This window comes from Agelaius tricolor, unplaced genomic scaffold (assembly GCF_023055355.1).
Source record: "Agelaius tricolor isolate 1412-34295 unplaced genomic scaffold, bAgeTri1.0.p SCAF_8, whole genome shotgun sequence".
NCBI lineage: Eukaryota > Metazoa > Chordata > Aves > Passeriformes > Icteridae > Agelaius > Agelaius tricolor.
The window spans coordinates 906899-1051077 of NW_027269268.1; the positions used below are offsets into that span (position 1 = coordinate 906899).

At 45.6% G+C, this 144179-nt stretch overlaps 3 long non-coding RNA genes across 3 annotated transcripts; 1 reads left to right on the plus strand and 2 right to left on the minus strand.

Moving 5' to 3' along the window:
- Positions 1-46477: 46477 nt before the first annotated feature.
- Positions 46478-52859, plus strand: LOC139591959 (uncharacterized). Its single transcript, XR_011679816.1, has 2 exons — positions 46478-46600; positions 48898-52859. It is a non-coding gene; the product is annotated as an uncharacterized lncRNA (long non-coding RNA).
- A 7320-nt stretch (positions 52860-60179) lies between these two features.
- LOC139592578 (uncharacterized) lies at positions 60180-100901 on the minus strand. The gene is made up of 5 exons (XR_011680044.1): positions 100800-100901; positions 86912-87065; positions 67620-67764; positions 65403-65596; positions 60180-60402 (listed from the first exon to the last, which is right to left on the minus strand). It is a non-coding gene; the product is annotated as an uncharacterized lncRNA (long non-coding RNA).
- Positions 100902-101807: 906 nt separating this feature from the next.
- On the minus strand, positions 101808-111982 carry LOC139592579 (uncharacterized). Its single transcript, XR_011680045.1, has 5 exons — positions 111874-111982; positions 111038-111173; positions 110585-110646; positions 102358-102504; positions 101808-101871 (listed from the first exon to the last, which is right to left on the minus strand). It is a non-coding gene; the product is annotated as an uncharacterized lncRNA (long non-coding RNA).
- Positions 111983-144179: the final 32197 nt, after the last annotated feature.

Consider the following 144179-nt stretch of genomic DNA (forward strand, 5'->3'; position numbering starts at 1 on the left):
CCTGAAAATGCAGAGCAGGAGTTACAAAGGTAGTTTAAGGCTCCTGAGTAAATGGGTACTAACCTGATGAATTAATATTCCCAATCATACATAACAATCCAGTTCTAATTTTATTTTTTTTTAAGTTTCTGACATGGGTTGTATTTACTGCAAAAAGCTTCATTGGGTCTCTGGAGCACAGATTGGAAAAGAGTGGTTTAACTGCTGCACTGCAGCTGATTTCAAACCACTTGTATTCCTTTATCAGCACTGGATAAACTTATTGATGACCTAATTGTGGATGCAGAGCCCTGGCCCTTATTCCATATTTTATTCCATATTTCAAATGTTTTCTAGTTTTTCTAGCCATGCTTTCATGCAGCTGTTGCTCTTTGAGCTGCTCTTGCTCACACACAGCATCCTGCTTGCATCGTCATTTGTGTGACTCACTAAAACACACACACGTTTGAAATGAAAACTCTCCTGAGCATTTAAAACTCATCACCTGGCAGTGTATTGGACAGGATTCCTGGGATTGATGAGAAGCACTCAATAAAATATGTCAGCTCCTCATCCTGGAATTTGTAAACAGATAACCCTCATCAACAAGAGAGAGGGAAATGCTTCCTAAAGCAATTTTGTTGCTTTTGTAATAGATCAGATTTGTGCAATGTGGTACATAATTCAAGAGAATATTTGAGGAGTAAAGCTATAGATCCTCTTAAATGACTCTTTGTTCTCCATAAGTCTGGGCTGAAGGCTGTCTCGTATCCTTCTCTAATGATATCTGCAATGCATTCAAATACTTTTGAAAGTTTTTTTGCTCAAGACCAGCTTGCTGCTCTAATCCTATTTGCTCAGCCTTCATAGTTGATCATGAGAAAGAAGGTTCTGCTTTTATTATTTGCTTTTTTGTCAGAAAGACTTATTTCTTAAAAAAAAGTAAAGCATTAGTAAGAGGAGAGAAGGGATTGTAATAGAATGAAAATGGCATTGGGGCTCTGTGTGTGAAGCAATATCAAAGTCAAAACACAGAGCCTTGTAAGCAGGCCAAAACTTACCTTTCAAAGGTGAATTTTTAAAAAACAGTATGGAAAATTTCTGATGAGAGTTGAAATCACTTTTGTCACCTAAATTAATCTGCCCCTGTGTCCTGTAAATCATTTCATGCTGCAAATAATTGATCAGCGAGAGAAATTTGGGCTGTGATTTAAAGGGAATTAATTCTTAATTAAGTTGTCTTACTTTGGATTTTCATCTTTAGGGAGAATAGGCTGCTAAGCATTCCTATTATCTGCCACTTAGTTGAATATTAGGAAAACCCTTCACAAGAGATTAAGGAACACAAAGGAGATGGGAACGAAGTACCTGAATTTAAGACTAATTTAGGGGTTTGGTGTCATCTACAAGGTGAGCTTCCAGTCATCCCAGGAAGTGAGCTGCCAGTTATCCCATGAAGTGAGGCAGAGCAGCAAGTTCAGGATCCTGTGTTTGCAAGGGAAGCAGGCAGTTAATCCAGAAACCTTTCCATGGTGATCTTCCCTCCACTGTATTTCTCTGATACAGCTCCTATTAGCAATTTCCAGGAAGAACAATGCAGTTCCTTCTTTGTCACTAATTGTAGGATCTTAGGGGAGCTTCTTCCTGAATATTCCTGGAACTGTCTGTATTGTTTCAAAGTGCTGCTTCCTTCTCTCCTGTGCTAATTGTTATTTATTCTGTCCTGCTCCTGGGCTATTCCCTTGCAGATGGATGTATGCAGAGGGCTTTAATACAGTGTGGAACATTAGTTCTGAATGTCATTTTCCATTTTATTTTTTTTGTTGCCTTAAGAGGTCTTTTTAAAAAACCTGAGTGTCTGTTTCTGCCACGGGAACACTGTACAATTAATTGCCTCTGTGTGTGTTGGTGAGATCAGTGTGATGCTCTTCCTTCCCCAGTGCATTTCAAACCATTTACTCCTGGTGACTTGCTGTATTTGACAATGTTCCTTGATGAATTGCATAAGGTGCCCTCAGCGGTCAGGAAATGAGGCACGGTGGTCAATGCTCAGATTTTATTGCAGAGCTTGTGAAGTAATGGAGTTGGATGAGTTTCTGCTGCTGTGTTTTCAGCCCTTGCAGCTACAGGAAAAAAACAGGAAATGTGACACAGAAGACTGATGGGAATAGCAAGCATCAGGAGGATTCAAAATACACACACCTCGTGATTTTAAGACAGTCTTGCTGTTTCTTAGGGTCTGGCTTGCAATTTGTCAGTCTGAGGGTAGGCAGCCTTGCTGAAAGTACAAAAGGAGAAAAGTAAGGAGAGAAAAAAAGGGAGGAAGTAGAGAAGAGGCTGCCCTTGAAAATGAGAGAGTGAGCTGTGTTATCCTTTTGTGTTGCTCTTCTGGCAAGGTATTTGTCCTCTTGACTGGCATCGTTCTTGCATCTCCCTTGGAGTGTATCTGTTCATTAATGTCTCCAGACAGAGGTAGTTTAGCTTTTAATTAAAATACAATTTGCAGGTTTTTTAGTGTGTTAATGAGACAGCAAAAATGAATTCATTGAAAGAGGAACAGCTATCTAGGCCTTACAGCAGTGAAAGTTAGAGCCTCATTAGTAGCTAATTACGCAGCACAGTATATAAATAGAGCTGTTGTGGCATTAAAAACAGCCTCAGTGCCTTACCTAATGACATAAAATGTTTACAGTCTGTTCTGAGTATGGTCTAATGCCTTCCTGAGGTAATTAATGGCATATTTAATAGTGACACAGCTGGAATCACAATTGCTTTGCAGGTACAAGTCGAGGGCAAGGGAATGCATTAAAGTCTTTGAGGAACAGATCATTTGTCTGCTAATAAATATATAAAAACCTTTCAGAAGATGCAGGAGGAGCACAGGATTTATGCAGGAGGTGGGAAAATGTCTGTGTTTGACAAGGACAGGGTGCACTGGCCTTTATTTTCATGTTCTCCAAAAGGGAGCAGTGAGATGCCAGAGTTCCAAACTGGCACTTCCAAAAGGGGAATAAGAAGAAGGTGGTCAGTATTTTGAAAATCCTTCTTTTTTGATATAGATGGCAATCAAGGCTGATAATACACCCAAGATGGAACAGAAGGAATTTTGTTTCCCTGTGTGGGCCCTTGTAATTAGACACGCACACTTAGTACCTTAGTAGCAAGTTCAATTCTGCTTTTAATAAACTGAAGCATACATAGAATTTTTTGCTCTGCCTAATAAGATCTGCACATGTAGCTTAACAGCTGATTCTTCCAAGAATGGGGGCAGCATCCTGGCCCAGCACACCAGAGGTGAGCTGAGGAATGTTCATGCTAATAAGAGAGGCCTGTAAAATGGTCTGTGCATTAGTCATGATGATTCCAATTACTGTGGTATTGACCAGCAGCCACAGAGCTGAATCAATTATTCTTTTAAAAATACAAAAGGCTCTTTCCTGCTTCAATTTGTTCAGCAGTCAACAAGTTTAGCATTTTTTTCCCTGGGAGATGATTTTAATGTGATGACCAAGTTAGAGACTGATTAATGTTTACTGGGGATGGGTGAGTTGAAATGACTTTGCTGTCAATCCAATGCTTTATCTTGTAGTCGTGATGCTCAGTGAAATAACAAAGAGCAATGGAAAACATCGTTATTGCATGTGTTAATGACTTTATCTAGTGGGAGAGGAGTTAATGACCTGCAAGTTAGTGTTACCTGCAGATAGGAAAACGAGCCACTTGCTAATTGTGGTGGGATTAGTTCAGTTCTTTCATGAAAATAACTCTTTGTTCGTAAAGAGGTCTGGGTAGGCCAGTGCTGAAAGCCTGAGAAATCTGTTCCACATGGAATGGGTGCAGTTAAAAAACATGAGTGCAACCATTGCTGGGAGCCCACCAAATTGCCTGAGCCCTAATTTACAGGGACAGCTCTGTGTGTGCATGAATTATTGCTGCTGATCTCTAAGTCTGAATTGTTTAATTACCCTGGTCAGTGTGGATTGATCAGATTTGCTGTGTTAAAAGCCTTAAATTTCTGCATGGGTATTCTCTGATAGAAATCCATCAGCCTTGTCCACAGAGAGCGCCACCAGGAACATTTGTCTGGATTTAAAATAGTTTATATTTCATTTTTATAATCAGGAGGGCAAGCAGGGGACTTAGAAACTTTCCAGATTAAAAGATATTTCTTACAGTGCTGCAGATGGTTTCTTTATTGTTAGAACCCTGTATGAACATGATTGGAAAGACACTATTAGAAAACAACTACTAAATTAGGGGAATAGCAAGTGCAGAAGAATTAAAGAAATGGGTAAGGGCTTTGTCTGATTTTTAGGCAACTAGCTGGCTGTATAGCAAAATATACAGGACAGAAGAATTAAAATGCCCTGTTTTGTGGGAAAGCAGATGAGGGATGGAACATTTCATGTTGTTAAAATAGAATATAAGCTGTTAAAATAGAATATAAGCTGTAAGTGTGCCCAGTGGAGAATTTTTCAACAAGGAATAGAGAATGCTGTATGGATACAAGTCAAGTGGAAATCAAGGAAGTAAGAGTACTTAGAAGGGGCCCAGGGGTCCCTCTGTTACTAAGATATCCATAATCCCTCTCAAAATCTGTACTCAGAACCTCTTCTTGGATAATAAAATACAGCTTCAAAGCCGACCCACACAAACCCTCACATTGGATCTCAGCAGAGGGACGTGTAAACAGATGTTCTGTGGCTAAATTAATCCTTAGAATGTTAATTAGCTCATTCTCTTTTTACTTCTTTTTTTTTTTTTTTTTTTAAATCTTGTGCTTTAGCTGTTCTCTTTACCTTGCAAGTTTTCACTCCTGGATCCACTGTTTTCACGGAGTACTTGTACTTTTAGTTGCACACAGGAATTAGATTTTAATAGAGCCCAGGAATATGGTCCATGAAGCTGTACATAAGTTGTGACATAAAAATTAAGCAGAAGAAAGTGATGGCATATGTTCTTTTCTTTTTATATTTTGTCCCTACCAGCTCAGAGAAGTATCCTCACAATTCCTAATGATGCACGGGGGAAAGAATGTTTTATGGTTAGATTTCCTAAAGCCTGGCTTAATTTACACAATCTGAGAATTCCTCTGAAACCATTAGATTTGCATTACCAAGTATGTGCAGCTAAACTATTTTACAGCTATTTAAATGTGAGGCTTTAGAAACTCTTTAATATCAGTTTCTGGCAAGGTTACATATTTTTCTGCTTTGATTATGAAAGAAATAATCAGTGTAATATTGTGGGTATTAATGTAAATTGCTTCATGTATCGAATCAACAATGGAATCATTCAGTGGAAATAAGGTCTGGTAGATGAATCTTGATTAAAACATTTATGGATCAGAACAGTTTCAGAGACTATACTGCAGTGGGACAAACTTTGTCTTTATTTTTATAGCTACTTTTTAATTGAAAATCCTACCTAAATTGTAATTCAGAAATTTACTTTTTAAATTTACTAAATCTTACATTTATTAAGAAAAGTTTGCTTCTATTACATGGCTGTGGAAGTACTGAATTAATTCCAGATGAGCCTTTAGTGAAGATGGGGAAATGAGGGTTCTGGGAGGCTGCTCTGCAGTTCAGCTTTGCTGTTGCTTGGAAGTTCCTGATGAAGGAACGAAACTGGGCATCCCTGCTGAAACAGGGCCAGGAATGATCTTTGTTCAGCAGGGGAGGTGGGGGCAGAGCCCTGGCCCAGACCAGGCCAGTGTCCATTCCCCTGTCTGAGAAACACCAGAGATGCAGATAACCCAGCTGAGGGCAGTGCTCTGTGCCTGCCATTGCAGAAGAGAGGGAATAAAAACATCTCTAGTCCCTGGCCTGTTGAACAAAAATATGAAGAATTCAGCAAAAAGAGGCTGGAATTTCCTTCCCAGCCCAGCCCATAGTTAGTACCTCGTCACTCAGGGATTGAGATTGCCTGCAGCTGCCTATAGCCCACTGGAGCACTGGCTGGTGTTTTCCTGCCTTAAATGTCTGCCTCTTTTGGAAGTGCTGCTGAGCGTTGCTAGCGATTGCCTGAAGACACAAAGCACTGTGGAAAGTAAACATTCGTTTACATTTGCATGTTTTCTTGTGTTCACCTCTTGAAATACTCCAGTCCTTTTCCAGTTGGTTCTTCCTGTGCCAACCTCTTGCAGTTCTGCCCTAATCAATATATTCTCCATCTCTGTTATCTCTTCTGTTTTGACAACTATGTGCCCACAGCCTGATGCAGCATAAGTGAAGTAGAAAACAGCTCAGGCAGACATGGAAAATGAAATTCTGTTCCTGACATACGGCCAGAAGTGAGCTCAGTTATCACCATGAGTAGCCACAATGAATAGTTTTTGCTCTGTTACTGATACAAACCAACGTGCCCTTGGCTCACACCCAGAGCTCTGAGCTCTGAGCAAGGGCTCCTCACCTTTTGGTGATTCAATGGTTTGAATGTCTTTGTATGTGTGTGAAGGGTTTATGCTGCTGTTCCCTTGGGTTATAAATTCATTAACTGCAGCTGCCCAAATCTATTGGTGTCTTTTCTAGGTGGGCTTTTAGAGCTTCCATTTGTGTCTTCCCCTCACCCCCTTTTCCCCTTGTTCTGTTGTTAAATCTGTGGAAATGTTTCCCTCTCTGTGGTGGCTTACAGCACTGGGATCATTCCTGCTAGGAGCCCCAGAGGAGAGCAAGGTTTGTCACATGCCACAGAATGAACCTTCTGGCCACTGGAAAATGCTTTTGCTCCAAAGCAGCACCTTCCATTTCCAGTACAGGGAGCTGTGGCAACACAGTTCTTGGTGACATCCACAGAAAAGACTTCATCTGCTTTATGAGCTGTATAAAAATATGATGAAATGTGCTGTCCACTAAATGGGAGCAGCATTGGGATTCCAGCCAAAGAGTCAGAGGATTAATCTCAGGAACAAAAAATGTGCTCTTTTAGTGAAATGTGAATCCTCCCTCTGAAACAATTGCAGCAGGTGTGCAGCTTTTGCTTGCTTCCATCATATCTGCTAAGGCTCCTCTGGCAAACATTTGATTTATTCCTATATACCTAAAATAAATTAGTATATTTATTTCAGCAAATCAATTGGCATGGCATGCTTTCAGGGAACTGCTTTAGCAGGCATATCACTGACTTCAGCATTTTATCAGGATTCTTGACTTCCATAAGCAAAAAAAAGCAAGGGAGAAACTGGGAAATACAAAAACTGCAGCAGGGAGGTAGAAAACTCTGAGATAAAATGGAAGTTAATTTCTTATTAAATGTGACCAGGTATTTAAATTATTAAATGCCATCTATTGTTATTTCAGTCTTGGGTGCACATGGAACATGATGAATGAGAGCATGAATTATAAAAGGGTTTGTGAGAGAAATTAGATGGAGGTGATTTCTTGCTTCATTTTTCCACAAAATATGTCTGGGGAAAGTCCACGAATTCGGAGCAGACTTTGAGCCACTGAGGGGATGGGAATCAGCTTGGAGACTTCAGAAAAATCCAAAGACTTGGCATAAAAAGCTACTTCATAGTTGGTGTGGCAAAGCTAAAAAGGCCAATGCCTTGCTGGATCCCATTTCTTAGAACATAGATTCCAGTTTTAATAAATAGGGGGTTTTTAATACAAAACAACAGTGCTGCTAATCTAGTCATTACTGGAGTTAGATGAATTAACGTACAATTAATAGTGTTATTTCCTGTAGTGATAAATTACCTGAAGTAGCTTGGTTTTGTCTTTATTACAAGTCTGTCCCTTTTTAGGGAAAAATTGTTCTCCTTTTTTGTTTTTCCTGAAATTGTGCATTAATAATAGGTAGTATTGATAGTATTTAATGATACTGTCAAGTGCTGCTGCTTCACTTAGAAAGAAGACCTGAAGTAATTAATTTTAATGTGCACTATGAAGTTTTATTTGTGTTTAGCTGTATCCAAGTTATTTCCTAAATATTTCAAAATTTCATTTAAACAAGGAATTATAAATGAGAGGGTGTGTTCACTTCTTCTATTCAGTAAATTTCTTGCAAAGAAACAAACGTGTGTATGCCAAGTTGGGCAGCGAAAGCATTACCAGGAAGTAGTTCTAGGCCAGCTTTTTCTGCTTCATTTAAATCAGATTCATTTGGTCTGTCTTGCTGGAATGCCTTCCCCAAATAGTGCTTACACATCCTAAGCTTGGGACAGAAATTCTCTTGTTATATGTGAGATTTATTGCAATATTCTACATTAAAAATAGGATTTCAGCCTAACCCAGAACAGCAAACTAGAGAAGCAAAGCTGATGGGTTGCATTCATAGGTAACTTACTCTGGGTGTGCAGACACTTCTCTTATCCATGTAAAGAGGGAAAAACCCATGTTCCTGCTCAGGTCAGACCCACGTGAGACCTTTTAACCCATGGCCATCATAAAGCACATCTGCTGCAGTGTTCCCTGCAGAGCTGCAGGCAATGGATAGAGAAACACTCTGCCAGTTCAATGGGGCTCTTGGAAAGGGTTGCTAAAGCAGACAAGGATGTAGCCACTGGGATCAATTTTTACAGTGATATTCAATAAGTCATTAACAAGATTAATGAGCTCTAATCAAAAATGCAGGCTCCTATGCCACATTTTACTCAGCTCAGTGTAGCTTAAAATTGTATGTCATGATTTTATTGGACATATTACTTAATTTTTCTCAAACTGGCCATTTTATTTAGGTTAAAACTTATTAAACAGGGCTTTTTTTGCACACTAAAATAGGATTTTTTTTAATGACTTTGTATAGTGAAGTACCTTCCTAAGGTAAGTAGGTTTGTGATCAATGGGCTCAAGGCTGCTTTGCTGCAGCAGCACGAGGCTCAGATGGGCTCTGCCAGTGGGATGGGGCAGAATTGCACTGCCTTGGAAAAGTGCAGAATTGCACTGCCTTGTACAAGTGCTGGGAGTGCAAGCAGTGTTACATCCCAACCCTCCATCACCTGGGGAAGATGATTTCTTTGGGGACTTATACATTGGGGGAGCCCTAGTGAAGCTCTGTTCAGTGCTCCTGCTGAGGAGAACAGAGTGGCTGTCCCAGGACACCCAGCTCAGGGAGCTCCAGCACAGAGTGGCTGTCTCAGGACACCACAGAAACAGCTCAGTGAGCTCCAGCACAGAAGTCCAGCCTCCCAGGGAAGGCAAACCCGTGGGAGGAGCCCCTCAGCACAGCTTGTCTGGGTCACAGGGTCTCTCTGTGTCCCAGGGAGAGGCACATTTCCTGCTCTTGGGAACACTTGTGAGATTTCTAAATTAGTGAATGGGAAGTGGCTCAAGAGAAGTCCAACCCAGAATACACAAACAAGGTGATCTTTGCCATTGATCCAGAGTGAAAGAGGCTTAATAACCATGTTCTTGCATCTGTATCATCTCTCACCTTCTTACTTCTCTTCTAATCTATTTTTGTGAGTGTTTTGTCTGGTCTAAACAATTCTAGCTTTGTGCAGCACCTGAGAAGCTGCTGCTCTTTCATATCCTTCTGCTTAGTGCTCTTCCACAGAAAGTATCTCCTTGGGATTTATTGTAGTGCTACTCCTTTCACATCCCTTTGTAGTCTGCTCTCTCTGGAGACTGTCATTCTTCCAAAAATGTAGGGAAATTAAAGAAGTCCAGGTAGGAGTAAGAGAAGTTTAGTGGATATAGTGGCCAGTCTTTCCAAATGCAGTTTGCAATCAGTCAATGTGCTGGGAGTTGGTGATGCATCCTTTTGTGCTCCACTGATTCTTCTGAGCAAAGCTGATGGAGAGAAAGTGGCCTGTGTCAAAACACAGTTGGTCACCATTTATTTTTCCTTCTGTGCAAGTTTTACTTAAAAACTACCTTGAGTCTCACACAACTGTGTTCTGGAGACCAGATTCAAGATAGGAGACTTCTGTGATTTAAAAGTTAATTTAAAGGACATACAAGCTGTTGCAACATGCAGGAGCAATGCTTGTTTTTGATTCATAGAAGTGCTAGTTCCTGGATTGATTGGTTCAGTAACCTTTGTTAGTAAAGCAAACTGAATGCAGCTTATTCCTCTGTGCTCGTGGGGTAGAGAAGGGGAAGTTTCAGTCTCTCAATAACTTGTTGGCTTTGACTTCACAGAGCATATTAGAGTGCTGTGCTATGCAATTATTGCTTTATGAACACGCCTCTTGTTTGAAAAGACACCTTTGTTATATTTGAAAATGCATATATTTACAGGATATAAGTGAGCTTTCAGACTATCTCGGAAGCTGGGTATTTATTTGAATGATCCATTTGGAGCAGTTCTTTTCCACTTCCAGTGTTTTGTCTAAGGGATTTGTGGCCCTGAGGCAGTACTTCAGGAAAACAATCTTATCAGGAGAAGATGATGAATAGCACACTTCAGCAGGGCCCCCAGTTATGAGCCAAGTTAAATGTTTGTTTCTTAGTGAAATCTCACCAAACAAAAATAAAAATTTCAACGTATACTTAGGTTCTTCATCCTATTCCATTCAACTGTTTTCCCTTCTGAGGGGAAAGAAAGGCTTGCTGCAATGATGTAATTATTATAGTAAGCCATCTGGGAAGCTGCTGACTTGTACCCAGTTTTAATTCACTCTGTTCTTCTCAGAAAACATCTAGAAAAGCTTTTCTTTTATGGATTCTGGGAGGGCCTTTAAGAGGTGATGAATGTGGGCAGTGACCTTCAGACTAGAACTGGCTTGGGATCTTAAACCTCATTCCTTTCCAGCAGAGCATATGCTTCCAAATGTGATGAGAAAAATACAAATGAGAAAATCTCCTGTCTGCCTGAAGTCTGGACATGACAGGAGTATTTCATCTTACTGACAAACTCCAAACGAAGTTTCTCATTCAGAAACCTAAAAAGCATTAGATAGCATTTGTTAAGTGTAAAGGGATGGCTGTTTCTCAGTTTCTGGGGTTCATACTTGTACATACTTGTATGTAGTGTTCATACACTATACAATGCACACTTGTATGTAGTGTTCATACACTATATAATAGATAAATGTAGTATGTAATGTTCATACAGTGTATAATACACACTTGTATGCAGTGTTCATACAGTGTATAATGCACACTGGTATGCAGTGTTCATACACTGTATAATGCACACTTGTATGTAGTGTTCATACACTGTATAATGCACACTTGTAGTATGTAGTGTTCATACTTCTTGTGTACCAGAGGATCCAGGGAGGCAGAAGACAATCCTATGAAACTTGTGAATGAATGTGCTCCTTTATAACTTTTCTATGCAGAATCCTATTAAATTCTCTAGTTAAAAGATTCAGGAGAATTTACTTGCTGTTGTACTGAGCAGCAATGAAGGTTCATTTAGACAAGATAACACAGTTGTGGTTGATCCCATGTATTTAGGAAGAAAAGGTTCTGGTGTTTATGACCAAAATTGTTCTCCGCTGGTGCTAAGGTTTGGGAACAGAAATCATTAAGACCTTCCTGTCATTTAGAGAAAGAGAATTTAGCTTTAACTTTCTTGGTATCCTCTGGAAAGCCTTTGGAGAATTCAGCTACAAGCTAAAATGTGAGAATTCCAAATGCAGAAAGAAAGAAGTAAACAGAAAGGGGCAAAGCAAAATGAAAACTCAGGTTGAAAATCCTATGTATTGAAAAGTTCTGTTGTAAAAAAAATCCTATGTATCCTTGTTGTTCTTTTTCATTTGCACTGTGCAAAAAGCTGAGTACACAGGGGCACATGGGAACAGCAGGGTAATGCCACCAGCCTTGGTAGGATGGTTGTTTCCTTGTGATTTATTTACCAAAAAGGTCAGCCCCAGACATGACACCCGTTTTCAGTGTGATCCAGAGTTCACCCCATAGTTCTGTATGCTGCTGAAATGTTCAGGGAAAAAAAAATGAGATGAATTAGCTGTTTCAGTGGGCTTCCAAAAATATTCTGAAATACTGTTGCCATTATGGGCACATAGCATTGCTCTGGATGAGATTCAGGGAGAAGCTTGGGAAGAGGTACCATGAGGGGAGAAAAGAGCTGTCTGAAAAGAGAGCCATGATGGGACAGGATGGATACAGTTACTGTGTTGGAGAATAAATCCTTCAGGAAGAGAGGGATCCAAAGTGAGTTTATAGCCTGAAATGTGTTAGGTAATATTTATAATGTGCATCCACCTTTCTCTGTGTCTTGGCTGTGCACTGGGTCCTGGCTGGTCTTGTATCAGACACAAATAATGATATTAAACCAAGTGATTAATGTCTGTTTGAGACAATTGTGAGGTTATTTCCAGCTTTTACAGTGCTGCTCTTTGTGCAGCACACAAACACAGCATATGAGGTACTTGGCTAACAGCACAGAGAGGTGTTTTATTGATCTCCTCCCGTTCCACTTCACTAATTCTGCCAATTCTCAGCCAGGCACAGCACCAGGATAATGGAGTCAGCATCCGCTGCAGCTGCCTGGGCAAGCCAGGTCTGGTGAAATCAAAGAAATTCTAAAAGTTATGATGAGGGGAAGAAGAAGGGAGGAAATCCCCACTCCTGAGGTAGTGGGGTTAAAGGGATTTAAAACTAATTGGAGGCCTAAAAGCAGGAGCTGCCATTTGAAATGGCAAATGTGAGTTGTAGTCTGAAATTAAAATCCAGATTTTGATGAGAGTTGTATGTTCTAAGCCTATATATATATATATATATCTACATATCCTTGGAAGTGCTCATTAAACCAACAGATTTTATTCAATGCAAAAATGAAGAGAGAATTTCTGAGTAGAATGGCGAGAAATAAAGGGATTTTGTCTGTATACATTTTCAACACTTCCATCTACTGGAAAAATTATTTCTATATAAAAATGTCACTTCTTGGTAAATATTGAAAAAACATTAATGCCTGAGATGGCTGGAAACACAAAAAACTGTGATTAATATCTGATTAATTATTAAATAATAACTTCAGTAATACATTTTCCCTGTAGACATAGTCATAGTTGGTATAACCCATATTAAGATAATTCAGAAAAGCATGTCTATGTACAAGAAATATACATATTATCCAAATGGATTCAATTGAACCCATATCAGCAGTCAGTGCCTAAAAAATTAGGAAATAGCTGATATTAGCTGTTTGAGGGCATACTTAATTTATTCCCACTTGGATTCTGGCAATATTAATTTATTCTTTAGCAAATACCCTAAGTGTACAGTAATTTTACAGTAGGATGCAATGCACAAAAGGAAATGAAACCAATTAAGTGAGCAACAGAATGAAACAAAAGCAACGAGGAATGCTAGATCTTGTATTTATATTTTTCTTAACAATCCTGGGAAAAGGTAAAGGGAAAATTAATTAAATTATTAATTAAATCCAAAGTTTGTACTGTATTGTAACACTGCCAAGAGAAATAAATCCATTAAATGGGACTCAATAAAATGAACAATGGTGAAATTTGATTATAATCCATTATTTCCCTTATTATCATCACATCATGGAAACCACTTATGTAAATGTGCCTCATGTACCTGATGAGCTGACAGCAGAACAGTCCCTGGGAAGCATTTTTACCCCCTTTTACAGAACGAGTGCCAAAGACATGGAGATACAAAGTTATCAGCCTTTTTGGAGTACTGGAGGAGGAATTTCTCAATAGCATGCATGTTTTGATAAGAATAAGCCAAATTTACTCTAAAACTTCTGTTCTGATAAAGCCTCTCTTAGAATAATGTGTGATATTCAACACCCAATTCATACTTCCAGGATTAAAATATTCCTCTCCTGTACATGAGATAAAAATATCAATTAGAAATCTAAGATCTTATCCATGTTAATGAGGAGTAGACCTTGGACATGGATGGTCTGTGCAGATCACAGATTTACTTTCATGACTGTCAGAACACTTACATTTAAGGCAAAACAGCACAAACTTGTCCTTGTTTGCTGAGGCTGATTTGTTTTGCCTTTTTTTTGTTTTCCAAAGGTTCTGCTGCTCTGTGCTGGTTCCCTGTGACCCATTCCTCATGGCTGCTAATATCCTTGGGTACCAGATGTGGTTTGTGGCCACGTGGTTGTGCTGTCCCCAGCTTCTGTGCTTTAGGGTTGGAGGATTACAATTGATAGCAGCCTCTGTCAGGAGCACTGCAAATCTCTTTGGTTTCATGTAACTCTTGTCCATTTTGAGAGAGAACATTGGTCAGGTACTTCCACCACCAGGCTGCCTTAACTGCATTTTTTTATCAATTGCACAGTTCATAGGTTGTAATGGTTTCCAGACAGGTGCAGAGTTTTTTGGTATGTGTAATCTGCATTTTTTTATTATGTTGTGTAAATACTCAAATTACTGTTTACTTAAGTGCTAAAGAAGGAGCTTAAGTAAAGGTGCTGTTTTAGTATAATCAGCACAGCTGTTTGTGGCTCTGTTTCAGATACCAATGGTGTTTATTTCATGACAAAGATAAGACAAAATGGAGCTGGGATTAGCTTGAGAACTCCAACCCAAGGAACTGCCTCAACAGCAGTTTCTTGTCAGAAGTCAAGCAGGAAGGAGGAACTCTTAAATAAACAAAGCAGCCCATTGCAGCATCCAAAGGTGCTTCTTACTTCTTAGGAACAACAGGCCTTCATGCACCTGTATTTCTTTTTTTTTTTTTTTTCCCTTTCTTTTGGTCTGGGAAAAGCAGATTTAGTTTGTGATTGGAACCCCTGGCTTGAGTTTTGAAGCTTAACAGATGAGACTTATCTGTCTGCAACACTGTGCAGATAAAAGGCACCTTTCAGCAGTCCAGTTTCAATAATTAGTGTCTGAGCTTCATAAACAGCTCATTTTATCAGTGCTTCTGTCACCATCCACATGTGAAGTCATGAGCTGCTCTGGGTGTAGGCCATAAATGAACTGATAACATGAACTGAGTATGATGTAAATCAGGGCCCTATAAAGCTCATCGGTGAGCAGGAATCAATAGGAAGGAAACAGTAAAATTTCAGCTATTTTTGCTCTGATAATTAAATTGATTACTCTGGGCTCTTCTGGGAGGAAGCACAGCACTGGAATGGAAACCTGGATCTCTGCTTTTCACCTTACTCTGCTGCAACACAGTCACAACACCAGTGACTTACATTTGCCTGGATCTTTATCTATGAACACAGCCCTCGCGGTTTTATATCTTACATCTAATTTCAGTTATGTTCATTGTTTACAGGCATATAAATATATCCTGGAGATACATCCTACATATAATAAGTATTTACAGTTAATAGTTTGGGGATTAGAATAGCTCTACTTTTTAATCTGTGTTTCTCCTTCGCACTTGTCCAGGTACCTGAATTTTTCACCATTCCAGTCCATGCAACAAGGCATTGTGTCTTTGAGAAAAGAGCCAATTATTTCTGTTTGGGAAAGCTACCAAAGGAGCACATCCCCTTGCCCCTAAGGCCAGGATGATCACCAGTGTCAGTGACCCAGGGGCTCAGACACACTCCTGGTACCAGGTACAAAGATGTCACCTCCTGTTGCCACCATCCCTGTGGTTTTCCCCTCTGTTACCCCATCCCAGAGTGCAGGGTGCACCTCTGCTGCAGCTGGAACAGCTACATTTATTGAACACATTTAGCAAGGCTGTGGTCCTGCTGTGACCCTCCAGCAACAGACTGGGATTTAAAAACAATTCTCCAGCAGCACCAGGCTGTGCCTGAGGATCCAGCAGTCCTGAAATATTTCCTGGCACTGGAAAAAGAGAAAACTTGTTTGCCATGTTAAAGTAACAGCTGAAAGAACCTGCATTTTGTCAGGGCTTATTTTCTTCCTCTGTCTGTCTCTTCCCTTTTCTACCTACCTGTTTTGGGTTTTTTTCCAGTTTGAATTGAAGTTCTGATTGTTATGGAGTTTTCTGAAAGGCTCTGGAGAAAACGTGTTCATTAAAGTTAAGGAAACTTTTGAAAATAAAAGTTTTGAAAGTAGAAGTGGGTTTTCAATCAGTGTTTAAAGAAATGCAGAAGAAAAAAAAAGACAAGAAAACAATCCCAAAATACAAAGAGATTGTTTTAAGGGCAATTTTGATTTCTTTAAGGAAATTCTTCAGACTTAGTGATTTCTTTTGAAAACAAGGAAAACCAGACTTTCTGTTTAGAATAATTATAAAAAAAGGTGGTTGAATATACATTTAAAGCACTGTTCCGTAATACTTTTAAGACATGAAGACTTTTAAAAGTAATTTCTTTAAATAGCCTCTACTTTTTTAGAGGCTAAACTTAATTACAGTCAAAGGTGGAACTGCAGCAGTTGATAAAATATGCTAATCTACCAAGTTCAGTTGACATGAGTATTGGAAGGAAAGAAGATTTCAGACAGAAAAAAAAGCCAGAGCAAATTTCAGCTAAGAAGAAATTTTGGAACTTTGAGGTTCAGAAATGCCCGCATACCAGTACTTTATTATTGCCAGCAATATTGGCACAGCTTAGGGGTATGAGCCCTTTTTAAAAAGCATATTCCCTTCACAGTGGATCTGAAAGCCTGTCAGGAAAATCAACCCTTTTAGCAGCATTTGTATCTGTATTCAGCCTTCAGTGTTGCTGGATCTCTGTGGGACTTAAGCATATCCTTCAATGCTGCCCTTAAAAACATTTTCCTGAGGAACTCATTTTCTGAAACATGGCCTCTAAATGCATGGAAAACCACCAAAGCATCTTTGTCTTCCCATTTCCTGAACTTCAGCTCAATTATAAAACCACTGATTTTTAAAAGTTCTTCCAAAGGAGCTCTTTTCTTGTCACCATGTGTCACTCTGTCAGTCATACTTCAAGCCATGGATTTGAAAACTGACCCGCAGAAGCAGCTACCTTTGTCAGAAATTTAACTTGACAGCTTCTGTGGGGGACTTTCAATTAGGATTTAAAAAAAAAAAAAACAAAAAAAAACCCCACTGAAAGTGTCAGTCCAAATACAGTGAGCAAATGCTGGTATATGGGAGGCCTGCACATACTGCCTTCTACTTCAAACTCCAGGATGATCAGGAACATAAAATGCCAAGTTTTGGAGAAAAAGAACTTTTAAAAGCTTGTTTCAGGGACATAGAAAGAGCAGTTTCTGCTGTTTGAGGGGCTGGATGGCTCTGAGGCCTGATGGGCGTCGCCGAGGGCTCAGCCCAGCCGGCAGAGAGATGGCTCCGTGACACTGCTCAGAATCTCGTGTTTTCCACTTAAAACTTGGGAGTCTCGATGGAGGAAGTTTAAAAACCCCAGCAAATTTCAGTGCTGGTTTCTGAAAGCTTGGATTCTGAGGCGGTGGGAGCTGCTGTGGCCGGAAAGAGCCGAACCCTGGGGCCGGCTCGGAGCCTCCTCAGCCTCGAGGGCAAAAGCCCCTCCCGGTGTCCGTGTGAAAACGGGATCGAGGTGTGGGAGCTGCCGTCCCTGGCAGCTCTGCTCCCGGGCTGCCTCCCTGGAAACCTCATTGCTGTGGATGTGGGGGACCCCAGGATCCTGTGGAAACCCTGGCTGCCCTTCAAAGCGCCCCGAGCCCGTCCGGCCCTGCCTCGGGATCGCCGCCATCCCCTGTCAGCTGCGGTCAATGTTACAGCCCCGCTCCAGAGCGGAAATTTCCTCGTGAAGTGTGGAGAAAAAATATACATAATTGAGTTTATAGCTTGAAAAGTGGTAAAACAGCCCTTGAAGAAGTCATTAAATGTGAATGGACTCAATGATTTCTGCCTGAATCATCAGCAAGCTTTAAAGACGCACAAAGTGTGCGTGAGGGGAAGGCAGGAGCCCCGGCCGAGGACTGTTCCTGAAATCCCACTGACTTTATAGGTTTTGTTATTTTATTTGTATTTGTCACTGAAACTGATACACTGTCACTGTATTTGTGACTGGAAAACTGATACAAATGCTTTGGATAGACCCAAGGGGTGAAGGTGCAAAGGACAATGATATCGCCCACCAGCGTTCCTCATTCACTGCCTCTGCCTTCCGCTGAAGCCGGGACTGTGACACCGTGACCGGGTATGTGCTGCGTTTTTTAAAGATACTTTGTTTTTATAGCTGTTAATTATAGATGGGCAAGAAAGGAAGCATTTGTAAAAATGCACAAACTTCAAAAGTTTATTGGAATTTTTCTGGTCTGTAATAATTCTGATGGTTTTGTGTGATCTATATGATAATTATTTTGCAGTAGGAGAAAAGCTTTTATGAAAGTGTTTCAATATTATGTTTCCATTTGGTGTGGGAGGGTTTCAGGGGGGCTGAGGGCGATGGTAACTTGCAGGCTTCAGGCACTCTCAGCAACTTTTCCTTTAAGTGCAAGGTTTTTGTCTAATTCCTGGAATGTGAACTTCAGGTAGCTAGAAAATGTCTCAGGCTTTAATTGCCAAATTGTCTCCCATCCCTAAATCTCCAACAAACAGCCAATGTAAACTACAATTTAAACAAGGCTGACTAAGAAACAACCTTCCCCTTTCAAAAATATCAAGAGATCTTTTTTCTTCCCCTAGAATTGATGTAAATGTTTAAACCAAGTGTTTCCATATAATATTTGTACTTTGAGAAGGGAAGATTTTAAATTAAGCTTTATTGTGTAAATTCTTGCTCTGCCCTTAGTATGTCACTGTTTTGCACACAGCGGTCCCTGCTGAGAGCCAGTGGTTGTGAGCCACCATCTCTCCTGGCAAGGCTGAGAGTCACAGGCTGGAAAAACATGGAATTATGGAAATGATTGGTATTTAGGGGTTGTTCTGAGAACATGAAAAGAAGGTAGAAAAAAGGAGAGGTCATTTTTCCCTAAAGAACTTATACTTGCAGAGTGAAATCTTACCCTTTGGGATTTAAGGTTATATACAGTGGGTGTATATGGTGTGTTAGTACTAGTGCCAGCTAATAGTTGGCAAAAAGAGGTGACCACAGGTAAGTAGTTGTATTTAAAATTAACTGGAAACCTGTCAAAGAATCCAACTATGAGGGAGGACTTCAGAAAGGAGGAAGGCACCTGATTCGTGACTCTGCACATCATTAAGGTAAGAAATTCAATGTTTTTGTGTCCTCAGGAGCACCTTTGTGGGCTTTTTAATACAGTTGAAAGAAAAATAACTAGCAAAAATATTTGGTTTTATTTTCTTTTGCTGCTGCATTTCTTGACATTGTGTTATATAGCTTTACAAATGATATATTTAGAGGTATTCAACTAAGTGATGCTTTTCTGTTTGTCTGTAAAACTGTGAAAAATGTGGAGTAGCAGAGCTGGGATTTCTGAGTTACAGAACTCCAGTTTCACTTGTTGATACAGAGAACTTTGTGGCATTTTCTTAAAATGCGGGCAAAGGAGAAGCTGGGGCCGTGGTTGTGGGTGTTGTCACAGACCCCTGGGTCTGGGGCTCTCCACGAGGGCTGCAGCCACACCCCGATGGATGTTCCCTGTGCCTCTCTCGGGATGTGCAGCCGGGAGAGAGTGGTCCCGCTGCTGCCAGGTGCCCATTTCGGATTCTGTACCTGTGTTAAAGGTTTCCTGCGGCTCCACACTTCATCCTGAGCCGTTCCCGGCCCTTCCCTGGAATCCCCACCTCTCAGACCAGTCAGTGGAGCTGCGTTTGGAGCCTCTCCGCGGGCCGGCTGTGCTGAGCTGGGCTGTGCTGGAAAACCCCCGTGATGAGAAGGGTTGGAGCTGTTGGAATGGTTTAGGCAGAGCTGGGCTGGGAGCAGTTCCTGAGCCATGACTGGACAGCTCTCAGTCAAATAATCCTTTTGTCTTTGCTGGGGCACAGACTGGGGCACTCTCCCCTCCTGACTGGGACAGGAGCGGTGGAGGGTGAGGTGGCATTGAATGTGGGAAGGAAACGAAGTGCTCCTGCCACATGGGAGACTTTCACACAGATAAATATAAACCAAAACCTAATTAAGTAGGTGCGGGCACTTGGAAGCATATCAGCATTTTCATGTTTACTTAGACTCGTGCCTAATCAGTTTAGTTGCTGTAAATTTCTCTCGAGGGAATAAATTACTGAAAAACATCCCTTCTCAAATATTGTATTTAGTGAGGGAAACCAGCAGATCTTAAAAGAACTGCAGTAACCCAGGAAAAAGTGGCATGTTCCTATGTAAAGGATCACAGCATTTCTTTTCCAACAGGAAAGTGGATTTATGATGGCAGAAAGGGAGCAGAGCTCACATGTAAGTTTCTCTGCTTTGGTGGTACAAGAACTGTTCCTTGGGCTGACAGCAGTGGTGAGACAAAGGAGAAGGGAGCTGTTTGTGGGAGAGCTGAGCTTCTCTTTCACTTCTGTGTGTTCCACTTTGTGGCTGTGTCTGAGTTACATGAACAGATTTTTTTAAAGCTAAACAAACAAACGAACCTGAGAGTTCTCGGTCACCTGGGCTGGGGAGCAGATGGGTGGTCATTGTTGGAGCCTTCAGTTGCATTTTCCCTGTAATTAGCTGTCTAATTGCTTGTCCAGAGCTGTTGCTGTTGCTAATCTATTTACACATATAATTAATTCTAGTTTTAAAATAATCACACAACCTTTTTAGGTTGTTTGTTCTTTTTTCTTAATTTGTGGAATGTCAAGCTATCATGCTGGTGAACAATTGCTGTGTTTATTTATGGACTACATTATGACTCCATTCTGGATGTGTCCATGGAAGGACATGTGATAGCTAATTATTTCTCAGGTTAAATAAGGAACTAGTGAATATCAATTGCAGCTACCTGCAGCATGGCAGGAAAACCTCAGGAGTACCTCCAAGGCTTATGCTGGCTACCCATAATTTTGATTCTGTTTTCTAAATTAAGAAATGGGACCCCACTGATGTGGCACATGATGTTCAACTTCCTGAAATTGAATTTGGAGAGGGAAACAGGGCTCACTGGTTTTGTAGGACACTTGGCAGACTGGTGGGAGTGGGTTAAGTGTTTGTATTTGCCACGAGAGAGCCCTGCTGTGCTGAGGGCCCAAAGAAGAGCTTTGCAGGCCTGTAGAGTAGTGGCTGGTGCTGTCACAGCCTCAGTGACACTGAGCCATGGGACAGAGCAGCTGGGTGTCCCTGATCCCCAGGAGCACAGCCTGGTGCTCCTGCAGCCAGGGCTGCTCAGGTCTGGGTCTGAGCTGCTGTTACAGAGGAGTGTTTGTGAGGGACAGAGGGGCAGAGGAAACTCAGTATGGTACTGACAGTCCATCTGCACACACACAAAGTCCTACAAGTGTGTAATCTATTTTTAAAATAGCCTAGTCTATCTCTCTGAATATTTCCTATGCTGTTAAATAAGTTTAAAGTGTGATTGATGATCTCCAGATCCAAATCTGGGTTTCTAAACCGTCCAGATGCATCTGCAGCCCTGTGGTGAGAGCCCCTGTCATCAAATGCCAGATCTTTTCAAGGCAGCTCACACATTTCCAAAGCTCTCCTTAGCAGTTAAATGACTTTGTCACTGTTATAACAAATGTCACTCCTTTTGTTAATGACAGCATTAGAGCAATGTTTCAGCTGAGCCTAGCAGGCAGTGCTAGTATGTTTTTGGATTCTCAGTTTTAAATTTTTTTCCTCTCTTTGTTTTTAATTAGAAACCTAAGTTGAACATAGAACAAAGAATGTGCAGGTTTTACATCATTGCTGAGCATTTGAATATTTCTTTGCCTTCCCTGCAGTGGCCTTTTCACATCTGTGCCACATTCAGTGCAAACGTCAGGAACACATTAAAGAGATGGGTGGGGAGATGTAGAACATTAATGTGTGGTGCTGGTGGAAGCTTGACAACTGTCAGCTTTGCCTGTGTGCATTTACCTCATCGTCTGTGTAATTTATTCATCTGAAACACTTTTGCAAATGAAGCAGATGAGAGGGAACCTAAGGTAAATGAAGCCCATTTAGGACAATGGAGATGAGAAGGAGCTAAAACAGCAGTAGGAGCAGAGCACCTGGGTGTTGGTGGCTGCTGCCATACCTGAGGTGTTCCCCTTAAAAACATGGCTTGAATTATTCAAGAGTTACCAGCATCTCTAGCCCCAAAGCATCTTTATTCTTCTGAATGTGTGCATAATAAATATTTTATAGTTTAAACTCTGAGTCTTCAAATGATTAAAGGTGGCAAAAGGAGAAAACAGTTAAGAAAGTGAGCAAAGAAGCTTCTGTCTAAAGAGAAGGAAAGGTGAATCCAATCTGTGCATTTAGGCACCAGCCCCACATGAGGAGAACAGAAAATGCAGCCCAGTCCTTGTGCTGTGTCCTGGTACCACATAACTGGGGATAGATGGTGACAAGGCATTCCTACAGATCTTTGCAGGCTGAGTTAAACCCCAAAATGAAACTACTGGAGTTTCACATCTTCTCATCTCCTGGCTGTTTGAATTGGGTTTCACCTAGCTTAGCTCAAGGCAGGGAATTGTTTGGAGAATCTGTGTTTTCCAGCTGCTGCTGGGAGTGGAGCTGCTGTGTTGCCACTGCTGATAGATGTTGCATGAAGGATGGGGAGCTGACCTCTGGCTGCAAAGCTTTGTGCTGTAAAGGGTTCTCACCTCTGTAATTTGCATTCCCCTTGCTCAGTTTTATCTCTGCTAGGTGGTAATAAATGGCCTGGGGAACCTGGGTAGAGTTGTATTAATCATAACAATCATACCAGAAACAAAAGGGTTCTGGCTTGGAAAATCAACATTGAGTCCTTCAAGCTGGATTTCTTTTTAAATGGCTGGTTAGCTAAGCCAATTAAGAGCTCCTTTACTTATTATTTTGCTGGTTCATTTATTTGGGCAGCAGGATTTCAGGCACTCTGTGCCATACAAGCAATGTCAGTTTGATTTGGTCCCATCTTTTCTGTCCCCTCCTACGACATTAGGACCCCATTGCTCTTCACAGCTCCGTGTTGTCTGAGGAATTCATTTGCAAGCTGGAGATAATCGGCAACTCCTGACTCTCTAGGGCTGGTTTGATTATTGATTGGTGAAATCAACCTGAATATTGCACAGTCACAAACCCCACAACATAAATCAGCTCTTTTAATGCTTGGGGGTTTTCTTAGGGAAAACCAAGCAAGCCTTTGCTGACACATTGCTGACTGCAGGTAATAGTGGCATTCTTGGAACTCAGAGGTTTACACTTAGAGCTCTCTGTCAGGATATGGGTGCATATTGTGCCTTTTGTCCTTCAGCTTTTGTTCCTCTTAACACCTTTGGAGGTGGGAAACCCTGTCAGAAATACCTAGATAGGTTTTCAAAGGGTTGTTTGGCTCTGTTTGCAGTGAGTGCACCCCAGGTTATGTAAAATATGTGAATATTTGTTAGGACAGTGGGAATGAATGCTGCAGTCAGAGAGATCTCTGAGACAAGGGAAAGATGTGGATTCCAGTTGCCACTTCAGTTAATACTTCACTTTATTGTAAAGCAGGAAATGCTGGTGCATTTCTTTCAGCTGAGTTATCAGAGACCACGTTCCTGCCATGCTGTGCCCCCTCCCATCACTGAGGATGAGGAGGGAGTGTTTATGTGCCGTGGTTGCTCACAGGAGCAGCCCTGGCTGTCTGCACACTTGAGTTACACATCAGTACTTGAGTCTGGCTGGCAAAGGTTGTTTCTGGGAACTGGGCACTCTTGGGACAGGGCAGCTTTTAAGGGTCTGATCAAGGGAATTATGTGCTGACGTTCACTGTGTCCTCCTTGGAGGTCAGGAACTCACTGGACTTGATGAATTTTAAGTGTATCTTTTTCAGAAGGGAATTGTTTCTGCATTTCAGTTCTAGAGATGCCAGAATTCTTCAGGCAGTTCAATATGGGAAAAATGTATTTTGTCATAAGCTTAATTTGTTTTGCTGTTATCACCAGCTCACATCTCTTTAACTGCTTTTTGCAGTATGGACAGAAATTCAGATATTCAAAGCATGCATCACCATTGCTGCTGTCTTGGGATGCATGAAGACTCCTGCTGTCCTTTCAGCACATTTCTGTAACTCACATGTTTTTATGAAATTTCAGATGAGACCTTTTTTCCAAAAAGTCTTCTTCTTCTATCTCTGTTAATGTGTAATTAACACATCTGGAGAGCTATATCTGCTTTTGTTCAGTTGAAGAGTTACAACATTCAGTGGCCATAATTTAGTTTCTGAATGGCCTGAAGATTTTCTAGCATGGCCCTGAAGAAGCCACTTCAGAGAGCAAAAAGGCTTTTCCTGTTCCTCTTGTGCTGTGATGGCACTGATGTGGTTTTTGGGTTTGGCATTAGTCCTGTGGTTCTCTTTCTGGTTGGAATTGCCATAAAGGGCTTGAGACTTTCAGAATACCTCAGTTATTGGTTAGTAATTGCAGAGTCTTAGTTTTGTGGGCTTTTTGCTTTCAACACCAAATGTCAATTTTTTTCTTTTTTTAAAATCTGATTGTATTTTGGTTAGATAGAGAGCTAAAAGGATGGTGGTTTAGAGATTTTTTTGTCAGAATGTAAAGGAAATGGGTTAAGTGATGCTCAAGTGTGGCCTGTAGCAGCAGAACTGGAAGTGGCAGCAGCACAAACTGAGCAGCCACCATGCGCTGACTGGAGTACATATTTTTCATCCCTCCTGATCAAGCTGATGTAAATGCACCCCCAGAACTGTTTGCTGTGTGGCTTCAGGAGTTATTTGAGTTTGAGATAAGAACAGTGCAAATCTGTGTAATGTTATCCTGAAGAGCAGATCAGTGCATACTGAGAAATTGGCAGACTCCCCTGGTGCTCCAGAACAAATCAAGGCAACGCTGTTCATGTTCTTACCTTTCCAAGAGTGTCACTCATCCTTCATCAGCAATTGCAGGGTGCAAGTGAGATGCCATTTCAGGGATTGTATTGGCTTTGTTATTTATCTGTGCATTAACCACATTCATCAGTCAGTTTGCTCACAGGAACAGGTTGGGGACTTCCCTTTGCAAGGTGCATTTATAGTGAAACCTGAGAGATTCTGTTTTCTTTTGTTTATTAACTCCTCACTGTGCCTTTCTTGTGGCAGTTTTTATTCCCTCCCAAGCCCTGCAGCGCACAGAGGTAAATAGTTGAGGACATTACATGTTTTTAAGCTGCCCACACAACGTTCATGTATCTTAGCTAAAGCTAGACCCAATTCTGAAGCTTCTTTCATGAAGTTTCATGAACATGAAACCTCACGAACATGAAACATGAGCCCAACAATTCCTAATTGCTCACCTCACTTTGCAGTTTCTCCACCTTTAAGGTGAGGGGTAAGGAAATGCCCTCCCTTGCCCTCTCCCAAAGGTGCTGTGCCCAGGGCAGCTGGAAGATGAAATGCACTGAGGACACGCTGAGTGCTGTTGGTTCAGGTCAGTACAGGGGTGAAACTGTAGTAAATAAAGGAGAGGTGTCCCAGATATTTGATATGTACACTCTGTGTACAGTTTAATATCCTTTGAATGCTCCAGAAATCAGAACTCAGGAGTTCAAAAAGTTCCAGCTCTCTGCTTGATTTTTACCTCCACTCTCTAGCAAGTGACAACAAACTGAAGTATTATTCCAATAATCTTCTTGTTTGTTGTTGTTCAGAAAAGGGCTTCTGGCTAAATGTTCATTACCGTTTTTTTCACATCCCAGCCAATACAGATCATGACTTTATGGGTGCACTTTAAAAAATGACCCATTTAAAACTTTCTGAAGGCTATTCAAAAAGCTCTCAAATTTGTTGGATAACTGTATAAACTCTGTATGCAAAAATGCAAATCTCCTCTTGTTTTTTTTTCATTTGAAGGAGAATGGCAAAATGATTAGTTGTGACTAGTGGCATTTCCCTGTGCTGCCATTTATTTGTAATGCCCTGAAAGGCTGCACTGCCCACATCCATTCCTCTTTTCTCATGGGCCAGTTCTGCTGTTTGCATCCAGATCAGTCCCTTAACCAAGCCGGCAGATAATTGCAGCAGTGCAAGGCAGATATTGATCACAGAAGTGTAACAAGGGCTCTTTGTTCCAGTGCAGCCCAGGCTGGCATTGCCCTGCCCCTGCAGACCATTAATGCTCATGTGGAGTTTCTTTCCCTCAGCAGCACTTCCAGACACGGTGTGCTCGGGTCTCAGAGATGGGGTTGGATGGGCAGCACTGCAGCCTGAGGTGTGGGATGTTTATTTCTGTTTGTGCCACGTTTTAAAAAAGCATTTTTAATAGCTATCACTTGTTTAATATGCTGTGAAATTCTTACTGAAAGATGCTTAGAACAGTGCTTGACCAAAAAAAAAAAAACCCAACCAAAAACCAAAAAAAAAAAAAAAAAACCCAATGGCTCTGGCCAAGCTGATGATCTGCCCCTGTAGTTTGGGCTCTGTAGCTGAAGCGGGGGAGCCGCAGAGCCCTCACGGCTTTGCCGTTTGTGCCTCCCACAGTTCCCGTTGCAGGGAGTGTCCTGTGGGGCTGGCACAGAGGGCTGGGGCCGAGCTCAGGGATGTGCACAGGGAGGAGGAGGAAGGTGCCTTCCTCCCGGTCCTGTTTACTGGGAGCAGTGACTTTCACCTCCAGGCTGTGCACACAGCTGATGGTGAAGTAGCTTCACATTTGTGATGTTCACCTTTTCCCCTCTCCTCTGCTGTACCAGGGCTGCTTAAACAGGACTTCGGCTTAGTTGGATCCTCTACCAGTTACCGAGGTGCAAGTACCATTAGCCAGTAAATTTTGGTTTATTTTAAAGGAATTCAGCAATGTCCTTCAGTATTTCAGCTAATGGTATTATGTGCCTGGATTGCTCTGTGTCCTCTCAGAATTCTTCCCCTGCAGCTGAGCACTGTACATGAAATCTTCCCTAATTAAAACCCATCATTGTGGATAGCTGCTGTTCTGGGAGAGGAAACTTTCCCTGTAGAAAAGCAAGTAGCCCAATTCTGCACAGAGAACACAGTTCCTCAAAACTTGTCTTGTGCAACATCAGAGCGCAAGCTTTAATGAATGTGGTGAAACCGTGGTTTCAGGTATTCATTCTAAAGAAATGAACATGGAAACAATTTTTTTTTTTTTTTGATGATTCAGTTTATTAGCACACAGTTCCCTGTGCAGGCAAGCCTAAAATAAAGCTGTTTTGGGGCTTTTATCCATCACTTAGTGAGGGTTCTTTGAGTTGCCATTCAGCTCAGGAATGTTCCCAAAATGCCTCAGTTCCAATTTCACTTTGTATTTCCATTCACAAGGCTTCACCCTCCCTCCCCCTGCCCTGTATTCTCTGGAGATCCTAAACAATCTACAAAAATTCCATTTTATTGCCTAGGTAATGGTATTATTTGAGGATTCAGATTGTTTAGGTGCATCCCAAGTAGGATATTTGGCAAGTGCTGGAACTCTGAAATTGTAGGGAGATGAAAGGCAGGGCCCTTGCTGCTTCTGTTCCAGACTAAAGCTGAAATTCTGATGGCTTCTGACTTTGCTGACACTTCTCTGGGATTAGATTGGTACAAGCAGCCCAAATTTAAACCCAGTTCCAGGTTAGAGGGACATGCAGGGTCTCTGCTGGTCCATCTCAAATAAAGGATGTGGTTAAACACTGTTGGCACGTGCCTTCATGGCAAATGCAGCGAAACCACTTTCCCTTGGTGGCCTTTTATGACAATTATGGCACCAAGTAGAAAACCTGGATATTGATGTGGCAACTGGGCTGGGCTTTTTTAATCAGTTGGGACAACTCAGAAATGTCTTAGTGACAGGGTTGGTTTTTTTCCTATTTGTGTGTGTGTGTTTCAAACCAAGTCACGAGTAATGTCTGTGTTACCAACACTTAACTCCCACTTGTTTGTTTTTAAGAGTTTCTGGTTTTAAGATTTATGGGCAGAAAACCTCACTGGGATTCCCAAGTTCCTGCTGATGGTCAGGATTTTGTAATGCCAATTTGTAATGTGTTTGTGGATACCACATGTAAGGAACTGCTCCTTTCAGATTCCTGCAGGCAGCCCTGCCTGGGTCAGGGCTGGTGTGGAGCAGCCAGCCCTACTGAAATCAGTGATCCTCACATTGCACAGCTGGTTTTCCATAGGGAAGCCCCTTTGTGTTTGCCTGAGGTCCTGGCTCCCTTTCCCCATGGCTGGCAGGGTATTACAGGGCTATTCAGTAAATGTTGACTATCACAAATAATTCATATCAGGCACGCTGGAGAGCACCTGGGGGAAAGTGAACTCTGAAATAGAATGGAATGATTCTGTAACATGGTAAGGAAAGGCCTCCCCTGGATAATGAGCAGGAGAAGAGCAATTTCTGCTGCAGCATCCATGGGTCATTGTTCCCTTTAGGAAAGAGAAGGTTCCCATGTCTTTGAGGTAACTCAAGTGGCCTTTGTGGTTTTTAATACAGCAGGTAAATCTTCCAGAAAAGCTCAATGTTTACTGGGTCCTTTGTCTACAGAAAAGATAACCTAACTTATTCAAGTGGAGCAACCCAATTTTAAACATTTTCCATAATAATCTAGTATTAGGAGTATTTATAGGAAGTGCTGACAAATGCAGAGCAATAGTTGGGTAGTCTCTAAAGGAAAATTGGTTAAGCATTAGGCATGTTAGTCTTCAGTTCAGAGGCCAGATGTGTGTTCCAAAGCTGTACTTACTGTGCTGGGACAGTCCTGAGACAATCAGGCAGGAGAAAGGTATTCCCAGTGTAGAGGAGCTGTTCTTCCCAGCTGGGCCAAGGAAATGGCCCCTTTTTCTGGGCAGGATTTCTGTGGCTAACACTGAGAGAGGCCAAGACTGTTAACAGCTCAGGGAGCTGGAGCTGGGTATGGAGCAGGCACGAATCCATCTGTCCAGGCAAGCTCCAAACACAACTCTTGCACTGGCTCCTTTCCTCCTCCTTTCCTGGCCTGTCCATGGTGGCAGAGGGGCTCAAGGCCTGGCTGAGCACAGCACCTGCAGCCTCAGGCCACTTCTGCAGGCACAGGGACAATGGATGGAAACTGTAACTGCTGAAGGGAAACAGAATTCCTGGTGTAGGATGTGACTGGGACACTTGGCAGGGACCAGGGGCAGCAGCTTTATCTCCATGTCCCCACTCAGTAAATGAGGTCCTGGCAGTCTGGGCTCCAGCTCCCTGCTCGATGGAGCTGTGATCCATTGGCACTGTGGGAAGGAGCTGCAGGAGCTCCTGAGCCCAGGAGAGATCCCAGAATTTTTTTAGTGGAAGCCTCACGTGCCCCATAAATGCACAAATATCTGGGCACAGACACTGGCTTGGTTCTGGAGACCTTTTAATGCATTCAGATGGAAAGGGAGTGAGAGGCAGGGCACACTGAGACTGCTCTACCTTGCACAGCACTGTCCATTTATTCTGCAGTTTTGGCATGATTTGGGGGCTTTCAGCAAACCCAGGGGTGCCTTTGTAGCCCATGACCTAAACCCCAGCGTTCTGCAGGCTGTGGTTCCCAGGATTAGCTCTGTGAAAGTCTTACCCAAAGAAACACCAGCCAGGAGAGCTCTGGACTGGAAATGTGGGTTCCTTCTGGGGGCCCCAAACCTGGGTCTGATTCTTTCAGCCCTTTTTATGGGAGCTCTCTAACAGGGAGGTGCTTGGGCCTCCTCTCATCCCAAAGCAGCAGAGGCACAGCCAGTGTCACAAGAGGCCTCAGGAGAGAGAGCAGCTTCCTGCTCACTCTGCTTCCAGTTCTCCAAAATCCTTGGCAGTTCTGTAGCAAGGGATTGCTTCTATAGCCAAAGAGAGTTTAGCTGGTCCTTGGGGGTGTTGGAAATCACAAAGCCTTGGCACTTGTATTTCCAACAAGCCCATTATCCTGAGGGGTCCTGAAGGGTGCAAGATGGGGGTTTGAGGGAGAAAGATGCAAAATGGTGCAGATGGGGTTTGAGACTGGTTTATGATGAAAATCAAGAATTTTTCCTTTTAAGAGTGCCAGTGTCTTCATCCCAAGGGAAGCTCACTGTTCCCAAGGAGCAGTTATTTCTCCTTTCATCCCACACGTTCAGCACTGATGGACATAGCTGGGCACCCACCTGCAGCAAGGGTGCTGGGAAGTTCCAGTGGAGTCATCAAACACAGTGGAACCACTGACCTCTCTCCTGTCAGAGCTTGGGGAAAATAAACTGGCACAGTTAATCCATGGACAGCTGTTAGGGAAGCCTGGCACTGATACTGTGGGGATGGGCTCTTGCTTAGTCTGAATCTTTGCTCCTATAAATGTTGGAATATTTACAGTAGGTGTGTTTCCATACAGGGTAAATGCTATGAATCCCTTTTTTGATTAAAATTGGGAATATGTAGGCTTGAATACAGCCAGTCATGCTCTGAAATTGCATGTTCTGGAAGGTTTTACTGAAGTATTCATTTTTGCTGTAAATATTTCATTGGGATGAAGCAGCCCAAGGAAGCCCATAGTCCCTGGTGTGAGCTGGGACCAGCAGTGGATTTGTTTCCTGTTGGTTTTGCTCTCTGGTTCCCCGAGGCAGCTGCAGGTGGGCTCTGGAAGCAGCTGGGACCTGCTGCCCTCACTTGGCCAGCTCCAGCAGCTGGAGCCATGGCAGAGCCTGGTTCCACCCCACCTGGGGGTTTGGCAGCAGGACAGCAGGACAGCAGGCAGGGAGCCAGGGACAGAAGGAAGCAGCAACTGGTGGCATTTGGGTAGGTGGTGCTGTTGGATTTCTCTTTAAAGGCGTGGGCACGTGTGGAGATTGGGAAAGGGAGGAAAAGTAATCAGAGCTCCTGTTGGTGCATCTCCACTGGAGTCATCCCCCACTGCCAGTCTCCGTTTATGCCCAGAAAAATCCCCTGGCTGCTGAATTTCTCTGGAGCAACAGTGACACCTCGTGGGTCAATTTTAATCGTGTTCCACGTGGAAATGTTTGTTCCACCCCCTCCACCTCTGCCTGTGTGGAAACCAGCAGCTGGAATTCATGCAACATCCTTGGCCATCTGCTCATCACATCCCTAGACCTGGCAGCACAAGAACTGATGGATGGCAGAGCTGCTCATGAACCAGGGTGCCAAGGGCTGCATGGAAATTCAGTTAGCAGGATCATATTATTGGGAAATAAGGTTTTAATTGGCAACTGATTGGTAATTGGGTATTGCACATATTTCATTAGGAAGGCACAGAGAAAGCTTGGTTGTGCATGGACAACAGAAGGCTGAGGCACTTGGTTCCACGCAGGAGTTTAGGGATGACAGTGTCCTTGTTTTAATTTGGGAGAATGCAATTAATTAATGTGCTTCAGGTCTCCATTCCCACCATGGTAACCTCCCCCTTTATATTTTGGTTTCCATCTCTGAGCATAGCTGTGTTTATTTGCTGCTGTGTTTGCCAGTCTGCTTGCAAGACTTCATTGGATTCAGACCTATTTTTTTTTCTTTGCATATTGAATTTGTTGCTCCAGAGGATTTTTCATTCCAGCTGGGCTCCAGTTATTCTCACCTTCCCTCAGGCTCCATTCTGAGTCCTGCTGTGATTTGCATTTGTAGCTTTTTAATGAGTAAACCTCAGAGCTCCTCCAGCTCTGTGCTGGCACATCCTCTCCATGGCACTCAGCTCCTGCTGGACTTGGGAAAAAGCTGGATGCTTTGCATAATGTTTTGTATGACATTCAATTATGGAGATCCTCACATTTAAAAAAACATGGAACTGGGAGAAGAGTGATCTGCTATTAATTAGCTGTCTGATGCCCTGGACGCATGTTGATAATAATGGTTCCCTTTGGCTATGGTTTTAGTAATGTATAGGAAAACATGCCATTAGAGATATTAAAAATTCATTTCTGAATTTATACTGGCAGCTTGAAAAGTGGCAGTCAGTCTTTTAATTTACTACTCTTTTAACAGAGCAGTTTTAAATAAAACCTCCAGATTTTAAGTACTTATTTCCAGCAAACTTGAAGTTAACATCTTTGTGTGAGCACATACTTTGCACACAAGCCCTGCAATGTCTGCTTAAAGGAGCTTTGAGATCTCTGTTATTGAACATCCATGGAGATGGATGAGGTTCTAAAGATGAAGCACCCAGGCTGATAGTTCAGGTCCTTTCCACCTATTTCTTTCTGATCCACAAAGCCATGCCCAGACATTTCTGCATATCCAGGCAAACTTCTTCAGTGGCTTTTTGGAAATGAATGTCAGTGGCACACATCTGCTCATCCTCTCTCCTTCCTTGTCTCCCTGCACCATCCTCATGTTAAATCCAGCCCCTGCCTTGCCATAAATGCAGTGCATTGCTCTGGATTTAGGACTGTCCTGCATCTTCTGCCTGCCATTGCTTCTCCCAAGGTTTCCCTTCAGGTTGCCAAAATACTCCTGGGAAAGAGAGAACCATGATTTTCTGTATCCCCACACATCACCTTTCTTGTAAAAGCAACAACATCTACAAGGATTGTCTTCTTGGAATCACAGCTTTAGAAGTGAAGAAGTAGAAAATAGAGCCCACAACCTAATAATCTCCTATACTTTGGAAGTGGTAATTCATCCCAGTGCCATTATTTAGGAACATTCTCAATCAAATGCCTTCCCTCTACCTGTAAGGGTGTCTGTAGCAGATTGGTGGGGTTTAATTTATTGCAAAGAAATTAAGGGAGATAACAACCCAGCAATCTATCAGTTCCAAAACTACATTCTGTTGGGCATTAAACATTAGTTAATAACATAATGCAGGTAGAGTTTGCATTTTTCAGTGCAGTGTTTCAGTTTTATCAATTTGTAAGGATTTTGAGGTCTGTATTTTCACCCTATGTGCACATTATCAGGGCAAGGGGATGCCTGTCAGAGCAAGATGTATTGATGCATCATCCCTTAGAATTTATTCTGCTGCCTTTGGAGGAACATCATTTTTACCCACAGTGCAACTATTAGGTTTTTCACCAGGTTCTTTTGGCCTTTTTAGTTTATGTTCATCCATTTGCCTTCCTGCACTTTTGCATGTTTAATAAATCCCAAGTGTTTCTTAGGTGTAAGAGCACCCTTAACCTGTGAGATGTTGTCCCTGGGAAGGGAGGTCCTGATCTGCAGCAAAAAGTGCTGACATTCCTTTATGCCCATTTGTACCCATCTGTGTGAGCTGTAAGGGCAGCAGCAGCTTCTGAAGGTTGTTCTCCAGGTGTGTTTAGGTCTCGTTCCTTCTTTCCTCCAATGGTTTAAATGTGTGACTGAGGAGAACTTTGTTCCAGAAGGGAGTAAAGGCAGTTCCTTGCTGCACGAACGCTGCTGGCACAGCCACTGCTGTGTCCACAGCTCTGTGCAGCCAGCAGCTCTGAAACCAGGCCTGGCCCTGGCATGAGGATCCAGCTTCTGGAAGGGTCCTTCCTTTAGGCTGTGCTCTAAGAGGTGTCTTTAATTAAAAGCCCTCAAAATGATGAGGGAAGATACTGCCCAAGTGCTTGCAGTTTTTCCTGAGGGTCTGTGCAGCTGGCAGACTTTCCATATGTTTGGAATTATTAGAGCATCAAACTGCATTTTTAAAATTGTTTTTAATGACATGGAAGCTAACTGGAAAATTCAGATGTAAGTTTTTCTGAACACGAGAGTTTCCAGTTACACTGCAGTGATTGAAGCAAATCTCAGTATCTGTATTTTTTTCAATAAGGCTCACACTCTCACCTTCCCATATCCTAAACTTTATTACATGTGGTGCTGAGCACTTTTCACACAATTTACCCTGCAGTTCAGGGAAGTTTGGGATTTTGCCTAGTGTAGCTGAGAAGGAAACTGCCACCTACGTGGGAAATGCAGTGAATTAAAACAGCTCCTGATATTTAAAAGGAAAAAAGACACTGACAGGTACGTCCTGCAGACCTTGCTAAGGCTCCTTAATAATTTGCCTGGATTTCAAGAAATGCCAAGTGCTTGACAGGCGGTGAGGAGCGGCATTTACTGAAGTGATGGAAAGGGATGGAGAACCTGGGAGTTCTGAAACACAAATGGGGATTGTTCTGACTGCAGCCTTTCTTCATCTCATCTTCTTAAATACATCATCAACTGAAAATTTTAGATACAAAACTGAGCAACAGCATCTTCTTATTGCAAACTTTAAGCAACTCGATGGCATTTTGCTGGAAGGCAGTCCTGAACTGGTTTTGTTGCCAAATGGCAGCTCTGCCAGGGCACAGCAGCAGGGATATTGCCAGGCTCAGCAAGGGGGCTGAGAAGGTGAGAAGGCCTCGTGCAGAGATGGGCTAAAAAAGGGAGAGCAGCTCCTCCTTCCCACAGAAATTCCTGCGGACATAAAAGCTGGAAAGTTAGGAAGTATCTTCAACAGTAACAGCCATGAACTTCTCAGAGGAAGGTGCACATGGTTTGGTGTGTTTCAAAGATGAGTGGTGTAACATTCTGGGGGATGAGGCTGGTGAGTTTTTCCTCTTTAAATAAAGCTGTGGCATTTGAGGAATGGCACGGCGGAGGCACTGCTGGGTACTGCCGTGGGTGCCGCTGGTGCCTGTTCCAGGAGCAGCGGGAAGGACGTTTCCTCAGCCTGGCGCTGCAGGCAGGGCTGTGCCCGGAGCAGGCGGGGCTGGCTCTGGCCCAGGGGAAGCGGAAGGGGCTGGGGCTGTGCAGGGCGGGCGGGCCCTCAGCAGCACCAACAGGGGCAGCGATTTCAGCTACCTCATCTTCTGTGCCAGGGCTTCCTTGGAAAAGGCAAAGGGAAAAGCAGCCCGGGCCGATGCATCTTTGGCATTTACAAGAGAGAACATTTTCCTCCTTGTGAATTATTCCTCTGCAGCTTGGCCATGCATACAGAAATGGCAGGATGTGTCTGGAGTGTCACCAGAGATGCTGTCATTGCCCTTGGGTGGTGGGACCACAGCAGCTGAATGGGATACTGGCTAGAGAGGCTAGAAGAGGATCACAGCTTGGAAGGTCTGCAAGGAATTCTGCAGGTGTTGGTGGCATGGTGCAGGATGGGGCAGAAACTCAGAAAAGGCTTTGAAGAGATGTGACAGTCAATGTTTATTCTGAAATAGCTGTTACTCATTTTTTCATGTTTTCTGGAAGAGGATTTGAATCCAGGCTACATAAGCTGGAAAATGAGAGGGAGAAATTGTGGCTAAAAGTGAGAAATTGAGGGATTTGTGAGAAAGACAAAGATTGTGGCATGTTTCAGATTTTTGGTTTGTTTTGTTTATGAGGAAGGACTGACTGGTTTTTGGAGAGAAGCTGTGAGGCACAGCCAGGGTGTGCTTTGTGGCCCGTGAGCGGAATACACAGAAACATTAACAGCACCCTACATCACCCTGTGGATTTGTCAGATATGTGACGTTTTTGTCACTGTGCTCCTGGTCTGAAGGCACAGAAGAAGGTAGGAGAGGTATTGAGACAGCTGGTCCTTGTTCACCTGGGGATGGAAAACTCTGCTGGGATGCGTGCACATCCTTCATCAAGAGATTATGAAAATCTAGCAAGATTTCTGATGCTTGCAGTAACTTGTAGGAGTTGCCCACATTTTTTCTTGTTCTTTGTATGTCATGATTCCAATTGTGTTTCATGTATGTGGCACAAAGGGTGGTGTAGTAACTGATTTCCCCCTCACCACTCCATGTGGACATTTCAGAGCAGGAACACATAATTCATCAGGCAGTTTGAATTTTGACAAGAATTTGAAAAGTGTACAGATAATCCAAAAGTCACTCCTTGTAGTAAACCCTGTGTTAAAAAGACTTCCTGTGTTTTAAAAATCTATTGAAGCTGAAGGATTATGCTAAAGTTAGCATTACAGCAAGAGCTGTAGTAGGAACTAAAATCTTAACAACTGAAATATTTATAGCTAAATTCACATCTAATGCATTTCCCTTTGTAGGGAGGTGAGGGAAAGGAATTTGTGAAGCCAAAGATTTCTTGGGCTCTTTTTTTCTTTAAGTCAACATAAAATCAAAATACTTGGTCTGGACACAGCAAATCCACTATTCTGAGTGCAGATGCTTTTGATAGGTGTGCTGGTTTTGGCTGGGAAAGAGTTAGTTCCCTTTCTCCACAGCAGCTGGCACAGGGCTGTGTTTGGATCTGTGCTGAAATCAGTGTTGCTGATTCAGTGACTTTGTTATTGCTGAGCAGCACACTCACTGTCACTTTTCTGATTCTTTCCCCCACCCCACTGAGGGGGGTGAAGGAGGGGCTGTGTGAGCCTTCCTTGCTGGCTGGGGTTAAACCAGGATGTGTTTAAGGTCTGACTTTTTCTGTAGTTCCAAGAGATAATTTGTGTGTTTGTTACAAATGTTGTGATTTCTGAAGCACTCTGGCCTTTCTTTGCCTGACCCCAGCTGCAGCAGTGCCTTAATGCCTGTGCATCCCACACAGGGCTCTTCTCACCGAGCCCCTTTTCCCTCTCTGGCCAAAGGCCCTCCTGAGCCTCCAGGCTCCTTCAGCAGAAGGAAGCTCCAGTGCCTCCTCCTTCCTTCCCAGCCTCTCAGTGGATCCGGTGGAGTCTTGAGCATGGGATAGAGAGCAAAGCTGTGCCATGGAAATCCTGGTGGAAATTCCATGTGCAGTTTGGAGGCACTCATCCGCATGGTGGTAAATGAAAAATAATAATGCCAATCTCTGTAGCACAAAGCCACAAGGAGCATAAGATGCCCAGTGTTTTCCTCAGCCTCATTTCTGGTTCCTGTTGGTAACTGCTGGTGCCACTCTCTGGCACTTGGCCAGAGATCATCACTGATCCAGCTCCATTTATTCATTTCCCATCATTGTGGCTGTGGGTTACAGAGGCTGCAGAGTTCAAAGCTGCCTCTGTTAGCTGTGATTTGTCTGCAGTGTTACTGAGGGATGTTTTCAGAGGCTGAGCTGGGCTAAGAGGGCCACTGAGTGCTGTCAAGCTGCATTTAGCAACAGGCAAAAGGACTTTTTTTTTTTTTTTTGGTAAATACTGAGGAGCTGGTCACAGGCTGCTGGTGGGAGGGATCCTTTCTGTGCTGTCTGTGGTTTGCAAACCCCTTCCTCCCACTCAGATCAGCAGCTTGACTCACGCAATTAATGGCCCCAGACAGAATGTGGTGTTGGCCTAAAGCAGTTATTGCCATCCAGCTGCTGGTTAAATGTGTAATTTTTCAATTTCATTCACTTCTTTCCTTCCTGCTGGTACCAGCCTGGCAATCACTGCAGTGATTTCCTCTCCGTTTGCTCCATGGGCTCCAGTCCCGGGAAGTCGGACAGGGCTGCATCAGGCTCTGAGTTCAGATCCCGTCACTGCTCTTGAGAGGGGCCAGAGGCAGTTCAGGAGCTGTGGGCACCACCCTGGAGCAGCACCTTCCATCCTCGCCTCTGCTCCCTCCCACAGGAGTCGCAGCAGCGCCGGTGTCAGGGCTGGCAGGCAGAGGGGCGGGGCTGCCATGGTCCGTGATGGGCAGGGCAATACTGCTTTTTCCTTCCAGGAGAGAACATTTCCCAGGCAGGAGCAGGAATTCTCCCCTGCTCTCCAGGGGCTGTTGGAGGCTGCAGATGCAATGGCCACGTGCTGTGGCTTGGGCCTGCAGGAATATTCACACTCTGGGCAGGATTATTGTTCAGCAGGGCAGGCTGGGCCCAGTGAGGTTGGGGGTGTTTTAAAAGGGGCCCCTCAAACACCAGCACTGACTGGGCTGCCTCAGCTGCACACATTCCACCGGCACACTGAGGGGACACTGCAGGGAATACCTGCAGCAGCACTGGCATCAGCAGTGCTCAACTGGGCCCCAGAGAGAAATCTGAATGCGGCATCAGTGAGTGGGGTTTGTTCCTCTTGGAGCACCAGGCTTTGCTTTTCTTCCCCTCAAATTCTCTTTTCTTATTGATCTCCCCGTTTTCAGGTTTGTGTTGGACAGTGCCAGCCTGTTTGTGCAGCACCTCATCCTGTACCTCATCCTCCTCTGGGCTCCTGCTCTCTGCCACCCCAACATCTGCACTGCTCCCCTGCTCTGCCACCCCAACATCTGCACTGCTCCCCAGCTCCCCAGCCCCTCGGTGCCCCGGGCCCAAGGAGCCCCTGTGGAATGGCTGCTCCCAGCAGCAGGGCCCGACATCCCAGCGTTCTCCCAGTGCCCAGCAGAGTGGTTTGCCTGCAGGAGCTGTCAGGCAGAATTTGCTGGGTTTGTCACAGCTCTGATTTCTCCATCCCCCGGAGTGGCCTTGTTAGGAGGAAGCATTGATTGCTGCCAGCCACGTGGGAATGGGATTCAGCCCAGTCCTCAGAATAACTTCTGTGAGCTGTTATCCCTGCTAAAATGAGCCTTTTCACAGTTCTGTATTTCCACCTAGCACGCACACAGTAAAATTAATAGAGGGGAGCTAAACTTCCCTTGGCTTGGGAAGAAATTTTATGGTGTTGTAGGGGACTCTTTCTGAAGAAATAACTGAAGTTCTCTTTATACTGCAGCAATTTATATCTACCCCCAGCACCGTGTTTATTTGGTGTCAATATAGGGTCAGCAGAAACCAGCACAGGCAGCTGGAACTAAAGGTCCTCTCCTCCCATTTCACAATATTAGTGTTAAAAATGTAAACTAAAGGCCAGATTCCACCCCAGTAATCTGGCTAAGAGAATAAGGGCTTATTCGATAGTAAAATGCTACACTCAAAATGTTTCTTTGCATTAGGATTTTTCCAAGTATCTCATTTAGCTTTTGTTAATAGATTAAAGAAAGGGTGTTATATTTTGGTAACCCTTTTTTAAGTGTACATATTTTCTTTGTTAAATGGGTGAACAGGAGTACAAACCCCTATGGACGAGGGCTGTTGGAGAAATCCTATTAAATTGATTATGTCCTAGAGACCTGAGTCATCATTTTGTCCTATTGCAACGTCTCTTATTCTTTCAGTTCAGATAAACCGGCAAACCATTCAACCTTTAGAGCTTTAATATTTTTAAAGAGACATTCATGTCCAGAAGGTGTCTCAAGGTGTTTGTTCTGTCAGGCTGGGTTTGATATCCCTATTAAAAATATATATGGCTCACTTGATGGGAAAATCTTCTTCAGCTTGAAATCTGAAATATAAAATTGAGTATAATAAAGTGAAGAAGCAAGTCATGATGCAAGGGATAGAAAAGAAAAATGACTGTGAACATGTTCTATTGAAACTGTTTGGATTTAATAGGAAAAGTACAGCTAAATCCTCAGTTAGTGAACCAATTAAAATTATTTATTACATTGAGGGAGTTTGTGTCAAATCTGAAGAAATAATTTGAAGAAGGAAACTTATTTGAAAACTGCTATCATGGATGTTCTTTTTTTGACTGAGTAATGAAGAGGTGAACAAAGAGGGCTGCGATGGCTTTGGGCCCCGCGTTGTACCCAGGAGCAGAACGGGCTCTGGCACAAAGGAGAGGAACCAGAGTACTCGGGCTTTGATTTGTGCCTGGGCACGGTCACACCGATGGGCTTTGCTCTGGGCAGGCCCCGGTGGCACCGAGCCGGGGGGCAGGGGCGGAGGGAGCCCCGGGCAGGGCAGGAGGGAGCCGAGCAGCGATGCCAGCTGTGCCCGTGGGCAGGGCCGGGCCGGGGGCGCTCTCTGCCCTCTGCCGAGCGCCGCAAGTCCCGGCCCTGCGGCAGTCGGGAGCTCCAGCTGGGAGCTGGGGTTCGGCAGCGCTGCCGCGGATCCTTTCTGCACCTCTGGGAGCAGGGATGTGTTCCACAACGTGGCATCAGCGAGGGCAGATGTGTAAAGGATGGAGCTTTGAGATGTTTTGTCTTTAAAAAATCTTGGTGCTCGTTTTCCTTCTGTTACAGCTTTACCCTTAACTCCAGTGGCTGCTGGGTCAGTGTTTTGGTTTGGTGCCTCTCCTTCCTACTGTGCTTGCAAGGAGGGGTGACAATAAAACAATGAGTGCTGCAGACAAAGCTCTGTCCCCTGGCAAAGGGACCTGACCTTCTGCAGCTCTGTCACCTCAGCCCTGGAAGATTCCAGCCTTGGCACTGAGGATTGCTGTGTGCCCTGGGGGGTTTGTAAGGTGAGTTACAGGAACTGACAGGGAAAAGCTCTCCTTGCTCAGGTATCACTGAGTTCCACACACCCTCAGGTTTCTGTGGACAGAAGAAAAAATTTGTAGCTGCAGGTTTGGAAGGAGAATAATCTGTGTTCTAATTTATTTTTGAAAAAGCTGCAGAGCAAAGATTCAAACAGCATGGGCCTAGGACCCTGCTGTTGCAGTGGTTCCTGTGGAGAACCCAGGTAGGCAGGAAATGGGCAGGCTGCTCTTCCAGCTGTTGTGAGCTCTGGTGCCAGGGGACAGAGCTTTGTCTGCAGCACTCATTGTTTTATTGTCACCCCTCCTTGCAAGCACAGTAAAGTTCACCAAGATATATTTGAGTAAAGCAGGGATTTCTTGGTGTTTGCCACTGCTGTTCCTGGAGAACGGGGTCTTCTCAGGGGGCATGAGGAGTGATCTCTCTGCAGTCTTGGAAACGCCATCTCACAGCCGGTTTGAGTTTCTGATTCATTTTGACAGCACCTGACACATTCCTGCCTTAAAGGTCAAAGCTGCTCCTTACCAGCCCCATCTGACAAATGAGAATATCTGTGATGGGTTAATCTGCTCTTTATCAGCTGAGCCTGAGAGGATGCTCTTGGAAAGGGATTGGGGACATTCAGCACAGGCACTTCTGAGGCTGTCAAAAGCTCAGCCTGAGCTTTGCTGAAGCAGACCAGAACTGATCAATGTCATAGCTGAGAAACACTGGGGGATCAAGGCAGGTGCCAAGTTTTCCCAGACACTTAGGATTGCTCTGTCAGTGAACCTGACTGCATAACTAAATCTGCACAGGTGCCCTCCAGACAGAACAGGTTTTGCAGGACCTCACTGACAAAAGAGCTCCAAAAAAGGTACTTTGTGTTGTTCTAATCTGTGTTTCTGGAGCTGAAAAATAGACAAAGGAATTTTAAAATATTTTGAAAAAGCCCTGAACCAACTCGGTTTATTCCATGTATGTCCACAGTGGCACCACCGCAGGTTTGGCTGGAGTGTTTGGCATAGTAAAATTAGCATGGATACAAAGATTGGGAACAAGGTTGATTGGGATAAGGAACAGGAAGAATAAATGGCCCACAACTCGTGATGAGGAGCATTTCCAGGAGCAATGGTTCCCTGTTCCCCTCAGTTCAAGGGCTTGGGTCAGCAGCTGAAGTTATCATGTGACAGTTTGAAAAATGAGAGGCCCTTAACCCACTGAAGGTGGCACCACAGAGTGCTGCTGATGCAGGAAGCTCTCAGGAATGCAAAAAACAAATCAATCAGGCATTCATGGGCGGGGGAGAAAAAGAAGTCAATACTTGCTAAACAGAATTTTCTGCCATGGCCCAGTAAATTCCCAATAAAAAGGGAGCTGTAGCCTGGGAGAGAGCAGGCCAGTCCTCACAGTCAGGTGATTTTAGCCTTAAACTCTCCAGATCTCTCTTAGGAGCCAGTTCTGGACTTGTCCCTGGATTGGGCAGAGGCAGTGGTGAGGCTGGCTGGTTTTCCATGCTTCTTGTGGCTGCATCTTACTGCTCTGGTTTAGGATGGTAGAAGATGTCAGGTAAATTACAGCTTTTGCCTTTTATACTGAGCAGAAAATAGTCCATCTGTTGGGGGAAAAATAATTGTAATTTACATAAACACCCCTGAAAGTTACTTTCTCTACATGATATCTGTTTGTCTGGATTCCTCTGAGTTTGGGAATGTGGAATCATAGAATCATTTAGGTTGGAAAAAACCCCTTATGGTCACTGGGTCCCATGGTGAAATTCTAAATGGGCTTTGGGCTGCCCTCTAAGAAATGATTGCCTTGGGTCTCGGCAGCGCCGTGCACTTGAGGCTGTTCAAAGCCGAGCCCAGCTCAGGAGTGATGTGACGCATCACCCTGTACAAAACATGAATGAATCTAACTCTACAAAGGTTCAGTCTAAAACTGGTACACAGAAAAACCTAACTGGGCCACTTGATAGGTAATGCTCCAGCAAACCAGGCATCCATTAGAATTCCTTCCTGTACCAGAGCGTTCAGGAGGAGCTCGGTCAGAGCCGTGCCCCCGGTGCCAAAAGCCCTCAGGCAGAGGCTCTGAAAGTGCTGGATGGGGTCCATGGAGTCCCTCTGCTGGTGAGGTGACACCCACACAGTCCTGTGACAATGAATGCCAGCAGCGTCAGAGCCACCTGGGACCGGGCTCCTCTCCCCTGGCAGCAGAGCTGTGCTGGAGCTGCAGGGACACCCGAGCAGGTCATTCCCCCGTGCCACTCCCTGCCCAGCCCTGGGATGTGAGATCCCAGCAGGGCACGGGAACTGCAGGGGGAGTGAGGCCTCTGCTGGCTCACAGCAACAGGCAGGGAGGGGCCCTGGGAGCAGCAGGGCATTCTCTGGGACATGGGAAATAGGGAAGGGCATCTTCTCAGCAATGCCACAAAGTTTCCCTTCAAAGGAGCGAGCTCAGAGAGGCCCAGCAGCCCCTCAGCCGTGCCCACTGAGCACCAGAGGTGCCAGGGGTGGCAGTGCAAGTCACCCTGCCAGTACCTGGGCAGCACTGACACTCCAGAGGGAATTCCTGTCCTTATCCAAGTCAATTCAGTTGATTTGGATGGGGGAATGAATTCCTCCTCCGAGTCCTCTGTGCAGTCTGTCACAGTTGCCCACAGTCTGTTGTGTTGCTTACAGAAGTGCCAAAAGCCAAAACCTTGAGGAACGGACCTTAATCTGACTCTATAAATAGCTTTAATAACCCCCTCCTTTCTTTTTTTCTTTTTGAGGAAATCCTGATTGACTTTGGTCTTATACAGCCAGAGTTAATCCAAAATCTGTCTCTTCAGGCCACTTTCTGGCCTTGCATAGACCACAACACACTTTTTTCCTTTAATGTTTCTCCTTGCTGGTAAGGAAATGAAAGGAATGGGAGATGATGTGAGAGGAGCTCAGTGAGGGGCAATTGCAAAGTTCCTTGCTCTCACCTTTGAAATAAGGAGGGGAGCGTTGCCCAGCTGGCAGACGATGGAACTAGTGGAGATGCCTTGTGAGGAAGGTAGAAGGAATTAATGTCTGTAGAAGTCAAGTGAGTGCTGAGGCTGTAACTGGGAGATGCACAATAGACATTCTCCCCACAAAGGGAAGGGACAGTTTCTCCTATTTCTGGGGAATCCCGGGGTGGCTGTTACTGCTGCTACCACTGTAACTCTCAGCCCAGGGCTCAGGCCATCACCAGCAATAATCTCTGCCAGGTCATGGGGATTGCTGAATGTCTCCTTTGCTGCTCAGTGATGCTCAGCAGTCTCAGTTCTGGTCAAAATCATTTCAGTGGGAACTATGAGGCATAAAAATACTGAGACCGATTTTCACAGAGACACCTGTCCCTCGTGAGTGCAGGGTGCAATCCCAGCAGAGCAGGGGCAGCTCTCCCCTGTGCTTTCTCTCAGGACCTGAATGAACTTCAATGTTTGGCAGGAAAGGGGCTCCAGTAAACTGCATCCTTTCTCCTCTTATTGGAGTCCCAGCAGTAGAAAGAACTAAGCAGTGGGGTGAAATCATTGTTTGAAATTACTGAGAATGAATCTCGATCACAGCCTCAGAACTGAGCCACAATCATTGCATTTGCCTTCTCCTGGATGCGCTGCAGTCACTGCTGTGCCCCAGAGCAGGGATTTGTGTGCCAGCCTTACCAGGCTGAAGTGCTGGAGATCTCTCAGTGGGAAGGAAATGGGCTGCCTTGGCTGCACCTGCTCCTGACAGCTGGATCCAATATCCATGGGGGACTTTGCAGTCACCGCGTGCGTCAGTCCTGGTCCTTAGGACAGGCTCCCAGCTCTGCCCTGGGAGTGATCCGGGAGCTCTGGGATACCAAAGGTTTGGAGCAGCCCCTGACCCTTGGCAATGTGTGCAGGGGTGGAGGCTTCCCTGGGCCAGGGGAGGGAATCCCTGCTTGTTCACAGGCGGGAATTCCCGGGCTGGAGCAGTTGAGAGGCGTGGCCCATGGAAAGGGACGCGAGCTAAAGGCAAAGAGCTCAGGTGAAAGCAGCAGCTGCCAAGGGAGTTGAGCCAGAGGCAGCCCGGGCAGGGCGGAGGATGGGAATCCTGAAAGGTGAACGTGTCAAGACTGGCAAAGGGCAGAAAGCAAAAGTCCAAGCAAGCAAAAGACAACATAAACCGTGGAGATAAAAAGACTCTTTAATTTGCCTTTTATTAATGAAATAAATACAGCTGGAACAACATAAATTAAAGCAGTTGGAAGGATCATACCAACAGGTGGGGTTTTGCTCAGCTCTGCTTTGCTTTGATTCCACTACAAAAGATCAAGACTTATCAGGAAGATGGAAATTAACACATAGGTTGATCCAAGAGCAATGAAAAGTGGGAATGAGGCACTTTTAGCCCCATGAATGGCTCTTCCCTTGTGCGCTAAGAGAGCTTCAGCAGCAATTCCTGCTTTGGTGGCATTTTACAACAATGTGGATTTTCTACAGGGGAAGACTTGAAAAAGAGCAGCTCCACGTTTAGATCATGTTGAGAGCTGCTCATGAGTTTCACAGCTGCAGCTCCCCAGAAGCTGAACTTTTATTTATTGTTTATTGCAGAAAGGAGGAGAGGCAATTTGTTTTGCCATTATCAGTATGGTAACAATGTGTGCCATGCAAATGTCAGGAGCAGAGATGGCAGCAGGCTTTGGTCTGAGAAGCAGAACAGGTTGGATTTAGGGCATCCTAATGAGATGAGAGTGAGACAAAACCTCAGATCATAGGAGCAGAGGAGCACGTGGATCCATCCAGGGATTTCTGTAATGGAAAGCTAAATATGCAAAGATCTGGCATCAGGTTTAATTTATGGCTGTCATCTTTCTGCTTTTGAAACCTAGTCAGTGGCATGGTATTGGCCAGAGTTTTAAAGAGAAAATGGTATCAGGTGTTACTAATCTTAGCTACGTGTACTTGCATAAAGAAGGAAAGAACAGCATTGTTTATCTTTGTTTGAAGCCTGCAGACATTGTGGCAGTTTTGCATAATGCACGTTGGTATCGGTCGGTGTGCGATAGTCTGTAAAATGAATATTAAAGCTTCTGGCCATCCCTAAATCCCGCTCAAGGAACACAGAGCGAGTTCTCCCCTCAGCACCAGCCCTGTCGGCTGGCAGTGCCGGGCTCTTCCCGGGCACTCCCATCCCCATCCGCCTCCTCCTCCTGGCGGAGCCCGAGCAGAGACCCCGCGTCCCCGAGTCCCCATGTGGGATGCGAGTCCCGGGCTCGGGCACGTCCCTCTGCTCCTGCTCAGTGCAGGGAGCTCAGTGCCGGCTGCTGCCGAGCCCCTGCCGCTGGGGCTCTGGTTCCTCTTCCAACGCTCACGCTGTCCCTGAGAGAGGCAGGGCAGCTGCCATCGCACGGGAGCACGGCCATCCTTGGGGAGCTGCTCCTTCCCGGCAGCGGCAGGTGGGAGCTCCCTCAGCCTGAGCTCAGGATCCGGGGAGGAGCACCCAGATCGTCACCTGCTGCTGCCCGCTCCGGCCTGGGCACTGGGCACCCCTTCGGTTTCCCCGAGCCGAGCGGATCCGTGGGTGTTCCCTGCACCGCGGGAGCGCCTGGAGCCACAAGCGGCATCGCTCAGTGAGCCGGAGGCGGCACAACAAACCCGGGTGGGGATAATAGGATATCACATTGCTGGGATAACACGGTATTGCAGATAGGCTGCATTTTATGGCATCCTTTCAGGGCAGGCTTCCTACCTTCTTATGCCACGTGTGGTTTTTTTGCTAGCCTGAAGCAGTTCTCACAACAGAATCAAATGTGTGAGAGGTCCATTCCCTGTCACCATCTGTAGGGATGTCCACAGTCAATTCCACGACCCTGTGAACTGAGACTAATAAATTGGGCATTTTTCTGGTCTCAGAATCAGAGTCTTAAGTCCTGTGGGTGGTTTTTTTTGTTTTGTTTTGGGTTTTTTCTGTGGTGGTGAAGGTGAGAAGGGCTCAGGGACAAAGTCCTCTGCTGCTGGCACTTGGACCCAGTCCCACCTGGCCAGGCCCAGGGCTGTGAAGCAGGGACTTGAGCCCTCTGTTTCGGGAGTGCAGAACGAGGCTCATCCAGGCCTTGAGCACAGAGGCCAAGTCCTGCATTTTGGGGTCCGGGGACAGAGCCCACAGGCCGGGCCGCCCCCGGAGGCGGCACCGCCCGGGACCCCCGGCAGACCCAGGCAGCGCTCGGCCCCCGCACCCCGGGCCACGGTCACGGCCCCGCCGCAGCGCTCCGGGCTCCGAGCGGTCCCCGGCGGGAGCAGCCGTCGGACGGGGCTCGCACAGCGCCGAGCGAGGCTCCCGGGACCGGGGGGAATAGGGGGGCGGGGCCACGGAGAGCGGGCACGGGGCACTGCGACGGTGCCACCGCCACCGTGGCCGGGGGTGGGGGGCAGAGCGCCGCTGCGGTGTGCCGGGCGGTGTCCCCTCTCCCCCGTCGGGCGGATCGAAGCGGCACCGGGCCCGGAATCGGTTTTGGGCCCAGGATAGCCGCGGGCACGAGGCGCTGCCGGGTGCGGGATCGAGGCCGTTCCCCGGTGCGGAGCCGCCGTGTGGAGCCGGGACCCCGCAGGGCGCCCTCTGGCGGACACGGAGAGCAGTGCGAGCGCGGCGCCCCCGCGTGGCGGGGGACAGCGGTGCGGGGGGCGGGGCCTCGAGCGATGCCCCCGCCCCTCACACATTTGCCGGCCGGGCACGGGTGGGCGGGGCCTGACAGAACGGGGGCGGTGTCAGGGGCGGGGCCAGCTCAGGTGCGCGGGGCCCCAGGGCGGCTGCGCGGGGCGGGGCCGAGGTGATTTAGACCCCGGAAATCGCTTCAGCCACCATTTGCTCACTCAGTGCACGGTGCAGACGGGAGCTCCCTGTGGGGACTCCGCAGGTAAGGCGCGGAAGCTTCGGCCTTTCCTTCTGTCTCTCTCTCTCTACCCCTCCTTCCTTCTCCGCGTATTCCCTTTCTTTCTCCCCCTTCCCTCTCGCCCTGAAACGCTCCTTTCCTCCTAAACCCGACACCCCCCCCCCCCCCCCCCCCCTTCCCGTCCGGTCCCTTGCCCGCTACTCCTTTCTATTCCTCGTCTCTCCACCGTCCCTCTTCTCCCCCCTCGGCCTTTCCCTTCCTCTCCCGCTTCCCTCCTCATTCCGACCCCTCTCCCTCCCCGTCCTCACCTCCCCCATCTCTCCTGTCTCCCCGTCCTCCCCTCTCCTCCTTTCCTCGCAGCCGCGGGGCTCGGGGTGCCGGGCAATAATAAAGCCCTGAGGGCCGGAGCCCGGCGCCCCTGCCCTTGCTGGGGTCCCCACACGGGGCCGGACCCGCTCTGCGGGTGCCCCCATTGCAGTCCAACACACCGCCCGACACCGCCGGGGCTCCGGCTTTCCCAACATCACACTGGGGGGGGGGGGGTCCTGGGGTGTGGGTAGATTAGGCTGGATCCCTCCTCCGGAGGGGGCCCTCCAGCCCCCCCCCCCCCCCCGCCTCCAGACCGGGGCCCGGGGGGAGGAGGGGCGGGTGGGGAAGCAAAGAGGGGCACGTTATTCTGTACGGTAAACACAAATTTAAAACAAACAAACAAAAAAAAGCCAACCACACGACTGTCCCCTGGGGCCCTGTCCCCGCCCCTCCCACCGGCCGGAGGAGTGCCGGGGAGTGGGCGGGGCCTGGAGGGGGAGTTACCCGTCAGGCCCGGCCCTCTCCCCGATTTCCTCCCCCGGGGAGACCCCCTCCTAATGAGGCGGCCCCTGTAACTCGGACCCCTCTCCCCAGGACGCCCCCAGTGTGATGTTGGGAAAACCGGAGCCCCGGCGGTGTCGGGTGGTGTGTTGGACTGCAATAGGGGCACCTGCAGAGCGCGTCCGGCCCCGCGTGGGGACCCCAGCGAGGGCAGGGGCGCCGAGCTCCAGCCCTCAGGGCTTTATTATTGCCCGGCACCCCGAGCCCCGCGGCTGTGAGGAAAGGAGGGGAGCGGGGAATGGAGAACGAGAATAGGGGAGCAGAGGAGTAGGTGAGGAGAAGGTGGGGGCAGGTCGGGGTGTGCAGGGTAGCAGGGGATGAGGCTGGGGGTAAGGCGGGATGGAGGAAGGAGCAGGATTGAGGGTAGATGGGGCGCCGCGACGGGGGAGGGGGGGGGGGGGGCGGGGAGGAGGGAGAAGGGGCAGGGGGGAACTCGGTTGGGGAGGGAAGGAAGAAGACGGAGAAATAAGGTGGGGTAGAGGAATGAAGTCGGGGTGGGGGTTGGGGGTGGCCGTGGGGGGGGGTGGAAAGGAGGGTTGAAAGGAGAAGTATACAGAACAAGAAATACAACAGAAAGAAAAAAAAAAAAAAAAAAGAAAAGTAGAGAAAACGTAGAGAAAAAGAGATATAGGCCCCGGCCAGTAGCAACTTGCCTTGACAAACACCGAGGAGCACATGGTTCCACCAGCCCCTCCCCGCGCCTTAAATCCCCTAAGGCCCCTCCCCGCGCAGCCGCACTGGGTTCCCTCGCACCTGTGCCGGCCCCGCCCCCGGGGCCCCCGCCTCCCCCCGCCCGCCCATAAATCCCGGCGGATCCGCACCTGTCCTGCTTTCTGTGGGGGGGGTGCTCATCTCGGGATGCGGTGGGAGCGTCGGTCTGAGTGCTGTGCAGAGATCCAGATTAGAGGCTGCTGCTGGTACTGAGCAGGGTCCAAGGTGCTCGGGTGGGGCCGGGATTAGGATTTAGGCCTAGGGATTCGGGTCCTGATCCTGCCCCTATTTGCTGGGGGAGCCAGGCTGCTTCTTCTTCCTTGGCAGGCAAGGTACAGGTGGGTGCTGGGGCCGGAGGATCGAGGTGGGACTGGGGCTAGGATCGGGACTGGGACCGGCATCGCCGTGGTCAGGAAGAGCTGCTTCGGCTGCAGCCAGTGCAGGGCTGGGTCCCACCAGGGCTCCAGGCATGCTACGGCTGTGGTGGTAGGGAGCTATTCCCTCAAAAATGCCACCTCACTCCCCCTGACATCCCCTCACGTTTTCCTACACAAACAGTTCTTGTATCCTCTCTAGATTACACCAGGTTTTCAGCTACATGAATGGTATCATCTATGCCCACTGCTCGTTATTCACCCAACCAAAATCAAGAGCAAATGTTGGCTGGGTTTAATAACAACTCAAAATAACTTTAAAGCAAAATAAATCACCTTTTTCTTCTGTGTTTTTTTTTCCTTCAGATGCTGGACTTACCTCTGAGTGTGCTGAGCTCTGGGTGGAGGGGACTGTCAGGCTGAATGGCTGTGAGTTTGTGTTCTTCTCACTGGGGCATCAGCAATTCCCCCAATTCCCTTTTCCCAGGCTGTTCCATGTGGCTGTGGTCAGGCTGTGGCAGCACAGGCAGACGCAGCTCTCAGCACTCCCTGCTCCAAACACAACTCTGGCCTCCATTGCAATCTGTCTCTGTTGGGAGGTTTTCTCTTAGAGAAATCAAAGAATTGCTCATGGCAATTTAGAGAATGAATTTCCACAAAGGGAAGTGAGGAATAAAATCCTGCTCTAGGAGCCCTTGGGATCTGCAGGGCTGGTTAGGGAAGGGGACATTTGCTCCCTGCAGTGCACACACACCCACCTGCAGCGCCCAGCACAGCCTGCCAGCTGGGCTCTGCCAGCCCCTCTCTGAGCACCCTCCCTGTGCTGCTCCCTCTCAGTGCCTTTGGCAATCCAACCCTGAGCCTGAGCAGCCCAAAGCTCTGTCTGGCAGCCCAGGGACAAAGGGACACTCCCAGGGATGAGGCACATTCCCAGCAAACGCTCCCAGCAGGGCACAGAGGCACCCGTGGAGCTCCTGTGTGGGGCTGGCAGGAGGGCACAGCCCCCAGCTGGGCTGGCAGTGGCAGTGACAGCAGCAAAGTGCCACGGTCTGGTGGCACAACACAGACACCAAGGCCAGCAATGCTAATGGGAGGTGCACAATTAATTCTGCTCCCTGTGCTGCCCCATTCCAGCAGGAAAGCTCCAGGGGGGATGGAAACTCCTCCCCCTTCCCCCCAGCCCCAGATAAGCACTCCTCAGTTTCAAACACCCAGTTCTCACCTCCAGCCTGCTCCCGGGGCTGCTGCCACATTCCTGACAAGGTGCCAAAGGCCACTTGGGACAGGGCTCCCTCTGTGTCTCAGGGCTTGGGGATGGCAGGGACCAGGCTGCTCCAGCAAGGACAGCCTGAAACCAGAGCAGATGTCCCAGGGTTAGCAATGGGCTGGGGACAGGAGTTCTGAAAACAGCCCCCAAAATGTTCTATGATCACACCCTTAAAATGGCTCCAAAGGGCAGCAGCTCCGGTGCCAGACCAGTACCTGCACGATTCCCTGTGCCAGCCCTGGCTCACTGAAAAACAAAACAAATCAACCATCACCCAGGCCTTGTTTGCACAATTCCTGATCCAAACCCTCACCTTTCCTGCCCAGCACTGAGGGAAATCTGACACAGCATTAATAAGTGACCTTTGCTGAGAGCAGCCATCATCACAGTCCTCCAGCCTTGGCAAGATTTTGCAGTGAATGGACCTAAATTCTAATCTTAACCTAAATTTCTGTCAGTTTTTGTTAGAAAGATACTGGACAGTAAATCATGTAACAGAATTTGAAAATTGCACAAGGAATAACAAGGCCCAGAGCAAACCCAACCACCCCCATCACTGCTGCACCCCAATTTTGGGAGAAATGCTGATATCATCTCTAAATACTCCCCTTCCCTCCCACTCAGTCCTTCACTGCACATCCCTGGAGAGGATTGACTCCATCTTTTGTTGCTCTCCAGCCCAAAGCCCACTTCTCACAGACACAAACTAAGCAAGCCTAAGGCATTGTTCCCAGCAGCAGATGCCATTCCTGAACTCCCATTTCCCTGGATTCTAAGCACTTGCAGGAAACTCACCTCAGCCCAGAGACTGTTCTGCTTTCCCAGAGGGAAATACAGCCTGATGGGATGGGCCACAGCTCTGGCACCACATTGCCCTTGTTCCTGCTGACCTGGAAAGCCACAGGTAAACCCAGTCCCTCAGAGCCCATCCCTGGGCACCAGGAGAGCTGGAGCTGTTCCCAGATGCCAGGGCCCTGCAGGGCTGTGCTGACACGAGCACAGGCTGACCACTGTGCCCAGCACCATCCCTCATTCTCCTCCCATTGCTCCCAAATCCTCCCAGCCCTGCCCCTGCATCTGTGCCAGGGCCAGTGCCTGCCCCCAGCCCGAGCAGAGGCTGTCACCCAGCCCTGCACCGGCTGCCAGCCCTGGCAGAGCTGGGAATGGACTGAGAGCTCCCGAACCCCCAGAGCAGTCCTTGGGTGCACAGATAATGCCCAACCTGCCCCTCAGGGCACAGCCAACACCACAACTCCAGCATCCCCAGGGAACTCTGGCATTTGTTTCTTCACCTCTGCCCTTCTCCAGCAGACACAGCTGGGGCTGGGCTGTCAGCAATGGCATTCTCATGGCAGTTAATCCCAGCAGAGAGGAAAAGAGGAGCCCTGTGTCCCTCTGACTCACCCCACAGCAGGGGCAGGACCAGAGCCCTCCAGCGCAGACCCTTGGTGCTGAGGCCTCTTGCCTTTGGCTGCTTAAACACCAAAGCTTTTGGCAAAGATGGGAGGAGTTTGATGATTTTTCCTGCCCTGAAAGAGAGGAGAAAAAGAAAATTAAATCCACTGTGGAAGTCAAAGGATCCTAGCTCTCATACTTCTGCTCTGATTGCTCACTATGGGGTTTTATCCATGAGAGGTGACACCAATTCAAACATAAACGTGTCCTTTTCCAGCACTTTTATTCCTGACTATTTCAGACATTGAAAGGATGCTCATTTTTCTTATTGCATTCTTTGCCCAATTTTAACAGAACCATTTTTATCCCAGACCCCATGTGTCAGCCATTCCATCCTTTATCATTGGACTTTGCACAAAGGAAGGGACACCCAGGATGCTGCATCACAAGAAATCCCAAAGAGAATCCCCTCCAAAACCTCACAGAGAAAGGGTTTTTGCTTTTGGGACACAAGAAAGGCCTTTGACCATTTGCATCCACGTGGAAAGCCCACACTGAGCACTTGGTTTTAAAGATGTTGCACTTGAAGTTACAGACATGGAATTGCCTTGGGATTTGGCATTTCCTGCACCCACACAAACACATTCAAGGAATTAAGTGCAGAGTCCTGAAGTTTGGTTATTCCAATGCTGTTTTGGTAGTGCCACTTGACACACCAAAATCCACAGCAACACTTCAAAAAATGAAAAGCAACTTTCACCCCCACATCCCCCTTCCTTTCAATTTTGCAGTTTTGGGGTCCTCTTAAGAACAGGTTAAAGAGAAGAAGAAGAAAAGCCCAGGACCTACTACCAGCTAGTGCACCAGCCACCTGTTTTCCATAGATTCTTACAGCTGATGGCTTTTCTAAGAAAGCTTCAGCTCAACCTTATCACAATCACCTGGCAGCACTCACTATTAGCCCCAAAGGCCAGTGCACATCTGTGTGCTACCTCAGGAAGCTCAGTCGCTCTCTGTGGGACAAAACCTGGTTTGGGCCCAAGAGCTGACTCTGCTCCCTGCGAGCTGAACTATCCAGCTGTAGGATGCAGCTGGATGCTGAAGGGCAGAGTGTGTAACCCTCTGTGAAAGCCAGGCTCCAAAGGCAGCCCTTGATGCCCCAGCAGTGCTGCTGGAAGCGCTGGCAGCACTTGGCACAGATGGGATGGAGCCTTCCCACAGCTCTGTCCCCTGGCACCGAGGGTGGCACAGCAGAGAGGCCGATGGAAGTAAAACAAACGCTGGATTTCAATGGACGCTGATGGGACTGAAAGCCCCAGCCCAGAGCTGCTCCCTGCCCAGCACAGGAGCTCCCAGTGCTGCTGCAGGGCACAGGCTCTGAGGGAACCCTGCAGCTGGGACAGGAACGCAGCAACAACAATTCCCAGGCACAAAGAGATCCCCACCTGCTCCAACAACTGAACCTCTGTGGCTCAGCCTCACGGGGTGTCCCTGCTCCAGGCAGGATGAGCCACACAGCCCCCGAGGCTGGGCTCACCCCCTGCCCTACCAGCAGAAAACAAGGGGTTCATGAAGCTTTGGGGACACCTTCTGTCCCCAGAGTGCTTTGACAAAACATCCAGCAGTGTGGATCTTTAATAAAGACAGCTTGTACCTATCCTTGCAACAGACTCACCGATGTTATTTCCTCAAAGTCTCTGTTTTAAAATATTTTGCTATTACAAGTGTTTAAACAAGACTGACCATGAGCCCTGCACCCTTGCTATGGTCCAAGCCCTAAGGAAGAGCTGGATATCCTCACACTCATCCAATCTGAGGGAGCTGCTGCAGCATTTAAAACATTTCAAAACCACCCCTGCCCTGAGGGTGTCCAGCCCTGGGAGGTGCCTGGGTGCCAGCCCAGCATTAGAGATGGGACATCAGGAGACCGAGCAGACAACACCCACTGCAGCCTCTGCACTCTCAGCACTCCAGCTGCACCATCCTCATTGCTCAGGGACTCTCAGCTCTGTTTCCAGGACTCCCATAGGGAAACTGAGGGCCCTTCCCAGATGCAAATCCCCAAAGAGCCACTGCTCTCCTCTCCACCCACCCTCCTGCTCCAACTTTTACCCCTTTGATAGCCACCACCCCACCCAGGACACAGAAGGAGGCTCTCAGGTGCCAACTGAGACCCAAATCGTTCCAGGTGGCTCAGGAAATAAATACAAACAAACTCGTCCCTTCTAGGGTAACAAAATGTCTTGGTGCCCAGTTCCTGTTTCCTAAGGCAAAACACACGGATCAGGGAAAAATGGCAAGTCCCAAACCCAATAAAACCTGGTTTTGCATCGGTTTCCATCAGGACTGTTCAGGTTTCCCACTGCCCCTCAGCTGCAGCCACAGGAGCAGCTTCTCTCTGGGACCCAGGGGGGTGGGCACAGGGACACCCATCCCGCTGCTTCCTGGAAAACAGAGCCCAGAAATATAAATAACAAATGCAGTTATTGCCTTTGGCATTTATCTATTAGCTCTGGCACGGTATTATTGACCACAAAAATCCTGAGAGGGTAAAATCTGTAACTACTGCTCTTGATAAAGTATAATCTGTCAGTTCGTGTATGCACTACATAGCTTTTATAAATAGCAGTGTAATAGATACTATTTTAGACTGCAGCATAATAGAGACTGCGAAATGTTAAAATGCTTTTACATGCAAGTAACTCAGAAAATGGTGTCAGATAATTAGGTGATTTCCCACATTTGGGGACAATCTTATCTGAAACACAAGATAACAGAAACAGAAATCAGAGCACTGAAAAAAAGAAAAAACGTATTGACCCTCGTTATCAAATAACGAGGGAGTGAAAATAAAACAGGATGGCACCACAGGAAGAAATAAAGTATATTGGTTTAATCCACAAGATGGCACGAAGGTTAAAACCAAGCAAAAGAACATCTAAACTCAAAGGACTCTTTGAATATGTATAAACTGTAATGAATATGCATACACCACTGCAATGTAACACAATATAGAGAACACGGTTTAAGGTAACCGGGTGCTCCCGGCAAACAGCCAAGCACCTCAGCGCTGCCTTTTATCCCTTAACAAACGTGTAAAAATTCTAAAGAGTGAACTTTGTTTCTCACACAATAAAGCCCTGTCCCCGCAGCTGGGACGAGCCCCAGCTTTATCCCACGGAACACGATCCCAGAGAGCCGCAAGGCCCGGGACAGACCCGTCCCACCCCCAGCGGGTCCCACGCAGCAGCGCCCAAAGCAGCCCCGGCCCCCTGTGGGTGCCCCGGCCCCGGTGCCCCCGGCCCAGCTCCCTCCCCTCCGGCCGCTCACCTGAGGGCACCGCCCGCTGCCTCCCGGCGCTGCTGCCGAGCCAAGGGCATTGTCCCCGCTCCTGGCCCAAAGGCCGCGTTCTGCGCTGCAGGGCGCACTCCGGGGGACGCGGGGCCGGGCAGGGACAGGGTGACCCGGGCTGAGGCGGCTGTCCCAGCGCTCTGTCCCCTCACGGGGCTCAGGCTGGGGAGGGGGGCCCCGCCACCGACCGCCATTGCACCGCGGAGCAGAGTCAGGTACGGCCGAAGAGCCGAGTGTGGCCGAGTGGAGCCGACAACGGCCGAGTGGAGCCGACAACAGCCGAGTGTGGCCGATAACAGCCGAGCGTACCCGAAGGGCCGACTCTGGCCGGGATTTGCCGAATCGATCCGAGCTAAGCTGAGGTGAACTGAACGGAACGGGACGGAACCGCGTTCAGCCGAACCGAACTAGATAAGCCCAACCGAACTAGATAAGCCGAACCAACGCGAGATCAGCCGAACCAACCTGAACATTACGGGGTCGCTCACTCACCCATCTCTCAGTGTGGGCAGGCACCCTCAGCTCCAAGGAGCTGTGCAGAGCGAGCGCTTGGTCCCTTGGGAAGCTCGGAGTGATCAGCCCCAGGGACAGGAAAGTACAGACAAATGCCACGGTCAGCCCTGAGAATTCAGGAGGATTCAGAGCCAGTGGCCTAGAACCTGCCACAATTATATCTACAATTGCAATGTAATTACGGTGTGACAGTGCAAGGCTGGAGCTCAGCCATTCCACCGGGGCTGGGGACATTACTGAGGGGGTTTTGTGTCAGTCTGATGGGCCTGAGCAGCATCAAGAACTAAAAGGAAATTTTACAGAAATGTTTTGAGACGGATTGCCCCAAAAACTTGGGCTGCTTCTAGGGGGACAAAAGATTGAAAAAGATTTCTGTTGAATTCCTGTCAGAGAGTCCAGACCCACTGGTTCAGCTATGGAAGGGACGGATATGATGCACCACAGAAAGAGACAAAACCAGAAAGGTAAAAAGGTCTATCTCCCATCCTTCCCCAAATACGCTCCAAGGAAAAAGTTTCAGACAATGAAATAACAAAGAACTGGTTCCTACCTCTGGAGTTCAGTCCTACATTTTGTCCAAGTGCTGAGTGGGATGAGTGGCAGTGCTGTGCAGCCCTCATCAGTGGAGACTCACCCTTAAAAGCTGCCACACATCAGGTGGCACCGGGCACATCTGCAGGAGCAAGGTCTGGCACAGAGCTGGTCTGGAAAAGGAATCACCCTGAGCACAGGAGACAGGAGCTGCCTGAGCAGACCTGCTGTGCCTGGGCTCCTGCCTCTGTGGGCACATCCATGGCCTCGTGCTGCAGAGGACTTGGATGGGTGCCATTGCAGACATTGGCTTAAATGGTGTCATGTGCTTATCCATATGGGGGACTGCATCTACATCCCTGGAATAAAAGCATTGGCATATAAATTCTGTTTTGTAGGAGGGTAACTATATACTGAAGTCACACAAGCACGTAAAACTTACACTGTTCACAGAAAAAAAAGGGAGCACTGCCATTACTGTCAATAATACAGAACATGAGAATATGCACCTCCCCTGTCAACATCTAAAGGTCAGAGCATTTCCATCCTGGAAGTGCTTCCCAGATGGATCCTCTGAAGATTTATAGAAGCATGCTGAAGTAAAATACAAGCTAAACATATTTGGAGTGAGAGGACAAAAGAAGGAACTAAGACAATTATTCCAGCTGAGCCTCATCTAGTGTCAATTCTGGGTCTTAGGTAGATCTGGAGGAGCCCCGTTTCTGCTGCAATCCTCTTTCTGCACGGCCTGACGTGGTGTTCTGTGGCTGCCTGGAAACTCTGCTCCTTCTGGGCTTTGACTGAAACACTGCACAGTGTGCAAGGCAGCAGAGACTCATCCCGAGACTTCAAGACTTCTGAGTTATTCCTGTTCAGCTGGAAGCTGACATTCCTCTGACAGGCAGCTCCTACCTGCTCTATGCTCACAGCTTTTCAGTTTCCCATCTTAGGAACACAGAGCAGAACAATGCTCTTTTCTTTTTCCTGGCTTGTGTTCTTTGTTGATTTGTGAAAACATCTCTCGGGATAGTCAATAACTTCTGGCTTTGTATTGCAGGCACAGTTTTTCTCCTGGTATCAGCTCCTTCAAAGCCTGAAAGATTAACTTTTTTTTTCCCTCACTTGCTAACTTCATGGAGGTCGCCTTCCTGCTACTCAATTAGATTGCATTTTTGCCATGTTGGATAGACAGGAATAGAAAGGAAAGAAAGCAGAAAGAGCCCCCAAACGTGCTACTGTTTCCCATTTTTGGCACTTCACATTGCAAAGAAATCAATCAATTCCCATAACTCCCATTGTGGCAACACCAAAAATCTGAGGTTCATCTAAGCTCCACTGAATGAGAATTAGAAACAGGGAGTTTAATTTTAATGCAATTTTAGGATTGAGACATAGGTTGAACTTACATGAATCTGATTGTTTTCAAGTTCCCTGATGCATGAGCCTTGACTTTTCACGTGACACGAAAAGCTATGATTGATCTTTACTTCTTTATTTTGCCCTTCAGCCAATTAGGTACTATGAGCTCCAAATTCCAGAACTGCAGCTTTTTGCCTTAATTTAGGGTCAACAAAATTATGCTGCAGCCTCTGACTGTTTAGTAGAGGTTACTACATGAAATGAATGACACAAGTGCACAGGCAGAGTGAGATAAAGGCGAATCAAAACATTTCATCTACAACTTCTTCCCTTTTACAAATCATCTTGGAAGAATGCAAATCACCCTGCACTGCAGCTCACTTGTCTCTCAGCTTCTGCCTCATTAAACAGCGTTGTGTCCCTTGAAGTCTCTTCCAGTTTCTTACGCTTTTCACTCTTGCTTCCTTCCTTCCTTCCTTGCCCCTGTGTCTGCTAGAACACCACTCTCCTGCTCCATTACTCTCCCTGACAGACTCCTGCCTGCAGCTTTGGCAGAGCTCTGCTTTTTGTTGTAGGTCCTGTGATCTGTTTTGGTGCCCAGGGTGTCAGCTTGTTCCTGACAGGACAGATCTGATGGAAGTGAAGATCTCTGCTCCCTGACTTCCTCATGTAAACAACTCAAACTCTGCCTGTGGAGGGACTGGGAGCCAGACCTTCCTCTCCTTTTTCCTTCACTGTGCACGAAGGAATGTGGGCGCTGACTCCCAGAGATGGGGAGAGAGGGACAGGTTTATATCAGAGCAAAGAAGAGTAAGGTGGGAGGAGAGACTTTTCCTGTCTGACCGTGGCTGGACCCTGTGAGAGCGCTTGCTATCAAAACATTTCCATCTCTGATGAGTCTGAAATTATTCAGCCCAGAAAAGTGGCTGTGATTTACCTCTAAATGTGGCAAAATATTTTAAATACAGGGCAAAAGCCTGTCTGCTCTTTTTATTGCATAGAAAAAAGCAGCATGAACAGATAAAATGCTCAGGCAGCAGATGAGAGCAGACAGAGCCAATAAAAAGAGAAATAAAGAAGGTGTTTTAGTGTGCTCTGTGGGTGGGTGAATGGTGTCTCTGGGATCTCTCCCCACCTCCCAGTGCCCAGGCTGGGTGCCCAGCAGCCCTGTCTGTAATTGCTGCCTTGTGCTTGCTGAGCAGCTCCAGACAGAGGAACGGGGCAATGGCCTCTGGAAAAGCCCTGCAGTGGCCGAGTAAAGCCCAACACTGAGCTCCCTGACAGGGCTGTAACCACTGCAGAAGGAATCACAGCACATTAGGGCTGATCCCAGGACATGCAGCACGCCCTCCATAAAATCAGCCAGGTACCAGCCCCTTGTGAGTGCAGGCAGATGAGTGGCACAGGAAAAGGTCACGGGGATTATGCAGAGTAAGAGATTTTCTGGGCCCAGGATCATCAGATAGTTCAGACTCAGCCCCTGTACAACACATGGGCAGTGACCCCACCCTGTGGCCCTGGAGTCCCTCAGAAATGGGCAATCAGACACTGCCTTTAGAGTGGTGCTTTGGGGATAAAATGTGCACTGTTACCTCATGCTGAACCAATTCAGAAAGTTTTGAAGATCCCTTTGTCTGTCTTGAGACAGTGAAATACTCCAGGGAATATGCAGGAACGACTTGATGTGTTTAGGCCTTACTGAAAAGGAAGAGCCCTGGGAACCAGGAATGCTGATTGTTAAAAGGAGCACCAGGACTCACTGCAGAATTGATTTGTCCTTCCTGAGATCAGTCTTCAAGTGGTGACCCATCATCCTCAGGAGGACATCCTGCCCAAAGAGAGGGAAAAGGAAAAGGGATTTTTCTGATTTTTCTGAATGGCTACTCTAAGTTTTAACAAAAGCATGATCACATAAAAGGAGAAATACCAAGAGAGTAGGGAACGTTCTGGGGGGAAAAGAGAAGAGATTGAGCATTCCAGGCCAGACACCGTCAGAACAGACTTGGCCACCAAGTTCCGCTGCAACTGCAGCAGTTGAATTTGCTGGATAAAATCTACTGTGCAGGAAAAATCTCTTCCCACAGACTTCTGACAGAGCTTGTGTTTTGCGAAGGACAAACCCCCAGACCCTGCAATATGCACTGCACATACATTATACACGGATTTTGTAAACCTATTTCAGACCAACACGGAGGAGCAACAGCTTTGGAACCCGAAGCACCAAAAGAGAGCAATTTGCACAGCAGCCTGCTGCACTGAAGAGACTGCACAGCCTGGGCATGGCCCAGCTGCAAGTGCCCCCATGCTGCTGAATGCCACTGTGAACTCAAACCCAAGCCAACAGTCAGGACTTGCCTTCTTAATTCCTCCTCTTGGGAGTGCACCCATTCATCACTTCTAGGTTGTGACAACGGATTTTCATATTAAGGAAGCACTTGCTTCCTAATAGGAGTTATATTAAAAAGATTAACTTGGGGTACCTTTAAAATATTTATATTATCACACAATAATTTATTATCCTACACATTCATTACTGATATCAAAAGACAGAGAAGAGATTGATGAAGAATTAGATTGGTCCAGCAGAATCCAGTGACTGCATTTCCAAGTCCCACTTGAAGGTTATGGCTGTTGACATTAATCCACCTGATTTGATCTAGTGTGGAATTTTGGCCTCTGTGCAGCAGCAAAGCCCTTGGCAAGGCAGGTTTTACCCTGTTGTGCAGCAGCACCTCAGGTGAGATGAGGTTGCTGTAACATGAGCTCGAGTTTACTGCTGCCTGAGAGCCCAGCCCGCGTCCCTGTCCCCGAGGGCTGCAGTGACACCCAGGAGCTGGATTTGCTGGGGCAGCTCTTCTGGAACTGTGCCAAAGGTGGGGCTTGTCAGAGCTCTGGGATGTACTTCCATAAGTGCAAAAAGAAAGGAGGGCTTTACAGACCTAGGCACTGGGGAACAGTGCTGGGAGCAAACAGCCATTAATGCAATCCATCATTTATCACCCAGGAAGAATTTGTACAGACAGACACTAACCTAACTCGTGTTTCACTGCTTTTTTTCCTTTTCCACAAGGAGTGAGGCAAATCTAAATCTGGTTTGGCTGCCAGATGTGAAGAGAAGCTCTGAAATGCTGGGTTTGTGCACGGGTTTGCTCACAGACTGCAGGCTGTGCACTGGCTCTGAGCTCACTTCAGGGCTCTGCTCACTGGTTCCCTACAAACACCCCAGCTTCTCAAAGTGCCACTGCAGCAGCCAGAATGTCTCAGTCAGTCAGTAAATCCAAGCTGAGAAATAAATATCCATACTCACAATTGCAGAAGGGGTTTGGGGCATTTTCTGATTGTCTGAGGAACTTAGAAACTCTTGGTAATTCTCCCATTCCTGGCAGGGATCTCAGAAATGAGGAAGGGCTCTTCACAAGTCATTGACAGGTGCAAGGCTTTCCTTTGGCAGGTCTCTGAAATAAAGCACAAGTCAGGTTTGGTGGGAAGCAGTTTCTGTGATTTACAAAGCAATATTTAATATTAAAGCAGAACATGAAACTCCTCGTGTTTCTTGAGCTGTCAGATGGAAAAATTCTGACTGAGCTCTACTGAAACAGAAGGTTTTGACCATTTTGTAACACCTTTGATGCTTCTAAAGGAGAACAGATCTTGAAATGACAACTTAGATGTTTTACATCTAATATTCAGGAACATTTTTATATAAAAACATCTAAAAATCAAAGATCCCTTAGTAACTACTGAAAGGATTTGGCATTTTTCATTAATTCTCCAATTAAAAAAAAAAAAAGTCAACTCAACCAGTCATGAATTCTCTGCAAAAGGAATGTTTTCTGGTGTCTGTAAATAGCACTTCAGTGCACAACAGTGCTTAAGAGTTTCCAGCAGTCTTGGAACATGGTAATCTTTTTTCCTCACATATTAAGATAAACACATACTGAAGTATTTATAAGGGTATATATGTGTTTGTGTGTGTGTGTGCTGCTGTGCCAGATTTAACAGGCATTCAGCAGCCAGCCACAGCACATTTTGTGACCTCACACCTCCACTCAAAGCAGGAAATCTCATTTGACCTCACTCCTGTCTAACACAGTTATATCCTAATGATCAAAATGTGAGGGAAAACTTGGACAAGTAGGAGAGGAAGACAAACAAAGACATTCTTTGAAATAGCCCTGTAGGATAAAGGCAGCAGTTCAGCTGCCTGATAATTGCCTTGCCATGGGAGATGTTGTGAGTGAGGGATTTGTTTGGGCTGTGTCTCACCTGGGAGCTCCGTGGATGATCTGAAATTTAGAACAAAACCTCCCAGACTGGGAAGGTGATTCCAGTGACCTGTGCTGGTGAGAGGATGGTTTAACATCAGCATCCAATTCCCTGCCACAAACCAGGAGGACACATCACCCCAATCCCAAAAGTGAAAATCTCCACTGGCAGGAGAAGGTGTTCTGTGCTATAAAAAAATTCCCTTGTCAAATGGCTCCTGCTGAAAGGATGCCAGGAAAATTCAATGCAGTGTAAACAGAACATGGACTGGGAGTCCCTCACTGTGGGTTTGGTTTACCTGGATGGGTTCCAGGGAAAAATAATAGAACACAACACGGTGTATGGATACATCAGCCTGCTGCACTTAGCGCATCTTGCATGGAGTAATTAAAAACCAGCCCCTTGTAAATTATGCAGCAGGAGTTTTGTACTGCAGGAATTAAAGTGCAGTTTCACACACTTTTATAATCCTTGCTTTCCCAGTACCGAGAATCTGACAGCACTAAGTCAAAGAAAGATGAGGAGATCTCAAATCCTTGTTTTGTTTCCAAGGTGGGCCTCCTGTGCACAGAGTTGTTGGGAACTGGGCTGCTACTGCTTGGTAGTGAGCTGATGTTAGCAGAGCAAACAAAAATATCCACCAGAAATAACTTTCCATGTCTGTTTTTAGCACCTGCCACCTGGGGGTGCTCAACCTTGTGCTCTGTGTCTTGTGCTCAGACACAGAAAGTCTCCCCTCCCTTCCTCCCTGTCTTTGATATCAGTGCAGCTGCACCGACTCTGTGATCTCTGAGCTGGACAGAGAGCAGTGAGGGAAGAGCCATTCCTTGGGAGTACAGTTCCAGTTGAAGTGTGGGCGCCTGTCCAGCCACTCACCCCGTGTGAGCTCCGTGAGAGTCACGGAGACTCTGGGTGGGAATCCAGGTGGGATCCCACCCGTTGGGAATGTGCTGCACTCCTGAGAGGAGACAAAACAAACCCAAAGCCCTGCCAGCCTTGGAAAAGCATTCCCATCGTGGCATCATCTTCTAGATAAAATAAATCATAGCCTATCTTTTTGCAAATTGACCTGTGAGTTCCTGGCAGCAAATCAATAGGATACAAATGAAAAATAACAAGGCAATAACAACACTGTGTATTATCCCAGGCCCCAGATGAAAGCCTGGGGAACGATCAATATGATAAAGATTCAGCACTGCTGCTCACTTACAAAGGAATGGCAAAGTAACAGACTCATTTCAGAAGGCAGCTGTAAAACACACCAAACCCACCTGCCATGAGATGCAAAGAAAATCCCAAATATAAATACTTCCTTGTTGGTTTGTCTCTTTCCTCTCCCCCAGACTTCCATTAATTGGACTGGAATTTAAGGGAGCAATTTTTTGTCCTTGTTGGGAGGAAAAGCAAGGAAGGGAAAAAATCATCCATTTATCCTTAGCCCAAAAGCTCAAAGACAAAAACTCACTTGCCTACCACAGGAAAAAAATTCATGGAATTTGAACATGAAATGGGGGAGGTTTTCCCCCAGCACCTCTGTGCACTTTGTTCATCTCTGATTTGAATGTCAGTTTTAATTGCCAGTGGGCACAGCACACAGAGACAGCCATGCTTAGGGGGATGGCCCACATGTGGCACCTCCCTGCAGGCTCACAGGGAATCATTTCTAGTGCCAGCTACAGGGCTGGCTGGGGCACAAGGCAACAGAGCCAACCCTAAGGCCAAGGACTGACTGAGCAATTGATACCCAGTGGTGTTTGTTTCTCATTGTCAGTTTGCAACCTGCTCTTTGGACAAGCAGCACAGCACAGACTTCCCAAGGTTAGATAGTTCAAGGAGAGGGGATGAAGGAAGAACTGAGGGAGAAGAGGCAAACCCACGGAGGACACCAACTCTGCAAACAGCCCTGCCCATTCAGCCTGTGCTCCTGCCAGAACAAGCTGAGCAGCTGCCTCAGGCATTGCTCTTAGGATCTATCCAATGCTACCTTACTGGGCAAGGTTTTATAAATGAGAGCATGAAAAGATGATGGCAACTTGTGCTAGAATTCCCAGAACTATGTAAAATAACTTCCACAACCAATGCAAAGTGGCACATGGCAGCTACCCTTCCATCTCACTTAGATTTTCATTCTGGATCACCAAGGGCAGGGTGAAAATAAAATGCCTTTCCTGAAAGGCAGCCAAAAGCCAACATTTTTGAATTCCAGTTTATGTTCAGAGCTTTATCACAATTTCACATGAATAACAATTTCATACAAATAAGTTCTTTGCATAGAAATTTCCACAATTGCTTCAGGGTGCATTTAAAGTCATTTATCTCCATATGGGTGCACTGCTCTAAGAACTTTAAGACTCAACTCAATATGAATCCACAGTTTGTGGTTACAAGGACAGAGCAGAGATCCTCACACAGCTTCAGCCCCAAGACAGGCACCACCCATGGGGTGACAGGGGACAGTCCCCTCCTGATCCCATAAAACCACAAGCACTGAAGTTACTGTGCCCTTCCAAGTGAAGGGTGCGAGTCCCAGCGGATGTGATGGCTTCCAGTTCCTGTGGCACATCAGCCAAGGGAGGTGTTGGAAAGTACTGCTGCAAGGCTCTCTCTGTCAGGGTGTTGTCCCACCTTAATTCTGGGCATTTTTAGCCAACTCTGCTTGCATGGAGTTTTTTACCCTTTACAGTGTCTGTCTCTCTCTGTCTTTTAAACAGCATTTGTTGCAAATCAGAACCAACACAGAACTGAAAAATCTCACTTTGGGGATTATCTAAAAAAAACAATCAAAATTCTTTCTAGAAATCAGATGAAGTTTTTCAGACAGCTGCAGTTCCCAGCTGTTTGCAGCATTTAGGGAAAGAAACTCAGAGGCCTTTTCCCAGATGTGCCGAAGTGATTTCTGCATTATTCAGTCCTGCTGTTCTCCCTTAGCAGCTGTCACTGTCAAACCTGAAGGGATGAGTCTAAGGGGATGCTCCTTCTGAGCCCACAGAACAGTCCCTTTTCCATGCCCATGGCACTGTCAGGAGTGCACTGAGACACCCAGGGAGCAGCAGCAGCAGCTGTTCCCATACCCTGCTGGGCAGCAATGCACCCACAGCAGTGCCAGCAGCAGCCACTGCTGAGCCCTGTGCCAGCCCCTGCTGTCCCTCAGCATCCCCTTCTCGCAGGGAAATCTGCCCCAATGCCTCTGGGAGAAGGCTTGGCTGGGAGGAATCCGCTGGCACCTCTTCCAGTGGTAGTGACTCGGTTTCCATTTTAAACACCCAGGAAAAGATATCCTACGAATACTCTTTTCTACAGCCAGGGCTGCTTATTACCTTGAATGCTAAATCAGAGCCATATATATTTTCAAAGACCAAAAATCAACTCTCTTCCTCTGCCATAAAGCTAAACAGAATTCTGCTCTCTGTTTCCAAGTAGGCTGGTAAATCACACAAAGTATTTTTTTACTGTTTTTTAGCTGCTGTCCCTTGTTTTCTATGGCTCATGGGCTCTAGGAGCAGCCTGAGCTCAATGACACAGGCAGGCAAACACTACACAGCCCTCACTGAGAAGAAAGAATTAATTTTGAAATTTCCTATAGGATTTGTAATTATCAGAACCTGATTCCTACAGCTGAGGTATCTCAGACCTCAGGTATCCCATTTCAGGAGCCATAATGCTTTCATTCAAGCGGAACAGTTTCTTAATCTTGATTTTTTGTGCTCAGGTGTTTATATTAAAAGCCTACTTAGTCATAATGTGGAGGAAAACAGGGATAATTCCAATCAAACATCTAAACTCAAGGAAAGTCAGAGGGGGGGGAAAAAAAAAAGACATGTCAAAGCCAACAGGGAGTGAAATATTTGTGATCAGTCCTCAGCCTTCCTGATTTTAGGAGAGGACACAAAACCAAAGGGTAAAAATACACCACATGTAAGCAAACAGCTGCCTACTCTAGTTAAACAGTGTGGAAGGAAACATTTTCTTGCTTCACAGTGTGCCTTCCTTTCCACTGATAAAGTGGAGCTCTGGAAGACCACATGGTGATCTGCTGGTCCAAAGTGCTTTAAAAGTAGAACCCACACTACTGTCCTAAAATTAAATACAGCTTCTTCTTGCCAGTATCCATTCAACCTTTTGTGTAAGAAAAATGGGAATATGTTGGTTGGATCTTCAGACCCCTGCCCTCAGAAAGGAACATTGATACCTTGAGCACAGAGCTGACAATTAACCTGTAGATATTCTCCCGAGGTAGGAGGGGACCATCCTGGCTGCAGCCCAAATCAGGATCTCACCACAGCAGAGGGGATGGATCTGTGGAGAGCTGGGAGCCCCAAGGAGAGCCATAAAGCAGCATCTCCACGTGGAATACCACTTGTCAGCCTCACCCTTCTGAGGGAGCTGAAAAAAAAAAGGTCACGTTTAGATTAAGAAAATGGAAAAGGGAAGGGCAAGGGAAGATATTTTCTGAAACCATTTTGTATTTTCTCCTCAAACATAGGTGGAACAAAAGTGCTGTGTAAAAATCACAGTGTGAAACAAAGTCCCAGAAGAAGAGCTAAAGGCTGTGCCTCCCTTCCTCTAATTTATGGCCAGAGTTATTCAGAGTGCAGACACTTAATCCCTAATGTAAACCTGCAGGCAACATTATTTATCTTCAGGAAAACCTGAAGGCTAATGCAATTCTAACTGGGATTTTTGTCTTTTCATTGTGTGGGGTGGGAAGGAAAGATGGATTAAATTGCTTTCTGCAGATATCAATATGGAGTTTAAGGAGGTGGAGGGGCTGGGATTCCTTGGAATGACTCAAGTGCACATTTGCTGTCTCCAGTGAAAGGAGTTTACAATGGACAATGACAGAAATACGATCCCATCGTGTTGGGTCTGTGGCATTTGGACTTGTTTAGTGAGGCACCTAAAGGAGGCATTTCTTCAAAGCAGGGTGTGAAGCAACAGCTGAAAGAACCAAGTGTATGTGTGCAAGAGTAGAGGGCTTTCCTACCTAAGGGTGATTTTATGCCACAAACAAATGTTCATGGTCATAATGAAAATGACTCTGCATTCCTTCATAGTTATCACATTAGATAGTTTTCATCCTTCTTAATGAAAAAACTATTAATAAGAATGAAATTGGCCTCTAAAGCATTTCATCACTGCTTCCAGGAAAATGGATCAAGGGCTGGTTCTCATTATTTTTTCAAACTGAGAAGAATACATTTTAATGAGGCTGCTTTAAGCTTTACTCCCTGTCCTTCTTCTGTCTGGCTTCTGCCATTCCATCCCACGGCATTTCTGTGCTGAGGTCACAGCTGCCTTAGCAATATTAAAATATGTGATGCATGCAGGCCTGAAACACACGTGATCCTCCCTTAGAACAAGTTTAAATTTTAAACTTGTTGGAATGCATGATCCGAGTACCTGGAACAGCTTTCTCAATAACCTTTCCACAAGAAAACGGAATTAAAAACACCCAGTGGGAACAATTCCAGCTCCAATCAATTTGCTTCTGATCACGAAGTTTGACAGTGTGTGACTGGTGCTGGCACCTTGTGCTGCCCAGGGCGAGCAGCCTCCAAAGGCACGAGTCCCCCGGCCTCTGCCAGGGCTCCATCCACATCCCAGAGAGACACGGGGCTGGTCCCAGGCAAACGGGGCCCTGGGATGGCAGCTGACCTTGGGAGCGCAGGGACACCCGCAGCCCACAGCACCTTCAGTCCCAGGCACCTGCTCCTGCAGCTGCTTCTGAGGCTAAACGTGAATTCTCCTTTTCATGGTCCTAAAATGCAGCCTTTTCCCAGAGGTAAAGAGAGGCAAGGGTCGCGCTTAGGTTCACACCCTCCACTTGCAGTGCCTGCTGCACCCAGGCCTTGATATCAATGATCTTTCCCTCTGCTCATGGTGCAGTATCCTGCCAGCACCATTTTCCATGCCATTCACTTCTTCTCCTTTCCCTTTGCCAACGCCAGCTTCTCTACTGCATTAGGTAAAATTCATTCATCCTCACTTTAAAGGTTCTCTGTCCTTCACTCCCCATTCATTACCTCTCACATGGGATCCAGGGAAGGACCTGGGCACCCCTGCAGCACCCTGGGACAGCAGCCAGCCATTTATCCCCTGTGCTTGGGCTCTCCTCCATGCCTTTGGCACAGGGGCATGCACAGATGGCCCTGGAGCCAGGGCTGAGGCACTAAACCCCTTGGAGGGGACACAATCTCCTGTCCCAGGCCTGAGAAGTGATGTGCACAAAGTACCCACGGCCCTTCTGAGCTAAATAACAGAAGGAAATAAAGAACTGGGAAATGAAGGAGAAGAGAGGACAAGCAATAAGCAAATATCCCCTGATTTCTGCAGAAAATGTTACCCCAGTGCCACTGGGCACTGATGGATGAGAGGAGTAGGGCAAAGCAGGAGGATTTTTCCAAACCTTTGGCAGCCATCCATTGTCCAGAGCTGGGAATGACACCCTTGGTGCAGCTCCTGAGGCCGGGGCTCTCTGAGCCACCCACGCAGAAGATGGATCCTCAAACAGCAGGCACAGGTGACGAGGTAAGGAGCCCAGCACATCATGCCTAAGAGATAAATGGATCCATCTGTCAGCAGTTACTTCACAAGTGAATTGCTCCCAGTTATGCTAGGAACAGCTTTTAATGAAACACGGATCTAAAGTACCACAGAGAGGAGGAAAATGTGCCAAGGAAATTCCTGATATAATGGAAATTGAAAAGAGCACTGGATTCTGCTGTTATAATTGCAAAGAGAAGGGAGGGTTTGATAGAGGTGACAGTGGAACAGCTTTTGGGGTATTATTTGGCTGGGACAGCAATCTTCTCATCATGTGTCCAGCCTGTCCCCAGAGGTCATTTTCAAGGTGCATGCTGAGATGAGAAATAGCAGTGGTGTGTGACAATCTCTGATGGCTGCAGAGAAATGTTCATTGTGCTGCCTTCCTGCCACAGAAGGGACAGCCACGTGTCAGATGGTGGGGAGGGTGTCAGTGAAACACTGGAGTTTGGGTAGTCTGAACTGAAATCCTTCACAAAGCCCACACCCAGCCCTTTCTCTTATGACAGCAAGTCAATGAACCCATATCAAGGGGCAGGCAAATATTCCCCCCCGCCCAGTTTCTTTTGGGTTTTGGTGTGAGAGATGTGGATTGCACAGGTGGCCCCAGAGCTGCTGCCCACAGCCCTGAGGGAGTGTGACACATTCCTTTGGGCTCCAAATCTCTTGGAGCTCTCCCCACAGCCTGGCTGCTGGAACACACCACGCTTGTTTGGCAGGCACCAAACTGTGCCTCAGTTGGTGCTGTAGCCCCAGAGAGGGGGTTCAATAATGCTGAATTTAAAGTGATTAGAAACAGCATTACTGTCACAAGGACACAAATACTGAATTACTGCATCTCTTTGAGATGGGCTGAATTATGAGTAGTGCTTCACTAACTGATTTATGCTGGAAATCCACATTTACAAATTACATTCACCAATAAACTCGGCTTCGGTGTGGCACAGAAGTTATTGCTGTTACCTGGGAAATGTTTTCTGCTTTGGCTTTTGTTCCTGGGCATGCTGCACACCAAACAATGAACTTCCCACATCAAACAGCTTCCTTGAAACATCTGCTGCCAGAAAGTTTGTCTGGAACTTGCAATGATGGATGAATTTTTGACAGGTAATTGCAATTCAGATCAGATGCAGACAGATTTAGTACCCAGAAGCTCCCAGTTTATTAAGATCACCACTGATTTATTCAAGCACCCCCCTCTCTTTTCAGCACCATTCAGAAATGAATCACTTGGCTGCGGTGCTCAGGGCTCATCCAGCTGCTCATAACACAGAACGCATCAGCTCAGCCCAACTTTGTCAACCTCTCAGCACTTCTGAAGGACCCATCACCACAGCACCCAGACACCACCAAACCTGACATCTGTATTTAGTGTACACCAGAGAAATCCAACCATTTGGATCAGTTACATGCTGTTCATCACGCCTATGGAAATTATGTTTCTGTGACACAGAAATATAAATATAAAGCTGGGCTGTGCCAGCTTTAGACAAAGGAAACTTGCATTCACCTCCTTAGGTTCCAGACAAAAGGACAGATCACACCCAGACATCTGATTTTAAATCCACGTTGGTTTGAATAATGTTATTGGCACATGGCACTTCTACCAGTCCTCAGTGAAGTAAGCAAAGATTCACTGTAGGTCTGTACTCAGCTCTGGCTGTTCCCAGACAGATTTCCATCAAACCTTTTGGAAAGTCAGACATTCACTTTCATTGCAACTCACATCTGTTCCCATAAAGAATTAGTTATGCATGGATAGCAGCCATATGACCTCCAGCTAATTTTCTTACACCTTTCCCAGACTAAACAGAGCTAGGGAAGTGTGGGACATGCTTGGAAAAGAGCCATAGAAGGTTGAGGTGAAATGAGCACGGCAAATGCAGACACTTAAAGCACTTCTACTGGATTTAACCCAGAACTGGCATTGCAGTTCTTTCAGAATGGCCACTGAAGTGGCTCAAGGAGAAGAATGGCAGAAGGAAACAGATGATATTGTGCCTTGAAAATAACCTAAAACCCCACACCTGCCAGCAGCTGCTCTGAGACCCCAGCATTTCCTCCTGCTGTGGGCACAAGCAGACATCCAAAGCCAAGTGGGACAGAGCAGTGGTGCTCCTTTGAGTCCTGTTCCACCTGCCAGTTACTTCCAGCCCCCAGGGACTTTCTCAGCCAGATGCAATTCCTTGCATTTACTGTCAGAGGTAAGTACCATTAGGCTCATTGTGGATACAAGTGTCTGCTCCAATTTGTTTGTCACTTAAAGTCTATTTGGGATGCTGCTCTTGCCTTAAGCCATTGAGTGTTTCTTTTATTATTCCATATGCCAGTAAGTGGAATAACTTCAAGCAGGAACCTGAAGGCTCCTTTGTCTCCTTTGAAGCAGGCAGCACAGCCTCTTGCTGAAAACAACAACCAGACTTGTTTTAGCAGTGACTCTCAGACTAGTTTAGCTCTCTGCTGGAGGGAGCAGTGCCCACACCAACGCTCTTCGTGTGCCTGACCCGGTGAGTTACAGACACATTAACACCCACAGAAAATCCATGGCATTCCTGCCACCACAGAGCTCTGGGTGCTGCCTTTCCCACCCTGCCCACCTCCCTCCTGCTGTCCCACACTGGATTGCAGTGCTGGGATTACTCCATGCCAGCACCCATTCCTGGGCTGATTGTGCCTCTCCTAGGCTCTGTGTCCCAGCAACCATTCCTGGGCTGACTGTGCCTCTCCCAGGCTCTGTGTCCCAGGTCCTGCTGTGGCTGTTTGAGCCCCTGGTTCTGGTTCCTTGTAGCTGACCCAGCTGGCTGTGCCAGCCCAGCCAGGGAATACAGCTTTGCCAGCTGTGATCACTCCTCACTCTCCTGCACTGAGTGGGAGAGGAGAGGAAGGATATGATGTTTTTACCAATGTTCATCCTCTCTTTAATTACATGGGCTGCTGCAAAGGAATCATTCTTCTGCCAGAATTTCCCAGCTATGAACGTCTGTCCATCCTTTAATGAGTTTAGATAGAAGATGTGGATTCCCTCTCTCGCTTATAAATAGTGGTTGAAATCTTTAGTAAGCCAATATTTTAAGGAAAGAGGGCCCACAGTGTCTCTGACAAAGCTGATTACAGAACATCAGAATGAGGATACGCCTCTATTAAAAAAGTTTTATAGGGAGTGAAGATTTATAGAGGTGTTCTGCTGATTCATGAGGAGTAGATATGGAAATGCATCTCTGGCAGCCACTCAGTGATGAAATATGTAGCACATAATGCATTTGTCTGTAAGACAAATACGTGTGTTGGCTGATTAAAAAAGATATACAGACTTCTGCAAATAAAGAAGAGGAAATTCTTCTCAGAAACAAACCAGCTAATTGCAAAACAAACAGGAAACAAAATGTGTCTGTTGAGCAACTACGATTTTTACTAAACAGGAAACTTTCAGTATTAATTTCTAATGTGCTTCATATGCAACCTCAGTATGTGATGAATACTTGAAATGCACCACCCTGCTGGTTCTAGGCCACTTCCAGGGTCTGTGTGGCACAGCAGGCACACACAGGTGGGTCAGGGGTTTTTGATCACTTTTTTTTAAGTTACTGTCAGAATCCATGAATCCAATAAACAATTTATTCAGCAAGAGCAGTTCAGCTTCAAGCATTCAACAAGTGATAAATGAAGCTTTTCCAAACCAGAAGTGCCTACATGTGTTGATAAGGCAGTATGTGAATGCTGATGGATAAATGTCATCTGCCTGAGAATGCCAGATTTCAGCTTGTGCTCACATGGAAATGATTTGCATTTGTCCAGATGTGCTGATGTTACATACCTTTTGGAGAAGAAAACAGAAATGCTAAAAAACAGCTTCTCCCTATTTATGTTTAAAAGTAAATGACTCAGTTGCTCTGTCAGGTTCAGAAACTTGAAGCAATTGATGCTGTTGGAGAAAAAAAATATCAGGATATAAATCATCAGGCTTGTAATCTAAAATTTCTGAAGTCCTTTGGCAAAAACAAGACCAAATTTTGTTATGGGTTCAGGCACAAACTCCTGAGAGGTGAGGGCTTTGAAATCTGTAGATTTCCCTGAGACTTGGTGGTTCCAAACATTTTCTCCCAAGTTTCAGCTCTGCTAAAAGGAGAGATAGTAGATCTGGATATGTCTTTTGATTCAAAAAGGAAGATGGGGTGATACCTCAGAACTGACAGTATTTTGGATTTTTCCCTGCTTCTGCTGGGTTTAATGGAATGCACAATGTTCAAAGGATGTTCTGCTTTTCATAAATCTTTTTTGCATTTTCTCTTCTCTCCCTTAAGAAAAAGGAAGGAAAAGATAAATGGCGAGAGGGAGAGGAGCGTTTGTTGCTTTGTGGTGTACAAAGGAGAGGGGAAAAAAGAAGCGTAACGTGGAACACACAGAAAATGGTTGTTACAAATTTCTGTGAAGTAGGAGCACTAATTTTAACAACTGCTACATAAAACCCTCTATGTTGTTCTCTTTGCTCATCCATAACCTCTTTTATCTAGTTAGGATGGGATATAAAACCACGTGGTGCTAACCAAAACTACAGAGCAGCAGAGCTGCTGCATGTGCAGTCACTTTCCAGTGAGCAATTCTGAGGTAGCTGCAGCCTTTCAGGAAAATTCCCAGTGGCAGAGCTGGCAGCAGAGCCTGTCCTCCTGTGCTGAGGATCAGTGCTACTGCCCACAGGGAGGTACAAGAGGGGACTGTTTGCTGTTCCTCACCTCTTAGGCTGCAGGGGACAATGCTCAGCTTGGAGCCAGCCTGGGAGGCTGTGTGAGGACCATTCCTGCAGTGAGGCAGAACAATCCCAGGGCAGTGCCAGCTTCTCCCAGGAGCTGCACCAAATCCATGCTCTGAATATCCATGGGCATGGGACCAGGCACTGTTCTTTCAGCACAGGCAGCCATGAACTCAAGTTATGCATTATTCTGACCTTTCTCATCCTCTGACATCACATCTCCCTCTTCACTTGCCCAGGAAGCTCTTGCCTGACCCTCCCTCCCTCAGCCATGGGCCAGGGTCACCCTTTGAGCTGCACTGCCCTTGGCAGCTCCCCCTTAATTTGATCCCCAGTGTCCATTTTGTAAAGGTCACATTCAACAATCTGTTCTCTTCTAAAACCATGATAGAGTCCCCCTTGCACAGTTGTTCACCCATGACTTCATTCAAGGCTGGAACTCTCCTCTCCCTGCTCTTAAGCCTGAAGGATCCTTAGGATCAAATCCCCCTGGGCAGCGTTTAAGTGGAAGGAGGGCAGGACAGGACAGGGGAGAGGAAAGGGCAGGGGAGGACAGAGCAGGACCAAACCCCTTCGGTGCATGGGAATTTCTGCATCTGATCAGAGAGGTCACAGGAGTGGGGTGCAAATACACAAACCCCAGAATTCTCTCATACTGAGAATTTGCTGTTCACCTGGTAATTCTTCCTCAGCCTCTCAGTAGTGGGGATTAGAGGCTGGGACTTCCTAACTGCACAAAACTAGCTTTGTTATACAACATATTTTAGGTCTTTCATTTAATAAAGTTTTACTCTCTTGGTTCATCTACTCTGAGAACACTGCATCTGTTCCATATCCCTTGTTGGCACCCTCTGGATAACATGAAAATTCAGCAGCAGCAATTCCCTGTGTCACACTTAGGGTCTCCTTTCAATAAAAACACTAAAGCTGTGCTAAAACCCTACAGAAACCTGGAATAAGATTTCAGTGGCATGCTTCACTTTTTGCTACCCTGGGCCCTTGAATCCTGCCATGCTCCTGGAGCCATCCACAAGCACTGCCTGGGATGGAGCCTTGCTCAGTAACTGCATCCTCTTTTTTTCTTCTTTAGCCCTGCAGTGATTGGATGGAAGTACCCAGCCTAATTATTATCCTGCAGGATATCCTACAGGAATCCCATCAGATAAAGAAATTGTTTTAACACCATAAAACATTAACACAGCCCAAAATATCTGAGCCCAGGGCAGAGGTACAAAGCCAGCTGTGCCTGCAGAGACTCAGAGGGCTTTGGTTACTCTGCTCTGCTGAGGAATAAACATTTTCAGTTGTATGAGCTGAAACAGGCAACTGAGGGAAGGAGATGTTGATGCCACAGCCAATATGGATCAAAGCTGAGCTCACCATTTGCATGATTCCCCTTACACATACAATAAGAACAATTGAAAGAATGAAATACCAAGCTCTGAGGCATTGAGAGAAGGTGGTGAATGAAGGTTTCTGTATAATTCCAAATATTCCTGGTAATCAGGATATAGTAAATAATTGATTGAAGGCAACAGCTAAAACCTTTTGTTTTTCATAACCAAACCTTTTGTTATTCATACCAGAACTAAGCCTAAGGGATCTGGTGTGCCGGTGAAAGATCAGCTCTAAACCTGTTCTACTTCTGTGCCAGAGCTGACAATGTACAGAACACAGCTCTACAAATTAATGGGGCTGATCCTATTGCAGGGCTCTCTCATTAAACTGCACATTAATATCATAAAAAGATGCTGCACCTTTGGTAAAACACAACGTGCTTTTTATGTGACCACTTTTGTGTGTAATGCCAGAATTATTTGGAGAACAGTAAAAAGATTTTTTTTTAGGGTAGAGAGAGGCTGAGAACAAATCCCTCTGATGTCACTCTTTTAGAAGTTGTCCTTCTGGCAGGTATGGTTAAATGCTGGAATTTTGAGCAGAATAGTTCACAGTGCTCTGATGGCTACCCAGAAAGGACCAGAAAACAGAGGTTTAGTGAAGTATTTGACCAGGCAGAACAAAAATAGCCAAAAGTATTCAATGTAACACCTCCACCCCCAATGAGAAATCCAGTGACCTAAACTGTAAAATCATAGGAAGACACAAAGGAATGCAGAGACAATCACAGGCAGCTAAAACCCATCAGCCTCAGAGACAGAATCAAACCCAGTAATGTGTCTTCACCACCTCACCAGTGGACTTTGCCATCAAGTCCTAAATAGGGAAGATTTGAGAATAGGTTCAAGTTGAACAATTTGTACCACAAGGAAGAAAACCTAACCAAGGTTTGCAAAGAACATTTTTCTATCCATAATTCTGATTTAAATATCACTTCTCTTACAACTCTTACTTTACTGCAAAGTGTATTTTTTCCAAGTGGAAATAAGAAATTAAATGGGTATTCTTACTGAGAAGATGGTTTGCTATCTGTTGAGAAATCTGGGCTATAATTTACAGGAAATAGGTTACCTAATAAAAATTCATTACAAAAGTAACAGGATTGGAAAGGACCAGGACGGCTCATTTCTCACAAGGAAGTGATCCATTACTGATTCCAATGATGCTAAAAAATCAATAGTTCTCTTATTTTTGCCTTTCCTAGGCTGACAGATCGGTAACACTTTTTTCTCCCACCTGTGCCTCCAGTCGCCAGCTGATGCTGAGGGAGTTTCCCTGTTTCCCTTGCAAGTGGCTCCCACTTTGGTGGCAGCAGGCAGGTGATGGATGCAGGGATAACCCAGCCTCCCCCATCTGTGCCCCCAGTCTGAGTTCAGTGCCCGCCCAGAGCCATGGAGACAGCTCAGGGCTCTCCCCTTGGCAGCTGCTCTGTGCTGGGTCTCATTTCACACTGACAGGAACAAACCCCTGCCCAGTCATCCATAACCCACATCCTGCCAGCATTGCTCACTGCCACAGCCAAAAGGCCTTTCCAAACCTAAATCACAAAGTGGCAGCAACTGTGGAAAAACCAAAGGACTCTGCTACAACTGATACCCATTTCCTCCAGCATTTTAGGCACTGATAGGGATGGAGGTGTTTTGGGGTACTGCCTGTGTTTCACAGGCTGCCAGCTGTGGGAAGGAGCACAACAGGTGACCATGAAATGCTGTTTGCAGCAGGGACAAACAGAACCAAAGAAGTTAACATGGTTTTATGTGAAACCTAATAAAAAACCTCAAAGCACAACAAAACCCAGGTAAATTTATTGCAATTGGAAAGGTTAGAAATATTATAAAAATTATCTAAAAGGCTAATAGAATCTAATGATGTCACTTTAGGTGCCTCTCACAGCTTGTCCTTTAAAACTCAGCAGCATCATAGATTTGGAAGGTCAGGAGGAAGAAAAAAGGCCACCTGTGAACCATCTCCTGCTTGTTTCCCATCTCACTGCTCCCTGTTTTCTCTGCAGTGACCTGGTGAGAGCCAGGAATCAGCCTGAAATATGAACTCCAGCTTCAGAGTCAGAATTGCACTGGGACAGAATCACAGCTTGGGATTTCAGTTTGCATTATACCCAAGAATGGAGCTTCACAGTCATGGAAAATAAGAAGGAAAGGAGCACAAGATCATGACTAGACAATGAGCACTTCTTTCTCTCTAGAAACTTGTTCATCAGGCAAGTATTTCTCCTCTAGTAAAAATTAATTCATGCTAAATCTGCAGGGAGTGCAGTTACACATCATCTATTACAAATCATGCACCACCCCTACTCCATAATGTCACTGAAACCAAACTACAACATTTTACATTAATGCAACTTAAACAAGCAATCAACAGCATATGGTAATGTTAAATCAAGATGAGTCACCATAAAAAAGAGGATTTTTTTTCCACACAGAGGAAAGATTAGGCACATCTTTAGCTGTAGAGTCATGAGAACACCTTGAGCACCCAGGTTAAATGCAGCCCAAATCCACTGGAGATGCACAGCTGGGCAGGCCAAGGCCAGGGGGTACAGCAGTGCCTGCAGAGGGCCTGGGGTACCCCTGCACACAGGTGAGAGTGTGAGGGGCTGCACAGCTTCACTGGCTGCAGCAGCTTGTGGGGACACTGGGGTTACAGCCACAGAAATGTTCCTGGCACAGCCCAAACCCTTCCTGTTCCAATCTGTGGGACAATCAATCAGTGAGGATCTGCAGCAGGTCCCTTTCCTAAGCACTGGGCTGGGGTGGGATCAAGAGGGGACTTTTCTCCCCTGTGCTCCTTTCACTTAGACAAGATGTGCTGCAGCTACCAAAATGGGGAAAGAAAAAAGATCCCAGTGGGCAAAATGCCCAGAGCTCGTGAATGACAAGAATTACATGGGCTTTTGAAGTAGTTAGAGAATGACAGAAGGAGAAAGATCTTCATACTGAGGGAGTTTAAACTAGAAAAAAAAAACCCTGCTCATCATCATTATTAACTATTTTCACAGCAGAGTGTGGGGGTCAGGGAAAGGGAAGGAAGCAGAAGGCCCCAGCAGAAGCTGAATGAAGGGTAAGAACTATCAGCTCCTGACCTACTGAGAGATTTGAGATGAAGGACTGGCTTCCCTTTCTTGGGCCATTCCACCACTGCTCCAGGTGTTCCTTGTCTTCTCTTCTGTCCTGTCCATAACCACACTGTGATAACACAAAGAGCACCTCATGCACAAGTATGGTACAGTCCTTATTTCTTCACATGTTTTGAGAAACAGTCACACATTGCTTCCATGTATTTGCTTTTATTCTGACAGCTCCTCATTAAAGACAATTCAAACTTCTCCAGGTTGCTCCTCAGGATATTCTCCCTCATCATCTCACAGGGGTTCTGCTGTGGAGTAACAGTGTAAATATGGCACCTCATTTATAAGGGTGTCCAGCCTGTTTATTCTTCATCTCTTTCTCCTAGACTTTTAAAGAAAGTGCTCACTATAACATGAAAACAGTTCACAAGTGAGCAGATACTAAAAATTGCCAAGCCCTGATCAAGTTATAATCAGTATAATCCCACAGAAATATTCCCAAAGCTTTTATAACAATGCCTGAGTTCAAGGTGGAAAGACTTAAACAAAATCCACTGCCTTCAGATGCTAAAACCTACGCTATTTGATAAACAGGGATTTAGTTCCAATTAAACAGATGATTAAAGAAGAAAAAGCTCAGAGAATAATCAGCACTAATTATACTACTGCTGCTAGTGTAATTAATCAGTTTTGTGACCTGCAGAATTGAGATAAGGAGCTACAAGATGTGGAGATGAAAATGTGCTGTGTAGAAACTAAGGATCATCGTTACCCAAACTAACACATGAACACCAGTTGCTCCTGGGGATGGGCTGTGTTTGGCCCCTTTCTCCTGCCTGCTCTGCTCTCCCGTGGTCCCTGGCCCATAGAGCTGCAGCCACTTCAAATACCTGCAGTGACCTAAAAGGACAAAGAACTTTAACCTAACACTGCCATTCACACCCTTGTCTGTGCCTCAGAGAACCCCATCACAGCCTATTGCTGTTTATGAAGCTATTTTTCAAGAGCATATAAAGTTCTCTCACACCCTGCACTGGTAAAACAAACAATAAAAATAACTTTACAGTGACATGAAAGCCATAAATCACAAAGACAGAAATTCATGGATGCACCTCTATCTAACCTGCTGCCCCTGAGCCCTCCTGGTAAGCATTTCCTATAAGAACACAGCACACAACCCCCAATAATCTGTGATTTCACATGTTAGCTGTAAAGGGATGGAATAATGGATCAGTAAATGCTCTTTATCTCAATTGTGTTTCAACATCAGTTTTAAGTTGTCCTGGCCCCGCAGGTTTAGAAAGCACCCTTAGCACTACTTCAAAGTAGTTTTTTGTGATTTAATTTCATATTTATGCCTTTACTCAGCTGCAAGAGCTGTTTCCAATAAATAAAGAGAGCAGCTATGAATCTTCCATCCCAGCTGTAAATTCCTGCAGCAGATACATTTTTAGGGATGCCAAGGCTGGTGCTCGCAGGCTCTTTCTCCATAAATACATCAATGTCTGTCTGAAGCCCTGGTGGAAATATGGCTTCAATTTTTTTCTTAAAAACATGGATCAATCATTGTTGCCCTTGCCTAGTCTTTTCTGTCAAACGCTTCAGATGTGCTGGAGGATCTGTAAAAAGTTTGAGAAGCACTGTGGATACATGCCTTACCATCCTATTGTGTAACACCATTTAACTTGGGTGCAGCTCTTGCTGTCTCTGAGCTGCACAAGGAGATGCTCCCACTCTGAGATCAGTGTGAATGATGGCAATCCAACAGGTTCAGCAGATTTCATCCAGCAGTGGAAGGGCCTTTCCTGCCTGCAGAGCACCCTGAGACCAGGATCTAAGAGCTCCCTGTGCCCTTGGGCTCTAGACTATATATTCCGTATCCAGGGAAGAAAGCTCAGAGTGTCCTACCAGCAGACACAGAGCAGAGGAGGTTTACATGTTAAATCAGCCTTCTAATTTGGTAACATTTAGAATTTTTAATTACGTGAATAAATTAGAATTAAATAAATTACCAATCTACTTTACTCAAATTTACAAAGTAAAATTTCCTGGTTTACTGCACTGGCTAAAATGTATAGGCAATTTATTCTTTTTTTTTTTAGATAAGTAACCTTTATGAAAAAACAAAAGCAATTCCAGACCAAGGAGATTACTGGAAAGCCAGTCAGAATTAAACACTTAATTGTTTAACATGGTATTTGGGTCTTGCTCCCTAGCAATGAAGGAGAGCCAGCATCTCTTCTGATGTCCAAGTCTCTCATCAGAGCTATATCAGCCCTTGCAGCTGGATTAAAACATAACTCCTTTGAAACTCCACAAGTTTGTGACTCACTGAAAGGAAATATAAAGGATAGATGGGTGGGAGGAGTGAGCTTCCCCTCCTGTGGAGTTTGCTACTTGAGCTTGTTTGCCAGTGCCACACTCACGTCCACCTGAAATGTAACAGGAGGAAGTGCCTTTGATCCTTTCCCCTAATGATCTGCTCAGGAAGAACCCTGTCAGAAAAATGTGACGCTACCATCTTGTTAATGCTCACCCTCTGGAAGAGCTGTTCTTTGAATGGAAGTATCAAAGATCCTCCCTAATCTGCTTTATGGGAAAGTCTCTATTTTATGGCCATATGCAGTAAAAAGTACCAAACCCCAGAGTATTTCAAGTTCCAGCATTGCACAGCTGAAGCCAGCCCAGTATAACCCCTCAGTGACTGCTTGGACATGTTCAAAGATGACAAAAACTGACAAAAACTGCTTGCAAAGCATTGTTATCAACACTGCCTTTTCCTCAAGAAAAAACCTGGACTGATTTTTTTACTGGCATTTCTCTGGACTCATTAAAAGGCCAACCCCAGCACTGTGAGCAGGAGCCAAGAGCCCCTGTAACAACACCAAGGTGCCCAAACAAGGCTCTTCTGCACTGCAGTGCAGCCCCTTCTGCAGGAGATGCCCTCCTGAGGCAAGAATCACATCACAGGAGCCTGAGGGAACCCCTGCCTGCCTGCCTGGCACAAACAGCCTCTGGGAAGAGACCCACATGCCCTCATGGACCAGGATCTGGGAGAGCTGATGGCCTCACACACTGCTGGCAGGGCTGCAGCACACTTCAGCCCAAGGGAGCAGGGCCTGGCTCCAGAATTCAACAGGAGAGGCCAGGAGCTTGACTCAGCAGGAGAGCCTGCAAAACACCATTTGTTCCCAAGCCACAGGCTCCAGACACGTTCAAGGATCTCCACCTAGCAACAGGGAAGTAACTGTGACTTCTCCTGGGCAATACTGCACAGCACTGCAGTCACTCACCTTCCCTGAGGGAATGAGAGACCCCCTCCTGCGTCCCTGCCCCATAGCACACGAGTGTTCCAGGCACCCCCTCCCTCCTCCTGGCTCTGATGCACTGATGTAAAATGTCCTGCAGCTCCAGCAGCATTCTGCACAAGGCAGATACCAGCTGGAGCCTGTGAGGGTTTCCAACGTGCCAGCAGAGGTGAAGCTCTGGAAAGGAAAGGCAAAATGTTGGTGCCTTGCCTGGTCTGAGCCAGCCTCCTACGGCCCAAGCTGCCTCAAATCCCTGCTGCAGTAACACATGGCAACATCCATGGCAGGAGCTTGGCATTTCCAATGTCAAAACAGCCACAGGTGGCTCTGCTCTTCAGCATACAGGGCAGCCAGAGCCACGCAGGGGGGACATTTGACCAGGCAGGCAAATCTCACCTTTGCACTCAGTGCAGCACCTTGGGATGATGGGATCCGTGCTGCAACAAAACCAGACTCAGATCAGGAAGAGGAAATTGTGAGGTTTCAGTGAACTTCTGCCATATTTCTGTTTTACAAAGCATCAGTTCTACATACACTAATACTGTACTGCTTAAGTAGAAGAACTTGAAAAATGTAACAGAAACATAGAAGTCCTCAGAATTCCAGATCCAGGCTGATCTTTTTTCCTCCCCCCACCTAATCCCCCCAGTTGTCTGATTTTATCCATTATCCACAGCTCATAACATGGAGGGTACAAGTTCCCCAGTGCCCACACATCCCTGTGCAGGCTCCCAGGTTATGGACCTCACTTCAGTTTCTAGGCCATGTTACTCCCTGTTCACAGGCCAGGATTCAAGTCCAAAAGTTACAGGAACTGTAGAACAACGCACTTGTAAATAACATTACCACTTGGGAAGCAAAGACATGGAGGGCCAAAGGAAGCCAGAGAAGCAGCTCTAGGATGTTCTAACTCTTATGAGACACCTCAGCCCTTGAGCCTTATCCAGCCTCTGTCCACACAAGAAATGACAGAGTAACTCACAGCCTGACACAAAATGGTAAACTAATCCCATGGCTGGACAAAATGGCAGAGTAACCCATGCCCTGACACAAAATGGCAGAATGTCCCACAGCCTGACACAAAATGGTGGAGTGCCCCACAGCCTGACACAAAATGGCAGAGTGCCCCACAGACCAACATAAAATGGTGGAGTGCCCCACAGCCTGACACAAAATGGCGGAGTGCCCCACAGCCCAACACAAAATGGTGAAGTGCCCCACAGATCAACATAAAATGGTGGAGTGCCCCACAGCCTGACACAAAATGGCGGCATTACCCAGGCCTGACTCAGAGTAGGGCAGAGAGCCATGGCCGCTCTGAAGCAGGGCCCGTTTCTGGCACTGGGAAACAAAGGCAGGGACTGTGCCAGGAGCTGCTCTCGTGCCCTGGCTGCTCCCTGGCAGCCGCTCCTGCCCCATGGTGCCTTTGTCCCGGGAGCAGGGACAGCAATGGCAGCCCCAGCTGCGGCTGCAGCGTTCCTTGGCTGGGAATGGCACAGCCAGGGGAGCCAGAGCACTGTGGGAATGCACACAGAGGTGTCTTCTCTTGTGCAAGGGAGACAACAAACACTGAGAACTCAGCTTGGAAATCAGGGAAATGTTCAGTTGCTCTGTATTTTTGATTCCAGTAATATAAAAAATGGACAATAATGTTCCCTATTAATCCATGTCCTATGCCATTATTTCAGACAGGTTCTTCCCACACAAAGCCTCAAATCAGTCCGCAGCCCATTTCCAAGGCCTGATGCCCAGGCTCCAGAACAGCAGGATTACCAGACAGCCTGAGAGCCAACTGGATTTGGAAATAAAGCTAATTTGGAGTGAGAGCTAATGGGAGGGAGCACATGAGCATCTGCCTGCAGATGTTCTCAGTGCCCAGCTGCAGAAATGCCAGAGCCACGTGACGTGCTCTAACACACCCAATATCAAACAGGCACTTTCCAACAAAACTTCATTTCTCACCAGACAAAATCTGTCTGCATCTTAGGAGCTGTTCAGTGATATACACACACAGAGAAAAACTTTAATTGAAAGAAAGATGCTGTGAGGAATGTAACTACTGCTTTACTAAAACGGCAAGAAATGAAAAAATAGGTATCAGTTGATGTGCCTGTTGACTTAAAATCTGTCCTCAGACCTGGAAGAAGCACAGCTGCTGTAGGGGTGCAATGAGGGCAGATTTTGGATCACATAAATTTAGATTTTTTCCTCTTAGCAACTTAATGCTCATGAAATTATATAACAGATCTGCAAACCAATTACCAAATGTCAGAAGGTGCCCTGGTTAAAATACACACATCCCCTGGAATGTGCCATATTCACAAATTAGCCATGTGTTATTTATAGCTCCTCAAGGCACAATAATGAACAAAGAGGTAATGAAAGCTGAAAGCCTGAATATCTCCCATATGCCAGAAGGCAAATCCCATGAGACCCATCTGTAGCCCAAACTGGGGGAAAGAAAATATCCTTCCTAAAGCAAACAAAACCCCAACAAACAACCTCCCCCACCTCTGCAGTTTTGTATTTGTTGTTTCATTTTTAAAATTAAGCTGCAAACTAAAACCCTGCCATACTACTTCCATTCATTTAATCATAATGATACTTGGAAATTCCTTATTTTTATTCTCCAGCACTACAAGGTGCATCCCAGATGCTTTGAAGAGACAGAGTCCTCTTTATTTCCCCTGTTTCTGTCCATGGAAGGCTGAACTCATATGCACACCAATTCCTGCCCAGCTTGCAGGGTGATATTGAGCTTTAACTCAAAACTCTGACTGCTCTACATCCAAACCCTGCATATTTACACCTACCCTGGTTTATTTCTTCACAGGTTCAGTTTGCAATACCCACATGTCAGTGTCTGTAAGGCCTTTGCTCAGGTGTCTCTGCCTCTCTCACTTGCCAAAACTTTCTACTGAATTCTCTTGTCCCACATTTTCTCTCTCCACTATGGATCGGAACTGTTACTCTGCTTCCCATGTGTGTTTTCCCTCCTTAAAAATAATGTAATTATATTCTTTTTTCTTCTTTACTTGAGGTCATCTATACATCATATCCTGTGCAGGAAAACCCTCTGGAACAAAGCTGTGCTAATCACTGCACTGAAATATTTCACCCTCAGCCAGTTTGGTGCGGCCAGGCTGTAGCACTGTAAGACACAATGAATTCACCACATTGGAATGTGAGTTCCAAGCAGCACAGAACAGGGATGAATGAAGGGCATTGCCTCTTCTTTGGGCACATGGAGCAGGCATGAGGAATGAGTGGGGCTTTTTCATGGCAGATGCAAACAGCACACAAATGCCAAAAACATTTGAAGGTCCATCAGAATATCTGCATGGCTCCAAGTGAATATTGATACACTATCACTATCACTGCCTTTCCACCCCCAGCTTAGTAACATCCTGACCTTTCCACCAGAGCCTGCCTCCATCCATCCATCCATCCATCCATCCATCCATCCATCCATCCATCCACCCACCCACTATTGGGCTTTTTCCCTCCTTTTTTTAATCTGCCTTTCTGCCCCCCTGAATTCATTGCCCATTTTCTCATATTGTTAGAAAACTTTTGGGCAGTTGAAAAATTCTTGGAGGCATCTGAAGGGGCAAAAGCATCAGAGCAGACCAGGAGCTGCATCTCTGTGTCACTTGTGCAGACCTGGCTCTCAGGCAGAGGCTAAGCAGATGGGCCTGTGCTGTCAGAACATGCTCTGAATTTAACCAGAATGACACTGGCCCACGCTGGCTGCTGCAGTGGCACAGGGACCTCTGGAGCCATCTCTGCCTCTGCCCTGTGCTCAAAGGTGAACTCCAGTAAGGTTTCATTTGCTTGATTTAAAACTTCCATCTATGTAAGAGATGTGGACCACAAAAACAAGTCTAAAAACAAATATATTAATTTTTTCTCATCTTCCCTAACCCTCCTTTTCTGCAATTCTGTTCTGACTTTGAAAAGCTCAGAGACACACATTTAAAAAATATTTCTAATGAACACAACCCTCTGACCTCTGCTTTTGAGGACTAACGTGTAGCTGTAAATGGTAAAAACACAAAAAGCACCCCTCCAAAATAAATACTTTTGTCTCAGCTGGTTTCAGCCTCAGATAAAAGCAGGAGATTTCCACAGGAAAAGTCTCCAGAACACAGATCCTATGGAGATGTAACAGTTGAACACAAAACCTTTGGGGTTTGATTTTAGATATCCATGGATACCTCAGGCAGACTTCATCCACCACTCCATTTTGGACTGAGTGGCTTTGGGAGGGCTCTGGGCCTGTGCCTTTTGTCCCCTAGGGATGGGAAGTGTCTCACAAACCTCGCCAGGGCCAGCTGCTGCAGGTCCCAGGCTCCCTAAAGGGGGAGTCTTCCCAGGAGATCCCTTCCTGCCTTCCCACAGACAGTCCCCATCCTGTGGCTCACTGTACCACAGGCAGCCAGGCATCCTTCAGCACTGGGGTGCTGGCAGAGACTGGAAGCCTCTCTTTGTATGGAGAGGTCAGAGTTCAAGTGTCTTGACTTCAAATTATCATTGTAAACCCAAACTTTTCCTATTTTGGTCATTCCAGTCTTTTCAGACTGGATGGAGACCCTGAGTGCTAAAGATTGCCTTTAGCAGAAGCAGATTCAATAAGCTATGGTGCTGTTAATATTTCCAGTTATCTTGGCTTCCTTAATATCATTCAGCTATTTCTGTTCTTTATGGATACCTTACTCTGCTTGATTCTGTTTCACTTTGAACCTCCACTGATGCTGAAGGTTTCACACATTTTTTATCATACTGTGCAAAATGCTGCTGGAATCTTTCTGCAGGCTCTCTGGTGACAGAAAAAGGTTATTATTGCCATCCCCCTTGTATTGTGTCTCCAGAAATCTAATCTGTGCATATGCTGTGTAGCCACCCATTCTGCACTGGAACCTGAAGAAATCACTTTGTTGTACTGACTACAAGAGCACTTTCTAAAAGATGTGTCTTTCTAATTGTCCATTTTTAGAGCTGGTGCATGCATAATGCAGAGCTTCCAGGAGGGTTTGCAGTGATTTGCTCCAGTTATCTGTGCCTCAGCACTGGGGCTGCTGCCTGGCACAGAGGTGAAACCACCCAGGCTGAAAGGAAAAGGCTCTGTCAGGTTGGAATGCAGAGAGCAGAGAATTTCATTCACTGAGGGCAGGGATGGAAGAGCTGCATCCACACTCTGTTCCAGTCACTCAGTCTCCCTGTTCCTGCCATTCTCAAGGATCTTAAAGCCACATGGAGCTTTTGTGACACCAGTCCTCCATCTATAGAGGCAGAGGAGAAAGAGTGAGCTCGCTTTCCTCCCCTCTGAACATTAATTCCATCTGCTTTCTCTCGGCTATCCCACCTTCCCAACAATCTGTGCCAAGGATCAGCAACTGCCCACATTAAATGGCCACTGACTGCCATTACTCAGAAATATTTCTGTGCGAGCAGCAGGTTCACCCAGGGTACTCCAGCCAGCCCTGCAGCCATTCCCCACTGGCACACAAAGAGCAGCTGGATATTAAGACACAGTTGTGATATCCATTACTGCCCATAGGCTCACTTTGGAGAAGCTGGGGAGACTTGAGCCTTGCAAACAGGGTTAAATGGAAATGGTTAAATAAACCAGAAAAAGAAAAAGCCATCTAGTGAGTCTATCAGCTCATTGGGCTCCATATTCCTAAAAAATCACTTTGCAGTCAGGAAGGACACAGGGGGTTTGAATAATTTTCTGCCTTTACACCTTCCCTGACACCAGAAGTAACATGGAGATGTTCTTCCATAAACAAATTTGCTCTTTTCTCTCAAGGTTTGTGTACACTCTGAGTGCACTGGTGACATCAGATTTTTCACCAGGGAAATGAAAGAAACCAACAAAACCAACAGCCCACGTTGCTGAAAACCCAAGAAGCTAAGCTGGCCATGTCTCTGAAATATGGTATGAGCAAAAAGAGAAATACAATAAAAATCCCCATCCAGCACAAACTAGGAAGTGATGGAACGAGGGCTTTCCTACTGAGTCTGTCTCCAGTTACCATCCTTCTGAGCATTGTCCATTATCCATTCTGCACTGAGGAGGCTCTCAGGCCAAAATTTAAAAGGTGACTGACAAACACAGGAGGCCAAAATGAAGCAAAGAATCACAAGGAGAGCCTATGGAAGAAGCCTTCTGTAAAACATGAGGGAGCCCTGAGCCACATTAGATTATTTTCCTCTTCTTTTCCTCTTCAATTCTCTTATAGTAGACAATATTTCCTATCCCCCCTCTTCTCAGTCTCTAAAATGTGCAAGCTTTGTGTTGGGATGCAGGCAGGCTGAGAAGTGCAGCTGTGCATTAGAGCTGCTGAAGCTGGGAGTCCATTCTCAGTGAGTAAAAACCACACTTCCATAAATGACACACAAAAACTGCATTCCCAAATCTCACCACACGTGAAACAGATCCCTGGATCAGCCTCATCTCCAGCCCTGCCCATTGCTGTGCAGGCCTGTTACAGCTCTGGGACACAGCTGGGACACAAGGGACACTGTTCCCATGGTCACAAAGGCCCCAGGGACGCAGGCTCAGTGTTTGTCACATTCTGCACAAGCCTGGGGAAAAACCTCGAGCCCATTACCTTCACTCTTCCAGATGCTGTCAGGTGGTTGGAGAAGGGCAAAGCTTCCTTCCACCTGCAGGAGCAGCCAAATCTCTTTGGGAGAGCAATCCCATCTCCACAGGCACCTCCTGCCTCTGGATTCTGTGTATCCTTCCTTCCAGCAGTGAAACACCTGCAAGGGACACAAGCAGCAATTACCTCTTCTGCAGGAAAAGCCCATCCTGCCCCTCCAAACCAACCTGTCCCTTGCTCATGTATGGTACACGCTCGTGGTTTAGCTACTGTTACTATTTCCATTAGAGATTATCAATGTTTCCAATAGAGATGGGCTGGAGACAAACCCAGGATCTAATTATTAATTATATTTTGACCTGCATGCCCAGATGGGTAGGAAAAAATGTTCACTCAAGAGGAGTTTTTCCTTAACTCCAGCAGACCCTGGATTTTCCACTGAATGTTTTCATTTTCAGCTGCAATCACCAGAAATAACATTAATGACTTTCAGTGCAGGGCAGAAATAATTAGAGGCAGAGCAAGTGTCCAGCTTGCATGCTTATGCTAAGAAAAGACTGAGAAAAATCATGGCAAAGCTTGATAACCTGAGGGGAGAATAAAGCAAACAAGCTCAGGGGTGAGATCTAAATCAAATATGAAGCAATCTATATTTTCCATTAAAGCCATTGTGGAACTGGACATTTTGCAAAGGTCTTGATTGAAAACCATGGCAGAGTTAATGGGTTTGACTCAAATGATCCTCAGCACTTCAATAAGGAACAAGGAGAAAGGAGGCCCACGAAAGCAGAACTTGAAACATTAGTGCAAAACCATACAATGGAAAAGAAACAATTTCAATTGCTTTGGGAAGGACTATAAATTGCCTTGTTCTCAAAACTAGAGGGAAACTCAAGAGTGCAGAATCTCATTAGAATTTCAGCACTGGATTTTTTTTATAAACAGCATATCAGTAAGATTTACCAATATTGTCTCAATATACTGAAAGCTTTATTATTTATTCTTTGACAAGTGGCACTTTTATAATTCTTTACTTTTAATAAAAAAACAGTAGAGATGTATGCTGAATTGAAAGCTAATTAGCACATTCATATCTCTCAAAAATTCAATAACTTTTGTACTCATATTTTTGGGTTCTTTTGTGGTCAGTTTAATTAAATTTGTTGATAAAATAAAGGAGGATATAAAAAAAATTAGTAGCTTAGGCTAGGTTTTTCAAAGGCAATTAGTAATTGGAGCCCATTAAACTAAGGAGGGAATCAAATCAATAATTTCTAGGGCTTTTTCAATGTTACCCTTGAAATTTTAGTATAATCAGGAAAGGACAAAGAGCAGTCACGATCCAACAGAGTTTCCTGGGATCCAGGGACAAAAAATATTGTTGAGGTGCTGAGAAACAGGAGTTCAGAGCTGCTGAGGCTGCTGACAGCCTCTTACAGTGGGTGCTCTGTTTCAGAAGCTGGGATTTCAAGAGGTGGCAAAGTGGGTCATAAATGCTACTGAGAGCTGAAAATTAGGCGATGAAAAAACCACTCCAGAGCATTGAAGTGTGGTAGGTCTGATTAGCAATCAAAATGCTGTCTCATTTTGCTACAGTTTGTCTTGAACAGCAAGGTTAAGGAAAAAAAGCCCAAAAAAGAAAAGCCATATGACCCTAAACTGTGAGCATGCATGAATGTTACAGCCCTGCCAGGGACTGCACAGGCAGCTGGCCCCAAAGGTAACGTGGCATTTATCTGGGTTTGTGCTGGCAGCCAAAGCCACTCCTGCTGCTTCACCAGGCCTTTCCCTCCTGCCCATGCTCTGAATCCCTGTGGGTTTGGCACCGAGCACTGACTGCTTCCCACCAAATATCTGCACAACCAGTTCCATCCTTGACATCACCCTGAGGTGCCTGTGTGTGTGCACTGGCCTGGCCTGCCTTGGCATGTGGCCAGTGGGACAGCAAAGGGACATTTGCCCCCTCATGACCCTGGGCAAGCAGAGTGTGCTCAGAGCACCTGGGCACGGCCTCCTGTGGGAAACCTTCTCCTGGCTGAAGACAGCTCCAAGGATCACTGCATAAACCTCTGCAGCTGCCCCACAAAGTGCAAACAGCCCCACAAACACACAGTGACAGTAATAGCTCCATTCAACCAGCCCCCACTGGCTCTCCTGGAGCAGCAGAGGACAGGAGAACAAAGCAGGTGACAAAGGCTGGGTCCTGCCCACCTTGAGCCCAAGTGACTCCAAAGTGCTGCTGCCAGACACGAGTCCTCTCCTCCCCCTGCCAGCTGACTCTGCAACCTCATCCCAGTTCATCTGGGAGCTGGGAGCTGCTGTGCTCATGAACTGGGGAGGGCTTCAACAATGAATCAAGTGGGAGATATTAAAGGCACTAGAGAGCAAACAAACAAACCCACAAAGAAAAGAAACAAACCTGAGTACCAATAGCAGTACCCAGTGCAGATTAAAAATACAAACAAACAAAATAACTTCATGTGGTTTAAATCCTAATCCTCAGGGATGAGTTGAGCACCAAGGTGCACAGGCCTTGTTTATTATCCTGTGAGCTGAGAACTGAAATAAAGTCTTACAGCAAATAATTAGGACAAGATGTAGTGATATGGAGTGTTCACTGCCAGCCTTTTAAATCCTGATCTACCTGCCCCTGTTGCTGAGGAGGTTTGTGCAATGCCCAGGTTCCACAGCTCCTTCTTCAGCAGAGGAAACCACTGCTGTTCCACTCCTGCTTTTTATGACACTCTTCCATTTCTTTAAGCAGCATCATATAAAGCCTATTTTCAAGAGTGAAATAAATAATGGGATTGAGATAAACTCTGTGCAAGGGGAGGTACTGGGCAGTGCTTCTGAGTGCCACAGTCTGGGAGAATCCATGGAGACATTTCCATTCACATACCAGAAAGCACAGAGGGCATCAGCAGTTGCTGTAATCCCCTCTCCCCCAATGACCATCACTGCTGTCCTCTGTGCTCTCCCCTGCTCACACTGCCTCCCTTCCCTTCCCGGCTGGAAATGTTCCATCACACAGCTCCCTTAGGTGCACACCAAGCAGGGATGTTTTCCATTTTGTACTTTAGGAATTTCTGCAGGTTTAACGGTTTTTAAACAGGCATTAAGCTGCTCTTTGTGTTTTTTCTTCAGCTGTGAAAAGTCTTTAAATGCCCCAATGTGCACCATGTGACCCACTGAGCTCAGTCCTTTAGTGGCACAGGCCCTTAAATGTGAACTCAACAGATACTTTAGGTGAGGTGTCAGCAGTGCATAGGCAACAAGCTGACATAAATCCTGAGGAATTTAACTTATAAAAACCTTTAATTCCTTCTTTACTCCAGAAGGACGTCTTGAACCTTTGCACCAGCTTTACATGGCTCCTTAAGCTACATCAGCAGGATGTGCAGCAGCTTACAGCAATTAAGTCACAAGCATGTATGTAAAAACAGTGTAAGGACATTTAAAAAAACTGGGCTTTGCAGAAAATCAATCCATTTTCACTGGGGTGCATCACCCAGCATCACCATCAAATGTATTACACTAAACCAGCTGTAGCAAAAGGAGTCAAACCCAACCACCACAAGGGAAAGCAATTCTATTCATCATAAACCCACAGGGCCATTTCAAACAGCTTTTCCCAAACAGCTTCCACACTCCTTGGAGTCCCATTTGGATCTCAGCTCTTCACTCTGCACTTCCATCTCTGTATACTCAAAATAATAAGAAGAAAATTCTAATTCCTGGGGGAAAAGGGGATTTTTGTTTCACCCAGCCTGTGAGTAGCATTATCCCAACCTGAGGTGAAAACGCCAATGAATCAACATTTCCTTAACTGACTTCATTGTAATCCTGGTACTGCACTGACCCCTGAGGAAGGGAACCTTTTTCACTGGCTTCAGCAGCAGCAGCACAGGAGCACCTCTTGTCATCTCTCATGAAGTGGAGAGAGACTTCCTCCAGGTTTTCAAGCACAGAGTTGAGGTCTGCCTTTAAGAGCAACAATTACAGATGGATGAGCATTTCTTCCTGAAGCACACAGCATTTTACAATGGAACTTAATGAAGTAGCTCCAAGGTATTTCCTGCAACATATTTCAATAAAAGAAAACATAAGCCACTAAAGTGTCTCATGTAAGCATTGAGGATTTAAGGAATTACTCAAACAATGAATGCATGAAGCTATTAACCATCCTGGAGAATTAAAATGTGCCCCTACGTGATGAACCAAAAGCAGCAAGTAATTTCAAGTCTGCAGGATTGATTTTATACATGTGACTGAAATATAATTACAGAAACATCAAACTGTGCTGTATCCAGAGAAACCTAGTCCAGACTTCTAGACCATGAGCACACCTCTGCAACAGCTTTTATTTGGTCCATTTGTTACCTCCTGGCAATGGTTCGAGCCAGGGAGGTTATAATGTGGTAGTTATCCCCAGGTAAAGGCACAGCATAGTGAAATTAGCAATTTTTTAGTTTTATTTCATTGCAATATTCTGCTTTACTGGAAATTTTAGGAGAATCAGCATGACTAAATAAAATTTTGCTCAAGCACAGCTTACTGCATAAGAGCAGTAGCAAGCAAAGAGCCCTGATACCAGACTAAAGTGGGTGCAGGTTATCTCTGGGTGTCAGGTATTTAATGGGAAAAGTTATAATAGGAAAGGCTTAGAAAATTTAAAACACTTTCTCTCTGAAACAGGTCACTGAAATGTTCTCTGCTTAAAGCAGCTGCAACACTGATACTGTGAGATTAAATAAAACACAAAAGGGATAAAAGAATTACCATATATTTAAAGAACACACAAAAAACCCAAAGAACAGAAATGAGAACAAGGAGAGGCATTTTTTCCACTCACTGAAGTGTCCTACCACTTAAGGAAGCCCTTCCGGGTGTCCTTTTGCATGTCCCTGGCTTTGTGTGTCCCCATCACTTCATCTTCCATTGGCATCATCATTACCTTATTAGCACCAACATGTCGCTGTCAGTCAGCAACTGAGACCTTTGGGATCTCTGAAAGCTGTCACTTGGCCATCAGATAGTACCAAAACATCATTACCATAGTATTTACCAGTTTGAGTTTTGGTTGGGTTTTTGTTTAGTTTTTACCAATCTGTTCAGGTCCTGAGCCATGTTCATTTTACTGCTAATGGTATCACACAGTGCCTGTGCACTCCCTACACAATGAACACCATTTTGTGTCTGCATGGAGAGGCCCAAGAACTGCTGCACACATGGTAATTAAACACCATGGTAAGGAGATGTGCAGCTGCTCAGGGCTGTGTGCAAACCACTCTAACAAGCTGAATTTTAAAGTAAACTGAGATGTATTTTTTCTCTTGATGGAAGATCTTTCTGAATGACCAGTTTAAGCATTTTTCAACCCCTTCTACTGAATACAAGACAGATGTACCTGAACAGGTGAAAACCTGGGCAACCTCTGGAGTTTAATGAGCCCCTCCGTGTCCCCAGTGCCCATGAAAGCTCAGTAGGGATGGAGACAAATTGTTATTTGGAATCAGCCCTGAGCTGTGTCATGTCACTCAGAGCACTGACAGAAGCAGCTTTAGCCCAAATCCATAACTGAGCACACCAAAGCCACCTTGCTTGAGCAATGTGACACCAGCACAAATCAAGGCACTGCTGCACATCAGCACCCAGGGACACAGGACAGAGCTGAGACCTGGTGTGAGGCCTTGGAAACTTTCCCCTAGTGAAAGAAGTGAGGGGCTGGGCCCTCAGTGTGACACAGACAGAGCTGGCTGTTAATTCCCTTGCACCACCTGATTTCTCATGGATTTTACTGCCAAGTCTCACCAGCACAGGTTCCCAGAGATTGCACAGCTCACTACCAACTGCAGACTGCACCAGGAGATGATCAGGACTGGGACATCAGCATGTGGCTCAAAGTTCTCTGTTTCTGTCCAGAGAGGCCAAGCTTTAGGGCTGTGAACGTGCATCCAAGAAGCTCAACATGCAAAGTGAGGCAGCTGCTGTAGTAAAGGCTTCAAACATTTCCATCTGTGATAGCACAGCCTTATATCCAATTTTACTCATTCTGGTTTTAACAAATCTGCCTAGCTCAAGCTGAGACATTTTGAACTAAATCTACCTCGGAGTCCCTTCCTCTATCCCACAGAAAGAGGAACAATCACAATTACAAATACAAATTTGCAATAATATCAACACCAATCTGAGGGTGAGGTTTTAGTGTTGGCCTGTACATCAGGAGATGGGGTTTGACTGCAACAGCTCAGGGATGGCCATAGTGAACAGCAGAGTAAAAGGTGACTTACATTCTCTACTAACAATGTGTCTGACACCAGAGTGAACAAGGGCTGGTGAAACAAATACTTAACTCAGCACATGAGGAAAATCCACGTCCTGTAATGAACAGGACTGGGCTCTGCCTAGGAGTCAGCAAAGAATAAAAGGCACCCCAGAATGGGAGCCAGGCATTCAGCCTGACGAGAGACGTTTTGCATGACAATGGAAAAATAAGGGAAAATAAGGATGGAAAGTAAGTACAGAAAGACAATATTTTCTTAGCATAGAACATTTCAGTATTAGTGCATATTTTATAAGCACACAGCAGCATTTCATTGTTACAGTTGTCCACCTATATACAAAACCGGTGAGGAGCAAACAGTGTAAGAAGACAGATAAATTAACGTTGGCCCCTGAAATCACATACCCTCAGCTGGAAGGGAAGATTTCAGCACACCCACGTGCTACTAACAGCAAACCCTTTTGCTGCCTGATAACACATCCCCAAAGCCGACCCCTCTGCCTTGGAGGGCAGGAATGGGAGCAGGAAGCTGCCTGCAAGTCCCAGGCTGTGATCACCTTGCCCACAGCAACTCTTTTCACACTCTAAAAACGAGGGCTCCTGCCTGTGTGGCACAAACCTTCCCCCAGCCCTCTCCTACACTGAGAGCTGAGTGCATTGTAATTCCAGTATTCCCATTCCCTGGGAACAGAATGTCACTGCTCATACATGTCAGGGATTTGGGCCAACACACACTTGAAGCTTTAGCCTGCAGAAACAGGTAATACACAAACCCAGCTCTTGGCCAAATCTTCCACACTGAGCCAATCTGACAGGGGAACCACTGGTGCAGAATGAATGCAAATCAGGGTGCCAGTTTATTTTCCAGTCACTTCTGCACATAACTAGAATCTAATCCAGTTATGGTAAACAGTGAAAATCTTCATGTAAGGGTAAAACATAGTAAATTGCCATTGTGATTTCTTAAACTAAACTTGGATCCAGCAAACGCATCTCGCTTCATTATTCTCTGCAGCAGAAAATTCAGTTGCCAAGAAAAAATTAAAAATAATAATACCAGGAACACACATTCCTCAAATGCATTCTGCATCTTGAAAAATAAGGAATTTAAGAATTTACAATCGTCTCCAAGTTTGGACGGTTTTAAAATTTCACAGCACTTTAACAGCAACTCAGTGTTTTGTTAGAGAAAATGAGATGATGCCTAGAAATACAGAGGATTCCAAAAGCATAGCAAGGACAATACAGTGTAGCTCCTGAGCCTCTTCTTGCAGAATAGAAACTTGTTTTTCTATTGTAACCCTGTTACACAGAAAACAAAAACAGATTTGTGAAACCCTCGCTAATGTGTGTGCCTACTGAGCCACTGCCTTTGTCTGATGTATTTTTCTGTATTGCCCTCATTTCACACTTCCTCAGTTCTTTGCCCAAAACCTGCAGAAGCCAAACCACAGATTCTCAACAGTTCTACCCGTGCCCCTCAGGCTCCTCCTCCTGCCATCATGTGATTTAGGATCCTACACTGGATATTGTTACACAAAGCAAATTATGACCATTTAAGTTAAAACTCAAGAAACTGAGAAATGACTCTGACCATGACAATGCAGGATTATGCAGAACAAATGACAACACTCACCTTCTGTGGTTGTGGGTCCATCAGCAGCAGGACACACGTTCATGAGAAGCACAATATTTGTGACCATCACCTTGTGGACTGCAGGGATGGCTCCCTGTTTGTGTAGCAATCCTCACTGGCTTCCAAAAGCCACAAATTGAAAGGTTACAGGGCTTAAAGCATTTCCCAGTTATGATTTGTCTGTCAGGCAGCACCAGCTGGGCAATCACTTTTAGCCATAAATGCTCCTGAGAGCGGGAAGTTCACGGCCAAAGCCACAACCACGTGGCATCAATTGATGTCCAAATGCCATCTGGCAGGTCACTCTCTAACCCCAGCAGGACCTCACACTGCAAGGTGCTCACCAGCACCTCCAGGGTAAATAACACCTGCTGAGGGCAGCTGGGATGGCTCCCAAAGGCTCCCTCCAGTCAGCCAGAGATGTGTGGCCTCCTCTGAGCCTCCAGCGCTCCCTGATTCCATCCCCGTTCCATGGAACACTCTCAATATCACTTTAGACTGGATGCTGACATCACTTAGCAGCAATAAAAAAGAAAAGTGCCCCAGAATTGAATCCCATTTTGCTCAGCACACATCTCTAAACTATTACCAGTGTGAAATGAAATCTAATGTCTCCCTTAGCAATCCCATCTTCTTTGTCCTTTTGTTCCTCTAGGATACACTAAATCCATTTGGACACACAGTAGCACACGGGTCACACCACACATTGCAAGAAGAGTTTTCCAAATGCACGTAGCCACTGCAGCAGCTGCTTTTCAGCCATCCCACTCTCACATAAAAATCCATTAATAAAAGCAGCAGAAGACAATGCAAACACCTCAGTGTGCTGCTTTGGGCTGGGGCAGCTCCCCTGTCTTCCCCAGCAGATGGTATGGGGCTGTGGTTTGGATTTGTGCTGGAAACAGCGCTGAAAATTTGGGGATGTTTTCAGTGTTGCTGGGCAGTGCTCACACAGAGCCAGGGCCTTGTCTGCTCTCCTGTAACCCACCCCCTTCTCCTTAGGTTGATTCTCAAGCTGGTACAAAACAGAAAATGGGATTGGATCACTCAGTTCCATCTGATGTCATGTTCAGGGACAGGAACTCTGCAGTGGCACAAACACTGAATAGAAAATGGGACCTGCTGGGATCCAAATGCCTTGGCTTGCACGGGAAGAACAGGGCAGCTGCCGTGGGGCTGTGCTGTCAGAGGTGCATCCTCTAAGTCCTGCCAAATGCTCCCTGATACTCAGCCTTCCTTTCCCGCTGCTGGTGATGCCACCTCTTTCTCCCAAACCACATCTCCTCTTCCCAGCCCTGGAAGTTTGCTGGAACAGTGCATACAAGGCAGGTGACTGCTGCGCAGAGCCTAGGAAGGGATGGATGTGCAGGGCAAGTGAGGATACAGTGTGCCCCAAGGAGGAGTTTGGGGGAGGATTTCTGCACTGTCAATTATTGAGAACAGATGTGGCTTACAGAGCTTGGGAGAAAAGCTCATCTGATTGCTCTTGGCCAAGTTTAGATGATGGCCAGTCAACAAAATGCGATGCCCAAGAGACTGTGAAACTAAACCCTCTGGAAACATGTCCAAAGAATAAAGCAAGTGTGAGGCAATGCTGCACTAATAAATCAACGGAGCCCTCAGCAGTAACAGAGTCCGATTTGCACATAACGAGGCTGTTTGGGCCTCTGAGTGCCTTGTCAGAGCTGTTCCACCACAACAATACACATAACTGCTGGCATTAAGCAAAGCACAGTCAGCTGCTAGTTTCTCTCAAGTTTGATAAAGGCTATTACTTCCTGCAGTCTCTCTAGGTAGCTGCCTGGTGCAATGTCTTGTTGGATTGCATTTTTAACTCCTCACTATTATTTCTGGAGTTCCAAAAATGTCACAAAGACGGGATCTGGCACAGGGAGCCTTTGACGCAGCTTATCAGAATTACAGACTGATGATTGCAAACTAAAAACTCCTCAACAAAAATAAAACACTGTTGGAAGGGAAGCTTGCTAAATATCTGCACTGCTGATCTTAGTCAATAAGGATGGTGTATGAAACATAGAAGTATAAAAAATTAGCAAAATAAAAGCTAAAGGTGAATTCTACTTAAAATATATCTCTATTCTACAGACAGCAACAGGGAACAGATTATTGATTACAAGGCAGTTAACTATTTCATGGAAGGATATGTGCACAGGTTTTCTCCATCTGACTTTCAGACAGAGCATGTCAATCAGTGCTGGACCAGAACAGGAAGCTTTTGCTGGCATTAAACAGCATCTTATGGTGTGGAGCAAGTAACATTTGGCAAGAATAACATTATCACAATTTGTCCTCTCAGTCATGTTCAAAGTTCAGCAGAATCCTGCAGGAAATTGTACTTCCACCATTTTGTTTTCCACCTGTAACATAAAACTGCTGCTTGAATGAAAGCACTGAACCCTGCTGCCCAAAACCACTTTGGATGGGGAAATGGATAACTTCAAAACTTTGTACTGAGTTTCTCCCAGTTTTACAATAACTGTCAAAAGGCCTGATTCAAGCAAAGAGAATTCCCCCACCAGTGCAGGAAATGGAACAGACTGGCCCATCTGGCACTGAACACCAGAAGCAGGAACAGTCGGGGTGAAGCTCTGCCCACAAGGGGAGCTCCCAGCCCCAGAGCTGAGAAAGCAACAGCCCACACCCCACTCACACCCTGCAGAGGCTCCATCTCAGGCAGGGGAGCTCCCTCTGCCCATTTCTCACCCTGCACTTCACCTTTCATTCTCCATATCCCAGGTGACAAGAGACCTTTTCTCTTTCCCCAGATGGATTTCCTTTTCCCATTATTTTCTTTAAACAAACAACAACATCAAGAAAATGAAAGTCAGTACCAAAAAGAGAAAAAGAGTTCTTGTTTTCTAGCCCAAATACAAATTGGAGAATGCAAAGTAAATGTTTGTTCCTAATTTTCCCTGATTAGACTTGAGATACTGGTATTAATAACCGCTGCAACTTGCAGTTAGTTCCCTGGAAGGAAATTTCACATGGAAGTCATTAATCTTTCTTTAGTTTTTCTGTTTCCACAGGCACTGAAAGCAGCACAAAAAGGACTCCTTGGGTGAGGAACAGATGGGTGGAAGGACAGGTAGAAGGTGCCTTTCTTCAATGCAGGTGTGAGGTTCATTTGTGCACAGGTTCTCTCCCTTTCCTGGCCACATTTGCAGGAGACAGAAGTTCCAGCTTCATGTATGGATTTCTGCACATGTATAATCTGGGTGAAAACCTCTTGTCACCATTTATGTATTAATAACATACTGCAAACAAAGGTGAAAAGCTCTTAGATGGAAAAATGTTGTTCCTCTGGGTACAAAAGTCAGCCCAGCACTAAAAGCCCTGGTTTTTGATGTTTCCTCCCAGTCAAGGCTGTGTTTGTTCTCTCAGTTGAGACATATGGCAAACAACCACTTCATGTCATCTACAGGCTGTGCATGTTATAACAGCATCCTAATGTCAAAATTAAATTTATTTTGTGAGACACTGCTTCTAAAGTGCCCTTTACACATAAATGTGAAGGGAGACTCTTAGCATGGCTGTTAGGCCATCATAAAGGATGTTCATGACTTGTCTCTCAATTATGCTTTTTCACTCTCATCCTGTGGCAGTACAATCCCCTTTTCAACCACAAACCATGCTCATGACATACATATAGTACAGTAAAACTGATGCACATAAGAGGAATGGATCACATTAATCTGTGCAATTGAATCAGAAGACAATGCAACTGCAGAGAATTTGCAATTCAGGGAGCCTCAGAAGATTTTGAAATGTCCTGCTGCTGCACATAACTCTGGCTGTTTGGTTTATAATTTACAGCAGATATGTTTTCTATAAACTTGCAAACATGAGTCAAAATGTAGTTGTTGGGCTCGATTTTTTTCCCTAAATATAAGTCCTTATATCCTTATCATTAGAAAGCCTGTGCTGTCACCTTTTTTTTACCACACCATATTGACATATAGCTGTTGAAATGGGAACAAAAATCCCATTGTGTCGGCTGTGATTTGTACTTCCATGACAAGCACTCATCTGCTGAGGTAAGACAGAACTGGGGACTGAATTCAGTAACATTAATGATTTTTCTTACAGAAGAAATTACTCTTCTGGACCAGAGAATACTCTATTAAAGCTGGAAATGCTGGGGGAAAAATTAGAATGACAATGTACTCCATGCTGTTGGAATTTGCCTTGTCCCACACTTATAATTGCAATGCAGTGTTTTGGTCTGTACACAAATGTTGACAACTTTGTTTTTCTCTAATCTGAATAATTTCACATTGATCTGAAGCAGTAATATCCTCATGGGAATTGGCTTAAAGCAATGAAGGGAGCTTTTACCAAATGTTCTCCAAGAAAAGCTGATGTTTTGAGGATAACTGGGAGACAGGCACAGCACTGAACCAGATACTCCAGGTTCCACATGGTGCAGTCTACAGAGAAACAGCAGATGTTTAGCACTACTGTTGATACCCTTGTGCCCATGGGGAATTTATTTGGAAAACAGTTTATTAAAAAAGTCAAAAACCCCAGCACATCAGCAGCATGTGGATGATTACAGCAAATGTACAACCTGAAGTGTTGGAGAATATCAGATTTCTCATTTAAAAAGAAGAGCTTAAAAAGCATTCAAACAGTTCAGCTTTAAAAAGCACAGTCTTTGTTATCTAAAATAGATTGGGTTGCTGCAGCCCAACTATTTCTGAATAAAAGCAGGTCATTATTAAAAAGAGGAGATTTTTAACAGCAGCCACATTACAAAAGAGACTGTCAGATACAAGCATCCATAGGAATTATGTGTGGGGTCTTGCATGATCAAGAACAACTCCCACAGGACAAGATGAGGAATATGCGGTTGGACTTTTTAAGCTCTTATGCTTTTTGTTCTGTGTGGAGATAGTAACTCTGAATTTTGAAAGTATGAAGTTATTTTCAGCAGGCTAAAGATACCTACAGTTTTTAAAAGTCACTGGAATTGGGTGTTCTTGAGTCTTCAGGCATCTTTTAAACAGACCAAAGCAAATGACTGGCACTGAAAATGGGTCTCCAGTGCCACCAGAACACAAAGACAGCAGCAGTGGCTCTGGCACTGGCAGCCACCAGGCAGCAGTGACCCTGGTTCCAGTGCCAGCAGCCAGAGCCATGTTCTGTACACACCTCCCACCTGCTGCCTTTCTCCCTGGTCTGGAAGCTCACTGCTGTTTGCTATGATTCCTTAGCCCAGCCTAGCTCCATGGAACACCAGGCTGGGAGGGAAGTTCAGAGAATCACCCCTGGCGAAGAGAGGAGGAGCAAGGACCCTGCTGCTGTTCATTGTTGCGCTGTTCTGAGTACAAACTCACCTGCCCTGGTACCTGTGGTGCCTCTCAGCCCCTGACACCCTTAAAAGCCCTGGGTGCTGTGGCTGGCACACATCTCTGCATGGGCTGGACACTACTGTACTGCTTTAACCATGATATGCTGGGAACTGGAGCAGGGATCTCCAGTGGCCTTTAGCTGTTAACCCCTCAGGAAGCAGCTTTAAAAATATTATTATTATTGTAGTTGGTAACAGTTTCCAAAAGGATGACTCCCAGGGTTGCAAGAGCTCATTGACTTCACACATGCACATCCTTCTCTGAGGTTAAATGGGAATGATTTGTGAGCACACAGTTGAGAGCAGAATTACCTAATGAAGTACACTTGCCTGAGCACAGCCATCTCACACAGAGCTTTCTCGCAAACACAAAAAGGTGCTTTTAATGTGAAAACCTGCTTTTGTTCCCGGCTTGGGAATGTTGATGGGAAATTGTGCTTCTAGGCTCTGGGACACGTATATGCATAAATGCACAGAGCTCTGTTAGCATTTGCATCATTGTGGTCTCAAGAGGGAAAAGGTCTGGAAAACAAACCTGTTTGTTCAGAAATGAAATTATCCAAGTTTGGGCACATTAATAACAGTGACAGCCAAACAGACTTACCCAGTTAAACCCACTCTGCTGAGAGGCTCCCCATGGAATAAGGCACAAAAGCCAAAAGAAGGCATCTCCAAGGCAATACGGCAGAGCTGGGCACTGAATCTCTCCACCCTGGTGATGAGAAAAGAGGGCATTAGGCTACAGCATGGCAGGGGGGAGCTGCAGAGAAAAGGGGAGGATGAAGCCATGGGCAGTGTAAAATCTGGGGTAGCTAATGTGATGATAAATCCATTTATTCTCACACCATCGTTCCACATCATATGAAGACATTTAATAAGAATTCCTCTGAAAATCTCAACTGAAATTCCAGGTGTGACTCTTTTGACTTAGCCAGTAATTTTTCAAACCACCTCTAAGAGCAAGGCAGACAGTATTTTTATGCTTTCATTAGATCTATGGAGTATCTTTCTGTGTACAGTGCAAGCTCCCTTTACTCTCTTCCTTTCTCTTCTGCTCATAGGTGGTACTTCACTGGAATATCCATCATGGATAGAAGTTAATCCCCTTCCTAAGAACCTCTGTGAGCTCAATGTGCTCACCTCTTACACAAAAGAGCTCCCAAGTGTACAGAAGAGAAAACTGAAGAGAGACGACCACAGCTGCCCTGGAGAATAAGATTCATGGTCTGCAACAGATCTTTCACATGATGCTCAATTGCACATTATGAGAAGGAAAAATAAAAAAAGAAAAATATTTGTGTGCTTCTCATCTTCTGGGAGCCTGACTGACTGACAGTTCCCCAAAAATGCATCTCAAGAGCTTAGTGAACCCCTAAGACCTGCTCTCCTGCCTTCCTGCACAACATGAGCCATGGAATTTCACCCAGGCATCGCTGTCTCCACACAGAACATGGTCTCACTAACAAAATCCAACATTTCTGGCTGGATAAGTGCCAGCCCCCACCTTGAAAGTGCAATCAGATTGGATTGCCTACCAACACCCAGAATATTAGCTAGGAAAGATCCTGCTAAGCAATGCATACCATTTTAGATTTGTATTTCTAGAGTTTTTCCATCTCTTATTGAGCTCTTGAGAACATGTAACACACCAGCATTATCTTCTGCATCTTTTCCCACTATGCAACAAGAAAAAAATTGTATTAGCAACACTGTAATGAACTGGTACAAACCAGAAGATTCCTACATGATTGCCTATGCTCAAAACATGAGGCAGTGAAATACAAAGACAAAAGAGACATCAAGTCAGTATTATTACTGGATTAAAAAAAAAAGCAAGCAAGCCCTTCCAACCTGTTTGTTAAGCAATGCTGTTTGGGAATACTCTCCTTGCTATTCTAATTTCTTCCCCGTTGGGAGGAAGGTGGAATGCATGTGTTGATGAAACCAAAATTTCCTTCTAGAAGGGCTGTTTGACTTCTAAGTAACACTGAAACACAAATAACCTCGCTTGATTTACATACAAACTACTCTGATGAGCCACACACCTTCCCCTGGCAATAGCTGAAGCAACACAGGCTGTGACTGAAGCTCCTCAGCTGTCCCGCTCCTTCCCCTGCTCAGGCACTTCACATCCTGCAGGCAATGTGGGAATTGTTACTCACCATCAAGTTGGGCAGAAAATTCAGTAACTTTCAAGTCTTTAAATGTCCAGTCCCAGCTTCTTAACATTTTGCTTCAGCAAAGTACTTCAGTGTTGATGACAGTGAGGGGAGCTGGTGGTGTTTGTTCTCTGTCTTCTTTCAGTTATTCTGTGAAGTTAAAAAAGGAAAAATGTTTATTGGTGCACAGTCAGTTTCCATCTAAAAGCTGAATCTGATTGCATTTTGGTTTCACTTGGGATAGATCTCTGACAGAAAGTGCATCTTTGTTTTTAATTAATCCATTCAGGGACCCTAACTCTGCACAGAAGCTCACGCTTTTTATGTAATTACTTCTAAAGGCCTTTTTCAGCACAGCATGGCTGTCTCTTCAGATTACTCATTATGTTTCTTTTCCTTTCTTAGTCTTTGTTGGTGGAATGTTGGCTATAAGTGGTGAATTCTGTAGGCAAGGCTGCCTGTTCCTGGGAACCCCCTCTGCAGAGGGAACTCAACAGCTTCCCTCTCTCCTCAGAGAGGATCTGTCCAAGCCAGACAGGGTTCCCCGCTCAGTGCACAGGCACAGAGCCTCTCCATCCTTCCTCCTGCTGCTGAGAGCTCTGTGTTTGCAGGCACGAGAGGCAAAGCTGTGCCAAGAGCATTCCCTCAGCACCACAAGTGTAAAAAGAACCAGCACAACTCTCTGGTGCATCAGCTCTGACACTCACTCAGGAACCATTCTGTTCAATATTTAATCCTAGGGCTCCTTTAGCAGCTTGTTCAATTATGGGATGAAAAAAAGAAAGAAAGAGAAATAAAATGGAAGGAAAAAAAAGAGATACAATTAGCCTAGAGTTCCCATCACCACCACCATTCATCACCAGCCTTAAGAAATCAAAGCTCTTTATTCTCTCCCACTCATTCCACTCATGTTTAGTACTTCTATGTCAAACACAGCAGCTTCCAAAGGAGTGACTGAGAAATACTTTTCCTTGAGTAGCCCAACAATTCGAGTGCTGCTGTGAATGGAAGGAGCTCTCTTTGCCTGAGCTAAGCTACACACAAGCACTAAAACAATACACTCAGCAAGGCAGGGAAAAGCCTCCCTCATTCTCTGCAGATTACGACACAAAAGGTACAAGGAAAGGGCTCAGCTCCACACTCCAGGAAAGGCTGTTGATCCCAAGAAGGCAGGAGGGGACAACTTTGTGCTGCTCTCAGGGAGACTGGAGTCTGCAGGGGGCAGCTGCTGATCCCAGGTTGCTCCTGGTGGATCAGGACTGCAATGTGCTTCCCAGCTGGTGCTTTCACTTCTGCTGTCACAGAGCTCTGCTGCTCTCCCTCGTTCCTTCACCAATCCCCACTGCTGACTACATCACCATCTTAGCCCAATGCTCTCTTCCAGCTTTTGCAATACTTAAAAAAAAGCTTTTCCAGAGAGCACGCCAATGTTACAAAAACAGGCTTGTAACAATATTTACAGATTTACAGAGTTAAATGGCTGTTGTGCCACTGGGTTAAAATCCAGGGGAGCACTTACTGTTTGGGCTCCTGCATTCCCACTGACCCATCCAAACCCTGCCGGCAGGGATAGAAGGAAGCAGCCCAGGGTGGGTAAAAGCTCACTGGAGTGGATGAAGTGGGCAGCTGCCAGGCACACCAAGTGCCATCCCCTCCCACCACCATCCTGCCCCAGCCCACAGCAGGAGCACTCCCATTTATTTAATTTCCAGGCATCAGGCTTGCAGTTGTTAACCACTGTCACTGCCTGATTGGACACTGAGCAGTTCCAAAAATACCAGTCTGGGGGTGACAATTTTCTGTCAGTGTGACATCTAACATCTTAGGGAATAAATGGTGCCTGGACACATGCCTAAGACTTTTAGATATTAGCACCAACAATTATTTCTGCTTCACTTCTTACACTTTTTGCGAGTTTTAAATATTTAGAGTTCAGCTTGTTCAAAGCTTTATTTTATTTGATTTTTGATATTCGCTTTTTAACTGTCACACCTCCTTTGTCACTGCTTTCAACACTCTGAGAACTCACATTTGTAACTTACTGAGAATGCATCAAGGGGTTTGGTGCTGGTTCTGATACACAGATTCACTCACACCACAGTAATTTTCTCACCTTCAAATGCCATTGAGATGCCCTGGTTACTGTGCTCTCCTCCACAATCGCTCAGGTTGCCTGACTCTGTTTTTCTAGAATAAAACCCCCAAACAAACCAAACCAAACTAATCCTAAAAGCTAATTATTTTGGCTACTCTTTTTCACACCAAAGGGACTTTGGGTGTGCAGAATTGGTGACATGTGGGTCCTGAGCTCCCTTTCCATTTTAGGCATACTGCATTTCTGCTTATTTCACAGAAAACCGTGCACTAGTAGCTGATTTCCTGGCAGTAACCCACCAATTGCACTGATCTGTGGTACACTGCAGTCTGACAGAAGGTCAGCATTCCAGCCTCACCCCCCTCACACCCTCCTGGATACTGAAATGTGGAGGGGTGAGGCTCTGGCGTTGAAGGCTGGCCTGCTCTCCCTGCAGTGCATAAATCAGCCCCAGGCCTGAGGCTCTGTGCCAGCAGGACCCTGTTATTTATGGGCTGCAGACATGTCCCAGGTGCAGGGCGAGGCTGAGAGCAGATGAAGCTGTCCCCACAGACACAGCAATTCTGCAGAGTGAGGCTGCTTCAACAAGAGGGCCTTGGGCACTCAAGGACTGTGCAGCCCAGCTTTAGTGAGGTGTCAGGGCACTGATTAAAAGGTGCTCACTTTGGCAATGTTGTCTGTGTTGTGGGCTCCTGGCCACCACCATCATCCAGACATCACACTGCCCTTCACACACCCCCCAAATTGGGCTCTAAAGCAACACAGTGCAGAGGCTCTCACAAAACAGCTTGTGATTAAAATAGAAAATAACATCACCTTACATGAAAATATATTTCAGTGCTTGTTTGATATTTTGTTTCTACTCCAATAAAAAGGCAATCATAATCTCTCACAGATTGTTGCTCCCCAAAAAAAGCAGATCACAATATGCACTGACTGCAAATGCCAGATTTAAATATTCAACACAGCTGTACTTGTGGAGAGCTGACAGAGAAAATTCCCCTGCTCTCCCTTCCTCCTCATTCAGCAAATCAGGCAGAGGATTTTGAACATAAATTCAGAAGGTATTTTCATAAACTGAATATTTCAGCAGTTAAGACTGAGGTTTTAAGCAGTTCTGTCTCTCTGCACCTTCTCTTCCTACGTCTTGGTGGAAATGAATCAAACTCTTAAGCTGCTGCAATAATCTCTAAGAGACAAAACAGATGGAAAAATAATGGGATAAAGTACCCTATGAGTAAGATTTTGGCAACACAAACCCAATGCTTCTGTTCTTTACCTCAATGTTTAGCCTTGCAGCAGGCAAAACCAAAATAAAATTGGCTTTGTTTTAAATATGTGGCACATTTTATATAGAGCACACTTTTCACATTAAAAAAAATTTACACAGGGAAAAGTAACTCTGATAGAACAAAATACTTCAATATTATTCACTAGGTTTTGCCAAGAGCCCCCAGAAAGAAAGAAGGCCTTAGGTACCTGTGCAGACATTGCAGTGCCCCAAGGCCTGCAGCCACAGAGCCCCAGCCTCAGGCAGAGGGGCCTGAAGGGCTCCTGGTAGAGGGCAGTGCCCAGGGGCTCCCAGCATGGGCAGAGCTCGTGGGGATCCCCTGAGGCCAGGGAATGCACACCATGTCCCTCCTGCATGGAAAAGCAAATCAGGTGGGATCACAGTGGGAACAACTGCATGGATCAGGCATGGAGCTGCTGGCAAGGAGCCTGGAGCAGCACCAGTTTCTGTTCCTTTTATTACCTTGTCTGCCATTACACTGTCATCTCTTACCCCAGGGGCCCTGATTCTGCCATCCTAATTCCCCCTTCTTGATATTTATTGAACGTTTTCTCCATCATCTGCCACAGCAGCTGCCTGAGTCCTCATTTTTTATTTACAAGATTTCTCCACTTCTCACACTGTTAATTTGTTATTGCAGTCACAAGTGAGGGTGGACATGACAGCCTGGACATGACTTTCTCTTTGATTTCTGGATGGTTCCTGCAGTTTCCTGTGTCTCTATTCTGTTTGTGCCACTCTGTGGCCACATGCCTGGGCACTGTTGGGTCTCAGCAGCCTCTCCTGCTGCCGTCTCCAAGCTCACAGTCAGGGCAGGTTGGGTGTGTAAATCTAGGGGGCATTATGAACTTGCAGTGAGATGGATCCACTTGCTGAAGGAAATAGGACTGAAAAATAGCCAAGTACCACGCAAGGATCCCTGTGCAACCTCAGACCTACAGACTGAAATTCCAGCAGAATGTTTAAAGAGGTGCAGCTAACACCTTGAAAGAAATGCATTTTTGGGAACCTATTTTGACTAAGAAGCAAGGAAAAAAGAAATCAGAATTTGGGCCATGAAAGCCCATACTGATATAGAAGTAAAAATGTGTGCATGTTTGCATGTAAAACCATGCAGCCTAAAAGCACACACAGCTTTGGGGGCTTTTGGTTACTTGGTTTTAATCTGTTCCAAGTCATGATCCTCAAATTGGGTTTTCCATAATTGGTTTTAGCTGAGCTATAATGCACTGAATTTAGAACCCTTAAATCTTCTCCATCTTATCTTGTTTTTTGGAGATGAGTATTATAATAAATTTCATTTCATACTGGTAACAAGTGCAAGACTTGAGCTAAATATTTATTGTTAGGAAAAACATAATGCTTTTCTTTTTGAGGCAGAGCAGCTACAACATGGTCTGTAAATGTTTGTCCTTTCTATTTCAGCATTAATAACCATGTTTTCATGACCTCGTTCAAGAAACCCACAAGAAGCTGGCTGTTCTATTTCTATCATGTTTGTGCCCTTTACATCATTTCCTACTTCTAATAACTAATTGTTGTGGTGTGAAGCAATATCCTGTCTCACCTCTCCCAGTCCCTCAGGTGTGCCAACCTCTCCCTTCCCCTCCCCCTTGCTAAGTGCTGTCCGTCAATCTTAACATTCCAGCAAGGGCGAGGTCTGGTTGGTGAAGTTCAAAAGATGCTTTTCAGCCCTGGGGTCATTGGCCCGTCTAGGTGTCATTGTCCTCTGAGACTCTGCCCCTCCCACCTGGCTGGCGGCACACCTACCCCCTTCCCCTCTCCCTTTCCCCGGGCTTAAAAAGACACGGGACCATGCAGTCGGGATTCTGTTGTAGCTGTTACAAGATTCAGAGATCTGTGACCCTGGAATAAAACTCTGGATTAAACCCTACGTCAGAATCTGTCTCCTTTTCCTTCACCTCGCCTAAAGCCTTTCCACTAGAGGTAAACCTGAGTTCCTGTTTGCTTGGACTTGTTCCAAGTGCCAGCTGCAACATCCAGCCAGCCTAAGGTGTCTCTGAGGTGAAACACCACAGCTGCCGCCTTTGGTCAAGCAGCAAGGGCCAGACAAGCCCAGGCACGTTCCACCCGGTAATACTGGGATCATATACCAGTATTTTGGGGCCCAAGCGTGGGGCTGCTGGACTTTGCAGCCCCGAGAAGTCCTCTCGGAACCTCAAAACCTCGGAAAAGCTTTAAGGCAGCTGAGCATCCACTGGAAGAGTTTTGGCTGCATCGCTCTCCAGAGAGACTTTGGGACTGAACCCACAAGAAGCCTCGCGGACTGCTCTGTGCCTCTGGAAAGTGCAGCTCCTTTCTGGTGAGCAAATTTTGCAGAGGAGAATAGGGGAGCCCCTCCTGCCCATGGGGTCCTATTCAAGTGAAGAGACTTATCCTGCCAGACTATCTAGCACCAGCTTCGATTTCGGTGAGTATTTCTGCTCCTTAATGGGGGTAGAAGCTCAACTAACAGTCTCTGCCGTGAGTTCTGTTCTTTTTCGCTCTTGCATAATAGGCTGCGCAGCCCTGCGGAGCGGGAGCGATCGTGTTCTAGGCCATAGCTCACTGCGGCGTTGTTTTGCCGCTTTTGGAACTGGCGGCGCCGGCTCAGAGGAGCGGGAGAGCTCTGCCTGCCCCTCCCCAAGGCTCGGCAGCGTGGTTTTCTCGGCGCGGGGTTGCCCCGGTTTCGGCTCTCTCGGCGGGGGGGAGTTTTCTCGGCGCGGGGGGGCTGCTCTCTCTCGGCAGGGCGGGGTCCCGATTCCGTGCTGCTGCCGCGGCATTTTTAAAAGCAGTATAAGCAGCTGCATTGTGAAGGGCTATCGTCTGCTCGTTTTCGCTTCTTAACCGTGTTTTTTTTTAACTAATGATGATAGGTAATTACTTAACAGATGGTAAAAGCTCTTTAACTGCTTTTAAGGGCTACTGAGCTCTGCTGCATCTGGGGAGCATTAACTTCTGTCCCTTTCCATCTTCCTCAGGTCATTCCAAGTTTGTTCAGCCATCATTAGGTACTCAAGGGCTTGAGAGTTTTGTGGTTTTTTTAAATGCAGAACTGGGGGTCAGTAACACACTCCTTCAAACCATTGTTATTTCAAACACTTGTCTTTTGTGAGGCCACTGCTAACACTGAGACACCAGGAGCCCTCTCTGCTCCCCGGGTGTGATGAGCACAGCAGCCCAGGCAGCCCAGGGCCTCTGACCTTTGGTTACCACAGATGCAGATTCTCCTGCAGCACCAAACTGGCACATCATTAACAGGAGGCTGGGGGGAAAATTCAAACCTTAGAACTTGAAGGGGCTGGTCTCATTAATGTCCTTACACTGACTGCATTTACATTTTTCTCCCGAGTTACACAGGCAGGAGAAATTCCCCATCAGAGAGGGCCGAAGTGAGGGATGAAATTCCCAGCTGAACACACAGGAGTCAGTGACCCTCTCCAGACTTCTCTTGCACTTGGAGTAAGCTGCACTTGAACCACAATAAGTGCTGGCCTAATTACTCCAGCTCCACTGTACAACACCAGCAGCTCTGCTGCTGCTTTCCCAGTTCTAACAGCTGTTTGTCTGGCTCTGCGGAAATGCCTATGAGGAGCTGTGGCTAAAGACACAAAATTGACTAAAAAAATTTACTGCAGCACAAATTAGCAAAGACTGTCTAGAAACAAATAATTCGTTTTTATGATTGCTGCTAAAATAAACTCTTGCATTTTGCATGAGACTGTTAAGTTGGAAATAATAAACAAATAAAGTCAGTGTGATTTCTTCAGCTTTAGGATCAAACAGCCCTCCTAGTATATAGCTATAGTTCCAAGTGAGTTACAATTAAGTTGTACATTTCTCATCTGATGCAAAGAGCTGCACACAGATTACTGGACACAGCACAGATGAACTCTGGTTAAGTGTGCCCAGAAGTGTGATTCATTGCTAAAAATAAATGTTCATAACTGATTTGTTACTTAAAATGAAATGGATACGTGATGTAACAAATGGATTCTAAAGCAGAGGTCGTGAAACGTCTGCTTGAAGTGAATATTGTGAATAGCCCTCTCTCTTTCTCACCCTCATGTGTCAGTGTGTGTCCATGCTGCTGCACTGTCCATGCCTGAGTGGCACTCAGTGGCACTGCCACCTCTTGGGCCTTTGCTCAGTGATTCACTATTTAACAAACAGCTCCTGAGGTTATCCAATAACACCCTTGTTCCCACAGCCAAGAGAAGCACATTGTGACCTGCTGATGTTCCTGTGCATGGCTCTGCATTGCTCCCAGCACAGGTACCAACCTCCCATTTGTGTGCACTGAACCCAAGCACCTCCTGCAACTCTGCAATTTTAGCTGGGATTGAGAAGGAAATGACAGTGATTTGCCCAATGAGAACCCAAACATGACCTCCACTGGTCCTTTGTTCAATCATCTCCAGCACGTTCAGTAAACTGCTGTTTGGAGGAGATTATGTTAACACACAGAGTGATGCTTATAATCATCACCATACAAAATGGACCCTCTAGGTATTAATTTTTGATGTACTGAGCACATCCTTTGCAATTCCATTGCCATCCAGCATCACTGTTCCATAAATTCAGTGTTGCTGCATTGTTTTGTACCATTCTCCTTATGATTTGGCAAGTCTAAGCAGACACAGCTGATTGTAGGAGCCATTTGCATTTTCTGCTCTTTTAGAAGATAACAGATACTATCCAAAAACTTTTAAAACAGCACTATCTTTGGACAACTTAATAAATTGTTATGAATTAGCAAAATCCCTGGTTATGTTACACTCTAAATTAGCCTGGGCTTTACACGAGTTTGTAACAGATAAGGAAAGAAAATGAACCAAACTGACCACAAACCAAATATAAGTCTGGGAAGGTTCCATGTGAGATGAAGCTCCAGAAGTGTCCATGCCTGAAATGCAAGGGAGAGAACTTGTGCCCCCAAAATTCTTCCAAGATGCTTTTTTTTAAAAAATAATGTCAGAAATAATTATTTTAAGTACACTGGCAAATCAAGAAAATCATATCATGAAACTGCATAGACAGGAGTTAGATGTACTATATATACTATACATTATTTACTCCTGCAGCCTGAGAAAAGAAATGTAGTTCCTCTTACATATCAGATTTTCAAAGCTAAAACAGAAGACAGATCCTTTCCCTGCCTGAAAAAACATACAAGGGGTGTTGTTTAAAACAGAGTTCTCCTCACACTCTTTGAGTGCTCCAAAATGCACTAGAAGCAAGCACTTTGCAGGAGGCTCCCTAAGCTGACAGGACTAAACCCAGGAAGGGTCACTCACCTCAGTTCCAGGCTGTGATTCCCAGTCCCAGCAGGAGCACTGAGCTCATTCCCAGCAAACGCTGGGCTGGCATCAGCCCCAGAGTGCCAGGTCACAGCCATTCCTGAGACACAGCACAGCCCTGAAGCATTCCAGCCTTGACATCCTGGGTAAAACCAAACACAGGGAGGAAGGGTAAACAAAGAAGTTTAATGAAGGGTTGAAAAGCCACAGGTTTCTTCTGATATTTGAACTAATCACAATGTAAAATTATCATTTGGTAGGATTTTTTAGATTTGCTGCACTGCCATGGCTCTAGCAGAAAGCATGCACAGGAATGTGTTCTCAAAGTTCTTGGCTAATGGTTTCTGTATGTCTTTACCATATTTATTTGGATTGAAACAATAATATTAGAACTGCTTCCACAGCCTCTGGGAGCTCCAGCACACAATTTGCACTACAGCCAAACTCTCTCACTACTAAAACAGGACCTCTGGCAATCTGTAGTTATAAAAAAAAGTGTATTTTCAGAAGGCAAAATAAGCATGTTGATGTTACTAAACATGACAGCAGGTCAGCCTGGGGACAGGGCAAACACTGAGCTGGAGAAAACCTCAGTAAATAATCCATATTCCCATCACCTGTCCTGCTAAAATTGGTTAAAGCAGTGCTGGAAGTCATCTCTGAGCCAATGGTCTGGTTTACTCTAGAGAAGACAAGGGAGACATGAGCACCTGACTGGCAGAGCCCCCAGTGCATGTTCCAGGACCCTCTCCCCACACCAGGCTTGAAGCAGACTTGCATTTGCTGCCTCCTTTCCAAGGACTTGTGGGAAGTGAGAGCAAAGGAGATCTCACCTTACCAAGAGCTGATTCACTCCAGATCTCTGCACCCAGGGGCCCTCTGGAGTTTGCTGGTGCAACAGTGCCCATGGAGAGCTGGGACAGGTCCTGGGGACCATTTCATCCTGAGAAGGAAGATGGAGATCAAGTCAGTATTCAGGGGTTTAACAGAAATGAGAGTACAGAATGGTTGTTTTTCATCCTTTGGTTGGAAGCAAAGAATGCACCAAGTGGATCAGGCCAAACTCAATAGACCCTGTTAAGATTTTTGTCCTAATGACCACTCATGAGTGAGTGTAAGGAAATACATAAATAATGCTGCTGTGGAAAGGTATCTGAGAAAAATACCAAGCACTGCTGCCAAAGTACAGTGCAAGATTGCAAACCCAAATGAGTTTGATAGAAGACTGCAAGACTGTGAAATAAACTTCAGAGCATTTATTCATCATCCCAGTAATCCTCACCAAACAGAGGCTGTGAATCTTCTGCACACTGGGAGGTTAAGGAGAAGAATAAAATGTTGGTAGTAATATCTGTTTCTTCTACATTTTTATACTATTTGAAATTTATTTTTTTTAAACTTGACTCCACTCTAGTGGAAGGAAAAATAATTAGGAAGAGGAGAAAATCAGCTTAAGTAAAATCAAGTCTTGATGGTTAGGTAGCAGCTGGGATTCTGATGGTCTGGTGCACAAACCTACACGGTGCCTTCAGGAGCTCCACAGTGCAACCACCATCTGCAGCTCTGGAGCCAAAGGAACAGCTGGATGGGAAATCAATGAGAGGGAGCAAAGAGAACTCTTGGTATTAAGAGTTTACCCCCTCTCCTTTCTCTGTTTAATTTTCTAGGGGTGAAGTGACCAAAGAAAAGATAGAAACAGATTGTCATTTATTCTGGCTGGGATTTTTCACAGCTAAACTAAATGTTTATAAAAGGTTCTAAAAAATACATTATTGTTGCTGTGTCTGCACCAGCACCACCGTCACCTCACTGAACTGCGCCCAAGTGCATTCACATTTAAAGAAGCCATCTTTCTTACCCTGGTGCTCTGAAATAACAAGCACTCTGGAATGAAATGGCAGGTTTTTATTTCTGAGCACCTGCATGTAACATTACATCCCCAACTCTTAGTCTGTACAATACTGTCCATCTGATGAAAGGAAACTCTGTTTCTACTGGCAATAACAAAGAAATTTGGACCAGGATAGTGCAATATGCATCTTTGAGAAAGGTCCCAACCATGGATGAGAATTTCTTACTATGGGAAAAGGTTCCTAAAACCTCGTTAGTGAAAAGAACAGTTATCTTGGAAAAAAGGATCGGACAATTTCCTTTAAAGCTCAGCCATTATGAAGTGTGTTTGGGGTTTTTTTAATCTTGGAAATCCACCTTCTCCTCTAGCAGCTTGGAGCTTTTTTCTCTTTATATTAAGTAAGGACAGATTTTCCTACTTATATCAAAAGCCTGTGGAAAGAAAAATCCTGCTTAATTCTGCACAGCAGATCTTTGAGCACAAACTTGCTCAGAGCAATTCTACATTGCTCTGAAAAATGGGACTGGAGTTCTGGGTGCAGCTTACAGACCTGGGCTCTGTCTGGAGAGATACCTTAAGCAGATAAAGATGAATTTTATTAAGCTAAATCCTTTCATTTCGGCCCTTGGACTTTGGAACAGGTTGAATGTGATTTCAGGAAAGATCATATCTGAGCTTTGGACTTTCAAAGAGCTGAGAAAAACACACGTGCCCATTTCAAACCTCTCTTTGATCTGGGAATACAAACCCTGGCCTGTGCCACCTTGTGAGCAGAGGAAGGGGCACAGGGACACACCTCTGGAAACAGCTGGAGAAATTTCAGACTTCTGTGCTGCTGAAAAGAGTAATATTATTTGCCCCGTGGGTGCCTAATTTTCTGTGAGCAACACTGCTGTTCTTTAGCTGTCTCCAGCATTTGATTCAGGAAAATGAACTGCTGGGTGGCTGACAGATGTTTGAGGGAAATCATGGATCACGATTTGGGGAAAATGATGGATAACATTCTTCACCCATCTACTTAAGGTGCTCCTTCCTCATTAAAAATCTATCTCAGGCAAACTGAGCACACTGTATAATCTTGCAGCTATGCAAGTAAAATTCCCTTTTGGACTAAAACCACATCTCTCATTTGCATGCAGAGGCAGAGAGCCATCTACATTGCCAGCTTTATCTTGGGAAAGACACAGGGAGCAGGATGAGGAGTGCAGAATCCCTGCACAGACAGGTGCACTCTGGCTCTCCTGGAGACTGGGAGAAAAGAACACAGGCTCTTGAACCTCCTTCCTGCAGGGAGTGCTACCTGTGCTGCCTCCTACAGATCTTATCAGCAAACCCAGGCAAAGTCTCTTGCATTCCAAGGATTCTGTTGGGTAACACCAACCAGACCCATCAGCAGAGATCAGTTCCTCACCTGGTCTCTGTCCCTTGATGGTGCCTTTCCCTTGATGGTGCCTTTCCTAGACTTGCATTAAACTGGGATTTTGGGTAGCTGGAGTTATCTTGTAGCCCTGAGTGGGGGCAGGCTGTAACCCAGTGGGGTCTGGCAATGATTCCTACTTCTAAAGCCTGAATTAATAATATCAACAGGTTTTGAACTGACCATTGGAGAAGGATCCAGCAACAAGTCAGCCATTCCATAATAGCACACAGAAATCATCACCCTAACATGTTTCTAGCCAGGGAAAGTGCTCTTTAAATCTTATGGAAAAATGGGTTCTCTCAGGCTGCAACACCCTTCTGCTAATTCAAGGCTCACAGGACTCAGACAATACTGAGTGAGAGCTTCCAGCATTTTGCCATCCTCTGAACTCAGCCAGAGAAGTGACAATACTGGCTTGGCCATGAGCAGGCAGGACATTTCCCCTGGCTGCTCACAGATCAGGTGTCACAAAAATGCATCAGTTCTGAGTGTTTCTCACTGGAGCATCATGTAAACACTCCCTGAAAGGGAGAAGCAGGAAAACTTTGGATTATAAAGAAAAGAATTTGAATAATCACAATCAAGATTTTAAAAACTGTGCTTGCAAACAAGCACAAAATATTTCCATATACCCAGGAATTCAGATGATAAAGGGCTCAGAAATGTTCTGCCAGAGGGTTCTGTCTTCCCCTTCAAGAAGTTTTGATACATCAGCAGCCATATGCCTTAATTTACTGGTTTATGCTAATTTCAGTGACATTTTGTTTCTGATGAGAAAATCTAAGTGATCTAAAAATCTATGTGATGTTTCAAAATGAGTTTTCACTTAAAATGTATAATACATAGACACAAACAGATTTTGGTTTTGTCAAAACTTCTCCAGTGATACAATAACAAGAGGAAAATAAGAATGAGCCATGCAAAGAGACTAAATTGCCACTGAAGGAGATCGGGGCTTGGGGTCATGGAAAACCTTCACTGCTGTTAGACAATTAACTTTGCCACTGGCCAGGCACCATCATTGCTTTTGGTCAGCATCTGGGCATCAGCTGTGCACGTTCTTCATTCTGCCTCACTGAAAGGGAACTGAAGGATTAAATGATCTCTTGAGATAACTTCCAACTACAAATTCCTTTAGTTTAAAGCTTTCTATAAGAAATAACCAAATTCTTCAGTTACTGATTTCACAGACCAGCTTTTGGACCTACTCCATTCAAACAATGGTGATTAGAGTATTCTGAAATTTTGTTTCCATATGAGCTGGAGATATTAAAATAGACATGATCAAATACAGGATACTATGAACAAATTAAATTAGGTTGCATTTACAAGACTGCACTAAAATATTTGCAGTGGCATTAGGAAAACTTATGGGGAAACCCCCAGGCCAAGCAGGGATGCAGGACTCCCTGACTCTAAATTACAGTGCAGGTTGTGACAGTCTGTTTGTAGGTGAGTATCACAGCCAGGTGATCAGGAGCAAGCCTCCAGCCAGGTTCCAATGAGGGATTCACAGACTTGAACTGATCCTTGCTGCTGATCCTGGTTTTGAATGTGTGGAGCCTTTCAATCCATGGCTTCAAGCAAACCTGGTGCTGTTCTAAGCAACTCTGGACATCAATACTTTTGAGGATGAAAAAGGGAAATTGTCCTTTGCCCCTGATTTATGATTTACTTGCACTCTTTTTAATCCATGAAGAGGGCATTCATTTATGTCTTGCAGAAAAAGCCAATGATGACATTTTTCCAGGGATGTTCTTTCCAAGGAGATTCAGCTACTGCCATCTATTGATCTATACTGTGAAGGGTCACTGTCAAAGTGCACATCTTCCCTGTACCTTTTCTAGGAGGACTGTAAAATATCAGGGGTGAGAAAAGGACCCTGAAAGAATGCTTCTCCTTCCCAGCAGTGAAAAGCAGGGATTTGGAACAGGAAGAAAGTATCAGGAATAGTTTGAGGGTGGGGTAAAGGCACAATGCAGATTTTATTTTGCAGGTAAATTCTCCAACAAGAAAGGAAATATCCACATGTATGGGCTGATCTGTCACTGACTGACTTCTCTGAAATCCAGTCTGAGATGTGCAGCTGTGCTTTCCTCATCAGCTCATATCTACATGAGTTGGCCAACGTTCAGCTCTTTAACATCAGCCCAACCTCACTGGACATGCAAATCATCCCAGCCTTTGGACAAGAACCTATTTCCAGCCATCTGTGAAAGGAAGGCACTGACCTGAACTAATTAACTGAAATTAAGCCAGGTTTTTAAAGGGATGAGGCCAAAACAGGAGATGCACTGAATCAGAACAAGAACTGAGCTGTGACTTCCAGCAAAGCCCTGCCTACGTGCCAGGGAGCAAACTGTGAAGTTGAGGAAAGCAGCTTTGGAGCAGTGGCCGGTGAAAAGTGAAACGCCCAGGCTAGATAAGTGTCCAGCCAACCTCCAGCCAGTAAGGCACTTCCCCAACCCGGAGTCAGGGCTTTGTGCCCAAGGCGATGTCAGGCCTTGCGGACGTGTGGCCGCAGTAAAGAGCTCCGAAGTCGCAGGATGAAATGAAGAGGCGACCCTCAGTTTCTTCGGGGGGGTGGTTTTATTGGTAGGGAAACGTGCAGGTTCGGTGGAAGAAGCTGAGAGCCCCGAGGCAGGGAAAAAGCCTCGGTTTTACAGAGGGTGGGAGGGGTGAAAGATAGCAAATCAGAGAGGGATACATTAAGGATTGGCATGATCGGAGAACCCATCAAACACAGTTGCGGGAGGGACCCTGGCCCCTAACCCAATCACTCGACACCCTGGCCCGAACTCTCTAGAAAAAGAGGCAGGGGTGTCGAGTGACAGGCAGGCTGCCAGGGGTGGGGAACAAGAAAGATACATTTGGTAACCAAGACAACTGGGGAGGGGTTTGGGGATTGACACAAACTGGTAACAGGGCAGGACTTTCTGAGAGAACAATGGAGGGAAAACTGAACAAGCATAAAACACACCACAACATCTCCCCCTTTTTCGTTTAAAAATAAAAGAACTGTAAGGGCAAACACCGTCCATTGGGGGAAAACTAAAAACAAACAAGAGACAGACATAAGGAATGACTCTGTATCAGGTCCTGCCCGGGGCAGGGAGAGGGTTAAACTGGGAGTGGCTCCATCCCTGGGAGCTTCCGCCGCCGCCGCCAACATGCCTCCGTGACCTGTTCTACGTTTTCTGCTCTCAGAGTCTTCCCAGGGCGGAAGGGCTTGACCCACTTAGCGGGGATCCATCTCGGACCTGAGGGGGTGGACACGCAAGCGTATCCCCTCCCCCAAGTCACTAGATCGAGAGGCCCCTCCGTTTTCCAGGTCTCCGGATCCTTAATCAGGACAGGAGGCCTGACCCTGGCCTGCAGCTGCTCATGTCTCCCGAAATGTCGCACGATAGGCGGATTGAGATTTTCGAAAGAACAGTTTAGGAAGTTAATGGTAAAAAGCGCCTTCGCGAGACGGATATGGGGGGACTCCACCTTCACAGCCACTCGCTGTTGTTCTAAAACTCTCTTCAGGCTCTGGTGGGTCCTTTCTACCACGGCTTGGCCTGTCGGGGAATAGGGGATGCCGGTCTTATGCTCTATTCCCCATTGTTGCAGGAAGCTTCACAGCTCCCTGGATTTATACGCCGGGCCATTGTCTGTTTTCAGGACCTTGGGGATGCCCAGGACAGCAAACGCTTGAACTAGGTGTTTTTCACAATCTGCTGCCTTTTCCCCTGTGTGGGCAGAGGCATAGACTGCGCCGGAGAAGGTATCCACTGAGACATGTACGAATTGCAGACGGCCAAAGGCAGGGATGTGGGTAACATCCATCTGCCACACCTCGCAACTAGATAGACCTCTGGGGTTAGCTCCCAAGGGTATTGTTGGGAGCTGGTGGGACTGGCATTGAGGACATGTAGCCACGATCGCCTTGGCCTGTTCGCGTGTAAGATGGAATTGTCGAACAAGGCCAGGGGCGTTCTGATGAAATTGCTGGTGGCTGATCTTGGCCTGACTGAACAGATCAGGGAGTGGGGCAGCTTGAACAGGAGCGGCAAGGGCGTCAGCACGCCTATTGCCTTCCGCAATAAATCCAGGCAAATCGGTATGTGACCTGACATGCATCACATAAAAGGGTTGCTCTCGGTGGGAGACTAAGTTCACAAGTTTAGAGAGCAAGTTAAACAAAGGGATGTTTGATACCTCCTGTAAAATTGCATTTTCGGCTCTGGAAACTACACCCGCGACATAGGCTGAATCAGTGACCAAATTGAATGGTTCAGAGAACCTCTCAAAGGCTCTGACGACTGCGTCCAACTCAGCAACTTGAGGTGAACCTTCCACCTCTGTGACATCTGCCTCCCACCGCTGAGTCTGAGGATCCTTCCAAGTCATCACTGACTTGTGGGATGCTCCAGACGCGTCTGTAAAAACTGTCAAAGCCTTCAGAGGAGTTCTACTCTGAACTGATTTTAGAGACAATGTGAATTCCTGATTGAATAATTTGTGGGCCGGCCGATCTACTGCGATTTGGCCGGTGTAGCTGTCCAAAGCCAGTTGAAGCATCTCATTTGTTTCCAGAAGGTTATCAATCATCTTTCTTTTTAGATGGCCTGAATCGAATTTTAAAGGAATGTGGATGCAGTCAAAGTCACAACCTGCCAACTCTCTGATCCGCGATCTAGCCTTTCTGATCAATTCTGCCACCAGCTCGGCTGGCTGCGTCATCCTTTTGGACCTGTGATGGCTGAGGAACACCCACTCTATGATTAAGAGGGGATCCCCCGAGCCCCGGTCCTTGCCCTTGATGGAATCATCCCACTGGAAAATCACCCCATGGAGGTGTGGCAGCTTACCTAGAACAATGAATTTAAATGGCAGGCCCGGGTGATATCTGTGGGCCTGCCTGGCCGAGATGGAGTTTTGGATCTTCTCCAGCGCTGTCTGGGCCTCTGGGGTAAGGGACCTTGGAGAACTAAGCTCTTCTCCCCCTTTCAATAAATTGAAAAGGGGGGCTAGGTCTTCTGTTGGAATGCCTAGCCAAGGCCTTACCCAATTCAAGGACCCACACAGCTGGTGGACATCTGCCAGGTTTTTGATGTTAGTTTTAATAGCCAATTTTTGCGGAACAATGGTCCGCTTCGTTATTTCCAGGCCCAGGTACTTCCAGGGTGGCATCTGTTGAATCTTATCTTGCTGGAGCTCGAACCCTGCAACAACCAATGCATCGACTGTTAGGTCAAGCGCGTGGGTAAGTAGGTCGTTGGTCGGAGCGCACACTAGGATGTCATCCATATAATGGTAAATGATGGTGTCTTTGGCGGCTGCACGTACTGGGGACAGCAAGGAGGCGACGTACCATTGACAGATCATCGGGCTGGCCTTTAGGCCTTGTGGAAGAACTCGCCAATGATAGCGCTTGCTTGGGGCTTCACGGTTGATGGCAGGAACCGTGAAGGCGAAACGCGGAGCATCGTCCGGGTGTAAGGGAATTTGGAAAAAGCAATCTTTTATGTCAATTACGACCAAATTCCAATTTTGGGGGAGCATCGTTGGGGACGGCATCCCTGGTTGGAGAGGCCCCATATCTTCAATGATGTTGTTAATTTGGCGGAGGTCGTGAAGGAGCCGCCACTTATCTTTGTTGGGCTTTTTGATAACGAACACTGGGGAGTTCCACTCTGACATGGTCTCCACCAGGTTGCCCTTGAGTAGCTGCTCCTTAACAAGCTCATTGAGCGCCGCTAATTTTTGCTTGTTGAGCGGCCACTGCACTACCTGTACTGGTTTATCAGATTTCCAATTCAGTTTCCAGGTAGGGCGCTCATCAGTGACCGCTGCCCGAAAAACCTGGGGAGCTGCTGGGAGGTCAATTCGGGCTCCCCACTGGGCCAAGAGGTCTCTCCCCCACAGGGGTTCCGTGTAATCTAATACGAATGGGCGCACTGAAGCCAATTGCCCATCCGGCCCCGTAATTTGTACAACGCTCTTTGATTGACGTGCCAATTGTAAACCCCCGACACCTCGGACGTGGCCAGGCGCGTTTTGCAATTCCCAATGTGACGGCCATTCCCGGGAAGGAATGATCGTTACATCTGCTCCTGTGTCCAACAAGCCTTTAAGAGGCTTGCCCTCTCCCCCTTTTGAGATATGACAGGTGACATGAGGCCTTTCCCGCCCCAGGACCTGGGCCCAAGCTACTGCTGGATTTTGGAGTTCAGCCGGAGGAAACCCCAGGGCCCAAGTTATTTCGGGAACAGGGATCGCTTGCGCGATCACCTGTCCCTTGGGCAGGAAAGTGGGGGGTTGGACACAGTGCAGCCCCACGGCAAACAGTCCCGGGTCAGATGGCAGAAGACCTGGAATTATGTTCACCTCTAAAGGTGTGTGCTTAGTGTCTCCGACAACGACGTACTTACACCTTATCCGCCCCCAGTTTCCTGGGCATTCCGGGCTGACTGACACGAGTTGAAAATCGGAGTTCTTAAGATGTAGTGGCTCCGTCAGCTGCAGCCGGAAGGGTCTGAAAGCAGAAAAGGCAGTTAGCACGGGTCTAGGTTGGAGACATGCAACATGTGACAAGTCCGGTGAGAATATGTCTTGTTTGGCAGGCGGCGGTCCCTGAGATCTCCCCTCCCTGCGTGGTGTTGGTTGTCCCGCCCTATTTTTATCATGGCGCAGGGGGGAACTGCGCTCAGATGTTAGTTTTTTGTCTGGGTTTTCCCCAGGAGTCCCTGCCCCCTTTTGAATTCATAAAATTCCCGCCGCAGCGGGCAGTCGGGCATCCAATGCCCGAGCTTTCCGCACAGATGGCAGGGTGATTTGGCGGCGGAAGGACCGGGAGCAGGCGAGCGGCAGGTGGCTTCAGAGAAGGTGTTTTCAGGCGCCTCTTCTGCGGCGCTGACTCGGGGTGGCAGCTGTTTTCTCTTCTCTCCCTCCCTAGATGGCATGATTAGGACTTTCCGGGTGCAGACTTCGAGCATATCGTGCAGCGAGGGGGGTGGGTGCATCGGGAGGCTGAGGATGGCATCCCTACACGCAGAGTTTGCATTCGTGGACGCTACTTCCTTCAGGATATGTTCCCGGGCAACCTCGTCCGCCACTTGCTGCTCGACAGCTTTTCGAAGACGCTCGACAAAATCGAGGAAAGATTCTTCGGCGCCCTGAAAGATTCTGGAAAAAGAAAGGAGAGGAGCCGCCCCCGGCAGCGCCAGGAACGCCTTCTCGGCTGCCCGCGCTGACTCCCGGAGTGCTTCCTGGGGGATGGCACTCGCCTGCGAGTGCCCATCTGCCCAGTTGCCGGTCCCAAGGAGTTGATCGATGGCCAGGACATTGCCCGTTAGGTCCAGCCCCGTGTGGGGCCGTTCCCACAGGCTCGGGAGGGCCTCCGTCACTCCCCTCTTCCAGGCTGCCTCCCACATAGCCCGCTCGGTGGGATTGAGCAGACACGTGAAGAGGCGCCGGATGTCAGAGGGGGTGACATCGGCTTCGGTAAGTGTTGCCTGCAACACTCCCCGAAAGTATTCGCTGTCCCGGCCGTAATCTTTCTGTGCCTTGCACAGCTCCTTAATTTGTGAATGGTGTAAGGGGACCCACTGGCGACGCACCCCACCATCTCCCTCTGGATGGTAAACAACCGGGGCTGCGGATGGTATCACAGCAGACTCCGGTTCCCGGTTCCCAACTGCTGCCCCCCCCCCGGAACCCAAAGCGCGGGAGCCGGCAGGGAGAGCGTGGGAACCGGGAGAGGAGGAGGTAGGGGCGTGGCTGGGAACTTGAGCAGGGCAATCCGATATCGAGGGACCCTCCCAGGAGGTGGAGACAAGGGGTGGGACTTTTTGACTGGCAGGGGGTGGAGAGATGGGAGGTGGTATGGGAGGGACCGAGGGAGGAGCTATGGGCGGGGATGTGGGAGGAGAAAGGGGAGGGACTACTGAAGAGGTTTCTGGAAAGGAGGAGGGACCAGGAGGGGGGAAGGACGAGGGGGTAGAACACTGGGAGTGGCCGACTGGCAGGAAGGGGTTGGAGCTTGGGAAAAAGGGATTCTGGGGAGAAGAAGAGGGCTTTCCCGCCATTTCAGCCATGTGGTTGCCTCCATCTTGGGCCCCATAGGAGCCATTTTGGGGAATTGGAGGCGACTGGGAGCAAACTGGGGACTTAGAAATTAGGGTTTTGGATTTTGGGGTTTTAGAAACTGAGGACCTGGGGGCGGGAACAGGGGAGGTAGGGGAAGATGAGGAGCCCCTAAGAGACTGGCCAGGACTCTTAGGGCGGGGGGGCCGAGGATTTTGAAGGGGGCTAGGGGACGAATGGTCACCCTGCGCGGGGCTGGAGCGCGCTGCACCTTTCAGAATCCCGGTTTTACATTTGTGGGGACGGGAAGAAGGGTTAGGGGTAGAGGGAGAAGTAGAAGAACTGGGGCACGAACTAAAACTGACCGAAGGTTTTTCTGAGTTTCCTCCTGCTTTCAGGATAGATCGAATTTGTGAAATCCAAAAAGCTAACGGAGAAAGCGAGGTGTCTCGTGATCTAATCAAGTTTGATAACTTGGCATTTGCCCTCTGCCAAAAGGCAGGATCTTTAATTAGATCGGGGGAGACTTCGGGAAACTCAGAAAAAAGCCATCGGATTAATTTTTTAACTTCCTTTTTATCAACGGAACAACCCCCCCCAACTAGGATACCCACAACTTGGTAAAACAGCCCCTTCTGAGCTGCCGAGAGCGAAAACTTTGCACCCATCGCTCGATGTTATAAGTGGCAGCTGCGGAAAAGCCCCCCCCGTTCCAGTAAACGCGAAAGAAAAAAAAATAAGGGTGCCCACCCCCGGCCCCTGTCTAGAGAAAAAGAAGGGTGGTGACGAAACACCAATAGAGGGGAAGGCGACAGGGAGAGTAGCAGAATACTCACGAAGTCCGGAGGCAACAAACGAAAAGCTGGAACGAGGGGTTTCCTGCGACAGGACGACTCCCAGGTGCAAGGAGCTGCCGTCCAGGGTCCCCGGGGAGCGCTACCTCGCGCACAAGGTCTGCTCGACCACAGGGTAGTTCCGCGACCGCTGGGATTCTCGAAATCCCGTCCGTGGGGTCCACGAATCCGAGAAAAGGGGGGGCCCCACGTTGGGCGCCAAAACTGGAGCAGTGGCCGGTGAAAAGTGAAACGCCCAGGCTAGATAAGTGTCCAGCCAACCTCCAGCCAGTAAGGCACTTCCCCAACCCGGAGTCAGGGCTTTGTGCCCAAGGCGATGTCAGGCCTTGCGGACGTGTGGCCGCAGTAAAGAGCTCCGAAGTCGCAGGATGAAATGAAGAGGCGACCCTCAGTTTCTTCGGGGGGGTGGTCTTATTGGTAGGGAAACGTGCAGGTTCGGTGGAAGAAGCTGAGAGCCCCGAGGCAGGGAAAAAGCCTCGGTTTTACAGAGGGTGGGAGGGGTGAAAGATAGCAAATCAGAGAGGGATACATTAAGGATTGGCATGATCGGAGAACCCATCAAACACAGTTGCGGGAGGGACCCTGGCCCCTAACCCAATCACTCGACACCCTGGCCCGAACTCTCTAGAAAAAGAGGCAGGGGTGTCGAGTGACAGGCAGGCTGCCAGGGGTGGGGAACAAGAAAGATACATTTGGTAACCAAGACAACTGGGGAGGGGTTTGGGGATTGACACAAACTGGTAACAGGGCAGGACTTTCTGAGAGAACAATGGAGGGAAAACTGAACAAGCATAAAACACACCACAACACAGCTTGAGCAGAATGAGTTCATGGGAGTGGAGGAGAAAACGGGGAAGTGGCCAAGGTGGAATTTAGTAATTTCCTGATGTTGTGTGTCCCAGCAAAATACTGCCATCCCTCAATCCTTCTTTTGGTTTTCCTTGTGCTGAGCAGCAAACAGCCTTTATCTCCTCCAGTCTAAGACCCAGGTCTGATAGCTGTATAACACACCTAAGGGCTTCTGCCATGTTATGGCTTTCCCCTTCTCAAATAAACAACTTCCATGAACATTTCTTCTCTCACTGCCTCTTTCACCTTGCAAAAAATCAGAATTTCTCCCTTCTGAAAATGAACACTCCTTGTCTAAACAGAAATCTGCTTTATTGTTTTCAGCTGAAATACAAAATATCCCCTGCACACTTCCTGCACTATGTCAGCATCTTGCTAATTACTTAAATAATACATTTTCTTCTTTTTTTTTTTTTTTTTAATGAGATATACTGGCGAGAGGCAGAGTCTGTCTTCAGTTACTCATTTCATTTATTCAAATTACCAACACTTTCTAACCCAGTACTGCAAAAAAAAGTGCTCAGGGGTAAATGTGGAAGCCTGTTGTGTTAGGATCCCCTAAGTATAATGCAATTAGAGCCATGTCATGAATGGCTAACACTTGAGAAGCAATTCTTTCACAACGAGGTGAATTTCCATCTCACACCAAATATTTCTCAGGTTTTTGTGCACTGGTGCTAAGAAGATTAGAGAGATTAAATAGGCATTTATAAGCATGAACGGAAACCAGAGAGATCTACTCCTGTCTGAGGCAGCTGGGCTGGGGATGTCAGGGCAGGAAGGTGACAGAGGCCTGAGGGCTCCCTGTGTCCCCTGGACCAGGTTCTCCAGAGCTCCTTCATCCCCTTGGCCATGGTCAGGCTCTGCTGGATGAGAAGAGCACTGAGTGCAGTGTGGCACTGCAGAGCAGTGAGCTGCTCTGTTAGAGAGTGCTGAGGGCATGGACATCCCATCTGATGTCAAGACTGTTCCTCGGGGAATTACAGCCACCTACTGCCTACTAGGAGCACACAAGTCACAGGCATTGCTACCCAGCTTGGCTGGTTTTTATTTGTACTATTGCTACACTTTGACAAGGAGTCACAGCTGAGTCACAGCTCCCAGAGCTCCTGGGTTTCCTTGTGTGAAATACATAAATACAAAGAAATAGTTCTTTATTGCTGGTTGCATCTTCACTAAAATGCTATGCAAGAACAACAGGTCTTTTCCACTTGAAAACAGAGCTCCACACTTCTGGGGTGGCATTCCCATTCCAAGGACTGCAGGCTTACCACAGGCCCCTTCCTCCTCTCATTAACCACCATTTCCTTTTCCAAACCAAAGTTACACCAGTTACTATTGTAACAGCCTGCACACAATCTACTGAGAATAAATACCCATGTAATGAGCCTGAAATGATATGGTAATTTCTTTATTCAAAATAATTACATGGCTATTTGGGCCCTCCAAAATAAGGTATTACTTATTCAGCCCAAACAAACTGCTGTTTGCCCAGGTTTTGAACTCTGGTAAACAGCAGTGCAGTCATCTGCATACTGAATCCTGAGACGATTTGATGTTAGATGTTTACACACAGAATTGGAAACAAATATTTGTCAAGGCAACAAGCAGCTTTTAGCACAACCAAGGGGAAAAAACCAAAGCAGAAAGCCCTTGGAAACAGGAGTGAAAACACAGCCAAGCCAGAGTGCTACAAGGGCACCAGCTGGCTCCAAGTCACCCAAGTGCCCTCTAAAACATCTCAGGAGCTTGAAAACGTCAGATAAGGGGATGGGAATTGTTCAGTTTCTTTTGGCTTGCCATTTGTGTCTGAGCTGAGTGCCTTTCTCCCTGTGTCACCTGGAGATACAGATGGGAAAGCCACCACAGAAAGGAAGTTGGAAGGAGGAAAGGAAAGAAAAGGAAAGGAAGAGTGAGGACAGACAGAACTTCAAGCCCTTTATTTCAGCCATCTTTCCTCAAGTCAATAAAACATCTTCCTCTGGCTTTGGTGAGGGCTGAGCAGGCCTAGACTTCAGAGCATTAATGAAAGATTTAAAAATCATCCTGTGAGCACTGGTAGAGGGCTCTCCATGAATGTGAATAATGCAAGCTGGAGTCAATTACCACTGATCTCAGAGGTAATTCCCAGCTCTCTGAGACTGCCAAAAGCAGTGATAAGGAAGGACTTGGAATTGGACTGAGGCTGCTTGGTGGAGGAAGGCAGAGCCCTTCATCACACGGAGTGGGGATCAAGCACCTCACAGACACCACTGAGTGAAGCACACAAATGGGCTACAGTGAGTGGGCTACTTTTCCTCTGAGATGATGAAACATTTGGGCCTGGAATGGAAATTAAATCCACACTTGACTTTCTACCTCTCTATTACACAGCTACACTTCAAACACACCATGGTGAGTTTCATACCTGTATTCATATTTTTGCAGTTGCTGATTGAAAGAAGTGGACACAGATGAAGGATCTGCACGCCATTTCCTAATTCCAGGGGAAAAAATAAAGAAATCAACTGAAATATGGTCTGTCCTGACCAAGTACAACTTGGGTGAGAAATAAAACTCAGTAGCCCATGTTTCTGCTTTAAAAACCAGGCAAACTGAAAAAGCAAGATGTTCAGAGGCTCTCAGACTACAAAGAAATAATATATACTCTGTTTTAACAAGGATTTGCAACTTAAAACAGGGTGATCCAAAGGGAATGAACAGAACCACTGTTTCGCTTCCAGCAGCATTTCACATCTGCTAAGAGTCATCTGATGTTCTAAACCTTCAAGAAAGCAGAAAACACATGATTTTCTAACATATATGCAAAAATACTAAAACTTCACATGGCTTCAGTGGTAGCATTCATTTTTATGCATACTTTGAAATTTTGGTTTCAGCATTAAGTATCTCTTAATCTATTTATATATTATAGTTGGTCTATTCCAGTATTGTCACTTAGCACTCTTGCTGCAGAAAAATCAGCATTATACTCTCTGCTTCATTTGCTGATGCTGTTCAAGGTGCAATTTGAACACTTGACCTTACCAGAAAAATCGCAGCTTCCTATGGCATCAATAGAGTTATCATTAAAATCCCCAACACTGTTTTGCATTGTTTGCAAACAAGCTGCTTGTAAGAGCACAGCACAACACTGTGTGCTCTGCTATTTATGTCATTGTTTGCCCAGAAACCACATTTTTTCTCTCATTATTTGTATTTCTCATGGCTCAGGAAGCAGACTGGGTGCAGTGGAAGGTTGCCTTCCTGGAAGCAGTTTTATGCTTGCTTTCTCTGGGTTGTGCCAAGAGGCTGCAGTGTCCTACAGCCCCTCCTTGCTATGACCAGGTGCCTTCAGGCTGTTTCTGCTCTTTGTGCCAGGCCAGCTCCACTCAGCCTCGCTCTGTGCTGGAGCTGCTGATTTAAAGCCATTCTGCCAGCAGCACTGTCTGAGGTGCCCCTGACACCAAATCAGTGCCATATTTTCATGAGAACATTGTGAAGCTCTCGACAGTTCTCTCTATGGATTCTTTAAGGTGCCACAAGAGGAGAAACACCCAAGCACAGGCTCCAACTTCCAAAATTCTGATGCAAGCAGCAGTGCAGGCAGGTGCTGTTGCCCATTTTGAGTGATGATGTCCAGATTATTTTAAACACATCACCTAAGACCTTGGCTTTTATTCTAATGTGTCATTAGATCCACTTGGATAAATTCATTTATCCATCTCAATGCTATTGCTTGTTTCAGCCTGCTTGGATTTAATTCAGGCCTGAGCTCTCTGTAATCATTTGTTCAAGTTTATGACACAACACATTGTTGATCAACAGCTTCATTTTGCTGAGTTTCCATTTATTACTGTCACTATTACAGCAGGATTTAAATTTCTGTAACTTGCCTATCCTAGCATGAATGTGACTTCAGTGACATTCAACACTGATCCTGAAGGTTCCTCTTTGACTGTTTGTCACCTAAAGATCAAATACTTCTGCTGCTGACTTTTAAAACCAATTTAAATCTTGCAGGATTTGGCTCAGAGGATAACCCAAAGTGAAAGGCAGGGAGTCTTAAGAGAGAGAGAGTTTCCCAATGCATTACATGGGATTGATTTTTCATGTGCAGAAAAAAGAGGTCTGCTAAAGGGGAAAAAACCTAACAAATCCAAACTCCCCAAACCAAAGAAAAAAATCTTCAACTCAGAGTCAAGTCTTTTCTATGGTACTTGAAAAATATGCATAAATCTGTTTTTCAGTCACCAAAATTTTAGAATCTGGTGTAAAAAATTAAATACCCATCAGTAAAACCCTTTATTTAATATTATGAAAACATAGAATATTTAAATGACAATGTATCATTTTAAAAATAATATTCCTCTCTCTGCTTTCCAATATTCATCATTTCATAAACTGAATCTGAACTGAATCTCCAAGTTCAAGAAAAATTTTGAGGCAAAATGAAGTGCTGTGCTGGGTGATTTTCCATCAATAGATAACCAGATAAAAGCCTTCACTTTCAGAGTCATTCCTTGTCTGTATAAATGACAAATACACATTAATGGAATCCTCAGAAAGAGAATAATACAGTATCTTAATGGAATGAGCAAATGTTTCATTGAAAACACCCTTTCACACCATGAACCATAATTGTTCTCTAAACTCCCAGCAAGAGCATCCATTTGCCTCACACTCTGAATTAGGCTGAGAAACATTTTAAGGCACTGAAATTGAAAACTGTTGGGGGAATTATTCACATGTGGGTAAGCAGAGGGCCACTAGAAGCAGATTTAAAGTAAATCTATTTGAAGGCAGAGTTTTACAGGGTGCTGAACAACCCCAGGGACCAGCCCTGAACTGCAGGAGCCGGTGCAGGACCCTTGCGGAGCGCTGCTCTCGGACCACGGATCGCGGGGCTCCGTGCAGGGGCAGAGCAGGAAGCAGAGCCACGGGAGCGCCCTGATGAGGGGAAGGCGGAGCAGCCGCACACACAGAAGGTGCCCAAGGGAAGGGAGCCCAGCTGGGCTGGCAGAGAGGCCCAGGAACAGAATTGCTTACCTGGGAACAAGGTGTGGGAGCCAGGATCCCAGGATTGCCCTTGCCTTTCCCAGCTGCACAGGGCTCCAGGTGTGTCCTCTCCTCAGCTCTTCTGCTCCTCAGCCTCTCCTGCCCATGCTGAGAATCCCCAAAAATGAGAACAGAGCCATCACAGGAGCAAGCCAGCGCTCCTGGGGGACACAGGGGGACCTTGCCAGATGCATCTAGTGACAGGGAATTCAATTTCTGAACTATTAGTGCACAGTTTTACTTAAAAATGACATCTCAAAGTATTTTCTTCGTGCCAAAGCTTTCTCCAGAAAATTGAGTATTGGGGTCTGCTTTAACCACTGTGAAAAATGCATGTATTTTATGATTGGCTTTTCGCAAATATTAAAATGAGTATTATATGTGTTGTGTTAGAAAGTAATGATGTATTAATTCTTTTAAGTACTGTGTTAAATATAGTTTTAGGTTATAAAAATTGTTAAAATAGAAATGATGCTATGTAGGATACTTTTTTAAAAGAAAGAATCACAGCAAGATAGCAGCCACAGGACACCTAAATCTTTCAGAGAAGAAGAATTTATGGCCCTTTTATCAGAAGAAACGAACTTCTTCCCACCTCGAAGGCGTTGCTAGGATTTGGAGGAAGAAGTTAATGATGACCAGACAGAATCCTGTATTTGAATGGAATTTATGCATCATGTATGAAGTGTATGAATATGCAACAGGCTATTGCTTGTAAGGGTTAATCCTTTGTTAATGGGTGTCCTTTTTCGGGCTTGTGCTGCCCAGAAAAAGATACCTGGACGTCTGTAACTCTTTGTATTTATTGTCTCATATTGTCCTAATTCAATTTGTCCAAATTATTATTACTCTAATTGTATTACTATTTTTATAACCATTTTATTACTATTAAACTTTTAAAAATTTTAAAAACAAGTGATTGGCATTTTTAACAACCACATTGGAACAATTTATTGTATTAAACAGGACAACACATTTTGCTTTAAAAACAATGATTGTCAGCTGCGTGTTCTTAGAATGTTTCCATCTGGGAAGTCAGATGTTTTTAGCACAAGAACTTGCTGCAGAGCTGTGCATGCCACTCCCTAGTTACTCACATTCCAGTTACCTCACCCTGGGAGAGCTGTTTCCCAGCCCCACAGAGAAAACCGGAGGCCAGGCAATATTGGGGATAGGAAGGCTCATGACTGAAAGAAGAGGAACCAGTTCACTTGCAGGAATGCAGTGCTTAAGTGCAATCAAAAATGTCATAACAATAACATATGTCAAAATATGTTTCCAAATCAATGTTCTTTGAAATCTCCATTTGCCAAAGGCAGATGCTAAAATTTTTGTCTTTCTGGAAATAAAAACAAACATTAAAATATCCAAGGGGAGGAAAATCATCTGCTTGTGTCTGCTCCCCATTTTAGGACACAGACTAAGCAATGGAGGCCCTTAGCTAAGAGAGAGGCTAAGGGTAAAATGGATGCAAACGCATAATTTGAGCTCCACAGGAAAAATTAGTGTGACAGACAGGAGTCTGGAGAGCCCTATCAGTGCAATGGAAGCTTTACCTGGAGTAGAATCTTTGTGACTGAAATCTAAATACAGATACACATGTGTTTAATGTAACTGTCCATGCACCAACAAGACACTAAAAGCAAAATCACAAAGATGTTCTGTCATCAGAGCTCAGCATTAATTTACTTTCCATTTCCAGTCAATTTGCTATCACAAATGCTCTCAATGAAAATGTTTTATTTGATACAGGGGGAATTAAAACAATCTTTTTATTCTGATGATAGAGATGCACTTAGCAGAATATAAAATAGTGATTTATTGGCTACTTAATGGTCTGAAGCTTTAAATGAACAAATCATAAATTAAGGCTTTTGTAGCCTCTTATGCTTTCTCATTTGGACCCTAAAAAACCATTTGCATTCATTCTGTAGGTCTGATACAGAGCACCTTGCTCCCCAGTGCCATTCAGCTGCATTCCAATATTTGTCACCAGAGTGAGCCTGACACTGCTGCCTTTGGAAAAGCTCCTGGTGAAGGTGTGGGACACAGCCTCTCCTTGGACAGAACCATTTCAGCCTTCTCCAGGTGACCCTGAACCTGCCTCAGCACCCAGACTGAACCACACTAAATCCACTTCTGTGTCTGCAGCTCACTGCCTCATTTCAGACCAGGCAGGGGGGATGGATCTTTGAAACCCCCTATGAAAACTGAGCACAAAACCTGGCTAACAAATGCAAAGTTTGCACTGAGACTGTATGAAAGAAATTCCTTCCCAAAAGTGTTGGCAAACACTGCTACTTGAATCAGATCCATGAGTCAGTCTCCCTTTCTTCCTGAGTCACTGTGATTACAACACATCACTAATTTAGCAGTTAGGAAAAAAACCATTTAAAATAACACACACTCACACATATATTTATGTATTTAAAGATTCATCTTGAGTTAAAAATCTAATTTTTTTATTAAAGTATCTTGAGTGGAAAAAAAAAATTGAAAATAAATAGTCCAAGTTAAATAAAAAGAAAATCCCTAATTATTTTCTCTCTGAATATAGTCTGAATGTCTAAAACAGAATTTATTGTACTTTTCTTTCAAAACACGTCATTCAGTGTGTTCTACAAGTGGAAAATTTTTAAATTCTATTACCAAAAGGAAAAATGACTGTTCTAACAATTTCATTCCATTCCATGGGGCTTTTTTCCCTCTTCTGGGCATTCTGTGCCAATTCCTTTCCCTTCAGGTACCTGCCCAGAGGGCTCAGCTGGCCCCAGTGGCACCACCAAGGGGCACTGTCTGTTTGCTGATCCCATCCCTCCTGGGGGGTTGGCATTCCCCCTGTGCTGCATCCTTAATGCTCCCCCTGCTCTCACAGGCTCTGTCACCTCCAGGTCATTCCAGTCACTTTTCCAGTCACTTCTGCCTCCTGTGCAGTTCCCTCCCATTAAGGAGCTGGGCCTGTAGTAATTCTCCCCTGACCAATTACTTTTGGAAGCACTATTGTGCCTTTCCTCTTGTTCCCTCTCTCAGATCCACTTTCAGCTTTTTCCATGTCCAAAGTCTACCAGGATTACATAATGACAATGTTAGTATCTCAAATGGCACCTGAGAGCTTATATTCCCCTATTTCAAAACACCATTATATTTTTAAAAAATAATAAATAGCCCCATTTTAATGTCACAGAAATTTATATGTGCATCCTCTGTCACAAAAACCTGGTCCAGCTGCCTCTGGGGCTGTCAGCACAGTAAATTGATGGCATCAACAAAACAAGCTCAACCAAACAGCTTAATTCTCAACTTTTCAGGAGGGAAAAGAAAAGCTGCAGCAGCAGCATCTCCTGCAGTCTGATTTTTGATTAAAGAACCAAAACAAGCCAGTGAAAAAACAACAAAATTTATTATTTGGCCTTCAGAAATCCATCTGCTTATGCTCTTCACATCTCTGTCACCTGCTAGGGACTCTGATATTTTAAATGAATTGGTCTAGGGTAGCCCACAAAAAAGAAATTTGCATAAAAATGAAGTGCTATTCAATGTTCTGACTAGCATTCGTTCCCTTTTGCTGAATTCACAGATCACAAATTGTGGAATGGACTAAGTTAGAGCTGTGACAGCTGCACTCCTATTGGGGTGTTCCTGCCCACCAGCCCTGTGAATGAGTTTTATGGAGAGGCTAAAGCTTCACTCACTGTTTACACTCAGCAAGGCAAACTGCACATGTGTGACTTGCAGATCACCTCCATTGTGCTGTGCTCCTTTAGGCGGGCAGTCCTTGCCTCTCCTCGTGAGGCAGCCAAGCCAATGGTGTACCCAGACACTGAATGTATCCTCAAATAGCTGCTGAATTCACTGCTGAGTAAAAGCAAGTACAAGTATTGCTAAATTAACACAATGCATGTAATGGCACCCCAGTACACAAGATTTCTTCCAGTCGGGAGGAAATTTCATATAATGATACTTTGTAGATACGATACAACATAGAGTGTGTAATAAATGTAATAATGGGAAAGAGTATTTCACAAACATGTCCATATCCCTCTTGAGACATTTTAAGTAAACAGGGTATTGTCCACTTTAAAATTATTATTATTTGCTTGAGAGAATTCTGAGTTTGTATCAAGTACTTAGGTCAAAAGTTTAAACGTGAGTTAGAAAAAATGGGCGCTTTTTATCCAATATAAATTTTTGCAAAAACTTTATAAGGCAAAGACATGGGTTTCTGTCCCTCAATTCCTTTAATCCACCTCCACAAAGCCCTGCATTACTCAAGGCATAACACACTTATCAAAACCATGGTTTTTAGACTTGAAAAATACATATTTTCAAATTGATCTTCCATGATCAAATAACAATCTAAAGAAAGCTACAGCTTTCCAAATTGATTTCTGCTGTTCTAACCTTTTGCAAATCAGCTGTTTGGTGCCTTTTTCTGTTTCACCTCAAAATATCTGGCAGGCTTGAAGAGACAGTGCACAACTGCACCATCAGGATACAGCTGTTCCCTTTGAGGCCTCAGTCCCAAGGCATTAGCAGCAGTGTGGAGCGGTGGCCGGGGGAAAGTAAAACGCCCAGGCTAGATAAGTGTCCAGCCAACCTCCAGCCAGTAAGGCACTTCCCCAACACGAAGTCAGGGCCCGGTGCCTAGCGATGACAGGCTAACGGACGTGTGGCCGCAGTAGAGAGCTCCGAAGTCGCAGGATGAAATGAAGAGGCGACTCTCAGTTTCTTCAGGGAGGGTGGTTTTATTGGTAGGGAAACGTGGAAGTTCAGGTAGAAGGAGCTAAGAGCCCCGAGGCAGGGAAAGCCTCGGGTTTTACAGAGGGTGGGAGGGGTGAAAGATAGCAAATCAGAGAAGGATACATTAAGGATTGGCATAATCGGAGAACCCATCAAACACAGTTGTGGGAGGGACCCTGGCCCCTAACCCAATCACCCGACACCCTGGCCCGAACTTTCTAGAAAAAGAGGCAGGGGTGTGACAGGCAGGCCGCCAGGGGTGGGGAACAAGAAAGATACATTTGATAACCAAGACAACTGGGGAGGGGTTTGGGGATTGACACAAACTGGTAACAGGGCAGGACCTTCTGAGAGAACAATGGGAGAAAACTGAACAAACATAAAACACACCACAACAGCAGTGAAAGGCTTTTATTGATTGCAGTGGATGGCAGAACAAGCTGTACCCAGGATATGTTGCAAATTGCATTTGATGTGCTCTGCCTTTTTCCCTTTAGATACCTGTGTGATCATAGGGAAAGACAGCTCAGCTTCATTTCTAACTGATTGTTAGAAGAGGGGCTTTTTTCCCAAACAATTGCCTAAATTGAGTTTCTCCTGATAGCCATTTTCACTAATTCTGTTTCTTTTTCAGTTCATCCGCTCTCTCTCAATGATGCTCAGTAGAACCCTGAGAGACTCTGAAGATCCTGCCCTGCTGAGGGGGGAAGGTCAGTGAGGGAATGCACTCCTGACCTCTCTTGTTCCAAGCTCCCAAGCAATAAGTTGCTTGCAGAAAATGATTTTTTAGCTTTCCCAGTGAATCAGTTCATTGCTTCCCAGGTTAATTACTGGGATGTGTGTGAGGGAGTGGTGGCTCCTGCTGCTGCCTGCCCAGCTGTGGTGCCACCCGTGGTGCACACAGCTAACAGCACACTGTGCACCGTGCTGCCTAGGCTGTGCAGTGACAGCAGTGCCACATTCCTGCCCACCTTGCACCTGAGTCAATGCCACTTGCAAAGCCGTTAAATAGGATCTGTGCCCAGAGTGAGTCCTGCCTGCTTGGCTGTGACAGCTGAGAGCCAGAGTCCTTATTGCTTCCCTCCCTGGGACACTGAGATCCTGAGGAGCTGCTTTTCTCACTCATGTTCTCAAGTTCAACTCAGTGAGGCTTTACTGGCCTGAAAATGCTCTCACCAAAGATGCCAAAATGAATTCCTCATGTCCGGATTCTCAAAGACATAAAAGGTGAGAGACACACATGAACAGACAACACACTTTTTGGGTTAGTCTGCAGAGGACTGGCTTGCAATTTCCCACACTTTGATCCAAATAAAAAGAAGACTTTATGACTGCTATAATGTGCTTTCCTTTCTCCTCACTTGGGAGCTTTGGGAAGGGATGAACATGCTTACTCTGTAAACTTGATTTTGGATTTCCTAGTCCTATTCTTCCCTTGTCTGAATTTCCCTGTACTGGGTTTAAATTTCAGGATATGATGCCTGGAAGGTCTCCTCCTGCAGTACTGAACACTTGCAGGGACAGGGCCATCCCAGACATTTTGGGCCAAAGGCAGAAATTAACAGCATGTCCTCATGGGGGTCCTGTCCCCTCCTCCCATTTCCACCTCTAGGTTTTTGCTGATTTTTCTGATTTACTCATACAAGCATTTTCTCCACCTTAAGTGGAGCTGCTCTGCAACTTCATTGCAGTTCCTATTTACAGCTATCCTTATAACACTGTTTGATAATTCAGGACAGATTCCTCAATCCTTCTTGTTTTGAAAAGCTTTCCAAAACACAGGTAAAAACTGCAATGCTGTGGCTGCTGCTTGTCATTCTGCTCTGGGATGCCAAATGCAGCAGAAACCTGAGCTGCAGCTCTCAGCCTGCACTTCCACCTTCCATCCTCCTCTCACCTGACTCTCCAGTGCCTCCTCTCAGACCTAGGCTATTCTCAGGCATCCAACTGGAGCACTTTTACTTCTTCTGCCCAACTTTAATATCCACTGAATACACATCAGTGACAGAAGTTCTTAGCTCAAGAGCAAGAGCAATAGCAGCTGGTTCCTGCAAAACTTTGAGAAATTTGCCTTCATTATTTAACTTTTTTTTTTTTTTTTGGTAGAACATTTCAGTGAGACCAAAACCAGTAACATGCTAGATTGCAAAATAATTTTAGTGAAGGTTTGTGTTGTAATTTAGTGAAACAAAACACAAAGAAAACTAGGAAAAAAGTACTAAGCCTTATCTTTTCTTTCAGTGTAACAGAAAATAATAACTACAAGAACTCTCTCTGAGTCATCCTTAATAAAAATGCTTTAAGTTTTGAATTTAGCAGCCAAAGAGATAAAACACTTCTGAGGAGCACTGAACAGCAGCAAAAGAAATGTTATGTTACCCTCAATTCTCCAATCTCATGTTGGATTATGTTACCATAATTCTCCAATGACAACCATCCTATTATTTTCTTTCTGTATGTGCTTTAAAATTCAAGTACAGAAATTTTTGTTTAAAAAACCCATTGTATATACATATATATTTAAATCACAGCTGTGAGTTGTAAGGACACACAAATAACGAGAGAATTTTGAGGAACAGAGTATTTTGGCACATAAGTCCATTCCATCTTTTACATTTTGCCTAACATAAACATCATTTCTGTTTTCTTCCATGGGTAAAACCTGTAGGTACATGTGACCGCAAACACACAGAGCTGGGACTTTGTGTTCTCAAGGTCTGTACAAAACAGAGAGAGGGCTTGCCAAAGGTTAGATATTTCTTATTGGCTTCAACCTCTGTTATTGATCTGGGGATTTATGGCTAAACCTGAGTAAATGGTGTGACCTTGCACTGGAGCTCCTTGGATTGAAAATGTAACTTGACTTAGCCCTACTTTATATTTTATTTCATTAGACATGTATTTTGACTTCTTACCATGTGACTTGTGTTTTGAGGGAGAGGGTGAAAGGGACAAGTTGGGATTAAAGCTGAAAACTCACTGCACTTTGTGTCATGCTGTTTGAGGTGGCCACAGACATTCTGGCCTGATTTTTCTTTTAATGCTCCCACAACCCCACAGAGGTCCCTGCATACACTTAAGGTATTCAAAGACTCTTACACAATGCAGTCAGAGTCTGACAATTCTGCTGATGTGTTTATTCCATAAAGTGGTGAGCCACTCTAAGACATCTCAGTGGCCCAGGGCTGCATTTTTAAGGAAATGCATCGTTCTGACTGAAGATGGTTCAGTTTTAGAACAAGAACAGCTCCAAAATGCTGTGGTGCCATGCAAGTCCCTTTGCACCCACCCAAGTGTGACTGTGACACAGTTGTGTGTGAGGGGAGAGACAGGAAATGTCAGATTTGCTCACACTGACCTGGAGCCACAGAGACAGGAAATGTCAGGTTTGCTCACACTGACCTGGAGCCACGGCTCCTCCCAGCTGAGGCAGCGACGGCTTCAGCAGAGCTGGGATTCAGTGGAAAGCTCTGCTTGGCCCCTGGAGCCCCCCAGTCCTGCAGGCCAGGGCTGCTCTGGAACAAGGAAACATGCCATTAGAACTCCTGTGGGAATGGAACCTTCTGCCTGGAAAATTAAATATGTCTGATGCTGCATTCTCCACAGGAGTTGGAAATGAAGTGTTGCAATAATGAAATATTAATATTTAAAGTAGAGAAGTACAACCTCAAACAACAATATAGCACAATACAGTTTAATCACCAGCAATAACTGCTCTGCACTTGTGGACTAAATGTGCTGGGGTAAAAAAGGGAAACAGGTAAGCACTCTACCTTTTACTTCCACTTTTACTTCCACATATTTAAAATAAAATTAATTTTAATTTAAGTTTGATTTGTCTGTGACAATGGCTGTCTTTTTAATGGCTACTGCTCACTTTGAGTGCAAAATTTGTTTCTTGTTTAAACCAAGCTCAGTCATACTCAAAGAAACTTTCAAAATAAAGTTAAGAAAGAAAGGAAGGAGGCCTGGATGCTTCAGGAAGATGTTCAGGTGCTGCTGTATTTATGGTAGCACTCCAGGGACTCCAAGAGATGCCCTGTCCCTGCAGCCATCCCCCCTTAGCTCAGCATGTCCTGGCTCACAGGACAGAGCCCCCAGCAGTGCAGGCACAGAGCTCCCGTTCCAGGCACGGCTGCTGGAAGCGTTTCCTGGCTCCGCTGGGCTCAGGCGCTGCCTGTGCTCCTGCAGGGAGAGGGAACGAACCCAGCCCATCCTCAGCAGCAGAGCAGGGATTGCTTGGCACACAGGGAAGGATTGGTGCCAATTTAAATCATTCTCTGTGTCAGCCCTATCTCAGCAGGGGGACTCCTCACAAGTTGTCACTTCCCAGCTCCCAGCACCAGGGAACGAGGAGATAAGCCAAGGGCAGCTGTTGTGGCCACCCAAAATTTGGGTGACTAAAATCAGCAAAGAGCTAAATCCAAGAGGGGAATGGCAGGCAGGGTAACTGAGGGAAGGAGAGGTTCTGCCTTCAGCTTCTTGCCTAACATGAACTGAATGGATAAGAAGAAACAGCCCCTGCCATCTCTGTAGTTCAGCCATCAGACTGGACAACAGTTACACAGAAATTTCCCAGCAAGCTGGGATAAGAGCAACTGGAGCCTGGTGTGGCTCTCAGTGACAGCTCAGGATCAGACACAGCCAACTCCACTGCTGAATCAGCAGTTTTAGCTGCTCTGCTCTGAGCTTCCAGGGACTTTGTGCATGCCACAGGTTGTAAAATCCAGCACTGAGGGAGCCACACCCACAGAGACAGGAAGGGGCACAAGTGACAAGGCTAACACAGAACAGCAACAGGATCAGACAAGAGAGACCAGGATTAACTCTGGAGTGAGAGGCAGATACAGCTGGGCTCAGCACAACAGTGATAAAATCATCATCATCATCATAGAACAAGTGTCTGGATTTTAAAAATACACAACCAAGAAATGTCATCAACAGGCACTCTGGAAAACAGGGAAAATCAGGAAGGGGAACATGGAGAACACTGAATGCAGCCTTTTGGAAGGTAATAGCTGTTGTTAGAGCTGTCAGCTATAAACCACTCAGAAGACAGATGCACTTGAAATGTCTTGTCCAATAAAGATCCCAAATGTCACTCAAAATGATCAGACTATTTATTCCAGACTGCAATGGAAACATGAAAGAAGGCATGGGATGACAGAAGAGAGACAGATGGACTCTTTGCTACATGTCATTTAACATCAATCAGTGACAAGAATTTATTAACACAGTTGCTGCTTTAATGCACTGAACAAACTCAAAAACATTCAAGGCCCTGGATGGTAAGTGATAATTAAAATGCCTGTCACAAGGCTTCAAAAGCTCTAATAGCCTGCTGAAAATATCCAGTATCATTTATTTATCAAAAAACCCCAAAACCTTAAGAACAGACCTCACCTGGTTTTTGAAGAATTAAGGTTGCTTCTCTACCAGCAGTCAGTGGAAGATGAACTGAGCATCTACCTTATACTGGTGGTACTGGTTTCTGCTCTTCCTTCACCTAACTCTGCTTGTTCCCTTAACTTTTAAGCATGATCCTTGCAAGGACCTAGTGGAAGCAGAACAGAATGACTGCCAACAGGACAGACTGAGCTGAGCTCTTAGGGAGGCAACACCAAGCTGCTGGTACCCCAAATATCACGTGTTTTCCCAGCATAAACATCTTTCCATTCACGTACCCCCTATTTCTCAAAGCAGCTCTAACCCATCAGCACTGTGCATTATTCCATACTGCTTCTAGGAGAAACTGACCAAACAATAAACACCTGTCATACCAAAAAAGACAACAGCCCTTTCCTCATTCCCTCCACTGACAGAGCTCTTCCCCCACTTTACAGCTGCCAGGTCTGGGGAGCTCTTCGTTTTGGCATTTTCAGACAGTTATCTGTAAGCCAAGCTCTTTCTGTAAAAGCATTTTCTAGGGAAAAAAATTACATGAAAAACATTCAGAAAAAAGAATACAAGGACTTCACTGTATATATTTAATTTCTAAGCTGTTCTAAAATACAGGAATCTAAATAGCAATTTCCATTCTTACCATAAATGATGGATAAAAGTATATTAATACCTGACATATTTTTGTAACAGTTTCAATTATTTTATATAATTACAAAATCCTAAATTTTTCTGAAACCGTCATCTTTTCATGGAAGTCCTGTAGCAGAAATTCCAACTATTCAGTAGTGATCCCAAAAATACTTTGGTGTCAAGAGAGAGAGAATATATCCAGAAAAAAAGAACCAGAAAAAGAGGAAAAGAGCCCTTTTCCCACCCTGCTCCTTCCTTCTCCCAGTATTCACAGCCTCCTAATGAAGCCTTTCAGCACTGTTTATTCACTAAGACACTTCAACACTAAAAGGCAGAAACGAAAATCTCCAACACTTATTCCAGTGGGATGCTTGAGATGGAAAATTTAAAACCCTTGCCATTTTCACAAGGAGATATTTTTGTTATCGAATTGACACTGACAGAAGATTTAAGGCTGGGGTTTATTTCCTCCTGTGAGGAATGCGACCAGAATTTGTTGTGCCAAATGAAAAGGCTTGAGCTCAAGTGCTTACAAAACTGCAATTCAAAACCCAGGACAGAAAGCAGCCTGAGATGTGCATCATTTGCTGCTTGATTAAAACACTTACACAAGTCTTGAACCGTAAAGAATAATAAGTAGGTTCTCAGTGCATGATTTCTAATCCAATTATTTTTAAGAACTGCTAGAAATACAGCTAAGCATTATCACCTTTGCCCCCAAATCAGGGTAGCAGCACAGCAAATGAATAATTCCAGCAACCAGTATCAGGAATTAGTTTATAACTGTCCCATGAGACTCTGCTGTAATGTATCACATAATAAACAGAAATAAAAAGCCAAGTTCCACAACTGTCTCACCAGGCTGACACTTTGGGATGCAGTTTTACATGGAAGGATAAATATGCTAACATAGGACTTGAATATTTGAACCTCGTTGGAGAGAAAATTTATTATGGCTTCTAAGCAATATTTGTGCTGTGCCATCTGAAAGAACATTTTATAAATTTCAGTGTTTCTGTAAACATTAACAATCTTTAGCCTCAGTCTGTTAGATTTCATTTCCCAATGCCTAATGAGTCTTGTTTTTCACCCTTATGATTCCTGTTTTAGAGCAGGGCCAAGCTGGATCTGATACAGAGCATCCCAGCAGATCCCTCACCCACATATTGTGGTTAAATTTAGGTACCTTCGGCTCAAGGGAATGCTTTGGTTTAAATTAAGTGACATTTCTCAATATTCTGTATTGATTGACATACCCCTATTTGGCTACAAATTTTCACCAAAAAGAATGGAGAAAAGGAAGGAAAAGCAGAGGCCAATGTTCTGAGCCAAGCTAATATTCTCAGAGCTATAGAGTTTAATCATTTGCATCCAGTGGAACACGGAACAGCTCAGCCACACCAAGATCCTCTGTGCCCAAAGGTCACTCCAGTGAAAAGAGTCAAAACATCAATTTAAAATTGTACCTGTGCTAGCAGAGTCAGGGAGCTCCAGATTCCTCTTTTGCTTGGCTTGTGCACAAAGAGCAGCCCCTGCAGAGGCAGCTCCAGCCACAGCAGCTGCACCGGGCAGGCCCTGGGGCAGGGCCAGTCCCTGCCTGGCAGCCGGGCTGCTCACACAGCCGGGAGGAGCCGAGGGAGCAGCCCCTGGAGCAGGAACAGCACCTGGGCTCAGTTAGTGACCAACAGGGAGGAGAAAAACTCATGTGGGAAATGCCATAATGCTGCCACCACAGCACTTGGCCCTGAAACCAACTTCTTACTCAAATCCTTATTTTACAAGTACATTGAAATGAATTCCTGCTGCAAACCCCCCACATTCCCTACTTTTTCTATTCACAGACTTGCTGACAAACTGTAAAAATGTAGAAGAGACCAAAGCAAGGCTCCCTGTATTGCTCCAAACTGACCTGAACAACCGACAAGAGCTGGACAGACAATGGCTGAGCAAATCTCAATAATGAGAAGAGACGTTAGCTGTTGTTTGTACTGTTATTACTAAAATGTCCTGTTCAGTGACAGCTTAGGAACAAAAGGATCAGATCAGAGCAAGGACATCACAGATTAAAAATGCACAGCAATCTTCAACAGAATTAAAAGCTGTAATTAACTGAAGTTGCTCAGTGCTGTAAATGCTGCCCCTCAGTGACCTTTTGGCAATGTGCCAAGTTATGGCTCCATTTTCCATTCAGAAACATTGTAGACACTTCCTCAGCTGGCACCAGGTAAAAGCTGAATGCAGGGACTTACAGCATCCAGTGCCTGTGGCTCCAAACTCTGGCTGCTTCCAGAACTCTGCTGGAAATTGTGTGGCAGTAATAAAGCCTCTGATCGGCCTTATCATAAAGCAGAGCAATAGGGCTCAGGAGCTCAGTCCCTGAGTAGGGACCGGGTGCCCAAGGCTAGCTCGTTCACGCCAATGCCGCGGGGCTACCATCTAGCAAGCATGGTGATTATCAGCTCTATAGTGATTGCAAGCTCTTAGGATTTCAGCTTTGCTTGCTACGCAGTGGTGCCCTGGGCTTGAGGCTGCAGCAGACGGAGAGAGAGGAGAAGGAGAAGGTGCAGGCTGTTCCACGGAGATGGCTTTATTTGGGGAGGTCCGTGAAGGGTCTCTGCTCTTCTTCTTTCCCCCCTAATGGGGTACAGTGTGCTTCTTTTATAGGGTTGGAAAGGATCCAAGCTTGACCAATGGCAAGGGGTTAACATGACATTGCCTTATAGGGTTACAGAGATGGGTTAAGGGTGGAGGACAGGGAAACAGGAATTTTCTTTTGCTGTTTTAGCATTCCTATTGTTCATATTCTCCGTGGTGCTTTTCCCAAACTTATGGGGTTTACTACATGGCAGTGTACAGAGATCTGAGGCACAGAAATGAGAGATGGCTGCGTCCAGCTGGCACTGAAGCCATCCTTTAGACATCCCTCATTCCACACGTTCCTCATGGCTCAACCTTATCCTCTGTCCTGCAAACTTCTAGAACCCAATCACACACAAAAAAAGGCTTCATTTACTTCTCACCACAGGGTTAGAGACCTATCCTGGAAGGAAATAAAATCCGTCAATGACACTTCCACATTTTGGCAATTCCACCTACCCAGGGTTAGCAGCTGGACCTCCAGAAATCATACTGGGGAGGAGAAACTCACTTCTGTCCTTCTGAACCAGCTCTAGCACTTCCAGACTTTTCTCTGAATTCACAAGGACTAGATTTTCCAACAGCAATAACAAGAAAAAGCACAATGTCTGCCACACACACCTTCTCCAAACGCTACATTTTTTATTACAATTGTGAAGAAAAGCTGCATCATCCTCCCTGTTTTAGGCACAGATCAACTGAGAGGCAATAGGAGCACAAAAAGAACACAGAAATATTTACTAATTGCTGATACATTTTCCCATTTTAAACCATAATTTCTTGGGAAAGTGGCCTGTGTCACACAGATGAAGCCTACATGGACACATTAAATCCACTCAACCCTGATGATGTTTAACAAGTGAAAACTCAAATGCCAAACAACCTGAATAAATGCTGTTTGCATTAGTTCTTTCAGATATTTTTTATGAATACACAGACAAAATTTACACATGACCCAATTTTTTTCAGGTAGCTCAAGAGTGGAGAAGATTTGGAATAAATCCATAGTAATCTAACAAGGCAGAAAAAACAAACTATCAAACCATATGAACATTGCACATGAGCCACTGCTTATGAACAATCAATAAGCAATCATTAAATTTAACCAATTTCAGAAACAAATAGAAACATGAACTCAGAGAAAATTAAAAATACTTTACAGCCAAGTCTTATTTTACATGTGAAAAAGATTACCCCTTCTCTGCAGAGGAAAAAACAGCTGGACCCTGAAATTGTTTCATAAACCAGTGCATCTCCCATTTGGCTGTTTTAGTCACTTCTCAATTCCCAATTATTTATGCCAACGTTTAGCTGTGCAACTCTGACCATGTGCTAGCTGAACATAAGTAACTCAACTGTCTGATTCCAGGCAAGGATTAACTCTATCATCATGGCAACTCTTTCAATACTAACTCATGTCTAGACTTTTTTTTAAGGATCAAATCTAGAATCAAGTTAGTGGCTGTTTAAATTCACTCATTCTGTTCCCTGGCTCCATTTTCTTATTAAAGATGTCAACTACTATTTTACCACTTGTGTGAGGAATGGCAATCTCTTGGGAAAACCTATGGAAGTCTCTGTGTATCTTGGGCTGCCAAGGCACCAGCAAGACCAAAAGTTGCAGAAAGACTTCACTGTTCCCAG